This window comes from Vanellus vanellus (genome assembly GCF_965231255.1).
Source record: "Vanellus vanellus genome assembly, chromosome: 4".
Lineage (NCBI taxonomy): Eukaryota > Metazoa > Chordata > Aves > Charadriiformes > Charadriidae > Vanellus > Vanellus vanellus.
The window spans coordinates 25,705,433-25,849,611 of NC_138909.1; positions in this window are offsets into that span (position 1 = coordinate 25,705,433).

The window sequence follows — 144,179 nt, forward strand, 5'->3', positions numbered from 1 at the left end:
AATCCTGTTTGAAAGAAATCAATGTCACTTCTTTCAGCTCAGTAGAAAATCCAAATTCTTCTTTCACTTTGAATTTTGTTCCATAAGAGAGTAACAATCAGTATATACAATAGAGGACTAAGATTCCAGTGTAAACCAATAGAGCGCCCCGAGACGATCTTCTTCAAATTTTTTTTTTAATGTAGTAGATAAAGAAATATTTTTTTCTTTTCATATGGGATGAGCAAGATTAACAGTCAACATATGAAACACTATAAATCAATATAAAAGCAACAGACAACCCATATGGATCGTAGTGGAGGGAAGCAATTCCTATAATAATTGAAGTATTTTGAGGCACTAGACCTATTCCACAATGCTAATTTTGAGTAGCAGTTACAAGAAAAGGCTTAGTTCCCTGAAGGTTATGGGTTGGACCAGAATAGTATTCTGATAATGATAAAATTAGCTAAAGAAATTAATGAGAGGGCTCTTGAACCTTTCAATGGTGTTTTTACAGAATTGCTTACCTATCAAAACTGTAGTGTACCTAAACATAATCCAGGGAGAAGATGTCACCCTCTTCTCACACATACACACACATAAACAGAGAACGTATAGTTGAAGAAGAAAGTGCCGTGGAACAGATGCCCTCCAAAAAATGCTGCCAGAGCCAGGAATCTGCCCTCACTCAGCCAGGAAGACAGGCTGACAGTGGTGACGAGACACCAGCAAACTCAAGGAGAGTAGCTACAGTCTTTTCTGTGTGGCAAATGGAAGCAGAAAGCAGATTGATAAGAATGATCCTGTCACTCTGGGACTGCTCTCGATCAACATAACTGGTGCTTGAAAAACCATGAGCAGCTGGATGACTGGAGACATCACCCCTCCACCCCTTCATCCCTCCAGCCCCCTCTGACCCCACACTGTCTGCAGGGCATCCTGCAAGTGGGGCTTGCCTGTGACCTCGGTCAGACAGGGCTGATGTCCCCAAGTCACTCCCAGGCCCTTTAGAGTGTCCAGGGGTGCTGTTTTAGCTGATTTTGGTATAGGAAAGCTGCACATAAACCAATGATTTTCCTACTAGTCTCCGTCTGTCTGTCTGAACCACTGAAGAGTCTAGCAATAGTTGGATTTTTTTCTTCTCCAAAAAAGGCAATAAAAAGGAAATTAATCTCAGCTTGACCGAAATTTTTTCTTCTAATTTATTGAGGAAAAAGAAGCAAAATCTCTTTGATTCAACAATAACAGAAGAGAGAACTATTTCTCCTTGGTTTCTTCTGTTTGGGACTGTCAATGTTAACCTTTTTCAGAAAGCTAAAGCACCACAAACAATGATATCATTCCGAAACCAAAGTCCAGAAGCATAGTCACACATTTACTAGTCTTTCCCGGATTGAACAGGTCAAAACTCCCCAACAAATGAAATCCAAATTTATTGTGGTTTTAATTCCTCAGACCCACCTCCTGTGTGACCCCACAAGACTCTCTCTCATGTTTATTTTCTGGCCAGTGAAGTACTCCACAAAACAAAAATTAACTAGGTTCCAATACTGGCTTCTTATGACATTCTGCATGTCGCAGCAATGGAGAAAAATCTCATGAAGAGACAAACACCAATATTACAGTCAAATTGTACTTAGAGCAAACAATACACTATCTCCAGAGAATAAACCACATGTAAAATTTGATTTTATTTATCAGCTCAGATAATTGCTTAAGTTTCAGAATCAAACTCTTCCATTCAGATAAAATAATATCGAATGTGTATAAAAGTTCAGATAACCATATCATTGTTTCTTGCATGTACAGTCCTCAAATTTTTATGCAAAAAGAAAGGAGCAATAGACAGAAAAATACATAGAATGAGACAAGAACTCTATACCTTTTTTCCCCTTGATGCTTTTCCTATCTTTATTTTTTAATAACTTTTAACCACTTTTAATCATCAACAAATATATCTTAGAAATTGGTTAGACCAGTAGTTAATAATGATTTTCTTTTTAAAAAAGAGGGGGGTTTTATCCCTCCCTTTAGGAATATGTCAATTTGGCAAAATAGCCTGCATTCCATATGTTTGTGCACTAGTTTCAAAAACATTTTCAGTGGGGATTGTTTCTTAGCATGACGCTAAACTTCTGGTCAAAATAGGCCATAAGATCCACCAGCTAGACAGTCAGTGGCATGACAGCTAAGGCATTAACCTTGTATTTGAGAGCCCAGCCTCAAACTCCAGCTCTGCACATCTTACCTAGCGACCTGAGCCTCATTCCCTGCTTTCTCCTGAATTTTGTTCCTTGCAAGGAGCAAAATTTCCTGGAATTCTATCAGAATGTGTCAGATTCTTCATACAACAAAACGCTGTAAAGTCTATACAAACTATTTTTCTCTAAATAGAAACAACACAGTATATCATTTCCTGGCAATAACTAAACTCTGAGACATTTTTTTCTTAATTAAATTAGACATTAAATCACTGCAGCAGATTTATTTTCCTGTTTGTGTTTTTTATTAATTAAATCTGCACCATCTGCCTCTGTTTATCTGTTTCACAATCCTTTCATCTAGCATTGTATGCTTATATTTTAAATGCATATTAGCTTTCATGATGGATTTTGTAACTGCAGAATGGTAGCTGCAAAGACAATTGTCATAAAAGGATACCCAAATGCTACAAAATCTAAGCACAGAAAACACCACAGCATGGAAAAATAAGGGGCAAGGGACAAAACCATATAACAGAATAGGTCATCAAATAATGCCGAATTAAAGAGAAGACATTTAAGCACAGCAGCATAACACTTAGAGACCTTCTCTTCTACATAAGCAGGGATGTGGGACTAATTTAGATATGCTTACATTAATAATTCACAACATAAACAGAAGAGAAGACATTTCAGAGCTGTGAATCTAGCAGATAAAGCACACTTCTTTTTACTAAAATAGCCAGATTTCTCCCCAAATGGATATTAAATGTTTATGTATCCTGTAGTAGCATGTAAGTTACAAAAAAAAGCATGGATGGATCTAATATTTACTCATGGATTTGAGATTACTCTCATCATGTGATATCAATTTAGTCTTTATTTCTAGATTATTTTCTTTAATCTCTTAGTGGGAACAAAAATCTCTTTTCTGCTGGAAGCAGCAAAGACATCTTTCAAACAACAGACTTCAGCCTCTCTCCAACCAGGAAATGGGCTTGCTCTTGGCATATTGGATTTGACTCAATTCTTTTCTTTTTTGACTGTATACATCCCAAATACTCATTTCTACACAGCATGTCATGTGGTAGAATGTGGGCTGCATCAGATGATGTAAGATCAAATTGAGGAAGAAACAAACAAGCAAACTAAAGATCTGCTTTCTCTCTTACAATTTCAGTGTAAAAGTATGAATTAATCAGTCTATGTAGACATATACAAAAATGCAATAAAATTATAAGAAAACACGGCAGATGGGGAAAGTTGTAGAAGTCAGAAGATGAACACAAAGATGAAATGGAATCATCACACAGCAAAACTCAAGGAAAAGCAATGATTTTTGAAAGAAAAAACAAAGCTGAAACAGAGAAAAGGCAGGAGATAATAATGTGAATTTCAGCCATTCTTTTATCTAGGGTTTTGGCATTCATTTTTGGTTTGTTTGTAGGGATTTTTGTGTTTTTTTTTTTTTGGGGGGGGGGGGGGGGGGGATTTTGTTTTAACGATTCTAGGGCTGCTTTTGAGCCAGCAGCAGATAGGAGTTTAGTTCAGGGAGGATCCTTGAGTTTCCACTGCCTTTTCCCCACTTCCTTAATTTCCATCTCTGGAAACTGGATATTATATAAATATTTTTCTCTGTGCCCATTTCATCATATCTTTTCATAAGGATAAAATTCCTCACCTCTATTTACTTCAGCTGAGCAATAATTTGACAGTTCAGAATGCACCCTTTCCTTCTTCAGGTACAAAGAACACTTAGCTACATATTTACCATACATTAAATTCAAGAAAAACTGGCCTGCAATATATGCTGCTGTGCAAGATACTAGTTTTGGCTGTAATGTTCTCAATATAGTAACTTCAGAGATTCAAAAATTTCCTTTTGAAATTGCATATTGCATCTTTAAGCACATGGATCATTCTATGGAGTAGTTAAGACCAGACTAATTTACCCTATTGAATTTCAGGTGGTACCATTCTCCCCAAACGACTGAAGTCAAGCATTTGCCACATTTAAGGGAGACAGTCTCAGAATGTACTTTCAGTATGAAAAATTACAAGGTATAATAACTTTTAATGCTAAGTAGCATTACACTTTCTGTTCTGATTTATGTCATGGACTATGATAAATTATGAACTTTTAAACAGTTTTAAATTATGAGAAGAGATACTGGAATTCAGCTGAAGTTATCTATTACAAATCCATTCCTAGCAAAATTGTTGGGTTTGTCTGATAATTTTTATGACGTTACATAGGCATATGAGACTCACGTTAAGAGTTTCGATTGTGGTGATCTGACACAACACAACAAAGAAACGGTACCCATGATCCTCTAGAGGATCGAAGTGATTTCTAGAGGTATAGGTCATAGATTTAATGGTAATAGAGAAGGAAAAGGCTGAGATTACAGAGGCATAGTTTCTGATGAACAGAAGGCATAAAAAAACCCCACCTCCTTCCTTTCCTCTTTTTATACAACCCAGTGAAATTAAGTTTGCTTGTCATTCAGCTCAGTTTGGAGGAGGCTAAGGCATTTTAGTTTGGTGGGGTTTTTTTAAGATCTGGGGAGCTAATTTTCTATCTTTCAGCTGAAATGTAGAAGGCTCCTTAAAAAACAAACAGCAGAACGTTTAATGGAAAACTCGCATGCAGCAGAGTTCATGTTTTCATTGAGCAGCTCCAAGGTATGATGAAATATTAATGAGTATGTGTTTGAAGCTGATAAGAACTGTAAGCACATATAACAGCAAAATTACCTATGAGTAACACTATCAGTCCTGTCCGACCCTTTCTCTAACAGTCCTCTCCAGGCCACGTACAACTACAAACCCAAGTTTCTTAGCTACAGGTGACTGTTATTAATAATAGACAGACAAACAGCAAATGAGCTTCCAGAGAGGCATTATCTATTTTTCTGTAATAACCATTTTGGAGGAAAATTCCACTAAGGAAAGACCATCCAGTGGGCAATGATCAGTTTGAGCAGTTCTCATATCACTGCACATTACCGGTAGAAAAATGACCTTGGTATGTAGGAAATCCAAGTCTCCACACTGATTTGGTGAAAGAGGAAAGTTTAAGGATTGTGCTCTGGCTCCTTATCAAGTTTAAATCTTTAGCAGACAAGATTCCAGTGGAAATCCAAATCCACAGGTTCTGAAGGATCAGCGTTTCTTCTAAATTACCCTCAGACAGCTTGAGACAGGTCTAATTTCACTAAACAAGTGCAAGCCACCCTTTCAGTGTGCTGTTTCCATGTGTCCTGAGCTGTGATGTACATACCACAGCCACTCTCGCACCCCCAGTCAAAGTGTCCCACAGGTGCAGCTACAGCCCTGTTGTTCAGCAAGTCGAAATTCCTTCCTCCCCCCCGGGCAAAGCTCTGGTGCTCCTCTTGGCACAAGGGAGGTTTGAATGCATACTTTTTTTTCATTAGCTCAATTCAGCAGTCCATTCTGAACTGTCTCATGCTAAGTATAAAGAAAAGCCAAACCATCATACAGCCGAGCTCTCCACTTCATCACTGGCATAACAACGTCTTAAGCTCAGTTCACGTCCTCCTGGGTAAATAGACATGCAGGTTTTGTTTCTGCCTACCAGACACACTCTTTCCTAAATGTGGAACCATTCTAATTTAGGGCCAAATCCTGTAAAAACTTGCCACCGTGCTCTCTAGGCCTTGGAAGACATTTTTTATTTATTTTCATTGTAAACATCATAAGCCTGTCAGAAGGTTTTTCAAAAATTTGGCTTGTTTAGTAACTAGAAATTATTTATCAAAACTTTAAAAGACGATCCTGAAACTGTATTCTTTTTAATCTACTTGCAAAATCTGACATTATATTAAGACTTCTGATTTTGTAAGTTAAGAATCAATTCTTTGTTCTTCAGTTGTACTTAAGAAGTCCCACTGATTTCATTAAAGGTCTGTGGAAGATTATGGGACAGTAATTTTAGCTTGCAAAATTCTCTATCATTCTGCTAAAAATCCTGATTATGCATTGATTTTGGATGCCTACCATAACCTGCATTTTTATCATAGGCAAGAGTAAATTGATACAAAACCCATACACCAAAACCTCTCCAGATTTGAGGCTAGCAAAATCTGAATCTAGCTCTGGATCAGATATTTTGTGATTTAAGCAGAGATTAACAATAAAACCAGATGTAATAATTAAGTAACTGGTTCTCAGATATGCAGGGGATAAACAACTTTATTCATCATTTCAGCTTCAGCTTAAATGTATAAATCAGAAAAACAAACACGAAAATGCTAATAATTACTAAGCCAATAGGCTAGCATAAATTAGACCTACCACACATACGCCCCCAAATTAGTATCTGAACACATGGGCATGCAAATCATTGAACACACTAGGTGGAGACGGGGTTCACCGCAAATCAGCTTTCTGTACCAAAGCAGGGCCCAGCACCTCCTGGACTCTGGAGACAATCCTGCTTGGAAACATGCAGGTTTAAGATCTGGAATTCAGAACTCCCCCACAAATGCACAGGGGATGCACAGTAGCTGCACCATGTCTGACATACCACTCGTGCACTGGAAATTGATCCTGGAGGACTGCAGGGCCTCATTGCAGGGCATTATGGCCCCCTGTCTTAAAGGAGAACTGCTTCCAAGACGAGTAGGTATTTCTAAATTATTTCTAGGATTATTAAAGCATGCTCTCCATACCAGATGTGAGCTCTGCAGTGGCAGCTGAACTCTGCGAGTCTACTGGAGTGTATTAGAAGAGTGGGAAGCTCTATGACCACAGGAGGAATGTGGGGCTTGCCCATTTCTGCTCAATTTCAAACAGCGCTTCTGTGAGTGTTTAGGAGACAGAGACATTTAGCTGCACATTTCTCTCTCCTCCCTTCACCCTCCCCCACATCTTTATTATAGTAAAGTGTTTCATGCATTCGCCACAATATTTCCTTTAACAACTCACAGAACCACTCACAACCTGGCACTCGGGGAAAATTTTAGGCCATTTTCCATATGCATCATGTCTAAAAATAAATCTGTGAGCTTTTTGACTACAAAGATAAAAAGGTCATCCTTCCTCTGCATAGCCTTTTGTTCATATTTGAAAAAGAGCTGCTGTGAAATACTACTGTGTTAGTCTGTTGTGAAATGTCTGTAAACGTAAAAGATCAACTGATTCAGACCTGCCAATTAATTTCACCTTACCGTATTTTTACTCCGCTCTCTTGCAACAGAATTTATTATAATGCACTCATAATCTGAGCTAAATAAACTATATTGCTTTTAATGAGTTGATGCATATTCTCTCTCTCTTATTCCTGTTACACTGTTTTTCACAATGAAATTCTTAAGGTGAATGAAGTTATTTCAGTGCATATTTTTTTCACTTCACATATTTACATATCTATTAAAATACCATATATGTGAGTGATAACAGTATCTTTGTGTAGACTTTTCATTTTTTGCTGTTTTTACTCTGAGAGTCTGGCTAGCTTCACGAAGTATCCAGATAAGGAGAATTGCTCATGTCTTATGAACTGAATATCTCATAGGAACAAGTTCTGCCAATGACTTTTGTGTATTTGTGTCAGTAAATTGTACAATACTTTGAATTTATGATTTAAATGTGAATACATTATTAAAAAAAAATCCAGTCAATGAAGAATACAAACAAATTATCACGTTTCAGTTTAGGCTGAAAAAAATGGCTTAATTCTTATTTGTGCTAGAGGTAGCTGATGCGTCAAATTTATAGAAGCAGCCTGACTTTTTTCTGGACAAACTAATCAAGCAAGCATGTAAACACAAATCAAGATTTTTCTGGATGTCAAAAAAGCAGTGCATCATGGGGTACTTTAGAAATGATTTAGGAAGGTCGCTCCTTTTAATTCCTTTCAAAACCAAGCATTTCTAAATAAAAGCTACATGGGCTCTTAAATGAATTATGGCCTTTGTCAAACATTGCACCACCAGGTCACAGCCCCCCATGAATCAAACAGGTTTGGTGAAATCTGTAAACTAGTATTTCACTCTCACCAGAAAAACAGACTGGTATGGGATGGAGGTTTATAATTAGGACATTACTTTTTGGCGACAAGGCACAACCAGTCTAAATGACCCATGCTTTGAAGGTGGAAACTGTGAATGACAACAGTAATGACAAGGAGTACTATAAAAAGACTAACAAGCAGTTGAATGAAATCCTACCAGCAGTCCGATTCCCCACTGCTTCGCATCATTTCCTAGTCATAGACAACACAACAAAGCCGGTATGAAATGTTACCAAATTAAACAGATTTTTACACTGATTTTGCACTGATCTCTCACACTAAAGGATGGACAAGTTCAGATTTAGATTTAAATTTGCTTTGGCCTTTATCATATTTGAGTGATATACATATATTGTTATATAGCTACACGGTTTACAGATACAAGAATGCTATATATAGTTAAACAAAATTTAAATATACACATGTTTTAAATATGTATTTATCTATACATTTATTCCCCTTTATTGCTGAAAACTGAAGCTTTAACAAATCTCTTTTATACAAACAAATGAAGAGCAACTTGAGTAACTGGCTTTAGTCTGTATCTACTGGAGAATTTCCGTATGTTTGCTTCTAGTTTTAAGCCATGCTTGCATATTATTACCAGTGACAGTAAAGCACACATTTGTAGGTAATGCTCTAATCTCACAGTCAACTCCAATAATCTTGCACTGTGGCAGGCTTCTGAATGAAATTGTTTTACAGTCGATATGTATGTGAAATAAAATAGTTGTGTACACATGGTAAAATTTGTAGCAGCATAATTTAGGCAGAGTAAAAGAAAAAGGGTAATTAGTCACAATGGTATCCAAAACTTTGCTAGACTCCCACAATTTCACAGGCAAAAATAGCTGTTTGCTGCAAAGAGCCTTTGTCTCCATGGGGAACTCATTCTACAGGAATTCAGCATGACTTTCCCATGTCGACAATAATACATACACATTTCCTGCTTGAGCAGCTCTCTGCAGCACTTTTTACTCTGTTTTGACAGTGGGATAAGCCCTCCTACCTGGAACTAATCTTATTATTATGTGTACATGTGGGGAAGCTCACATACCATAGCTGGTACTCCATACATTCACAGTTTACCTAACTATATAGTAACTTCCCTATGTAGAGAAACAGTAAAACCATGGAAGAAGACAAAGGAAAGATATAGGCTGAGGATTTTCTATTTTAGTTCCATTCCTATTTTTCTGTACTAACCTATAGGCTTCAACGCCTTTAAGTTTTAACGTGTTTTATTCGTACAATTTCCATACTTTTTGTTAGCAAGTAATGTATCTTCTTTTTATTAACTGAATAAGTTACAAGACTCCAATCCAGGAGAATTTGTCATCATTCCTATGTTCTGCAAAAGCTTTTGCAATAACTGAGTCCACATAAATAGGCCTATGGACTTTCAGAAATACATCCAGATGCATAAAGTATTCTTATGATTTAGTCCTTTATATTATAACCAACTTTATGATGTAGTCTGTTACATTATAAAAAAACTCTCACCTGAAGTTGGTTAAATAATGAACAGAAAATACCTGTGAATAACACGACAGGTTCATTGTGTCCTTTATTCAAGGACCACATTACCCATTTGTAAGCAGATGACTAGTGATTATTTACAGGATCCAGAAAGCTCTCAAATCATTGATCTCAAGGTACACGCATAATCAGAGAGTGGTAGTGCATAATGCAGTACTGTTAAGTAATGCATAGCAGAAACACTACATAGACCTCTAGGAATCATTCATATACCTTCATCCAAGCTGTTTGATTAGTACTGTTGAGAACATTAAGGCTAGTTTGTCAGTGACCAATTCACAGATGGAAGACTAAAGCACAATGGGAACACTTGGCAGGTTTCAATACCCTGCCTTCACACTGCATGGAAATACACACCAAATCACAGAAAGGCTGAGCCTGGAAGGGACTTCTGCAGGTCTGCAGTCCAATCCCCCAGACCAAAGCAGGCTCAGCCAGAACAGACGACTCAGAGACTACCTCCTCCAAATCAAGTGTTGTAGTAGTGTTGTTTTTTTTTTTTTTTCCTCTTTTCTTTTTCCCCTCTCAGCATTTTGAGTTCTTTCAATTTCTCTTCTCTTGTTAGGAAATTTTAAACTGCATTCTCGTGAAGAACTGAAATCACATTTGAATCATGTGAAAAACTCGCTAAAAAAGCACTGGAAACTAAGAGTCTCACTCTTTCAAATTTAGAATGCCAAGCATTAGGTAAATTATCTAAAAAGTTATTATGAAATAGATGGAAATTTGCATATATTCAGTGGTCTAAATTGTGTAACTAAAGCCAGTCTTTCAAGACCTACGTTTCATGTTACATCTCACTGGATCCAGCAGACTGAGAAAAAAAAGTACTTTCACCGTGTAATTTCACACTGAATTTCAGAGGAAGAGCTGCAGTTACAAACTGGGTGGCACGAATTCAAGAAAAAGATTCAGTGGACACTATGAGGGCTTGGGGATAACTTTTCTTGCACTACAAAGCTCTATCAATATCTGCCATTTATAATAACATATTTAATTTCCTTGTGTTTCACAACTGGATGATCTTTGTTGGACCAGCAGGTTTTGTCTGAACAAATGAGAACTTGCTCAGAAAGAATCCTCAGAGAGACGTTTGCTCAGAGAACTTCAAGAAAAAAAAAAAAAAACAAGACAAAATGAGGATCAAGATTTAACAGGATTTAGAAGAGGGCATTTATCCGTAGCCCACATAACAGTTTCAGTCCAAATTAGTATAATAATTGAAATGATACCATGAGTACCATGTCATTGCCCTAGCATACAAAATTCTGGCAGTAAACCAAAGTAATTCAAAATAAGGACAGTACCACTAAGTATTTGGCCAGTGGTTAAAAGATCCAGCATCAATTAATTAAATACATTTAATTCTTTTTTCTATAAAAATAATCCTTATGAGATCTTTAAGGAGCTCAAACACTTTTTTTCATCTGTACAAGAATCTTTCCTTCAGCCCTTAAGTGATTTCCTACCTCTCAATATGGCAAGGCTTTGGACCAACACACAGACAGATGAGAGACAAGCAAAGACCCAGCCTGTGAAACTGTATTATGAGAAGCAGCCTGCTGACATCTAAGCAGCAATTTGCATATAACATAGGTAAGTGCTTGCAAGCACATGTGCAGATACCAGATGAGGATACGACCCCACAGTCACCACCATGGCTGAGCTAAAAGGAGCTCATACAAGCACAGCTCATCTTGCACCTCTGTTTGTCGTGAACTGGAGCTGAATTCATGATGTGCTAGCCAGCCTACGGCCACAATGAAGTCTTTTCCCTGCTTGCCCCCAAAGGACCCAGGGCATGTCTGCAGATGAAAGTTTGTTGCAGGAACAGCTCTCTAATATGGGAGGAGAATGGAGTCGTCCACCCCCCCGCCCCCCTCAACTCTGCAACGCTCCAATAACTGCTTTAACTTGTGCAGAGGGTCAGATGAACGTAGGGTAACCTCATGAACTGAAAAACAGAAGCCACCATCAATGAGTCCTCACATCTGTGGGGAATGAATTCAGCATCAAACGAAGGTATGTGGGGGCAGAAAGGCAAAAGAGCTTGCCAATGAGAATAAACATGATGAAAACTGAGTCACTTCCTTTGTTTTTCTTCCTTCTCTGATAAATATAATCAGGTAATTATATTAATACCTATAGCTCAAAATAAAAAAAAAAAAAAATGCCAAAAAGCGAAGTGAAACTATTTGGCATTTCTTATTTATTGATAACGAATAAGCTTGATAGTTTCTGATATAAAGCAGCAGTCCAGGGCTGACATTAACCAGCACTGTCTGTGATGTCAATGTTATAAATCATACATGGGAGTCTCATGTTATGCAACATCCCACAAACTGGAGCACTAGCCCTTTTTTAAAGTAATAAAGTTAAAGGGTACATAGGTTACTTATCATGTTACAGCACTCAGACTTCAGCTAGTACAACATTTAAAAATATACAGATGGACACTGGAGTCTCTAAATCAATTTGTAATTTCTGAACTGGAATTGTAGACCAAAGCCCAAAAAGCCATGTAGTCCTGAAGGAGTCTTTGAAAACAGAGGAGGTATCATTATGTAATTATATTTGGGAAGAAGAAATGGCATAAAATGTCATAATAGGATTCCAAAGCTAAAATGATAGCATGAAGATTACCTATTTTAGAACTAGAAAGGTTAATTGTATTTTTAGAGGAACTATAGGAAACCAGCACCTAAATGGCTATAGCATACTTAAAATTATGTTCTACTTCACCAGATTCAAAGTTGCTTTAGTCTACTGCTTTTACTGACAGAAGAAATTCAGAGTTGAATTGAATCTACTGAAAAATCTAAAAAAAAAAAACAACAAAAAACCCCCACGTGAACTGCCTTTTCCTCTCATGTAGGGTTTCATATATTCAGCAATTCCCTCTATTGAAAATGTAGGAGGTCACTTTAAGTTCCCAGGCTGCTCAGGGGCAGGAACAAGTAAAAAGTAACTCTCTTCATTTTCCATTACAGGAAGGGGGAGTAAAAGAGGAAGGTGATCTAGAAAGTCCCCTTTTCACTGAGGGAAGACACAAAGTGAATCAGCTTTGATCCCTTTTTCTCCCCAGTATCTTTACTGACAGAGGTGGAGAAGAATGGGGCTACTGGGGGATTTGGCAAAGATGCTCCAATCTGGTGGTATGAGCAAGACTTAAAAACAACTACAACTTTTTATCAGCCATTCCTTACTTCAGTTTTATATAAAATTTCATGTTGGTAATAAATCTAAAATTGGCACACAGCAAATGCTCAGTCTCTCCCCAGATTGATTTAACTATATGCATGGAAGCTAGGATTCCTATGCTTTCATCATATAAGGATATTTGCATGTGCAGAAGGTGTATGTGTAATACTAGCAAATTGAAATGACAAATCTGTGTCATGTCAGGGCCTGGCCTTGACAACAGGTCAAATGGAGATCTGGCAGAAGGGGAAGGCAGCACATAGAGGAGCTGCGTGCTACAAGGATGTCGTCTGAGGCTGACAACCCTTGCAGCAGAGGCTCACAGTAATTGTTCCATTTGTATTATTCTATTAATGATGGACTATAACAATGAAAAAAGAACGGGGGGGGGGGGGGGAATTTCCCACTGAAAGCAGAAAACTTGCCAAGTGCCCCAGAACCTTCCTGCATTGCTCTTCTTGCTTAGGCTGTGTTTTTTATGACTGAAGTTCTTGTGTGACCTCGTGAAATTCTATCCCTTCACATGCTGACAGAAGGATGATTATAGAGCTATTCTTAGCCTTATGGCATATCTAATGACTGGTTTAGCTAATATTGCTTTTCAAATCATACAGATCCATTCTTCTAGGGCTACTGTGTTGCAAACCTGTTGCTACAAGTTTGGAAATATCTTGCAACTATTTGCTTTCCTCTTATGTTCAACAGCCTAATAGCCTGATAATAATTTATAACAGGAATACCTAAAAAAATGGCCCCTAAAAAAAACATCTGCTAGCATCTTGAATGAGTGTGCGATGTCGAGATTTTCATTTTGGGACTTACCAAGTGCAATATTCATTTTTGTGTCAGGGAAACAAGTATGACCACTTCCCAAGAGGGGAAGTGTTCACAGGACCGGGTCTTTATTTTACCAGGTTGTGTTCTTTAAGGATACACTGAGCTGGTTGGAAGAGAGCTCGCAGATCTGCTCCACCAGTTTAGAGCAATCCTACATAAGTTGGCTGCATAGCCTGCAATGCTCACGTACTTCTTGGAGCTTCAGTGGAATTATAGTGAAGTTCATTACTTCCTGTCTCAGAATCCCACATTGCTGTAATTTCATTACGTTAAACAATCTATCATTTTAGAGTATAACTACAAATGTCCAGCATATCCCTTCTCAAAATATGCCTTTTACGCCAAAGGCTTTTCTTTAGCAAGTCCTTATTACAGACAGTGCCTTTGATATCTATGTTATTTTGTGAAATTTGGTAGTATGGTCCCTACTTTAAATCCTCCGCACTACATCTAAATGTAAAAACTCTGGGGATTTTTCAGTGACTCCAACTGATAAAACTGAGATTTATTTCAGCAATTGTTTGCTGTCTTTAGACGTAGCAGTTTTACAGTTTTTTTCCTTTGCTAGCACCTTTGTAATGGGTTTTTCTTAAAATGAGACTTCTTCCTACCTGCTCTGGAAGTTCCAGCCAGGCATTCTAAGCAGGAAATTGGTGTTCAGTTCTCTTTCCAATCCTCTGTGCTCCATGCACACACACACACTCTTTTATCCTTTACTTATCTCTCTCTCAGCTTTGGCTCATAATCCCCACTTCAGGGCACTTCCCTGAGTCTCTCAGGAAAACATGCTATTGCAAGTCTGACTTCATTCCTGCCTTTTTCCTCTTTAGCAAAAGGCTTCTCCTTGGCGATCCTTTCCATCATGCTAGTCCAAAGCCAAATGTTCCTGTTTTCCATTTGGTTCTCTAATGAAAACCTGTGTTTTGCATTTGATGTTGTAAGAGTAATGTTTGCTGTAAGACACTTAAGGTCTATTATTTTACTTAACCAGTAATGTCACCTTTCTTTAACACTTAATAGACTTGAGTATTTAAGACAGTTTCTCATGAGTTCTCTAGCTGTTCTCCCTCCATGCAACTTTTCTACACCTATCACAGTTTAAACTCTGACATATACAATTGGACAGTGTATAATGAGTTCTTGCAGCAACAACAAAAACCCACAAAAAGTCATGATAGTAACAGAGCAACTCAGGGGAAAAAGGGATTTAGTTTTAGATATCTGTTTAGTCCCTTTTAACTCCAAAATTATTTTGGAGTAAGTCCAGAGTACCAAATGCATGGGGACACTACGCGCTTACAGTATAATTGAATGGAATCACAAAAGACCCAGTCTGTAGGTAGGTGTTTGTCACACTACAGGAAAGTGGAGATAAAGTTACAATCTTTTCTGAGGTAACTGCAACATCCACAACTGTCACTATCATTATATAGGCCACTAAGACTACACACAGATTGTCTCCTTCAGTAAAGTAAGAATTTCCTGGACAGTAATAGCCCATCCACTCTACCTGTGAAAATAGTCTTTTTGTTTACAGCTTTTTCAGCCCCACATCAGATTACAGCATTCTGTAATTTCCGCATTCTGCGGAATACAGAGAAAAACTTTTCTCATCAAACACTGTTCTTCAGTGTTAAAGTAAAAAAAGGGATGCACCTTAACCTCTATCAGACAGTCCAGCGTGCCACGAGTATTTGTGACTGTCAGCCAGCGCTCTGGGGAAATTTGTGAACCTGAAGTTTCTGCACTAGTTACCCTACATGCAGCTATCTACTTTGGTTGTCTTTCTAACAACTAACAAAATCCAATGACTTGTTTTACACGGCAAGGTATCCTTAGACACTCAAGTCCTATAAATTCAAACATGTAAACCAGATCAACTTGAAACCAGATCAGTATCACAGCTGGCAATCTTACACAGCCCACAGGAAGCCTTGTAGAAGCACACTACCACATAAGTAAGGGGTATGATTATTGAAGGGTATGATTAAACGTGCATTAAGAAAAGAGACACATAGAGGCATGATTAAAAACTTAAGAAATTTATGAATCTCCATATATACCTCCTAGGTGGTCAATGCTCAGATCATATACCTGAAAGGCAAAAATACTGCTCATCATCAAATTCAGGATCTATGCTCAGAGGGAAATCTGCATCCATCATACAAAACATTTTTATCCTGGTATGTTTGTGAGGCAATCTAACCGTATTCTCTAGCCATCAGATGAAATGAAGCGAAGCTGTACCATTGGCCATGATCCATGTTTCCCATGAAATAAACAGCTCTTTGATATGTATAAAACCAGGCTGCTTAAGACTTGAGGTTAAGGCTTTTCTACGTCTATTTGGGTGTAAAGGTATAAACAACTGTTCACAGAATTTATACTATATAAACTGAAAATGCAAAGGAAGATTTTTCACTGATAAGCAACTCAATTTTACATACCTTTTTTGTGTTACTTGGTTTTATTGTAAACTTTATAGAAAATACAGAACAGACTTTGTCTGGACAGAATCAATTGCTCTGAAAAGCTTCTATAAGTGCATTATTATTTATTTTTTTTTGTGGTGCAGTAGTATAGCAATAAGATTGTAAACTCAAGGATACAGAAAGATTCACCAAAATATATGGGAAATTCAATTATTCACAAGAGAAGGAAAATCAGATAAGTAAAACTGTTTTTGTCTTTAGAATACCAACCAACTCAGTATGTACCATATGAGGTTATGCTTATTGGCAATATTCCCAATAGCTAGAAGAGTATAGAGGACAAATTTGGGAAACATAGCAGACTTCTCAGTTGTTATCGAGGGTTTCAGCTTTTATTTAAAAAAAATACTTCCATCTATTACGTCTATACTGCTTACTCAGAGCCTCATAAAACAATACCATGTATGTCAATGAGCACTAACCTAGACTGAAACCATAATGCCATGATTTTAAAAGTTGAGTTCCTAACCATCTACTTATAACAAGGCAGGCACAAAGAACTTGAGACTGCTTTCTGGTCTGCCCTGATTAATGGGTGAATCTGCTATTTTATTCATCTGTATTTTGTATTTAATCCTTACACACCTCATGGGAATTGAACCAGATCTTTTCAACCACACTTTGTGGAAAAGTCCTATGACTGAAGGTAGTAATGAGTCATGACATTTGGGAAAGGAAGAACAACAACCCAACAACATGAGTTAAACTTAGACCAGCCAGTCCTATGATATAAATATACGTCTTTTTAGGATTGCTTTGAAGAATTGTCCAAGCAGAAGTGACAGTAGCAAGAAGCTGTAAAGGAAAATCAGTTTAAATTGTCAAGGATGCAAAAAAAATCTGAGTAGAACAGAGACTCCTGTATGAAAAAAGTTAAACAGGGATCATTGTTTTGTCTAGATTATTATTAGCATAGTTCTTCCTGCAAGAAAGTATACCTAGTTGGAGTTGTAAAAGCAGCAGTAGATAAAGCAGAGTGCTCACAACTTAGCAACAGCTTTGAAAGTATTGTCAATAAAGCTACAGTTTGAAATAGGGCCAAGTGATAGTACGTGATAATACTGCACAATTGAAGCAGCACTTCAGTATCTAATCTTGGGATTAGAGCAGATCTGGAGGTTCACACTATTGAAACCATGTCAAGGCTGAATTTATAGCTCTCCTTGGCAGATATAAATAACAGCTACAGATTATTGGAGGCAAACTTTGATATACTTCACCAAAAAAATGGCTATCTTAAAACCATGGAAACTTTATTTTTCATCCAAAAGAAAAGAAAAAAAATTCTCAGCTGCAGTAGATGCTGAGGCATCTGTTTTCCACTATCACTGTGTTTATATGAATGTTTCTAAGGATCCAGCTCCTTGATATTATGGTCTTCGATAAATTCAGTTGAGCAAAAGACCTGGCTACAAACCAGCCTTTTACCACACACAAGGACTTCATATACATGAGACAATCATCACATTCTCCCCTGTGGACATGCAGATATTGTAACCGTTGCAGGGAAATACTTAGCATAGACAAATAAATTCTGAAGTAATAAATTCCTTAGTGGTAGGAGTATTTAAATATTTTTTCTTTGGTTTGTTTAAAAAGAAAATGTTGTGCATATACACACACATATCTATATCATCTATATCTATCTATATGAACATCAAAAAGAGGAAGGACCCAAAGGGAGGATTGGTTTGGAAGCCAAGAAAGTGGAATAGAAAAAGCAAAGGAGGAAAAAAAAAAAGCTTGGAAGAAAATGGGGAGATGCCATATTGGAAAGTGATCTTTTAAATGCTGTTTTTCAAGCTGTGCTTAGAAGCTGTCCAGGATACAACCAATAAGATTATATCTGCTGTACCAACATCTCCCTGTCATACCTGATTAATATCATGGGTGTGATACTCCAAGTGTAGTTACTGTATGTTTTTCAACAGCTATGTGAAACATACACTTGGCAAAAATTGTTTATAGATTTTTGTTTCTTTTATTTCTGTATTTGCATGGAAATTTCAAAGTGGAAATTATTGCCATAAAACATGGTTCCTTTTTATAGCCTGACTGACAGATGCATCTGCTTGAGCAAGAACAAAACTCAACTCTATTAAACCAGTAATCCTTCCATATGACATTGTCACACAGCACAGATGTCCTTTCATAGGATTTCTGTCAAGGGGATGGCTTGCCATTCCACACTGACAGGTAGGGCCGTGGATGATCAGCAAAGAGATCAGAGATTACTTAAAATGCCTTTCATCAAATTTAAACCAAACTTAATGCAATTCACTGTGGAGCAAAATTAATTATTGCCCTGTAGTAATTGCTTCCATTTATACACACCTAAATGCTACCAAACTCTGGGAATGTGAGAGCTTCCTAACTGAACACAGAGCACCTGTCATTAACTCTTGAATGTCTCAAGACTGGGGACTTCAAAGCAGTGACATAAACTTCCTTGAAATTTTTTTCCACACTTTCTCCAATCCCTGCCTTTTTGGAGCTAGAACAGCTAGGACGCCTTACTTAAGATGGAAAGATATGCAAAATAGTCACCCATTTTAGTATTTTTAAATAATTCCTAATATAGTTCTCCTTTGCTGATTACACAAAATAAATGGTGTTATGATTGAAGGCAAAGGTTTTACTGGCTCGCACATGCCTTATGTAATTCACCTGCAACTTCACCGCCAAGTATTGTGCTATCATCAGAAACCCATACTGAATAGGGTATGCATTGCTGCTTCTCTGTAGACAATACAACTTTGACATTATACTCTACAAGCCATAATAATGCATGCACCAGGTATGCAGGACAAGGAAATGCTTCCTTGGTGCTCTTGAACCAAAAGTGATCATAGCAAAGTAGAAGCACTTTTTTTAACAGTCCAGTATGTGTGCTTTCTCAAAGCATGAGCTCCTTTGCATTACTTTTCTTCTTTAAGCAGCTCCTTAAATAAAGAATATCACATTTCCTTATTCTAAACAAGAAAATCTCCAGGCTAATCAAGAAACAATCAGATTTTTATTTCTTTGGTCTTTGGTATAAGAGAAGAAAGCTTTCAAAAAGACACATTTCTTTCATTTGCAAGAAATTAAATCCAGGTTTAAAGCTTTTCTCCAGCCCACTACTGTTTGCTTTCTTTGGAGGGAATGTACAGCAGTGCCAGATCCTGGGAAGAACTTCGGCATGTTTTGGCAATCTTGCAAAATGAATTTAGAGCCCCTCAGATTCAATATTGGGATTTTTATTAAGAGCAAGTCTTGCCTGAAGCTCTTTATGGGAGTTTATGTTAAGCCACTGGCAATCTCTCCTCTAGGGCGAGTTTCCTGTTGTTTATCCCTGATGATGTTTAGAGAAATGTTAATCCACTTCCTGGGGCATCCCACTGAGATACAAGTCACATTATTAACAGCTAGTAGTTTTGATCATGATTTCCAACAGGGCCATGCAAATCGGTTCCTGGAATCTCCTGCATAGCTTTTCATTTAGACAAATGACTGCTGGTTGGAGAGAAAAAGTAAAATCAAAATAGGAGAAAAATAAAATTTTCTGTCGATAGCATTTTTGTACATGACCTGTATTCCCATAACTTTCAGCATGACTGTAAGAAGTGTAAACTAGAATAGAATTTTTTTCCCTTTTATACTTGGTAAACAAGGTATACTGTACAGGTAATCTACTACCTAATATGGAAGTGACCCTTTCACAGCTCTTGTAACAGTGATTTGTCATCAAATTACCAGCTAGTATGACACTATCTCTACTGAAATCAATATCAAAATACAAAAATCAATGGAGTTATACCAATTTCTACAACCTGGGTATCTATCCTCTGGCCTTCATTACTACCTTTTCAGTCTTCATATCAATTCAAGCCCATTATGTGCACATATATATAATTCAAAGGCTTTATGAAGAGGAAGCAGCATAGTTATTAATTCAGGCTTTCAGTTTTAATCACCAACTTCTACTATACTGGGGGATTGTGAAATTTCCTGGGCATACAAGGAAGCTGGGAACAAGATGCCATTTCTGCCTTTGCAGTTGACTGACTTCATGTTCCTGAGCTTTTGATACTTCCCCTTTACTTACTGAACAAGACTTAGATGATACTCGTCTGCTTCAGGGCTTCGAGACTACCCAGAACACTCTGTCTCTCCCATTTTAGGGAGTATGTATGCAACAAAAATGTCAGTCAAGTTCACAGCCTTCCTTCCTCTGTTCTCTCTTTGATTTGGAGACATTTGCAGCCTTTTCTCACTCTTTCGCCACACTAGTCAGGCCAGGGATGAAGTGCAATACTTCCATGGTCCCATTCCCTCACTGTAGAATAACCAATGGGAATGAGGGAAAAAAAAAAGGTTCATAAACATTCTTAACCATTTTGTAACACCTTACTTTTTCACAGGTTGTGACAAGTTCAGGGCAAGGGACATTAAAGAAAAAAAAGAAAAAAAAACGCAACAACAAAAACAAAAAACAAACAAACAAACAAACAAACCACCAAACCCAACACATTCCTGCTAGGCTTAAATAGTGGATGTGCTCTCAGATGACCCCTTGACATTTTCCAGTCATTGCAGAAAGGGCTGTCCCCTCTCAGGAAATAATCTAAACACTCATCCTCCTAACTATCAGAAAAGAACCAGAGATTAGGAAAAAAAGTCTATAGACTTTTTCTGATCAACAGATTTCTCTTAAAACCTCCAACGTGTAGCTGAACAAAGGTTTGATTTAACTAGTAACAAACAAACATTTGTGCAGGGCTACATCCCACAAAGCAGAATAAACAGTGGCTATGACATGGTTATAGGAAAGAGTCTACAGAAGTGGTAGCAATGTGAAAGTCATATTGCCTTGTTAGTTCTTTCTTTTACCAAAGTGTAAATTTGAGATCAACATTTACTCTCCAAGTGGAATTGTAAAAGGTTATAGCTTTTACATCAAAATTAGCATAAATACATGGCAGCATAGTATTCAAAGGAAACAAAAATACAAGTATAGCAATAACTATATGCAGAGATAAGCAAACAACTTTGCTGTTGAAGACAGTGATTGGAACAAGGCATTTGTACTCAGGAAAGCCTGAATTCAGAAAAAAGCTGACCTAAAACAGTACAACATATTCTAAAACTTTGGAACAGAAAAGAACATAAACTGCAAGAAGAATTGGAGAAGGATTAGCTTCATGTTCATTTGGTCTATAAAAGTGAGAAAGCTAACAAAAGAACTGGAAGAACTCCTACTTTGTTTTTGTTGCTCCCTCCTCCCTACTCCCCTGGGATAGGTCATCGAGCAGGACTAATGTTCATGCCTGACATCAACTTCATTATTCAGTCTCCCATTCAAGAACAGAATGGACTGTATCGCAAAGTGATCTAAAAATGAGAAACAATATCTTTAAAATATGTTCATGTTCATTCAATAATTTGTAGAATTTTCCAAAACTCCTACAGAGCAGTACTTGTAGAAACCTCTCTCAAAAAAATTTTAAGGGTGTAACACACATCTATCAAATTTAGGTCAAGCTTCTATATATGAAACTTGAAGTACTCCAGGTAAACCCAACAGCTATCAGGGGAAATTTATGTGGAACTTTTATTATGACTGCGGGCTAAGATTTAAAAAAAAGAGAACTTACATTATGACTAGGTATTCTGTTTTATTTTAAATAGGACGTTGTATACAGACAGAAGAAACTGTTCATTTGCAATTTCTCAGAGACAGAAGACAATCATGTAGTACAACAGAGAATCAGGTCTAGCCATGTACTGCTAGACTCTTCTAGGTTAATGCAATGTTATTAAGCAGTGAACGTTTTTCAGTTTATAGGGAACAGTGGAACTTCTGAGCCTGTGCCCTTATTGAAAAGGCTTTAATTTGTTTAATGTTTATGGGAACAGATCCTCCCATTGAACGTTTATCATTTGATTGGTCCTTACAATTGTTAGTATTTCCATCACTGACCTCAGAAAAAAACAGTTATGGGTCAAAAAGTTTTCATTACAGGTGAGGGGAAATGAACAATACAATAGAGTACAAAAAAGTACAATGAAGTACTGCCACATTTCTTTACTCTGAAATGAAATGAGAAAGGGAAGAGGAAGGAAACATTGAATCACCCCTTTTACCACTGACAGGATATTTGTTGCATGCTGCAACATAACACTGGATATATAGGTAGGATCAAAGTTCCTTGCCCTGAGAAATCCATAAGTGGTTAAAAGTTATGCTTTTCTGGTTTAGCTCTTTACACTTGTTTTTTCTACTGTGAAATACCATGCAGGTGAAATGCCCTACAGCTAATATTGGTTTTGTGCTTTTAAAAAAAAAAAAACAACTTATAAATAAAAAAGAACTTCATTCATTCATTCATTCATAATATAGCTTGAACTGCAAATTTTAATGGTGCCAAAGCCCAAAAATAAGGGATATTAACTTCTAAAGAAAGCAGAAAATAATCAAGAACATTAGATGCTACGAGATGTTAGGAAAGAAAATCCATAGTTGCCACCAAGTCAGCAAACAAAAAAGAAAAAAGGGAAGACAGATGAGATATCCATACCTTTTATCAAATCAAAGAGTTTGGAACAAATACTATTTGTTAAAACACAGGCTGTAAATGAGGAGTAATCAAACACTGAAGATGAATCATGTTTTACTTCACACCTGACACTGTATGACACTATACCTTTTTTTTCTTGTTGTTAGAGAGATTTTAAGAAGAGGTGTCACTTGAAAGTTGAAGTGTTATCAGTCTGTCTGGGAAACGTCTGTTTGAAGGAACTGCACTGCCTCTAAATTTTTGTCTGCTGCTGTCATCAGTTGCATAGTCTCGTATCTCATCTCCAAGAATTACAAGCCAGTAGAAATGTTGAATCTATCCTGAAAGGAAGATGGGAAAATGTCCACTGTGCAATCCATCAATTGCCTTTTTTAGAAATGTTTAGATGTGAAGACTTACAATCTTTTACAGGGGAGTAGTGCTGAAAATAATGTATATTCTAAATCTTGGAAAAGGGAAAAGCATGGGGGATCAAATGTCTCTACAAGATAGGGTTGGGCACAAAGACTTTTCACCTTGAAACTGAAGTTTAAACCTAGTTCACGTAAAGTACTGGAGATTATTATGTTTTGAAGACTCCAATGGTTCACTTGGATATCAATTCTGCCACCTACCCCTTGCTCACTAGCACCTCAGCTGGTTATCTCACAACAAGCTTGGTACAGAGGAAGGAACAGTGGGAAATCTGCACTGCAGGAAAGAGGTAATATTTGCAAGTCAGTGTGAGAAAAGTCATAAATTGCATAACATCAACTTCATAAATAATCTGATGCTTCTGAAGACCTGTATGTCCTCTGAGAAATGTCAAATTCCCTGTTATATATACATCTAGTGATTCCCAGATCTTTATGTCAGGACCCCTGAAATTTCCACTGGCTGTTTGAGCCCTTTTATGAATTTCACAGCTTGCTGTATACCAGCTAGTTATCTGAACATTTTTTGGAGGCCACTTAAACAAAAAACCTCAGAATTGTTATGAATCACTGATTAAAAGCACAACCAATTAATTTTAAAACTCAGAATTTACCTGTGGTAAGATCCACAGAAAGTTAACGTTTGCCAAGCATGAGAATAGCACTCTGCAGGTACCACCTATTCCAAGACCAGAGAAAAGCAGGTACATTCATTTATGCCCCCATTGCACTTCACATTTTCAAAGTCTTCTGCAAACATTAACTAATTAATCCTCATATACTCTTGCCAAATACACTATTGTATTAAGATATGACCTAAAGTAACCCTAAATGTTAAACAAAGCAACAGTCTACAGAAATGATAAGGAAAAACTACTCAAGCAGCAAGCTAGGAGGCGCCCAACTCATTGTTTCACAAACATTTAATAATTTTCAAGATATTAGCCAAACTAATCACTGGTTGGGGTACTAGGGCACTGCAGGTATACCAGAAGCAAGGCTGACTCACTAAATAGCATTCATCATCCATGAGAAACTCTGCAGCATGCTGTTTCTGCAAAGATGAATTTGATTTAGTGACAGTGGTCTCTTTGTTAGTGTTTACAGGTTTAAAGGATTATAGAGCCCTTTACATTTCAAAACAACAGAAGATCCTGGAGGATTTTATTTTAAACTCCTGTTTATTTCCTAAAACATGAATTAATACAATTTTTGTATATGAAATACGCAGTGCTAAGTATTCTAGTGCTAAAGTAGCATAATCTGAAAAGTGAGGTTTAATAATGGAAACACTATGATTCATCTTTGTCTCTCTCTTGTTCAAATTGCCTTTGAGGAGCAGAACAGGAATCATTTCTGATCTTTAAAAGCAAGACATTCTCTTGCACTTTGCAGCATACTAATTTTAATAATACCATATTTTACTGAAGATTGATGAAGCAAAATCTATAGGCACAACTTAAAGATTATGAAAAGATTCCTATGAAGTACAAACCTCAAGTTTAAGAGAACGAACACTATCATTTTTACCTTGCTGAATAACAATTTTAAAAATGCCTCAAGGGATACTGACAATAACTAAAATACAACTACATATCTCCATATTCAATATACACCGTAATTTAGAAATGCCTCATTTACTGTCAACATTTTAAAAACATGACAAAAGAAATTACAGAAACACATATTTATTTTCTTTCCCATAGAGTTTTTCTGTGTTTTGAATTTAATTGTGCAAACAGAAATTAGGCTATATCCTGCCGGTATTTCAAGGCTTCTGTATTCATTTATCACCAAATTCATGACCTGGTCCAACAATTAGCAATACTCCAGAGAGATTATTTTGCAAGTTTCTCTATAGCATGTTATCGGGGGGTGGGAATCCTATGTTTTTAAATTGTTAAAAAATACTGAGTCAAAAGATATAACTGCCTCATTGTGAACATTTTAGGAACAGTTATAGTTTTCTGGAAATTTAAATACTACATATTAGAACAAAATCTGCTGCTTCAGCAATTTTTCAAAGCTAGATTTCTACTTAAAGGCTTTGGTGGTTTTTGTTTGGTTGGTTTTTTTTTTTCCCTTTTTAAAAAAATATTAGGGTATGGCTGAGGACAGCAACAATCAATCACTGCACCCTCTACAGCTTTTGTGTTGTGTGTGTTGTATCAACATGACTCATACAGAAGCTCCTGTGTAGCAATATGCTTCTGTTTTCCAACATAATAGATGAGTAATAAAAATTAAAATAACAACTACAGCAAATACTGCAAGTGGTACGGTCCAATAAATAAGAGAACAGTATGCTCTGATAATGGTATTGTTGCTATGAGGGTAAGGGCTTTTATGACAATATAGGAGTACAACATGAATGAGCTGGCTGAACTTTACACAGGAATAATGCCATTAATAGAAATCATTTAGTGATTTTTGCAACAATAGTGTAGTGGGATCAATGTTTTTTCAGATTTATAACTTCAGAAAAATATTAATAACCTTGGTTATCAACTTCCACCCAGTTTGTTTAAAGCTACAGCTTATAAATAGTAATTTTCTCTATAGAAACAATAAGGCTGATATCCAGACAGACAGGATTTCACTTTTGCTTTCTAGACGTTTTTCAGAAGGTCTTTTGGGGCTCAGATACTATACAGACCAGTACCAATACAGCATGTGAGACAGTCTTAAGAAGAAGCTTCAAACCTAAGCTCATGCTGATCTTTACTGGTTCAGTTACAGAAAGACCTCCCTCACTCGCTCGAATTTCTCAGTGCATTTTGGTTTGCTGTGGATGCCCCTCCTTCTGAATAAAAATTCTTTTTTTTTTTTTGAAGAGGCTTGCTCCCTGCAAAACCTATGGAAGGAGCACTAATAAAACATAACAGTCACAGATAGAAAGCCTGAGCGGTCAACTGCCCTTAAACAAGGGCATGCATGTTATGCATACTTGAGACAGATGTCCTGTTTGGGCACATCTGGATTTGTGTTGAAGACAGAAGAGGAGGAGAGTTTCTTCTTCTGCTTGCTTCTGACTGTGCATAAAAGTCAGGCTGCAAAACAAGAGGGGTGCACAAAGTCTATGTTCCTGACCCACCTGCATGTACTCACTACATCTTCCCTATGAGTAATTAACATTATGTATGAGTAATTAGTGGTATTTATTAATTACTGCAGCAAATTTATTAAAAACTGCAGCGAATATAGAGGGTAATCTCAATTCAAAATAACACAACAGTGTGGAACAAATAAGTGGGAAAACAGACAAAGTCAAAGGTGATAATAATCTGGTAGTTGTGTTATAATGTTATGTAACAAGAATTGTTATACAATCCTCAAATTCCCGATATTGTCTCACCTCCCCCTCCCCAGCTCCTTATTTACGTAGTCCTCAAATGTAAAGGTTTTAAATGTGCCAAAGGGTCACTGACATTCCAGCATAACTGGGATCGTGAAGGAAAGCAGTGAGATAGCTGTAAAAGGAACAGATGTAGTGCACTGAAGCCAGTGGAGACAAGATAGGGAAAGCTAAATCAAGAAAGAAGTTTGGGTTAGAGAAATACATAGCAAGTACTGAAATATAGGCAACAAGAAGTGAGTGCTAGGATGTGAAGGAAGTGAGGGAATATAATTGGCAGACAGGAAAGATGTCTGGAATTTTTCTTTTGCATTATTATTTTAAATATCAACCTAAAAGGATACTGTGCAGTTGCTCATGTGTTTGTAATTCATTGTCTGTTACTTGTGTTTTAACACGAGGAGTCAGGAATCAATCTCCTGCACCTCCTTTATGACACTGTCTGCATCCTTGGGCACATCACTTTACATGCCTTCATTTACTTATAAGAGATGCATTACAACAGCAGTATGCAGTGTTTGGACTTAATTCACATTTCAGAACTAGTAATTACTGAACACGCACCCAGCAGGTTCAAGGTTACTTCAATGTGAGTACTCAGCATCTCAGCTGAATTCCATCAAGAAGCAAGGGAAAAAAGGCTCACCGCACAAACCAGGAAGCTGGAAACAGTTCTGTTTGCACAGGGACGCCTCTGCTCTCTTCCAGTTCAGGACAGTGTGTCACTACTTTTTCACAAGGCCATTCACAGAATAAAAAAAAAGCGGTCTGCATATGTGCTAAAGAAGATACTACTCTAAAACTTCTCTAACTCTTCTTGGTTATTCCAGTGTGCATAAACCCATGATAAGCATTGAACATGCAGACGCATTTCTAGATAGATAATTATCCCCCTAAAAACATAAGTAAATTCAGGGGTTTGTACACCTGATTACATAACTATTCTACTGCCACTGCACAATCTCTCTTCGTGTACTACCAAAATATTAACACTGTCCCGCTATGTAATCAATACGCTTAGAGTGAACCATCTTCTCCAATAGGCATTTTGTAAATCACTACTGATACTTTACATCAATGCTCCCTCACGCTGTGCATAATCCCCCACCTCCCAAACTTCTAAACATTTAGAAGGACATGAAATTTAGAGCAGAATTTTAGATGCCTTTGCACAAGAGGTTGTACTGCAGGGGACACCTAGCTCATAACAACCCAGGAAAACACTGGATGATGAAACGGGCATCAAGAAAATGCAGTTTTCATAACACATATGACAGGTCCAGTATGAGTGGCAATGAGGGAAAACTAACAGCTGACTAACACACATCCTGGAATGGCTTATTGCATTATAGCCCACTGTATTTGGTTTAGGTTTCAGTGTCTTGCTGGTAAGAGGGTGCAGGGGTGGCCTCTGTGAGAAGAGCCTGGGGATGCCTCATGCTGGACACAGCCGGTTCCAGAGGGCTCCAACAGACCCACTGCAGGGCACAGCTGAGCCTCTCTGCCAAGTAGCACCTCTGGGAAAATGTTTTTAAGAAGGGACAAAATACTGCACAGTGGGGTGGGGAAGAAAAGTGTGACACAACCCTGCAGACACCAAGAGAAGGAGGGTGAGGAGGTGCTCCAGGTGCTGGAGCACAGATTCCCCTCTGCAGCCTGTGGAGAGGACAGCGCCAGAGTAGATACTCAACACCGCAGCTCAAGGAGGACCCCACTCCAGAGCAGGTGGGTATTTCATGAAGGAACAGCTGCCTGTGGAGACGACCGACACTGGTAGAGAATGAAAGCATATGGAGGAAGGAGCAGCAGAGAGAATCTGTTATGGACTGACTGCAGCCCTCATTCCCCATCCCCCTGTGCTACTGGGCAGGGGAAAGTAGAGGCGTTGGGAATGAAGAAGGGAAGTTGAGCCTGGGAAGAAGAAGGGAGAGTGCATATGTGTATGTGAAGGTGTTTTAGTTTGTCTTTATTTCTTTATTATTCCAACTCCATTTTTAATTGGCAATAAATGAATTTAACCTTCCCCAAGATGAGTCTGTTCTGCCCATGACAGTAATTAGTAATTAGTTGCACTGCCTTTCTCTCAATCCACAAGCTTTTTTCATCTTATTTTCTCCCTTTGCCCTGCTGAGTCAGAAGAGCAACAGAGTGGCTGGGTAGGCAGCTGATAGCTGACCAAGTTCAACCCACCACACTTACTATTGCATTTCTGTGGTAATTTGAAGATGTGTACAAATAGTCCATGTATGAGGCACATGGGGATGGATTCTTAATACATCACAAAAAAAGGAGAAAAAGGGGGAGGCAGTTTGGGAGCATTTCTTGGATTGCTGAAACCAAGCAATACAGAACAGTGAAAAAGATGGTCTGAAAGAACAAGTTTCATTCTTTTTTGTTTTAATATCAGAAAACTTCACAAAATGAGGAAAAGATACCTTTGATATATATTAGAGCAAAGATGAACCATTATGCAACTATTAAAAGCTTGATTGTCACTAGCTCCCTGGAACCGTTAACACCTATGCCAATTAAATACAGAGAGAACCCAAAATAAATATAACTAAGAACAGTCTTTCAGCTCCTAATTATAATGTTATATAAAGAATCACTAAGACTATCAAAGATCAGGTCATCACATCTCATCAGCCACCCACAGTATCAGGAAAGCAACGTAAATAGTCATATTTAGATTTGACACAGTTGTTGTGTTTCCCATCTACCCTGCTTAAATACATTTATTTCTTGGTTTCTGATCATCTCTGCTCTCAAATGCCTTCTCTTTCTGAAAAGTATCACAATTCCCTTCTAAAACTTCAGTAAAAATTAAGTGTAGAAAATCAGATATCCCTGCAGCATATTAGTTCAGTTCTGTAAGCAAGATGTGTTTCAGATCTCCAGAGTTGAAAGGTGACAGAAAAAACTCTGGCCCTATCCTGGACTGGAGTGGAGAAGGAACAGCAGCTCTTTAAAGTGGGTTCAACTCTTGAAAGTCAAAAGTCAGCAAAAGCCTTCCTCAGCATACCGTGGATGTGAAGTGACTTAAGTGATTGGAGTGTAATGACAGAGATTTCTCCCACCTCTTCACATAGGGATTCCTTCCTCCCCTTTCCTAATAGTTCCTTTAACCCTCTTTATTGACACTGCAGCACAACTAGCGGGATTTGTGGCTGTGGAACCAGGAGTGTAGGAGCACCGCTAAGGCTCAGACACTGCTGGGGAGCTCCCCTGGTGAAAAGCCACACATCAGGAAGCTTCACCTGTTAATCCAGGACTCCTCCTGCCCTGTGCTTTAAGGGGCTCAGATATTAGTGGCACAATTCACACATTCTCTGTCACCTGAGATCATGTTGTACAAAACAAATTTTAAAACCTTTTGTCAACCTGCTGCATTCTGTCATGTGGGCTCTGAAAAGATAAGAAAAGCTTCTAGGCATGGCAAATCAAAAAGAAGCTATCTGAATTTTTGGAGTGAAGGAAAGATATGATGTGCCCCAGCTTTTCTAAAGGTGACAAAATTAGATTGCATAGTTAGTCAGTGTACAGTCAAATGAAACCTCCTGATACTAAAAGACTGAGCTGGAACTTAATGCAGGATGGAAAAGGATGCATCCGTGCCTCAGGACTGGACTAACTTGAGAGTTACATTCAAATGTGCCTAAAGTATTTGAGACCTGTTTTTAGGGGTGTGCTCACGATGGAAGTGTGTGCATGAAAACGAGGACTTACAAGTCCATCCATCACAACTTTTGGGCCACAATCTAAAGTAAAAAAATTGCTCGCTGACAGCTGGGTACGAAGCAATGTAGAGATGCTCCTTTCCCAAACTGGAATGACTTGTATCAGTTCAATGCAATCTTTTTCCCAAGTACCGCTTTTTTCTGTAGTTTGAGAAATTCTGCAAAACACATTTTGGACTACTTATACTAAAAGAATTAAAAAAACTCCAACCCTGAAATTAAATTTTCAAACTCTTAAATTAAAACTTAATATATGCCTAGTCTCTGTTTTCATACTCTTGTAACAGATCATTTTAAATTTGAAGCAACTACACTGCATCCCTTTGGTGATGTTCTCTAAAGCAATGTTCTTTTCCTGTCCTCTCCTCCAACCCTCAAAAAAAGAAATTATATGCATACACACACATATGTATAGAAACATATATCTCAATAAGCATTTATAGCTGTGACAAATTTATTCTTACTGTCAATTTAATACATCTGTTTTCCATTTGAATTTGATATACAGCCTGGTGTTTTCTATTAGATCATATAAACAAGTGTTTGATTTAAAACAGGATTATTTTTCTTCACTGAGATTGAAAGCAGCAATAAACATCACTCTTTCTGGGAATACAAATGAGGTGGTAATTCCATTAAATATAATGATTAAAATAAGAAAAAAAAAAAATCATTAAAGAATAAAAAAAACTTGACCACAGGCCTGTTTTGTCTACTGATCATCTGGACAGAAATTGTTCTTGCATGACTGACTTCTCCAATGGATTACACCAAAATGAGACATACTTCATTTTTCCAAGAGCTTGGAAAGACCAGTCAGTCCGCTGTTAGCGCTACTGGTGTGAAGCCCAAAGCAAGAAGTAGGTAGGTACTTCACCACTCCATAGGATGAAGTTTCCTTTCTGCTCTAGATGTATTAACCACTTATTAGAAAGATGGGGGGATTGTGGGGGGTGGGGGGAAGACCACTTTTCTTTTCCCTAATAACATATTTTTGTTTTTGTAAAATAGGACAACTGTGAGTCTGCAGAGGTAGTTTGGAAACTTTAAAACCATAAAGGATTTGAGTGAGAGCATGTAATCCGACAGTGAGGGATTAGGGCCATAATCAAACTTTAATGAGAAAAAAAAAACCACAATCAAAGGAGTAGTATGTTCTTAAAAGGGGACAAGCTTATCTCAGAAATGGGTATTTCATTGTCAGCATACCTCTAGAAAAAGGCAAAGCAAGCAATTGTAGATTCTGGCCAACAGACAGCTTATTATTCTGCCCAAATAGCTGGTACGTGCAGGGACAGTGGGCTGACAGTAGGTACTACCCACTGCAGCCAGCACTGCAAAAGGGAGAAAATCTAAGCAAAAAACCTGCTATTGGCCTTCTTGGCCACCTGGGCACACTGCTGGCTCATATTCAGCCAGCTGTCAGCCAACACCCCCACCTGGGTCTTTTTCCTCTGAGCATCTTTCCAGCCACTCTTCCCCAAGCCTGTAGCGCTGCATGGGGTTGTTGTGACCCAAGTGCAGGACCAGGTACTTCACTGCCTTGAACCTTATACCATTGGCTTCGGCCCATCAATCCATCCTGTCCTTAAGCAGATCAACACTCCCACCTAACTTGGTGTCATCTTCAAACTTACTGAGGGTGCATTCAATCCCCTCGTCCAAATCATTGATAAAGATATTAAACAGAACTGGCCCTAATACTGAGCCCTGGGGAATACCACCAGCTGGATTTAACTCCATTCACCACAAATCTTTGGACCTGGCCAGACAGCCGGTTTTTACCCAGCAAAGTGTATGCCCATCCAAGCCATAAGTAGCCAGTTTCTCCAGGAGAACGCTATGGGAAACGGTGTCAAAGGCTTTACTAAAGTCTGGGTAGACAATATCCATAGCCTTTCCCTCATCCAGTAAGCAGGTGACCTTGTCGTAAGAGATCAGGTTAATCAAGCAGGACCTACCTTTCATAAACCTATGCTGACTGGGTCTGATCACCTGGTTGTCCTATATGTGCTATGTGATAGCACTCAAGATGTGCTCCATAACATTCTGTAGCACTGAGGTCAGACCGACAGGCCTGTAAGTTCCCCAGATCCTCCTTCTGGTAGATGGCTGTGACATTTGCTAACCTCACTTGCTAATCAGGCTCTAAACAATTAAACTGAGATTCAAGTACAGACAGTGAATCATTTGGATATATATGGTCGTGGAATTAGACTGAGATTCAGCCTGTTAGGATGACTGCTTTGACACCACCTGTGTCAGGACTAGATCTGCTGAGCTGCAGTGATTTACAAAAGCATTACTGCTGATGGTAGACCATCTGTGATACGCGGGGGAAAGAACAGCACGGAAAAAGGAAGTAGGGAATAAAAATATAGAGACAAGTTAAATATGGATAAGCTAGAACAATAGTGAAATTTGAAAGGAGAAAAGATTCTCTACCTGTCTTTTAGTATATCCTAATCTAATATCATTACCAGGAGAAATGTGGCTTCCATTAGAGTATCTGGTAAGAAATAAGGTTTACAGCCTGCCATTATTAATTTGGGTTTTTTTCTAATAGTCAAGAGACTATACAAAGGAATAATCATAAAATTAGAATCAAAGCAGTTTATAGGAACTTGCAAAGTCACTGAGCTGAGCTTGTCCTAGTGAGTGCCGATGAGTTAGAATAAGACTTAAAAGATCTTGAAGGTAGGAGAATAACAGGAATTTTGTCAGTGTGTCTACTAGATACAGAATAGTGAGGTTTATACAACTCTACAAAGCATCTTTGAATGGACTAAGTAGGTTTTATTTATACAAGAAATGACCAGAAGCAACACATACACTGCTCCAGTCTGCACTGGAGCAGGCATCAGGACACATTTTTTGCAATCAAAATGAAGTAGAGGGGCTATGAGAATTGCACAGAGCTTACTGCCCTCAGCTTTCTGCCTGTCAATCTGCTCCTTGGCACTGGGGCCCAAGTAACCTTTTGCAGGGACAAGCTGGGAAAAGTTCTTATAAGTTCTCAGATCCAAGGGGAAAAATATCAGAGCTTACAAACACTGTATTTTACAGTGCTCTCGAAGTATAAACGAATAGCATTTTCTTCCAGTGAAAAACCTCAAACAAGATAGAAATTTATATAATGCAAAATGAACCTTGACACCCTCTACTGTTTGGGGATTTTTTTTAAAGCTTTGTCTTTTGACACCTAAGATTCAGGCTATTTTATTTCCTGTCCAGCAAATAAGATGTGGAAATCAAAATTTTCAGTCTAGACATCACATTGGACTTTCAGTCACAAGTGTAGAAAGGTTTTGGATTAAATGATTAAGTACTTTTTTTTTTTTTTTTTTAAGGAGTAGTTTAGCTTGGTAAAGTTAATGTCAGTCACCTCAATAAATTATAATTGATATTTTAATTAATCTGAATATTTTCCATAGTAAATTTAAACTATTAAAAGAAAACCCACAACAGTAAATGGGATTTTTATTTCTAGGAGAAGGTAGTACAGCATATGAAATATACCCAAACCAAATCGCAGTACTTTGGAATACCCTCGGAGGTTTTATTTGGGACCACCAAAACATTTTTACATGCTCTGCTTGGACAAAAACAGCTTTTCAGAATTGTGCTGGTTTTGAGCCCCATGAAATCAGCTCATGGGGCTATATTTTGCTTTGCCTTCCGCTGCAAGAGTCTGCCCAATACCATTACATGAGACAAATCCAAGGAAATAAGCTTGGTTTTCAATTTTGTTGTTTCTGGGATTGAGACAAAGTTGGAGATAAGGTGGGTAAGTGTGAATTACAACAGCCTTATATGGATTTCTTGTGCCATACTATGATCAGAACTGTTACTCCGTGAGTTCCACTGATTTATCACTTATCAGGTCTATAGTTCTCAGAAAATAATGAGTCATGCTTTTATTTGGACTATTTTCTTTCTCCTCTGCATTGTAGCAGAGAAATGGACCCTGATAGGGTGGATGCAGAAAAAAATGAAGGTTATACAGATCCAGGTGAAGACAATTTGCCTTGCTGAATCATTACTATCAGTGATATTGCAGGACAGAAAAGCAGGCTGAGTGCCAAATTGCTGAATCCTGAAGACCAACAGTTTGGAATAAAAACACTGGTTTACTTATGAACTTGGTATTTTGACTGTGGAACAGGCTGGGAGAGAAACATGGAACTCCACACACTCATTCTTCATAGAGGAAAATACATTAAAGAAGTCACCTTTTCCCTGGCTACAATGTTTGAAAAAACGTGCAGTATGGAACAAAAGTACTTCCCATATTCCCAGTGCATGTATGTCAGATATATCAATACAGGTAATTGTTTTGTTATGCTCAAGGGATAACTACAAGTACACACACATTATCAGAGAATGGTGGGAGTTGGAAGGGACCTCTAGAGATCATCCAGTCCAACCCCCCTGCAAAAGCATGTTCACCTACAACAGGTTGCACAGGTATGCATCCAGGCAGGTTTTTAATACCTCCAGAGAAGGAGACTCCACAACCTCCCCGGGCAGCCTGTTCCAGTGCTCTGTCACCCTCAAAGTAAAGAAGTTTTTCCTCATGTTGAGATGGAAATTCCTGTGTTCCAGTTTGTGCCCATTGCCCCTTGTCCTGTTGCTGGACACCACTGAAAAGAGTCTGGCCCCATCCTCCTGACACCCGCCCTTTAGATATTTATAAGCATTGATGAGATCCCCTCTCAGTCTTCTCTTCTCCAGGCTCAACAGACACAGGTGTCTCAGCCTTTTCTCATGGGAGAGATGATCCAGTCCCCTGATCATCTTTGTAGCCCCTCTGCAGGACTCTCTCCAGTAGTTCTTTGTATTTGAAGTGGGGAGCCCAGAACTGGACACAGTATTCCAGATGTGGCCTCACCAGGGCAGAGTAGAGGGGGAGGATAACCTCCCTCCACCTGCTGGCCACTGTCTTCTTAATGCACCCCAGGATACCATTGACCTTTTTGGCCACAAGGGCACATTTCTGGATCAGGGTCAAGTTGTCCACCAGGACTCCCACATCGTTCTCTGCAGAGCTGCTTTCCAGCATGTCAACCCCTAACCTGTACTTGTGCATGTGGTTATTCCTCCCTAGGTCCAGGACCCCACACCTGCCCCTGTTGAATTTCATTAGGTTCCTCTCTGCCCAGCTCTCTAGCCTGTCCAGGTCTCACTAAATGGCAACACAGCCTTCTGGTGTGTCAGCCACTCCTGAGTTTTGTGTCATCAGCAAACTTGCTGAGGGTACACTCTGTCCCCTCACTTCCAGGTCATTGATGAATAAGTCAAACAAGACTGGACCCAGTACTGACCCCTGGAGAACACCGCTAGCTACAGGCCTCCAACTAGACTCTGCGCCACTGGTCACAACCCTCTCAGCTCTGACATTCAGACAGTTCTCAATCTACCTCACTGTCCACTCATCTAACCCACACTTCCTAAGCTTACCTATGAGGATGTTATGGAAGGCACTGTCAAAACCTTTGCTAAAGTCAAGGTAGCCAACATTCACTACTCTCCCCTCATCTACCCAAAGTATTATACATAATTTATAAACATATTGATACAAAGATAGCAAGACAAGACATGGAATGATACACATAATTCTAACAGGTCAGTAGCAGGAACAATTCATTTCCATGTTACCCTTGAGCTAGGATGTTCGCATTTTGTACACTTATTCTTTATGGTCAGATGAGACAGATGTGCAAACTGAAAAGCTTCCAGTTAAGGAAATGAAGGTCATATAACATCATGAGTTATATTTATTGGGCCATTATCAAGTCATTCTCTATATGGCAGGTGGTTAGAAAAACGTTAATTTTAATGTTAGAGAAGTTTTATGGTACATTGTGCATTGCTTTACACCATTCTGTCATCAAATAGCAAAGAAATGTTAGCACCAAAACACTAAGGCTTTCATGCGCTTTGAGTATAGCAATTTCTCATAGTTTAAAGAGGAATAACAAACAGTAAATATTTTTTCAACTGAGGGTTAGTATAACTTGTCCAACAATATTTAAATTGTGGTAGAAAATCTTGCATCCCAATTTTTTTTTAGCATCAAAAAAATAAATTAGAAATTTTAGGAAATCTAAAAAGGAAAAATCTTACTTATTAAGGTGATGACATATTAAGTTCATATGCTTCTCTTGCAAACCTGCATAAATGATATTTTGAAGTCTGGATGTGCCTTATGAAAAGCTATGCCACTGCAGCTGAAATAGACAAGTTTTTTAAGTAACCTTTTGAACAGGTTGTTACAGGACATCTTCATATACACATGCACATTTTGTGATAAACCAGAAGCATTTTACAAGCAAGTTCATAGAATGAATGAATTACTGATAGGTGCCACATTCACACAGAAATCTAATTGGATATTACAAACAAATGACACCAGGAAATAAAGGGCATTCAGCACCATAAAGTACATCCAGAGCGTAGTCAAAATTTACCAAACGAAAAGGAATTAACTGTGAGGAAGCACACTTCTGGAAACAAACTTGTTTTACTTCTCTTATGAACATGAAAATGTATTAGATGCATTCCTGGGCTTTTTTTCTTAGTCTCCTCAGTGCTTCCAAAGACAGAATTGAGTTGATTGACAAAGCTGCAGAAATTACACTGAATAGTTAAGAAGTTTCTTGCAGGACTAGTAACTTTAATTAGTATTTCTACTAATAAATCTGCAATTGTTGTGTAAATTAACTTAATATTTAATCTTACTCATAAATCTGGTCAAAAGGTACTTTTTTTTTTTTAACTCACTCCAAGTATAAAAAGCCCACCTACTTTAGTGAAAAAAAAAACCAAACAAACATGCATTTCTTCTTCTAACTAGTCCTGCAGCTCTGCCATGGAGGCTGGATTTTATTTCTGCTTGTTCATCAGGAACAGAATTGGCCACCAGCGATTTGATCTTTCAAATGTGTTTAACTTTAAACACATGAACAGTTCCACTGGCTTCATTGGGACTACTCATATCCCAAAAGCTAAGCATATGCACAATCCCTATCATCTTACACTTGTGCAAAACCAACACATGATCTCTGTGTGGGTTTGCTCCCAGCTGATGATGCTTTCAATGAAGGAGAAAAGCATAGTTAATTAGGTTGGGCGAAAATTTAGCACGGCTGTAGCACATCTAAGACCTGAACTAGAATTGGATAATATACTATTATACAGAAACCTATTTATCTAGATCTCTACAGGACACATCACTGTGCAGTGCAGGGATACACAGAGACTGACTACCTCATTACATGGTAGAGTTGAGAGTTACACTGCTTTGACCTGACAGGTGCCTATACAGCACAGTAGCAAGTTCAGATAGGTTAATTCCAAAACCTGCTGAAGGTACAGCTTCTTGCATTAGATATGACTCCAAAATGGACTATCAGCTTCAGTTTGGGAATCAGCTCTCAATGAATCATTCAGGCAACAATTTATAGCATCTCTTAGACAATTTGTATTAGTCAATAAAAAGTACAAATTATGACATACAAAGATGGGATACAAAGATGAGATGCAAAGATTAATGAAATGAGATGCCTTACACAAAGGATAGGCAAGTTTAGAAGGAAAACCAGATAAATGACGGATAGAAAAATAAAGCATAGCTGACAATTTTGGACCCTCACAGTAAATTTCTACAACTAAATCTATCAGGGGGGAAGTTAGAAGTGATTAGAGGAATGGCAAATTAAGATGGTAATGGTACAAGAAAAGTAAGGACAGTGAACAGATCTGCCTCCAACCAATGCTGGTTACATTATTACCCAATTTGTCTGATGTAATTACAGTTTCTGGACAGACATAGAGGTGAACACTCTTACATTTGAAGAAAGGAGGATTTAGAGCCACAAGACTTAAATTGACCTGAGGGTGGAAATGAAAAACACAAAAGACTAACAAGAGCTTATATAAAATAACAACAGCAGGAACAGGATAGAAATAAATCTCCCACCAACAATAACACAAAAGAGAAATAAAAGACAGATTTCAAGACTGGCTCACTCAGATGGGCCACAGCGAAACAGCAGTAAAGGCAATGTGCTAGTAACCTCTGATCCTGGCAAATCCCATGCTCACTCAGCAATGAAAACTGTTAAATGGAAAGATGTAGCAACGCTTGTGGAGCTTGGTGGAGGAATGCACCTGCCTGCAGGGAACAGCCTGGAGGTTGATCTGTACAGACATAATCTTCTGCATAAAAAAACAAGCTCACCTGTACACACAAAATATTCTCCTATGTTTCTGTCCAAACAGGTACTAAATGCAGGTACAAGTGTAAGAATCGCATCAGGCTCTGATCCCAACTATTTCACAGTCTTTGAGACCTCCATGTTTTTCACTCTGATTAATAAGGATGGCTGGTTGTACACAATTTTTCATTATCATTATATATTCATTGGGAGAAGCAGTAGTTTTGCTTTCTTAGCAGTTTTTCATACTTCCAAAATTTCCCCCAAAATAAAGCAAGATGAACTCAAGTCCTTTCAAACATTTTAGTAGGGGGAAAGAATAAAGACTAAACTAATAATCCAGTGGTATTTGTTGGCACATTTGGATTTTTTTCTCTTCTAGACAAACGGGAACCTCTCTAGGTAACTTAATGTTCTGAGGTGTCCAACTGATCAGAAGGCCTATTATGAATCCAAAATACTCCATCTCAAAATAAATACATTCTGATGAGAGCGTACAGGTCGATGAGTCATTCTGCAATAGAAAAGCTTTGTCAACAAATAGTTGATCAGCTACAACTAGTGTATTGGCATCTCTTGAACAGCACACTATATTTTTCTATGAATTAGAATGAAAAAAAATAAGGCTGTTCCAGCACATTTTTAAAGACTGAAACTTTGGCATATTTTGGCTCCAGACCTGCTTCTCAGATTTGCATTAGTACTGTCTGTCATGTTCAATCAGATGCTTGCAAAAATCATCCAAAGGGGAAGCAAACATCATATTTAGGTTTAAACTGCTTGTGAGCACAGCAGTGCAGCACAACATTGGTGGAAAATATTCTGCAAATGATGCTGACAGAAGACGGATGCCTAAAAGACAAGATTCTATGTACTAATATACATAGGGTAATTATTTTCTTAGCACTTTATATGTATCAAATACTTATGTGCATGATAAATGCTTACTTAGTATACCACATATTCAAATCCATAAAAGCGTTTTGCAGATAACATCGAACCCCAAACCGCGATCATACGGTTTGGTATCCCTGCCCACTATCAGCACCAGCTGAAACTTCAGTTGTTTAGGGAAGGGGGGCGTTTGGGGGACGGCCACTCCCGTAGGTGCCTTCAGAAACTGCTGCTTTACGCGAACGGCTCAAAAGAGGGCAGCAAAGATTTGTCACCCTGTGCAAGCACTTGCTCGGTTTTCTTTAAGCCCAGCGATTTAAGCCATGCAGGGGCTCCCTCTGCTGTTCTTTTTGTTTTCAGAACTATAAAAGGAAAAAAAAAAAACCACTCCGTTGCCATTTACCTTTTGCGGAGGAGGAAGAGGCTTTTGACATTCTTCCCGTATATCACAAATTCTCTTTTCTGCTCCTCTGTGCCAACTCAGCCTGTTGGCCTCAATATTAGATCTCTGAATATGAGATAATTATTTGAGACAAAGATATAGTATTTATATGCAAGTATTTACATAGCAGATGTCTTCTTTGGACAGTGAAAAAAGAAATAAAATAACTTGGCTATACTAAAAGAGCTTAAAAGGAGTTCTCCAGGAAAAATGGCAGTTAGCTGATATTCTACATGAGCTGGTGGTTTCAAACCATGTCTTATTCTTACAGGTTTTACTGGGAATGACATCTGGGGAGTGTGATGCAGAGAACTTAAAAAAAAAAAAAAAAGTCTTAACAATCAGTGCTAATTGTGAAACCTCTCTAGTTTTTTTGCTTCACACCTGCACATCTTGCACAGTACAAACAAGCCACATCTCACACTGACAGAACATAATAAATAAACTCTCCTCTTTTTTTTAGTAATGGAAAAAACAACAGCACAGCAGCAGCACTCCCCACTCCCCAAAAGAACCAAAGCTTTCTCTTATTTCTGTTTAAAGGTGTTTAGGTGACCATCTAAAGGTGCCTTCTAAAACTTTTTGTCTTTCCTTGCTATTTTTATTCTTGAAGTTTCAGATAAATTGGGTGGGAAACATTTGCTTGCAAAAACATCAATCTACAATCTTTATAAATCTTTAGTCCATATAGGGAATTATCTAAAGTTAACTCCAAAGACTTCTCTACATTCATTATAAGGAAACAGAAAACACTGTAAAAAAAACAAACAGTGCTAACGTAAAGAGAGAGTCAGGACTTCATCTTTTCACTTAATTAGCTGGATGGACAAGTTTAAGGTGTTTGTAATTGCAACAAATTTTTTTCACTGGCCACTAGGCAAAATGAAAAAAAAAAAGGGGGGGGGGGGGGAAATACATTCTATCCATTTTGACACACCATCAAATAGGTGAAAACTTACCCTTGAACTTCTACCTTAAGCAAAAAGTATTAATTTCCCTTTTAAGCATAAAGCTATTCCAAAAGCCACAGTAGAAAAAAAAAAATAAATTGCTGTGCTGTCATTAGAAACTATGGTTTACAGAAACTTTGACTTTGTTTCATAAAAATCCCTTGCTTTTTAAAACCCAAAAGAAAAGGACACCACCATCAGCATTTATATTGACAAGAACGTTCCTAAATGCCGTATCAGGGTGATTTAATTTTCCATCTGTCTGTTGGATTTGCTCTGCATAAAGATCTGGACACATACAAGAATGTGTGTGTTTTCTTTTTCTGCCATACTACTAAAAAAGTAACTCAGGATCAGAGAGCAGCCTTTTGCTGCAACTAATCCCTCTGGATTTGGCCTAGCCTTTCGGGCTTCACTTCCTGTCTGAACCTGCCCATGCGCTCTAAAAGCAGAATGAAAAAAAAAAAAAAAGAATTCAGCAAAGAGCCATTTTAAAAAAAATACCAAAACATTTGTGATGCAGACTGAACTTCAAAGAAACTTAAAAAAAAAAAAAAAATTAGGGCACAATCCTAGTTATTCCTTGGCTTCATCATACAGTGTAAGGGTCTTTTGTAGGATCAGGTTTGAGCCCTTAATAGTGGGAAATCCCAACCTCTTTGCAGCGTTGGGAAGAAACTGAAGGGCTTCTATCATCAGAACTGAAACAACTTCACTGAAGCAAGACAAAGGACTGGGGGGTTGATTATTTTTTCTTATGAGCAAGAATTGATTTAGAAATCCATAATATAAACAAAAATAAATATTTATATTTCTCAGTTAAAATCATCAGTAAGGTATTTCAAAAATTATTCTTCACAGTATCTATTTAAATACAGAAGAAGAGACTAACAGATTTGAGTACCATATCTAATAAGAACATACTTAATTAAGAACAGATCAAAATGTCTAGGACCTGACTATCTCTTACACAGAATGGAGAACTTCATGTTTGCAAATTTAACCTGATTCAGAGAATTCATCATCTGTATACATGGGCAGCACCATACAGAAGGATGTGTCAACCTGTTCCTCAATCTTGTCTCCTATTTTAACTTCATACTGTAATAACTGACAAATGCAGTCTTCAAAGTGTGCAGCACACTATTACCTCTATAGGTCACATGATGTGTTTAGATAAGTAGTCCTTACATAGAAGCGATCAAATGAATGTCACTTTGTGACCACTCCCGCAAAGCACCCTCTTATGATGGAGAGGCCAGCAGATCTCTCTCTTCCCCCAAATTTATGATCTACGCACACCCACTGATCTGGCAACCCTTGCCACAACATGGCTAACTTTCCACACCTAATAAAAGCAATACAGAAACCACCACAGTGCCTCAGAAGTCATTAATGTCCGTGGGATGTCAATGTAAGCTTTTATAAGAGAATCCCTATTACTATCCTGCTTTTCTCTCCCACTAGAGAGAAAGAGCCTGACAGTAGGGTACTGGCCAGACCATAGATTTCCACACACAACTGATTATAAGTTGTACATGCTTCCTTTATATCAATAGATGGCACGACAACAATAAAGTTGTGGGTGTTTGTTCTGGGGATTTTTTTGATTTGGGGGTGGGGAGGGGTTGTTTTTTTTGGGGGGGGGGGGGGGGAGGGGTTGTTGTTTTTTGTTTGGGTTTTTTTTTTGCTTTGTTTTTTAAATAGTATGCCAGACATGCTTCTGCTTCCTAAATAGGGCATTGGAAGCCCTATTTCACTCCTATGGCAGTACAGTTCTTCCTTCATTATTCTTTGGAAAAAGTAGACGTAAGTTTTCTTTTTGTTTTTCATGATAGGAAGGAAAACAGTTATTCCTGCAATGTTCTGAAGGCTTTTAAGCTTACAGAAGTGATTATAAATAGAACAGCTTTAATTTTGATTGCATTTTCTTAAGAACAGGGAACATGTAATATTGCTGCAGGTAATGCAAGAAGGTAGCAGAAAAAAAAGGCTGGTGAATATGAGAAAAATGGATCAGTATTCCTTCCTTACAACACAGGAAACACCTATGGCCCATACCACTTTTTTATCATGGACACTGAAGCAGGATTAGAAGAACAGTACTAAACAGACTATTTAACTCTCACTGACAGAAGATTGAGCAACCTAGAAAGTTCCCGCTCTGTCACTACCTATGCCCTCCAAACCGTCTCCCTTCTACGACATGAAATACAAGTAGACATTTCTTTCCTTCCCAGTGATTTACTGTTTTGTAGATAAACGTAATCCTCCCCACTGTCTCCCACATCCTTTTTTGCAAATACTTGGATCTACTACAAACTGAAGTCGTACAGCAAAGACATACTAAAAGGAATATAGATTTGCTATTGTAAAGGAAGGTAACAGCTCTACTTCCCCTTACCTTGTCTTCAGAGGGATAGAGGTTCACTAGACATTGCATCAGCAGGTATTTCTCTGTATGTTCCTTGTAGTTTTAAGAATAAAGTACTCCTTAGCAAAACAGCTGATGATAATAGCAAAAGAGCATGATACAAATGTATTGTCATGTTGCATAGTATTCATAAAAGTGTGTTTTATACCAGTATGTATTATACACGGGGAGTATGAAACAACTGCATTTTTTGCTTCACCTTTAAAGATAATGTCACTTCCCAATTTTGCGGAAGTATTTCTGTCTGATGAAAAAGAAACGGGATATTTCCTGCAACCACCAAAGGATTGAGGTCCGCCAGAGAGGCTCATTTTGCTTGCATCATCTTACAGTAACAGTCCACCATTACTGTTTAAAGAAGCTATATGATGGCCAACACATATCTGGAAACTCTGCAGCTGAACTTGAAAGCCAGGGCATACTGTGGCAAAATATTACAAAGCCATTTACAGTGTCACTAAGACAATAAAGATCAGAGCATAATTTGGATAGAAAAGAAAATTCGACCCTCAACTTTCTTCATGTTTGCCAACAGTATTTTTATCTGCTTTAGTATAATTATTTACTTAACAAGACTTTTGTTTATTCATTTTTAGAAAGAAGATAATAGTGTTAAGTATTTAATTACTACAGCATACTAAAGAGAAAAAAAAAAATCCTTAAATCACATCTTAAAAAATAAAGCAACAAAAAAACAACCAACAAAACTTTTTCAAATGTGCTCTTAAACTGTCCCAGAACTTTTTTATTGATATTTTGTCCTTTCTCTGGAAATTCTCCTTCTGTTTCTCTAAAATACATATAGCACAAATTCTAGACAGAAATTTAATAAGCAGGTATACATGCCTACACAAATACATATGCATGTTTAGTACTAGATACATATATATATTCTGTACCAGGGGAAGTGCACATTCCATGTACTTGCATACAGTTGGATAGATAAGCAACTAGTTGAGAGGAGAGTACTAAACAGGAAAATTATGTCTCGAAATCTGACTGGGTGATTATATTTAGACTCTGAAAGACCCACTGAAGTGGGAATCATCTGCTTTACTTAGTAAACCCCTGAAATAAACACTGGATGTACAGTATTAGTTTGTAACCTAGCAAATCATTGCAATGTAGGACACTATGTGGATTACAAATGTGCATTAAATTACGTATTGTTACAGAGTTTCTTCCCCCCTTAGGATGCACTCAACACTTTCCTCCTTCCTGTCTGACAATATGTTGCCATGCTATAAAAGCCCTAATGCCCATTTCAACGATTAGCTGTACATCAGCATTACTACTTCAAATCCACAAGTTTCACATCAAGCATTAAATGGGATGAATATTGATCTGCTAAAGAGGATTTATTTATTTCTAGCTCTATCCAAAGATCAACTACTAGCAGCTTTTGGTGGATCTGTTGAGCTCTCACAGCACAAAGCTACTGCATACATGACACCAAACTTGACATTTCAGTTCTGGAAGAAAACCAAACAGTAAATTCACTGCAATAATCCTAGATAAATGAGATGATCACTGGAAAAGCTGAGATAGTTAAGTGGTCTATCAGAAAAGTCCAAAGGATGATATTGAATTGTTGCTACATAGTAACCTCTCTCATGACAACATGGCACAGGATCACCATATCGGATGCCAATATTTTCACCTTAAAAAAAGCATCGTGTCTTCAGATTATCTTGGAACACTTCACAATTATGTTCTGAGCTGAAAACTGTATACTCAATATAAGTATAATCAGATACATATCAATATCACAATGTTTACTCATTCATTCCTTTTTTGTCCTGTTCAGTCAATAACACACTAATAACTGTATAATGCATTCAAGAAATACAGATATATATTTCAATTCTCACAGCACAGCTAGTAGGTTTCTAGCAATGCTGAGGACAAAGCTGTCCTCAAAATGTTCTTTTTGGTATATTTCAGTAGGAATCATTTGCTACTCTTTGGCAGTCATAAAGCACAAAAACATACAAATGAGTTTATGAGGATTGCAAGCAGATTAGAGTTGAACTGGTGAGTTGCTTTGCCTTTATACTCAAATGGCAAGGGCACAAGAGAATGCTATGTTTTCACTAACTTTGAGAAGGAGCCTTTGAAATGCCAATGTAAGAAGCCATGAAATTTTTGCTGTGTCACTCACACAGGAAACTGAAAAAGTCAGTCAAAACATTGCCTCAGTGCTGTGATTTCATCAAGCCATATCATTCCAGTGGCTAATAATGTCATCCTAGTCATCTGCTAAAGGATTTATTTTAATTTATCTGATTTCTCTTCACCAGTATTCCCTTATGAGAGCGTATTCATTTACAGAACAGATGGAAAAGAAATAGAAATAGTGACATACAATGGGGATATTCGCTACCATTAAACATCGCCTCATTTTTGGCTTCTTACAAGACCACAGTTCTCAAAAAACCCATCAGAAAAAAAAAAAAAAAAACAACCTATGCAGCATGTTATCAAGAACAGATCTGAAAGCTGAAAACCAATGCTTTGTTTTGGTTGCTTGAACTCTGTGAATTTCTAAATGTCCTGGCCACAGGTAGCACTCAGTTTAATTAGGTTTTTGTCTGTAGAACAGTGTGTCTGCTTTGCCAAGGATAGGGGACCTTGGGCCACTTCCAAGCGTGGATGAGAGAAACTAAATGTGTTTCAACATTAGCCCTGCATTAAGAGAAACTCAAATCACCTCTATCTCGGTTGTTGGGTTTTTTGTTTGGTTGTTTGGGGTTTTTTTTTGTTTGTTTGTGTTTTTTTTTTTTTTTTAATAGCTTCAATTTCATCTACATATAAAATAAATGCTTCATGCTTCTGAGGACAGTGCTGGTGATACATTTTCAAATCTATTTCAAATGTATAAGTTTGTATTATTTATAAAATGTCCTAAATAAAACAACTCAAAACGAGTCTGAAAAGGTAATCTGAAATCTTTTCTGAGTGATCCCTGTCTGGTTAAGTATCTTTAATGGGACAACACTGCAGAGTCCCCACAGTTTTCTCTTCCAACAGACTATTTCATTCTTTTGTGAAAAAAGAACAAAAAAAATATGAAACAGCATAACTGTGAGTAAATAGTGATAGGAGAGTCAGTCATACATTGCCTGAAGCTTTCAGGCTATCCATTTCTGAAACACATGAAACGATACTAAATTCATATCCTGAGAAACAAGAATAATTTTCCTGTCTTTTGTATTCTCATAACATGGCTCTCTACAAACTGCCTTCTACGAACAGTGTCTAAATTTGCAATATAATTTGGTAAAAAGTTAATTCAAGTCACTAATATTTCCATTTTCCCCCACTATTAAATAAAAAAAAGTAATTCAAGAAAAACTTATATAAAAGCATAATGTATATAAATATTTCTGTAGTTTGTTGGAAGTATCTTTCACAAGGCAACAAAATCAGAAATACTTGCTTAATTCTAGTTTAGTACACAATGTTTTTACCTAACAAAAACTCCTTTCTTCACAAACACTTCATAACACATGTCAGTCTGAAACAGATTGCAATGCTTGTGGTTTGAATGTAAGAGCAAAATTTCAGACACGGTGAAACCCTGTATTCCACCTTTTATCCTCCCCACGTCCTTTTGACATCCCTATGGTCATTTCTGCCTCTGCAACATGCTGTATCGTTTTATTAAAAAAGGCACAATGTCTTTTATCTTCCTGCCCTCCCCCCCCCCTTTGCACAAAATTCCCAAACTGTTGAAACATGGTCACTTTTTTTTTATTATTTTATAGTGGGTTTAAAATAAACCGTTTTTTTTTTCTCTCTCTCTCTAGACTTATTTACTCATCTTTAGAGCACAACTAATCTGCACGTAGAAAATGAAAAGCAAAGATGCCATAAAGCAATACTCAGTGTTGAAACAGAGACACTGGTCATCACCGAAATAATCACAGACAAGGGTATGACCAAAGGCCAAAACCTCCTGCAGAGCTTCCACCAGGTAATGCAAAAAAGAGCAGCAGCAAGCGATGCATAACAGCATAACTGCTTCAGGCAACAGCATCTTTCAAATGTACCATATTATCATTTAAATCACAGACACTTTTGCAAGTCATATTTCCACAAAAACTACCATTTTACCCCCTATTTCATTCATTCACATGTTTCTTTTTTGGTACAAGCCACCAATTTCCCTAACCTTACATGTTTATTAGAAACTTTGTGAAGAATCAGTCCGTCCCGTTGTTCTCCCAAAGTACTCAGGTTTTTAGGAATGATAATAACCCAAGCAGTGCTATATGATGCACTCCACGTTATACACACACCATGTGAAACACAGATGAGGATATTTTTTTAAAGTTATTGTTTTACAAGTCACAAATTTTAACACTGCCTAACAAAACTCCTAGCCGCATAAAAAGATGCAATAAACCGCTCTAACAGTAGCTGATTTGTATGCAACACTGACCATAAGGGTAACTCTTCAGTAAACCTGAATCTCATATATAATGCATAGCAGTTAATAAATCATAGTAAAATCAGGTGGCTTAGAGCCAACAATACCCAACTAGTAATGGAAAGGGGGGAAAGATTTATAGAGAGACAGACTCTGTCTGGATTTTGCTTTTAAGAGGCTCACACAGTGCAGTGGGAAGATCTTCCAAGTGGACACATCTGTGTCATGCTGACTCACTTCATCCTTCCCCCAGCATTGCCCCCTCACTTACCCCAGGTGATGCCTCTTCTCTCCAAAATCTTCTTCTTTGACCTTCCACTGGTTTCTTGTCTATCTGCTCCCCAGCATGTGAGCTGGAAAGGAGAGGGGAGAGATCAAGATGAGATCAGAGTATCGTTCCCAAAATTTCACAGAAACATCCCACACTATATTTCAAGCTTAAAGAGGAATACTTAAAAACAGCCTCTTGAAACTGGTTTCTCAGCCCTCAAAAAGCCATTCTACAAAGTATTCAGTGTCACATATTTCCCAGCTTCAAAATCTGATTTTATACAAGGGAGAAAAGCTCCTTCAGTGTTTATGATGGGAAGAATGGTTTTTTGCTTTAAATATCAAGGGCAAAACTCTTCTCTCCGTTCTCATTGGAGATCCAGGAGAGCAGGATATTAGAGAAGATTGCTGCTGCACGGATCTGAGAAAATACTTTTTTTTTTTTCTAAAGCCTGTCCGCAGCGATCAGAGGCCCTTAGTCAGACGAAAGTGTTAGCGCAAGATTAAGATGCAGCACCTTAAAGTTAAACATACTTGCAGCTTCATCAATAGATATTGTGATGTTAATTACGTATGTGCAATAACTAGCATGATGTACTTATTTCTTAAGAATCATGTTCTTAAGTTGGACTAAACTAATGCTGAAGTTACTTAGTTTTCACAGTTACCTTCGTGTATGTCATTCACTTTGACTAAGGGGAAAATATTTCTCTTTTTGGTTTGGTTATATTAAGTTTATGGTTGTAATTGCCAGGAGCACCCTGGTTAAGGATTTGGCTTGGAAAAACAGCAACAAAGTTTCAAAATTGAATTAAAACTAAATCCCCCTTCCCCACTCTAGGAAACGAATTACAAAATGTGTGTATTTATGCCAGGTTGTTTAATTCCCCCCCCCCCTCCCTTTTTTTTTTGTCATTAAAAACACCGGAGTGTCAGGTCGACAGTACTCCACAAAAAGCTTGAAAAATCAGAAACACCCTACAATATCAAAACCCAACACACAAAGAAACCGAGGCCACGCCGCCAAACTGAAAACACAACTAACAGAACGCGGCGGCTCGGCCTTTGACAACCCTGTGCCGGGTACCTTCGGGAAGCCCCGTGAGGAGAAACGGCTCCTCGCCAACGCGACCCGCAGCGAACCCTTCCCGCCACGGAGCCCCGCGGCGGCCGCACGGCTGAAGCGGCGGATGGAACGCCGGTTTCCCCCCCCGGTCGCCAGTCACTCGGGGCGGCGCAGGGACCCGGGCGACCGCCGTTAGGGCCCGGGTGGCCGTTAGGGCCACGCGCGCGGGGCAAAGCCGCCTCAGAGCCCGCCGCCCCCGCAGGTGCGCGTCCCGTCCGCCCCACGCCCCCCTCCGGGGTGTATCTATGACCGGCCGTGAATCGGCCGGCGGGGAGGGCCGCGCCGCCCCCGAAACATCCCCGCTCGCTCCCGGGTTTGGCGGCGATTTACTCCCTTCGCCTCCGGAGCGGCGGTGCCCGCCGGGGCACAGCCCCGTCCGTGGCACTAGATGGCAGCACCCGCTTGCGGAATGCCGGAAAATGGCGCCCGCCGCCGGCAGGGCCGGACCGCGCCGCGCCGGGGTGAGGGAGAGCGGGCGGCCGCCGACCCCGCGGCGGAAAGGCTGACTGCTGCCACGCACCCCGGACTTCAGAAACCGACTTTAAACTTCATCTCCAGCGCACAAGGCCGGGGATGGGCGTTTAGGGCCATAGGCGGTTTTAACAACGCCCTCGACTACGTATGGGGTAACACAAAATAATAATAATAATAAAAAAAAAATACCACCACCGCTCCCCCAGAAACACAGTGAAACAGACGAGAAACAAAATCGCCCCAGCAAAATTGACAGAAATAATATGAAGTCGACCATTTCAGAAGAAGATAAATATTTAAATATAGCCAGGGAAGAGGATGGGATTTTTTTTTTCCATTGACCTCAGCAGCAGTAGGACTGAGTTCAAAAAGGTGGAGTAATGCATTTTTCAGTGTTGCTCTTGTGCTACTTTTTTTGTTGTTGTTTCTTCTTTACAAGGCAAATTACTTATTTGCAACTTATTTGCAGTGTCAAACGGCAGCAACGATTAAGTCCTTCAAAATGATGGCTAACAGCCAGTCTCAATAGTATTTATTTAGGGATAATAATAAGGAAATGAGAGCTCTTAACACATAATTCAAGTTTGTTCACTTTTTGCATGTAGCTCGGTTTAGTCCATTTTGCAGAGTTTTTGGTGACATAGAGCAACACTACTAGTGCAAATAGTTACAGGTTTATGGAGCTTTCCACCTCTGCACTGCTTTAAAAAGATACAAAGTTCATTCATGCAAAATAACCTGTACGTAAAACTGTCTTGCAGACAAATGGGCCAGCCTTACAATTTGTGAGCTACCACCTAAGAAAGGGACTCTCAGCTGCTGCCACCCTGTCCTTCCAGAGGCACAGCAGGGATCTGGCCTGAGCATCCAGCAAGCCCGTTACCCCATGGCAGCCGTCCCAACACGCTGCCCCCTGCAAAACCAGCTACAGGCAGATTCCACTCATTTTTATTCCTTTGCCGCAGAGTACTGCCCATCCAGGGGATGGTCACGGGAATCCTGTCTTGTGCAGGTACAAATCACACAGGTGCTGTTTTGTCAGAAGGAAAGGACAAGCGAGAAGGCGACCACACAGAAAGCAGCACCCACACACTGCTACTGCAAGGAAAGCATCGCTGGAAGGCGCTGCGATTTCCAACCCTCCCTACTTCATCAAATTGGGAACAATGAGGCCCAAAGGATGTACAAGCACAGAGTGTGCTGATGAATGAAAGCACACACTTCTTACATGCACAACAACTGTTGACAAATAATCATAGCAAAGGTTTTTCACGTATGGATGCAAGCATGGGATTATGGTTTTCTGGCAAGAAATTTAAACCTACTAACTATACTCCACATTGCTTTTACAAATAGCCAATAAAGTGTTATTCCAGAATTCATAGTTAGACTTTGTAATATTTTGCAAGGAACGGTCTGCTGGCAGACCCCGAGGATGTACAGTCTGTACAATGTCTCAGTCTGTGGTTTGACTCTATAGCTCTTAGCCAGAATATTCCACTGTCAGTCAATCCTAAACAGAAAACGATACTGCTTTGGCTATTAAATAAAAAGAAGAACACATATGAACTAAGAAGATCGGATGAATGCATAACAAAAAAAAATATAAAAACCCCAGATCAGTCAAGTTATAAATTATTGGAGAAAAAGTGTAAATAATAAACATCTTTTCTGTCAACAAGATCCCCAAAACTAGAACAGAAAAAAAGCAAAAATCCCAAATATCTTTTGACCAAAATTCCAGTAAAATACTATTATTTCAGTGGGCAGGAGAGAAAACCAAAAATCAGCTAACACCCTCCTTTTGCGCTGCTGCCTCAGCTTCTTCTGCAAGGGTTACATGCTTCACGTTCAAGAAGAGTGGTAATGATGCGACATGGGTGCAGCCTGTCTGAAATGCATTTAATTGCTGTTTAATCTCTATTTATCACTAATGGGTGAGACTCACAGAGGAAGCGGGGACACCTATAATCTGTATTGTTTGCTTCTAATATTTTTTTTTAAGTCCTCGAAAGACCATGTGTAGAGTGTCAAGCAGATACAAAAGATGCAACTGGAAAATAGTACATTAAGCTTTTGTATTAACTCCCATTTGGTAATGGTTTGTAATATGTGCTGTTTGAAATACTGGTACAAACTCAACAAAAGATGATGTAAGATTAAATAAAGAGGGTCAGAAGTTTGGGGAGAAGCACTAAACAGTAGCAGAGGAGCACAGCAGCTGTTAGGCAGCGCGCAGCAACACCACAGAATAGTTTATGACAGGAAGTGAAGAAATTTCCACAATCCACGTGAAGCTACAGTGGGAATTATATAGGCAAAATATAGTTATTAAAACTGGAATGTAACCAAAACTTCAGGGGCTAATAACCCTTTTCTTGCAAGAGATAGCAAAAAAATCCCCAAGCATCTTCATTGACCACAAACTGCAAGACCACAACTTTACATCTCAATTGAAAGACACAGCTTTCTCTGTGATAAATTGTCACAAGAACGTGATCTTTCCGGGATATGATTTCCTGGCCAACAGTCTCCATTTCCTCCCATAAAATGCAAAGACAGTTAGCGATTTTGGGATAAAAAAAAAATATATTTTTTTTATATGTATACCTTTCACATATATATATGCGCACATATACATGCATATGAAAGAATTCTCCTTAAAGCTATTGCCAATGTTTAAAAAAATATGGGCCGATCTTGATGAACTGTACTTTGACAGTCACAATGTGAATATATTTACTATTTATGGTGACCATTATATATCTTTATGCTAAAATTTTTTTTTTCTTGCCTAGAAATTGACTTAATTTTACAGGCCAAATATTCACTTCAATGAGGAATTCAAGCACTTGACAGAAAAATTAAACTACACAGACCATGAAGTGCATTTTACGTCTGCATCTATAAAACACATACACATCATGCACAAATATCTAGGTATATAAACATGCAGATGCTGAAAGAACACATGCATTGGGACCATAAATACTCTCGGAAGTAGAACACATGCATTTATGCAACATGTTTTTGTTTATACAAGTATGACTACAGTACATAAATATGGATAAGCCTTGTGTGTATTATACATTGAAGGTTCCTCAGTGCAGTATAAAAGATTATTTTATGATGAAATTTGAGCTGCATGTGTTTCAAGGAAAACTATGTAGAAGAAAACTTATCTGGCTCATCCTAGGACTGAGCAGATAATGGGTGCTATTCCAATTTATCAGACCCATTGCATGCTCTATATGGTCTAGAGAAAAATCATTTTTTGCAGATGTTTATTTCAAAAGCAAACAAACTTTTGTATTCTGCTGCATTCAGAGATATTAATCTCTTGCAGAGACATAAAGCAGCTGTAAACAACTATCAATTGCCTTTACCACATAAAGAAGCCACATACAAGAGGCATTCTCATGGTAGGAATGCAGTCATCTTTAAAAACTGCAGCCCCTCTGGATGCATGCTGGTATCAATAAAATTAGGTAGGTTTGAAACTTCAGTCAAACTGTACCTATAGTTAGGCCTGCTAAAGCAGCAGAAAGAATTTATTTTTCCTTTCTTTAAATTTAACATGGTAAATGCTGAATAAGTTAGAAAATAATTACTTAGAATGCAAAATCAAGCATTTGAAAGTAAGAAAACACCATGTTTAGAACTGTCAGCCAGTTCTACCTCTGATCTTTATATATATAAACTACTATATAGGCTGTAATTAAGCAAGAATATTAATTTTCCTTGCCTCATTCACTACTTTGAGTGAGACCTCCTCCCAATGCAATTAATGCTGGACTAACTGATACAACGTTCAAGTGTTTAACTTTGCAACCAAAATGGCTTGCTTTTATCCTTAAGGAGAATTTTTGTTTAAGACACATGTTGAGTAAGTATACAAATATTGGGACTACATCACTATATCCTTCCTCCTCATAAATTTCTTGCCTCGAATTATTCTTTCAAAGATGACACTAAGCCCACAGTCCTGAGTATAATTTGGAAGTACCCATAGTAGAGCTGCTTCAGTCTGTATCAAACTCCAGTACGCCCAGTTCTTGTCTGCATTAGATCTGCCAGGTACACACCAGTGCACACACGCTCTGCCTTCACACCACAGGCTGGCCGGCCATGAGCCAGGTTCTGCCTGGGAGTTACATGGCCGCCTTAGCTTGTGCTACCACCACCCCACCTCCTGGAGCTCCTTACTTCAAGCACAGGGCGATGTCAAATACAGCTTTGAGTCTGGAGGTGGTTTGCAGCTTACAGCACTGGCTGAGGGAGCTCTTGCTTACACCGTTCATACTGCTCATCTCAATCAGAGAACTCCTACCAGGAGGTGCAGTTACAGGCTTGTCTACAAATACCCAAGGGAGCGTTAGCCTGAAGGATTCTGTGTGAGAATTTGCCCTCTAGGTACAATCACTGAATTTGGCCCCCAAACTGCAATATCAGGTGCTCGCTTAAATTCTGGGCTTTATGAGCATGGCTACATGCTTACAGTTTTGAAAGTTTACCCATTACACTAGCTGCTTAGGGTAGTATTACTCACTACCCTTATGTCCAAACTCTGCTAATGCTTTTTTTGTTGTTTTTGTTTTAAGATAACAATTCTTTTGATGCCTGCAGAAAAGGGACATAAATAACTAGGGTTCAGTTTCATTTCCCAAATTTTTTGTAGTTAAAGTCAGTTGGAATTTTAGCAGGCATTATTTGTAACTGTGAATTGGGAACATAAACATTTACATGACCTTGGCATTCATACCACAATTAACTATAAATTCTGACTCGGCTCATGATTATTTATGGTCTTTGTGAAGAGTAAGCATATAGAGGCTTTCATAAGGCTAACCAGAAAATCATCCGCAAGTTAAAATTGCCTTAAGCAACATTTGCCACAGAAAAGGTCTGATCCTCTGATCCTAAGGACAGCTATTCCCAAAATAATCTGATGGAAATACATAGGAGAGCCGACTCAGATAAAGATTATTCACTCAAAGATACATTTTAAGATTGGGCCCTAGTTTGCAATTTCTTACTTTGGATTCCAAAGCACAAAGTATTAGATTCTTTTGTTAGCATTGAGCTTCATAGCCTTTGTTATCCTAAATGATTTGCCCTATTTTGTATTTCATTTTTATTTCTTTGCTGCTACTGTCACCCCACACACACCCCATACCAGTCATTTCTGTTTTCTTTACCTTTATATTTTTACATGCCTCAAGCAGAGTTGGGATGTTAATAGATGGCAAGTACAAGGGTGAGGGGATGAGCCCACACAAGAAGCAACTTGTTGGTTCAAACAGCAAACAAGCAAAGGGTTAGCAGACTCGGGCTGCTCATCACAGAGCAGGGGCCTGGACAAGATGACAGCAACAGCCTGCTTGAAAGCAGGTTGGAACCATTACCGGTAATTATAGTTAATCAGCAACAATTGTCTTGACCAAGATACAGATCAACATTGAGCACTAACCTAACAGGACCTAATGAGTGTAATGGAGGATGAAGAAAGCCTGATTAAACTTGCAAGGCCTGAATGACCTGAGCAGATGAGGCACTGTAATTCCCAGCCCTTCTGCTTCCAGTGCCGATGGCAACCAGCCTTGTGGCTGGATGGCAATACAGACTGTATGGCAAGATGCTCTCCATAGTGGTTAATGGGTCAGAAACACAAGAAATGGAATTAAACCTTACACTCAGATATGAGCGGCTCTAGTTATATGCTTTTTTTTTTTAAAGCAACTGTGACTGCCGACTGCTTTTCTGCTATATAGCGATTGTCCTTTAATCAATAATGTTGTTTAACAGTCTAAGGCAATACCCAGAGCACTTTTTTAAAGCATTTTCAAAGGTAATGAATATCTAAGCATTTAAACATAATTGGAAAAGGGTCCATGGTTTTCTGTGTCCTTATTGCTATTGCTCTTTCCATTAGGGTCTAAATTGATCAGATTTTTTTTTCCCCATGAAACTCCTGTGTCAGAACAAACAATTTTAATCCTTAAGATCCTTGTTAAGAGCGTAGCATTCTCACAAAACACCAATTGCAAAATATATGTAATTTTTGGAGGTAATTAATTCTACGTAAATTTTGATCTGAAAAGGTTCTCTTTTAAAACAAAAATCTAAGAAAATGTTTTGGCCTTTATAGCAAAAAATATATGGATGCAGTAGCTGCGAATTTTTCAAATTTTAAGTTAAAAATGGTACAGCTTCTCACAATATACACTGTAAAACAAGTAGCAGCCTCACAGGAAAAACATGCTATAAAATGATTTTATCTATTGACTCTTCAGGGTTAAGAAAGTGAGTGTGAAAAAGAATTAATTACAGTTCTTTAGACTTTCCCAAAACGTAAGCACAGACATACACACTTTTTACTGAAACACAGCCATGTCAATATCCATTGTACTTGAAATGAAGAGTAATGTCACCAAAAGTGGAAAAAAACTGGGCTTCTGGTGTGACACGAGCCATCAAAGCATATAAAAGCCAGCCAGCATTTGTTACACCTGTGTTTTGTCAGACCATAATGACATTTATTTCTCAGTCTAATCCTATTCTCAAATATACTTCACACTGCATATATTCCTTACAGGAATTCTGTAGCAGTTATAGTAGGAGAGGATAGCTGGAAGCAGATCCTTATTTAGAAGAAGGTCTCTGCTGAATCTTGGACTGATTATGGAGACAGACACATACAAGCCTGTGACCACTCTCCTCTGCATGCTACGCTCAAGCCCAACTCTCCTTTTGTCCGAATGGTTCAGTGGTATCAGGGTCATAATATAATTTTGGTGCCAAATGCTTGTGTACTCTGAGGATAGGGCATATCACAACTATTATTCACGTGAGCTCATTTGGGCCCTCTCTGTAGGAAAGGCACTGAAAAAAAAGCACAGATACTCTCAAATTTTTCCGGTGATACACCATGCTGAAATCAGTGCAGGGTAAGAAAAGGCTCCAGGGAGGAAAGGAGTTTGACAAACAGCTCAGTTTCAACACCGGTTCAGGCCAGCTGTGTGTCTAATCTACACTCGCCTTTTGGGCAGACTTGGAAGGATGGCACTAGAGACTGGGCAATCTTTAAGCAAAGTTCAGGATTAAAAAAATAAAATCTATTCTTTTAAGATTTGGGGTGAAAGAGGAACAGCAGACCGAGGTTTATTTTTTTCACCTGAACACCTCTTTCTGCAAGAAATATGGGACAGAAAAAGCTAGTGGCTGCTGTATCCTAATTCTAAAAAATATGACCTGTAACCAACATAGAGAGACAACACAGATTACTTAAGCAGCTTGGAGAACCTCTAAAACTACTCAAGATTATTGCGAGGTGGTCTAAGATAAAGGGTATCAGGGGTACCTTGAAACACATTATGCAAATAAGACATCCCATGGTTCTTAGCTTTATTTCATGAATTAGAAAAAAACAACAAAACATTAGTGATCTAGGAAACATCAGTCTTTCACACTTTCCTGCAAAAGCAAGAGAAGTAACTTAAGTGTGCCTACATTCAGTCCAAAAGTTTATGTTTCAGTACAGGATTTTTTCTAGAAATGTATTTCATCTTAAATATGAAGAAAGTAAAAGACAGAGAGTCAACTCCTTTGTTACTGCTGAGGTTCCCCCCCACAGTTGGTCATTCTCACTCAAACCTTTGTAGTTCATTTTTAAGTAGAAGGACATAATTTCTTGTCATGCTTCTCCACTAGATTGAAAAGCCCTTTTACTATCCAGCTCTCTTCTCCCCATAAAGACATTTAACATTGTAATTCAATGACATCTGTGTTCCTTTCAATAAACTAGAGCTCCTTAATGCCCTCACCACAGCATATTTTCTCCCTTTGTCCTTAATTCACTTTTGTGTCCTCTTTGCCCTCTCCAATTTTTCATCATTTTAAATATGCCAACACCAGAACAGACTAGACTACACCAGTATCACTTAGCATCTAGAGATTGCTAAATTCCTAACCAAAACCAGAGATGACATAACCCTTGCTCATACTTTTTTAATACAAGATTTAAACATTGTAAGAGTATGATTTAGAGACATGAAGTTTTCACACAATAAATTTTTAATGAAGAAGAGACAATCCACTGCGAATGAGTCTTTGGCTGTCTGTGAATGGAGCTAACATGTTACATTAGTTCTGCTCAGTAAGAAAAAACTGTTTTTTTTAAGATACGAGAGAATGTACCCAAGACATAACTCAAGTCAAACACAATTTTAATGGTTTAAAGAAGTCAATTCACTATCATCAACATAATATTGCCAAATATTGCACATGACTGCACTTCCTGTCCCTGGGCAGAATTTATTATGCTCCCTGAGGTCCATAGGAGTGAAGACTTCTCCCTGACCTTGTGGATTCTGTGCATCTCACCGATGTGGCCATCATTCTTTCATGTGCTTAAATAAGAGGTGGATCTGAATCACATACAAAAGTTTTGGATACCATGTAAGCAAGTTTGAAGAAAACCTAAGCTCTTGGAAGGGTTACTATAAGGCCTTGTTCCCAGGCATTGACAGGTTGGGAGCACTATCAGTCACGTTTTCTATTAAATGTTCCAACAGCTTTCACATCTTTTTCATCCTGGAATTAATTATTCTGAATGCCACCTTGATTGAAAGCACGAGATTATTTCAGTACAATTACCCCTGATTCACACCGTGTGAAAGAATATAAATGTTCACAGGACTGAATTAGTTTACCTACACCTGTTTAACATGACACGCAACTGCTTGTGGGCATTGCTTGAACAGTAGAGTTCATCCTCAATATATAGCATATTTACAGAATTGTAGATGCATTATTTGAACTACCGCTTTCTTCCAAAGCCTATAGTATAGGCTAAAGTGACATTACAACATACCTTGTAGATCTTATTTCAGTTGCTAAGTAAATTAATTTGTGAATCTTGTTATTTGCTTATGTAGAGTTTATTCCGAGTTTAGGTTTTCAGTTTATGCTCTTCTGTTTGCGGAGAAAAAAAGGAAAGGGGTGGCGTCTCTTTAATATTTATCAAATACGCCTGTCTTGAACTTCGGTGCCTCTTTTTATCCAATTCCTACTAGAATTATATGTTGTCTGAATAACCAAGAGGTTCTCACTTCTACTTAAAGGAAGTGTGATTAAATGAACTACAAACTATATTTGGTCATATCCAAACACATTCCACACTTGTAAAGATAACAGCATTTGTCAGATGTTGCTGCATAATATGCTGAATAATGAAGAAGTTTTTATGAACAAGACCCTTGCAGTTTTAGTGCATTCTACAAAAGAAACAAACCAAACCAAACCCAACCAACCAAAAAACCAGAGGCCCAGTCACGTGAAGAGTGAATGTAACAGAAAAGGAAAAGCTAAAAATGCAACCACAGAAACATCCCTGACTTCACGTCCCAAGAGAAATGGGATCAAAATATGAGCACGTATGGGCTGGTGAATGAGAAAGGCACCTGCTTTATTCATATTTCTTGGCTTGCCATTTAAAAAGACCAAAAGAATGCAAATACCCAGTGAATATTTTTTCTTCAGATTTTCCTTTTAAATGCGATATCTCAGAATCTGACTTTTTAAAAGTAATTGACAATCAAAATCTGTAGGCTCTGCTTACATAAATACTGATGTAACAGTCCTTAATTCACTGCATCTGGAAATGATTAATTCAGTTGGCTTTTAACCTTGATAGCAAATCATTATGATGATGAATTTGTGGAAATATATTTTAATTTCATTTTTGTTTTGTCCTTCCACAATTAATGTTTCACTGCACAGAAAGAATAACTGATGCGCTGCATATTTAGCATAGCCAGGATGCTCAAGGTCAATTGCATTGCAACAGGGGTTTCAAAACCTGGAGCCAGGCTCTTTTCAATGGTTTCCCAGTGACAGGACGAGGGGTAATGGGCACAAGTTAGAACACAGGAAGTTCCATTCAAATACATGGAAACACTTCTTTACGGTGAGGGTGACAGAGCACTGGCACAGGCTGCCCAGGGAGGTTGTGGAGTCCCCTTCTCTGGAGATTGTCAAGACCCGCCTGGATGCAGTCCTGAGTAATGTGCTCTGGGCAATCCTGCTTTAGCAGGGGAGTTGGACTAGATGATCTCTAGAGGGCCCTTCCAACTCTGAAACTCCGTGATTCCGTGAAAAGTGGAGAGAGCAGGATAGGCTACCATTAATTTTGGCTACAGGTGAACCTCAAACATGAACTTTGAAAAATAGAGATTATTTTTATCCAATAAGAATCCAAGTCTTGGTCAAACCTCTTTTAGCCTGAAGTCTCAGGCAGAAGTCATGCTTCAGTTGGTTTCCTGTAGGATCCTAGTTACACTCTGCTTCAGGGAAGGACCAAAAGGCCAGCTGCCTTTTCCCCAAAAAGAACACAGGAGAAGTCAGAGCTGAAGACCACAATTTTCCATAATTTGACATGAGAAATCATAGAATAATAGAATTGTTCAGTTTGGAAGAAACCTTTAAGATCATTCACTCCAACTGTTAACCTAACACTGCCAAGTCCACCACTAAGCCATGTTCCAAGGCACCACATCTACATGTCTTTGAAATACCTCCACAGATAGTGACTCCACCACTTCCCTGGGCAGCCTGTTCCAATGATTAACAAGCCTTTCAGTGAAGAAATTTTTCCTAATATCCAATCTAAACCTCCCCTGGCACAACTTGAGGCCGTTTCCTCTCTTCCTATCATTTGTTACTTGGAAGACGAGAGTGACCCCCACCTCTCTACAAACTCCTTTCAGGTAGTTGTAGAGAGCGATAAGGTCTTCCCTGAGCCTCCTTTTTTCCAGGCTAAACAACCCCAGTTCCCTCAGCCGCTCCTCATAATACTTGTGCTCTAGAGCCCTCACCAGCTTCATTGCCCTTCTTTGGACACGTTCCAGCACCAATAGTTTGGATTGGAACGGACATCCAAAGATCATCTAGTCCAACCCCCATGCAATGAGCAGGGGCATCTTCAACTAGATCAGGTTGCTCAGAGCCCCGACCACCCTGACCTTGAATGTTTCCAGGGATGGCGCATCGACCACCTCTCTGGGCAACCTGTGACAGTGTACTCCAGGTAGGGTCTCACCAGAGCAGAGTAGAGGTGCAGAATCACCTCCCTTGACCTGCTGACCGCTTCTTTTGATGTAGCCCAGGATATGGTATTATGATATCTCATTAACAGAGACAGATTTACCTTCCCGGGAAGCCAAATGCTGCAATTTTTAAGTGCACATTTCTAAGTTTAGTCCCCGATAACAGTCTTCAAAATATGAACTGATACAAACCAAGGAGAAAAGGATTTTTTCAGTTCCTCTGCCCCAGACAGCTGTAGTCTAAATGTTTGTAGATGAGGCATGATGTTCCAAGTCCATCACCTCCATCTACATTTGTTATTTAAAAGTAACAGATTCTGAATGTGCCCCAAAGCATCTCCTCATTTTAAGCTTCCCACTGCCACAAACCAGGCTGATACAGAAGGACTGAATTGGTTTTGCTTAGAAGTAATGCACTTCTCTGTCCTGGCCTAGAGTTAAAAGGCTAGGTCTTCACTTTTACAGCCTTCCTGAGCATGAAACGCAGCTGCTGCGCCCGAGCCCCATAATCTTCTCAGGCTCATTTCACATCAATGCTGGGACATATGCTAAGAGTGAGAGCTGTCTGTCATCTTTTCTCCCCTAAAACATAAGCCTGCATCCCAGCAAAAACAGCAGGACAAGGGAGAGCTTTCTCACCCCACACCATGTCCTGCAGTGCCAGGAGGATGTGAATCACCCCACCACGCTGCAGACCCATTTTGCAAATGCATCCTCAGCTCAAATCTGCCTCTTGGAGTGGAAATGTAAGAAACCAAGGATTTCCTACCACCACCATTGCCAGAAGGAACATATCACACTGATAGTAAGAAAAGCTTTTTGAAGATATCTTTTGCTGTAATTTTGCCAGCATGTTAATTATCCCCAAATTAGTCTGAGAAAGACAATACCCTTTCAGTTTAAATGGAAATTACTTAAAAATTGACTGTGACCAGCGACAATACTGTACTGGACAGTTGCTACTGCTTCTTCAAATGAACTTACACAGGAACTTCTGGAGTCTGCTTTCTTCCTTTGGAGAAAAGAGTACCAGCAAGCGGAGCTGTGACAAGGAGTTGTGTGAGACAGGAAGATACCATTTGAAAGTAAACTCTTGTGTACACACAAGAATTTTTGCCCTAAGCTTCAGTGGCAATGATTCATCTTAAACAAGGTAAATACAAACTGGTGCATAGAAACAGTCATCTTATTCAGTTAATAAGTCTTACAGTGATTATAAATTCCAGTTTAGACTGGAATAAAAATATCTATTGACTCAGGGAATTTACTCCATGTTTATAAAAACATTTTATTTTTCCAAGGCTAAATAATTCTCACTGGTATTAACCATACTTGGATATAGATTAAGTAGGCTATATTAATTTTGGTTTTAAGCAAACAGATTTTTGGTCACCACTTTTCTTTTGTAAATGGAAACCAGCTGTTGGATTTTTTTTTTCAGGTGCTAGAAAAATGTCTCTTAATAGTTACTTTTTCTCACACTTGAGCTAAACAAAAGCTAATGCATTTTATTTGCGGTTAAACAATACCAATGTTTCCTAAAGGTAATTTTATGGATATACTTTTGGTTTAGAAGTTCCTGACAAAGAGTCAGTTAGAAATATCTGAATCAATTATAGTGTGTTCATACTTGTCTAATACCCTATTAATTCAGAAATAACTAACTCTAATCCCTGAAAAGGGAGAGTGCTGAATCTTCTTTTGTTTTACCTGAAGTCTCCTTACAATTATAAAGGCAAACCTACTGGCTCAAAGAGATTTGGATTGCCATCTGCCAGTCTGTGATGCCTAGTAATCAACTTACTACCTGCCACAGCCAGCCTTGGATTCTTCTTGGAAATATTAAATATTTTAGTGTTATTGCATCCCCCCGTCCCCCCTGCCCTATAAATTACCCTACATTCTCTCTAACCTACTTTGGGATGCTGTGCAGTACACTATACATCATATTTTAGCTTAGTATGTGGGCTGTGTGTATATAATTTTTCAGCTGGTTCGTGTAGAGGTAGACTGGGTCCAGTTGCCAACGTTCACTTCTGAAATGAAGAATATTCTTGGTCTTGCTCTACTTGTTTGTTCTGTCTGGTACATTCTGCCTGAAAGCGCCGTTACAACTACATTTTGCAGGGTCCTCTCCTAGCAAAGTTTCCGTTGATATATTATTATTATATGGCCATTTATATAGACCCAACTGTGTTATTTCCATTTTATTGCAAGGACATAAAAGCTGGAAATATACCAAAAGTACAGAAAGGAGCCTAAGAGCCTTTGAAAGTAAATGCCTTAGGGAAATACTGAGTATTAAATGAAGTTGATTTATAGCTGTTGCCAAAATTTGTCAAAGCTTAAGCACTCCTTAAATCCAAAGTTATCCAGAAGAGAAGGTAGAAATACTTAGGTTAGGAATACCAGCCATATCATTATTAGATATACTGGTTAGTCATTGCCAGCATACATGCTGGCATGATGAATGAAACAGTCCCAGCCAGAATGCCCCCCTCCACCCCAACCCCAAACAGTTCATACAGAGGAAGAACTAATGGAAAATAGAAACATGGAGGTTGCACGAACAGAAAGCACATCTGTCGGCCTAGGAAGGGTTCAGATTTGTAATAGAGTTTGTAATATCAGAACCAACAGCAGCGTTAGGTATGTAGGAAAAGGAGAATATGCAAAACTAGTCTTCATTCCCTGATAGTTTTTCCCACCCCTCATCACAATGAGTGGTGTCTCTATTTGTCCCCCAGGGCTTGGCTGTCTAAGTTGCGGGGATGGAACAGGTAACAGCAGCTGACCTGTAGTAAGAAGTCACATGTAAACTCTGCCCACCTCCGCTGCAAGGTAATGTGGTTTAGCTTGTAGCAATTCATGTGATCTTGCAGTCACAACAGGGTTAGGGTTAGAGCAACTGCACAGAGGGTTGCCCACAGTAGAGTAGCATAGTTGATGTGTTAGAATGTGTGAAGCCATTATAACTGAATTGTGCCTCAGACACCCAATCTGCACGTCAGTTATTTAGGAATAACATAAAAATATATACGTGCCTCTGCTGTTAATCACTAAATCACTTCCCCCCACATTTTTCAACTTCTTTCCCAGCCACTTCTCTAGTTCTTACTCCTCACAGTCATTATTACCTTCCTTTCTCCTTAACCAGCTCCTCTTTCATTTACACTGTTTAGAGATTGGCTTCCATAGGCATGTCCTTTGAAGACTTCAGTTGCCCATTTAAGGCAAGGAATGAACTCTTGCTCCTGTTAAGTATTTCATTCACTGGTAGGCATTGATGTTCTGTCCTTCTGAAAGCACTCTCTACACGTCTCAAGCCTCTGGGCAATGCTTTAATGCACATAAATTAAGAAAAACAAATGGTAGAGATTGGCATCACATAGGCCGAATTAATAAAACAGAGCCTAATGACTTCAAGTTGGAGGCAATCTCAACACTTAAGTTCTCAGAATAAGAGAGTTTTCTCACAGGTTAGAAGACTAATAGGGTTTGGGAAATTATCTGTCTTTTCAGGGAGCTTGGTTTAGCTTCCATTCTGTGTTATGCAATGCTCCAATTCATGCTACACACTATATGTCTGGGACAGAGTCAGCAGCAGACTTGGGACTTGCTGGTAATTGAAAACAGGTTCAGAAGCAATGATTATCACACAGTAAAACTACAGTACTCCACGTGCTACACAGAGCCAGCCAGTAACCCTAGCCATTTTCTTTTCATCTGAGAGAAGAGAACCATGCATTTGAATTGTTTTTGGCAGTCAAGCAGTAAATGCACTGTGAACTTCATTTTCAAACTGTGTTGATATCTCCTGGATTTACTAATCATCAAATATCAACTCTGTACTAAAACAAGACACATGGTTACAAGTTCCAAGACAGTAAGTCAAAAGACTATTACACATTATGCAACTGTAAGCTAGCTAAAAAGCTTCCATCTACTTTGGCCTAGTGTCAAGTTTTCAGAGGTGTGATTCACCATTCCTGAGAAAGAGGTTTCAGTCTGAATTGTATACATGGATTTTGCAAAGCATGTGGGCAAGTTCCTCAAAACAGTTCAAATTCACTAACACACATTTTCACTTAAACACTCCTGAGGGTCTCCTTTAAGCATAATTCATATCTTGAGCTTAAAGCAAAAGAAACAAATAACCACAATTTCTTCCTTGGGTTTGTAAGGAAGCTGCAGCTGAAACTCTTTGGTTCGACATTTAGAAATTTGCACAGCCCTTACTGTGAGAAGCGAGTCAAGTCATGCTCTAAAGATCCAGTTTCCCCTTCCAGTACAGAAGTACAATTCAGGGAAGATAACCCAAAAGTTACTGCAATGGATGTCTGGAGATTGCACTACTAGATATTTCCTCTCTCACGTTGAGCAACTCCCATGAAGCAGAGCTCTGCTCCCACCTCTTTAAAAATGGTGTTGCAGGATCCCAGTGCACTGTCTCTGTTAATTTCCAAATTTAAGTGCTTGCCTACCCAGTAAATAATGTCCTTTTCCCCATCAGCTCTGCAGATTTCCCTGAATGTTTGCCATTCCTTTTAATTGCTACCACTAGCTGTGTGTTTCAAAGGCTGAACAAGGCCATAATTAACCCCTTTATAATGTTGTTGCCACCCATGGCTGGCATGGACAGATGGAAATGAGAAAGCTGTTGTACGGATGATACACATCTGAACTCCCTTCCAAATCGCTGCCTTGGCTTTGCAGGGTGAGCAGGATTAAAGGGTAGTAAGGAATTGATTTTCTCACAGAAGTCAGGTATAGCTGTCTACGCAGCGATCAGGTTTCTGGAGCAAGAGAACATAATTTGCAGAATGACTTGATTTTTCAGGCCAGGACTGCACCTGATATATGTTTGTGCCTTTTTCGTCTTTGTCTAGTGAACAAAGAAGGTGGCAGCTGAAAGCTGGAAGCTGGATGTCAGAGGCACTTTCACAGGCAACTATTAAAGTGATATTTTGGTATGTCAATTGAACTTTATAACATAATAATTTCACGGAGGGGGGGGAGGGGGGAAGGTTTTCACACTTGTGACCCTAAAATTCTGACAATGTGAACGTAAACTTCATTTCATATTACTTCAATTTATAAAAACAGTCAGTTTTATAGTCACTTGACGACCAAAGTCCTTCTTTAAATAGTAGCATCACACAACCAGCTGCATTGAAGGCATTTAAAATAACAGCTTTTCAGCCCCTCTTAGTATTTTAGCAAAGATGCAGTATGTTATATTTCTAGCTTTTGAACATCTTAAAACACGTTAGAGAGTCTATTCTGAATTTTAGGTGTCTTTAAAGCCCTCTTTTAGGTGATGTTCTGCTATTGATGAAATGTGAATTGTCTTTTTCAGGCTTTCCATTAGTCTGTATCTTTCTCTGCTTCTTAGTCATAAGCCATTAGTTTTGTTGGAGTGAGATTAAAGGCAAACGCAAAAGTTTGCAAAACTGGATCGCCTTGTAAACTTGTTTTTATTAGCTGTTCTGAATTTTGTGATGTTAGAGCTAAGACAATGCATTCAACCTCTCAGCTCTTACTGGTTTTATTTAGCTATTTTTCTAGCTACAAAGCCAAATACTCGAAATGGCTCCTGTTGTAGAGACTTGTCAACCTGAGATCTAGAGAGTTTAATGAAACATGAAATAGTTTCAGACTTTAAAGACAGCCCAGGTGCTTTGCGTGATTTTACTGTCAACATTTTCCTATTTTTAAAAGTTTTTCAAATTTTTCCTTTGTATGGTCTTTTTCACAGAAAAAAATAGAAGGAAAGTTGGAACTGAAATTATTTGAGGAAAGAAAAAGCTTTAAATAAGCAAAGTCAATGATCTAAAATATAAATCCACATTCTCTTGGCTGCAAAAACCTCTTTAAAAACCTGTGATGTTATTGAAACACTAATGGATAAAAAAGTTCACAGGAAAGCATAATTTTCATCTTGACGGTAGCTATACAAGTTGAGTAAGACTAGACAGGGACCTGTTTCCACAATTTACAGTGACAGAAGGCAGTGGAAGAGTTAATAATTTCTTCTTTTTTCTGTGACTTGGAAAGTAGGGAAACAACAGGAGAAATTACAAACTAGATCCCAGGATTTAACAATCTTAAAAAAGAAAAGTTCCAGCCCTGAAGCGCGGCAGCAGCTCCCCAAGCTCTGAAAAAGAGCTACATTTGGCGGCTCCTTGGCCACAGAGACAGACCTGAGACAACGTTGTGCAAAGATGATGCAGTTTACCACATAAAATACACACACTCTAGTGAAAATAGTTCACTGAGAAAATGTCAGTCCAAGCTAAAGCCTCATTTTAGCTGATTTAGATGCACATCACTTGATTTTTCTTGTGATGCACAAAAGATTTTACACTTTCCTGCTGCATTATCGTAGAGACCCCCTATAGACAGATAGGAGCAGCCTCACGTTCACAAGCCCTGGTCCTCATGGGGGACTTCAACCACCCCAATAGCTGTTGGAGGAACAACACAGTAGGGCATAAGCAATCCAGGAAGTTCCTGGAATGTGTTGACAGTAATTTTCTCCTCCAAGTGACAGAGGAGCCAATGAGGAGAGGTGCCATGCTGGAACTTGTTCTCAAGGTCAGCCTTCGCTGCAGTGACCATGAGATGGTAGAGTTCAAGATCCATAGGGCACTAAGGAGGGCACACAAAAAGCTTGCTACCCTGAATTCAGGAGAGCAGATCTTGTCCTCTTCAGCAATCTGCTTGGTGAGTACGGTGGGATAAAGCCCTAGAGGGAAGAGGGGCCCAAGAAAGCAAGCTATTATTCAAGGATCACCTAGTCCAAGCTCAGGAGCGATGCATCCTGACAAAGAGGAAGTCAGGAAAAAAAAAAAAAAAAAAAAGGAGGCCTGCGTGAATGAACAAGAAACTCCAGGACAATCTCAAACAGAAAAAAAAAGAAGCCTACAGAGGGTGGAAACATAAACAGGTAGCCTGGGAGGAATATGGAGAAATTATCTAAGCAGCCAGGGATCAGGTTAGGAAAGCTAAAGCGCAGAAAGAGTTAAATCTGACCAGGGACATCATGGGCAACAAGAAAAGCTTCTATGTCAGTGACAAAAGGAAGACTAGGAAAATATGGGCCCTCTCAGGAAGGAAGCGGGAGACCTGGTCACCCGGGATGCAGACAAGGGTGAGGTACTCAATGACTTTTTTTGCCTCAACCTTCACCAGCAAGTGCTCTAGCCACACTGCCCAAGTCATGGAAAGCAAAGGCAGGGACTGGGAGAATGAGGAACCACCCACTGTAGGAGAACACCAGGTTTGAGCCTATCTGAGAAATCTGAAGGTGCACAAGTCCATGGGACCTGATGGGATTCCCTCACAGGCCCCAAGCAAACTGGCAGATGAAGTTGCCAAGCCACTATCCATCATATTTGAGAAGCTGTGGCAATCTGGTGCAGTTCCCTCCAACTAGGAAAGGGAAAGTATGACCCCCATTTTTAAAAAGGGAAAAAAGGAAGACCCAGGGAACTACAGGCTGGTCAGTCTCAGCTTAGTGCCCAGCAAGATCATGGAGCAGATCCTCCTGGAAACTCTGCTAAGGCACATGGAAAACAAGGAGGTGATTGGAGAGACATGGATTTGATGGATGGACCACTCAGTGGATAAGGAATTGGCTGGATGGTCACACTCAAAGGGTTGCAGTCAATAGCTCAATGTCCAAGTGGAAACCAGTGACAAGTAGCATTCTTCATGGGTCGGTACTGGGACTGATGCTGTTTAACACCTTTGTCAGTGACACAGACAGTGGTATTGCATGCACCTTCAGCAAGTTTGCTGATGACGCCAAGCTGTGTGGAGAGGTCGACATGCTGGAGGGAAGGGATGCCATCCAGAGGGACCCAGACAGGCTTGAGTGGTGGGCTGGTGCAAGCCTCATGAAGTTCAACAAGGCCAAATGCAAGGTCCTGCACATGGGTCAGGGCAATCCAAAGCACAAATACAGGGTGGTTGGAGAATGGATTGAGAACAGCCTTGAGGAGAAGGACAACCAGCAATGTGCGCTTGCAGTCCAGGAAGCCAACCACATCCTGGATGCATCAAAAGAAGCGGGGCCAGCAGGTCGAGGGAGGTGATTCACCCCCTACTCCTCTCTTTTGAGACCCCACCTGGAGTACTGTGTCCAGCTCTGGGGCCCCCAACATGGGAAGGACATAGACCTGTTGGAGTGGGTCCAAAGGCGGGCCACAAAGCCATCATCAGAGGGCTGGAGCACCTCTCCTGTGAAGACAGGCTGAGAGAGTTGGGGTTGTTCAGCCTGGAGAAGAGAAGGCTCCGGGGACACCTTATAGTGGCCTTCCAGTACCTAAAGGGGGCCTACAGGAAAGGTGGCAGGGGGACTTTTTATCTAGGAGTATAGTGATAGGATGAGGGGTAACAGTTTTAAACTGAAAGAGGGTAAATTTAGATTAGCTATTACTAAGAAATTCTTTGCTCTGATGGTGGTGAGACACTGGAAGAGGTTGCCCAGGGAAGCTGTGGATGCGATATTCCTGGAAGTGTTCAAGGCCAGGCTGGATGGGGCTTTGAGCAACCTGGTCTAGTGCGAGGTGTCCCTGTCTATGACAGGGGGTTTGGAACTGGATAATCTTTAAGGCCCCTTCCAACTCTCACCATTCTGTGATTCTATGATATTGTGCGTCCTATAAAAATCAGGATTTGTTTAATAACCAGTCAATGAAAATGGGAGTATTTTAACTTCCAGTCAGTTTCATGGAAAGAAGATAACTTTTTTTTTTATTTCTGACAGAAACTAAATTTACAAAAGCAGGCATAAGAGCAAGTATATCACTTCAAGTTGCAGATGTACTAATGCTTTCAAAGGATAATCGCGATGCTATAGGAAGAACAGTTAGGTTTATTTTTCCTTCTGCTGTTAGTATAGGCTTTTAAATAAGGACAGCTTTGATTATGCTTCATTAAGCACCTATTTCATTAAAGAATTGGATTGAGGAAGTTGATAAACTGGATTGAAATGATAGCTCTACCACAGCCATCCTATGAGCTCCTGGGCAAACCACTTAACCTTTCTATGCCCTGGTCCCAATTTGTAAAATAAGAATAACAACACTTCATTATCCAACACTTTATACATCTTATGTGCTTACATTGTAAGTTCTGTGGAGAAAGAGTCTCTGTATTTGTATAGTGCCTGGCACGTTGGGGCCTGGATAATCTACTGGGGACTCCAGATATCACCATCATACAAATATGTTTATGCACATAGAAATTCTTAAAGGCTCTGTCAACTTACAATTCCTAGAGTACTGCCTCAAACGCAAGCTCTGGGTAAGTCATAGCTCCCTTTTGACAGTCTCGCAAATCCTTGTGATATGCATTATTCACGCTGTCACCATTTCTGATGTACCCAGTTCTCTTGGGAACCACCTCTGAATGTCATATTTACAGACTTGCACTAAAGTATATTGAAATAGGTATCAAGCCCGGGGAGCTAAATGCTGCAGTGGGTTAATGCATTAACCTTTCACGTCTGGAGACCTGAGGTGAAACTCTGGTTCTGTTGAAGTCCACAGCAAAGTCTCACTGATGTCAGCAGGGCCAGGGACGGCGGGGGTTCACACGTTGCTCCAGTCATAAGTAAAATAATTCTGCAGCACCACCCTCATCTCCAGTGAGCATCCATCCACTTTGCACTGAGCTACCAAAGGGTCTGTGACACCATGGCATCTTCCCAAGAGCTGGAATAGCAGAGGGGGCTTTCCATTGCGACCTGAGGTACTGCAGAAGAGCTTTGAGAAGCCTCTTCCTTTTCTTTTAACCAATATTTTCAGACTTTATGCTCCTCCCTTTGCACAGACGTCATTCCATACACATATATACTATAACCTTTCCATCACAGCCGAATGTGAATGTGATGACTGCCTGAATTAGAAAAGAATTTCACTAGCGAGAGCAAAGAAACATATTCCATACTATCATTACCTTTGAGGTATTTGATCAAGAGCTTTAAAACAAATTTATCATGAACAGCAGAATTTAAAACTGCCATACATTTAGCTTAGAAAAGTGTCACACATCTAACTCTAAAGTTTGAAATAGTCTCGAGAGAACATTAGAAAGAACACTCAAGATCTTTTGCATTTAAAAGTAAATCATGACACCAATCTGTCCAAGACTGAGAACCTGCATCAATAGCAACGTACTTTCCCTCTGTGACCACTCAGTATGATTTCCATACCAATTTCTGAGACAGACCTATTTCAAGAAAATGTACTCTAAGAAACATGAAGCTCAGGACATCACTTTCAGGAGAAAGTAATCTCTCCAATACCTTTCCTGACACTGCAGATATTCATTGACCCAGGCTACGTATTTCTTCCTTGTACACGGATAAGGTTAAGTCCAGCAGGGTGTGAAATGATCCCTCTGTTCTCTGTAAAATTTAGGAAGAAAACTTATCTAGATTTGGGATGTTTCTCTGGGAATCTTAAAGTCTAAAGGAATTATTACAAATAGAAAGTTAAAAAAAGTATTTTTATTCATTTTAAAACAGGAATATAAATCTGTTTTGCAAAGTGTTTTGCAGAACGCTGTTCTGAACAGCCGTCATTTTAGTTATTTGAACAACAACAATTATTGAAAATTGCATTCTCTCCCACACTCACAGTTAGCATTACATGTCTGGCATTTTAAGCTGACAGCAAACTGACATATATCACCGGGGCATTTTTCTTCATCGCAAAGGATTCTGTTAATGTGTGTTCTCGAACCATCAATATGCCAAAAGCTTTGACAAAGACTATTTGATGTGCACTAGATGTGAGTCATCCTTCCTGCAACCCTTCTGCCAAGTGTCAATGAGGGTAATGAGCACTCGGTTCTTTAGCAGCTCCTTACTTTCATTTGAATGAAAAAGTCTGACTTAAAACCCCACCCAGAATTGTATTCAATACTTCTGGTTCTGAAAGGTGAAAAAGAAATAAAAAAATTACAAACCCTGTTGATCTGTGGAGTTCTTGTTCTCTCGCAAATGCAATCTATACATATTACAGTTACAGCGCGTGCTTTTAACAATTAAAGAGTACAGAAAACTGAATTAAGTTGGGTCACTTGTTTGTACATCTGAAATGATGTGAACTACTCCTGCTATAGAAATTTCTTTAGGTTTTTCCTTTACCCATAAATGCAGCTAGCACATTTGCAGATAAACCTACAAGAAACATGTATTTAGTACTCCATCTTTCCTTTGAAAGGGGCAAAAAAAGTTTCCATTCCTACAAGGCTAGGACTCAGCTCATGGTTCAGTGATTTATTTTAGTCAGGCTGTATTCTGCAATAGAGTAAGCACTCATAGGAATTAAATTTTAGCATATGTTAGTTTTCAGGGATGAAACAGAGGAATTATGGGTAGCAGTGAAATGCAAACCAGGTACAGAAGCTCTGGCGTCAGCCACACAAGTGCAATGATGGCATCTACAGCCAAGTACGTCAGTTGTAATACCCAAAGGAAGCTGCTTAACAGTCGTCATTAATTGCCCCCAGATACAGTTTCTGAAGCTGCACAGACTGGGTTCTCACTTTAAAATTAATCAGGACACTATTATTCCTGTTTTAAAATAAAGTGGTATACCTAGGTACTCAGTGGAGTTTTTTTTATCCTAAGGAATGTCTGTTTGATAGGAATATTAAAAATTTGCAACATCATATGTCTACTCCAGCCAAAGAGGCTGTGTCTGTCCATTTTGATAGTCATGCAATTTCTTATATTAATTTTTGGGGCAACATAATTCAGGGTGGCAGAGCCACAGGATCTAGCAGCAGAAGGGAGATGCTAGGTGAAGCTGATCAACTTAACTGTGTAAGTTTGGGGGTTTTGACTGAACTCCCCCTACCCAGATTTAAATGACTCAAAATTTGAAGCTTTCATGACTTTTCTTGGGAAGGTGTATCACAGCCTGGTGGAGGTGACATCAATTATCTAAATACATCATGGGACATTAGAATATTTTGGGGAAAAAGAAAACAAAAAAATCCCACAAAAACCACAGAGGTTTTTGTGTAACCAAATACTTAAACTCTGTGAAAGAGAAGCTGCACAGATGGTTTGCAGATTTTGAGTCCCAGAGGTATAACCTGGCTCACAAACACCACACACACATAGCATGTTAGTAAACCAATTTCTCCTCTTTGTTTAAATTCCTGCCCTTCTTGTATTCCATTGAATTACCATCATTAACAATTCCTATTTCTCATTGAAGCTTGCGTGTCCACTGCCGTATCTGTGACACTCCAGCTAGTATGGTAGGCATTGTGAAAATAACTCACCTAGTGACATAAAGTATGTATAAGAAGATATCTGTCAAACGGTTCACAAAACCAGCATGATATGTTTACATAACTTCAATATGGGCAACTAAACCACTTTTATTCATGTAGTACGTCTAAACGAAAGTAGCGTTAGTATTATACTCCTATATACTTTGTACACAAATAGTCTGTTTTGTTCCGGGTAATGGCTCATCCTTACTACAAACACAGGAACCAGCAGGAGGAACTATAGTTTCTTGGACCTGGAGAGATGATTTTGAAAGAACTCTGTTGCTTGAAAATCTCCCTGTTCAGCTGATGAATCACTTCTTAAAACTGTTGGCACTAAGCACCGTTACCACTTTAGCTAAAGCCGTCTGCTGATACGCACCACACGCATATATACACACATACACACCCAAAAAGGAAACTAGAAGAAATTAAGTATTTTGCAAAGGCAATGTGAATTCATACTTTAACATTTCAAGTCAAGAAAAAAGCCAGCGTGCTTATTATTTTGAAGAAAGCTCCTGAATTTGCCATTCTTTTTTTGATAGCTTTGACTCAGCCAGACTCGGAAGAGAACTTCTGGCCTGGGATGGAAATGGAGCCTGATCGTACTGGACTAGCAATGAAAACATGGTGGGACACTGAACTTACACAGGGAGTTTACTGACCTCATATGAGATGATTTCTACAGTCTAACACATTCAGATTTTCAGGAGTGTCACACAACATTGGAGAGGATGTAATTTCCAGATCTGCTGATGTGGGGGATAAGTTCTGGGCTTCAAGCTAAATCATTCACCTCTATCTTGATACATCATATAGAGATGAAAAAAAAAAAAAAAAAGTAGGGAAGCAGCATGGAAACCCACTGTAAAAATCAAATTTATTTCTACATCATATCTTGTACTCTGAACTGCCTCATCATATGCTCCTTTTAATACAGTGGAATAAAATTTTAAATGGTCTAGCAAGTGCTGCTGGTAGAAGCCTGTGCCGCTGGGGGAAGTTGCCTCAGCTCCTGGTTGGGTTACAGCAGTGGGAACGGGCTTATTTCTGACTGGAGAATCAAGCTTCCCCAAGGTTTCTACCATTCACTGAACTCATCCCCCCCCCCAAGCACTTCCCACCACAGGGCAACAAGGGGTTTTCAAGCCTGCATGGCAGAAGGTCCTTTATGAGGACTCTTCGCCAAGCAACTAGTGACACTTCAGGTCCCTTCGGGAAAGGGGTCTGCAGAGGCAGGGGAAGAAAGCAGGTCCCCATTGCAGGGACACCCAACACGCAGGCACTGGTGTGCTGACAGCAGCCAGGGCTGAGCTCCCACGTGGCAATGGCAAAGTTCTTGTACTGAGTGGAAATGCATCACAGGACCTCTGATGCCAGAGTGTTAAAACCTAATTACCATAAAACAAAGTAATGTGGACAGCAATTAGCTGTTCAGAACTGATAACAGCAGACTCCTTTCAGCCATTTAAATCCCATCTGTTGAACATTATAGACCAACCACTGCACTGTGATTAATATTTATGATAGAGACAAACTTTTCCAAAAGCTAATATCTCCAACAGAATCTGAACATTTCAAACATTTTTCATTCTGAATGCCTGAAGAAAGCATCAATAATGGAGGGTCTGATCCTGCTGCCACTGAAGGCAATAGCCAAAACTCTCCTACATTTCAACAAAGGGAGGACACGAGGCTCTTTGACTAAGCAGAAAAGAAACTAAAACCAAATAACAGCTGGTAGAAATCAGCCTGAACATAATGATTTTTATACCTGTCAGTCAAAAAGGTCATTCTGTCCTTTTTCTATTTTATATACAAAATTAGCCAACTAAATTTAAAATGCATGAACTTTTGAACTTCGGAGAAATAAATTGCTATTTTCAGTTACATATTTTTAAAAAAGAATTTAAAAACCTTTTGATATGTGGACTTACTCTTTTAAGTGTCCTAATATTAATCCAGGTTGGTGGTGTCAAAGCAAGTACATCTGTACAACAGGAAAATTTGTGCACTAAACAAGAACCATTGGCATTTCTCGGTTTAACTGCCCTTACTATGTGTTTTTTATGATCCAGACCCTGTTTTCTGCATGCTGAATAATAACTGGCTGGCTGAACATAAGGGGCTAAAAATTTAAGAGTGATTTGTTGCTCCACCTGTTGATTAGTATTTGGCTATATGAAGGTGGGTAAGACTCACAAAATATCTTAGTATTTCTTTTTTGACAGAAGCATCTGTGTAAATCTTAATGTTGATGGGGAGAGACATTACAACTGTGGAAAGAAATTATATAACAGACTAGCAAAGCAAAGCAAACAAGCAAGACTGGAGCTTAAAATTCCTGGCAGGAATTGAGGCACCTCAGATCTCTGGTAGTCTGCAGATCTGTCCCTTCAATGGAAATAACTTCACAAAATTTTGCCCCATCTTTTTGGGTACTATCACATTAAAGTCAGGAAACAAGGGAGCAAGGATGACTCCAACAACAGGCATGGGTTTTGGATGCTGGTGCTGTACCTTCTGCAGCTGCAAGAAAGTGTTCAGCACTTAAGGGGGTCTTACTGTTGGTTCTTCGTTTTTAATTTTGTACTTGCATTGATTTGTTGATTACTTGTTCTAAAAAACAATGATGGTGTTGGTAGGTGTATGCATGTCACCTTTCTTTGAAAGTTTTTGAACGGCAACAGAAGCCAGTCTAGATTTTTTTGTTTTTCCAATCAGTTTATTGTATTTCATTAATTTCTCAGTCCTACAACTATGTGCTTACCAAAGTTCTCATGTTTTGAAATAGATGCTTTAATTTACTGTGTTTAAGTACACAAAATGAAACAATTTGGCAAGTTTAGCATGCTAACAGTTTTTGCTATAGATAAGAGCGTGTCTATCAGTTACCCATTTCTGCAGACCAGAGGTTGAATTGCATTCTCCTATAACCATGTTTAGTGAGGTCATTTAGATAAACCACTTGCACTGTAGAAGGAAGCACTGACTCCTTTCAGGAATCATTAATTTGTACTCTGATTTAATTGTAATAATTGCTCGGGGAACATCGTTCTCCTTATTCTTCAAAGTTGCACTCATGTCTGCACATGTAGGTGCACAAAAATGGATATTCTTCAACTTAAGACACGCTAGCAGAATAAGACCAGAAAAGAAAAACTCTTATTCCGGAAATTCATATTCTCTTAATGAGCACAATATAAGCTGACCAGAAGAACAACCAGTTAACTTGTACTGGACTATATAATAACAACACAATTTTAAAATAGTCTTTCCATGCAGAAAAAAATGCATATATATGCTGTGTATTAATTCTAACTCACTCCACATTACAAAAATGTGGATAGCGCAAATTCTGAGGTTTTGTTTGCATTATTTACATGCTGTTAGAGCCACATAACAGTTAAAACCTGTTTCCTGAAAGTTATTAGATACAGCTATATTATCTACCAAGTATGAAACAAAAGAGAAACAATCATGTAAACTTAAATATCAAATTAAATAGATCTCATTGGTGACTCAAAGACAGGTGAAAAGGTCTATTATTTCTTACACGATAGTACTTGTGTTTAACTTCACTTCAACCGGGGAATAAAGTCATGGTACTGTACCCGAACCTTGTCCTGAAAAAAACTTGATGTGACAGACTTATTCCTTTGAAAAGGGGATGATGCTTACAAGCAGCTTTCGATTCACATTTAATAACAGTCAAGTAGCTAAAAGCAAAACAAGGCCTTTGCTGGTTTCACTCAACAGGTCTCGCTCTGCTTCCAGAGTCCCAGTGGCATCTGTACAGAAGACCTGTAGCGCTCATGCATCGGGCCGCTATGCAGCCCAATGGTCCTGGGTAATGTTCAGGTGAGCACATGGTTCCAGCATCTTAATGGAATGCACATTTATATTGAAGGTATTATCTGAGGATGTTACTGGATTAGAAACTAATGAAAACACTTCAAACAGATTGAGAAATGTTAAAAAACAAGGAAGAAACTCAATGATTGGACACGTAGGTGTAGAGTTGTTGCTCACCAAGCTAGCTCCATGTCCAACCGCTCAAAAATGTCCCACTAATGTGCTTAGACACACCATGCCTTCAGAAAGTGACACATCCTTTCTATGTACGAGCAAAGGAAACCTGTGTTTGTGTCAAACTCAAATGTCACCCCTTGCTGAAAGGGTTGCTGTGAAACATCTTTGAGCAGGAAGCACCGTCCTGACAAACTGTGCCCTGGTATCCAAGAAAGCCAATGGCATCCTGGGGTGCATCAAGAAGAGCATGTCCAGCAGGTCAAGGGAGGTCATCCTCCCCCTCTACTCTGCCCTGGTGAGGCCGCATCTGGAGTACTGTGTCCAGTTCTGGGCTCTTGGTTCAAGAAAGACAGGGATCTGCTGGAGAGGGTCCAGCAAAGGGCTACAAAGGTGATTAGGGGATTAGAACATCTTTCTTATGAGGAAAGGCTGAGGGACTCGGGTCTTTTTAGTCTAGAGAAAAGAAGACTGAGGGGGGATCTCATCAATACTTATAAATACTTAAAGGGAGAGTGCCAGGGGGATGGGAACAGTTTTTTTTCAGTGGTGCCCAGTGATAGAACAAGAGGTAATGGGCACAAACTTGAGCATAGGAAGTTCCATCTTAACATGAGGAGGAACTTCTTCACTTTGAGGGTGGCAGAGCACTGGAACAGGCTGCCCGGAGAGGTTGTGGAGTCTCCCACTCTGGAGACATTCAAAACCCACCTGGATGCCATCCTGTGCAACCTGCTGTAGGTGACCCTGCTCGGGCAGGGGAGTTGGACTAGATGTTCTCCAGAGGTCCCTTCCAACCCTGACCATTCTGTGATTGTGTGATTCTGTGAAACTGGGTAAAGGAAATAACACGTTGCACTGAGGAATGATTCAGCAGCAGGAGCTGTATCAGACGTACCAGCATTGGGCACAGAGCAGCTGGGGCTGAACTGTGGGCCCTTGCAAAGCCGCTCCTCTGCCCACCGATAGGGTTGTCTGAGATGCTCCCACCAGCCCTGCTCCCACGTACGCCTGTGCTGGCAGTGGCAATGCCAACTGACAGCTCTGGGAAATTCTGCGGCTGCTTGTTGGGTTCTTTTGCCAGAATACTCTTCTCTTCCCAAGCCCCTCCAGTTCTGCATCCAAGTTTGTAAAACATGACACAGCGAAGCGACTGACTGTTCGTGAAGTTCAGGGAATGGAAAATAGATACCAAAAAATAATTAAGTCCATCTCTTAATAAAGGAAAATGCTGTCCCCTCCCATTTTTCTTTGATTTTTTTAGAAGTTCAATTCTAAAAAGAAAATGTTCAAAGTGCTTTATTTAAATTAGACTCCTGTAACAACCTCTGAATATTTTCAAAACGTGTTTCATACTAACATACTAGAAAGACACCTCAGAAAGGAATAAATTTCAAATACTACAGCCATTGTTGGTCTTGGAGGAAGTTAAGTAGCCTTGATTCAGATCTGTGGATGAGTGCTCCCCTCCAGATTTTCTCCAATGAAACTGAGGAACAAGGATTTGGGGAAGAAAACTTTTCAGGTACACACCCTTCTCCCTCTTTCCCTTTCTCTGTATATCTCGATTGAACAACATATTACACATTTGCAATAGCTTTCATCATAGTAACTCGCTTTGCTTTCAAATGAAATATCGTCATTCTTGTTTAATAGATAGGGAAACAGAGTCAAGGACTTATCTGAAAACAGAAGGGCCAAGCACAGGATGAAACCTACACAAAAAGCCTGACAAACATTCATTGAGTTAAACCAAGAGACTTTTTTCCCTCGAGTTGGAATTAGCATGACCCACATTTATATACTTAATATAGAGTGAAAATTTACGAAAGTCTTTTGAGCAAAGAATAAAACTTCAAGAAACAAATGACAGATTCATTCGTCCTTCTCACCCAGTAGGATCAGTTTTGGCTCTGTTTTTTTTTTTTATTAACTAGAAGCTAAATAATTTCTACGTATTCCTGCAAATATGTCCTGCTTCATAACAACTTTATGACTGGGGATAAGGCAAATATATTGCACATAAAATTATTATTTACATCCCCACATGAGGTAGTCGCCCATGCAATTAGTAGATATCAGTTATGCATTATCAGAGGTAGATTATATTCAAGGCAGTGTATTTACAATTAAATATGTTCTAAACTAATACAGTTTATCAAATACAATTAGAAAAAATCCTGTGATATTTTATTACCTCTTGATTTCCTCAAATTTGACAAAACATGTTTGTAGATATAGATTCATATACTACATGTCTCTATCTAATCCTCGGAATGAAAACTAATGCATAGAGATATGCATCATATAATTACAGGAAACTGGAAACACTGTGCTGGTGACAAGAACCTACTTCACTGTCCTATGATGTGATTTGAAAGAGTTACCTAAAATGGGAAATGTAACACTTCTGCCCCAGTATCATGAATGCCATGTTCTTGATTTATATAAGCATGTGACATTCCCAAATGCTCTCCCCCCCATAAAGCCATCTACAGCCAGCTGGGTGATGTTAACTAAGAACTAATCATAAACATCTGCTTAGTGTGCATAAATGTTGCTTTTATTCCAGATTTTCCTAAAAGAAAATATACTCTCAAGCTACATGTACATATTTCAGTCATCCTTCTTTTTTAAGTTTTTTTTTTCTTCTTTTTAACCACAAAAATCCATTAATATACTTCGATCTGTAGAGGCGCATATTATTTGATCTGACACAAAGACTAACAAGCTTGCTATGTTTGACTTTTGGTTTCCCTTTTCTAGCACTTAAAGAGGTCAAATCCCTTGTATCAATCTGTCCAGGTTGACAACACCTTTTTTTTGCTGCGGCCAGTCCTCCCACAGCGTTGTGATCCATGGGAGGAAGAGTTGATCTGCCACCTACACCCAGCACATGCTTCTCAGCTCCGCTGAAAGTGCTCAGGTGTTTCAAAAAAAGTATTCAATGATTTTTGACCCACCTTAGGAATGAAATCTAATGTAACGCACTACATCGAGTACAAACTCCTAATTTCTTTATCTTAATGTATTACACTTTCCTATTGAGGACTAGACTAGGTTCAGCCTTGAGCTACTACGAACTACCTTCTGGAGACACCCAGACCTACAAGAAAGATGCAGTAGTACCCTAAAGGTTATGTCCCTGTACCTACTCTGGATAACTGTAGGGCTCCCTAATACCCAGAGATGGGGTGATTGAAGTCCACGGTACAATTCACACGTAGCTGCAGTCATGACAGTGCAGAAGGTGAAATTTTTCAAGATTGATTAATCAGCTATTTTCATGCATCTAAAAGTCACAAGTTTTTATTAAATTTTTACTCTTTGAGAAGATGGAGATTTTTCTCCTTTGCAACCAAAGAAAGTATATTAAAGTGAAGACTAAACCTTCCCATCCCTATCAACCATTCCTGTTACAAAACATGAAAAAAGTAGTAAAGAGTGAGAAACATCTTCAGGAAGACCCCTTTGAAGCAGCTATCATATCAGCTGCCCTGCAATTCCCTAACGGAGTGTTACGCAGTGTCTTGTACTACTTGTTTAGAAAGAAAAAACATTTTTCTTAACTGCTTTGCTGATCTACAAAGCCAAGTTGCATTTACATTATCATCAAAGACCAGGCTGAAGAGAGGGACACTAAGGGGAATGTGATAATGCGTTATTTGCTAAAATTTCACCAAGGTAAACATAGCCATTAGTTTAATGCAGGTGTGGTCTACTAAACCTCTTTCACCACATTTCATTTCTGAAGGTGAACCTTAACTTGTGCTCTGCTGCAAGAGCAAAAGTGTCTATTCCTTCCTGGGCACTTCTTGTGGAAAGACAGTCTCCAACAGTGAAGGAAAACTGGGCAAGATGGGAGGGAAAATGCATTTTGTGCAGCTGAAGGGCAGTTGACAGTTTTGGAGCACGATTAAAGAACCCACAGCTGCTTCTCCCACCTCTGCTGCTTTTTCTGTTTGGTTTTTTTTGTTTTGTTTTTTTAAAAAAACTCTTCTTCACTCAGACCTTGTCACCTTGCTTGAGATTAGTAGTTAACACTAATACTGTTTCACAAAGGTTTCGTGGAATGCACACGAGGAAGAGACCGGCTGTCTTCTGAGCATCCCTGTCTCATCTCTGTCGGCAGAGTAGCGGCAATGTGACAGACTGGGTGTCCCTGGCACCCCGCTTGCTTTCACAGTGACACTGCATAACACCACCTTTTTCCTTAGGAAAGGGGAATTTTTGCTTCATCCTCCTGCTGAGTGGTTATCTTAGCCCCCTGGAATATGGCTATGGGCTGGTACTACACAGGAATTATTCTTACATGTTAGGAAAGAATAATAATTCATTTACAGAATCATCCAAATCTTTCCTGATGCAGAAGATAATTTTCATTCACTAGTGAGTTGCACTGAGTGCAAAATTTTGCGGGGGGAAAAGGATATAAAATACCACTATAGGGCTTCAGGGCTACTCAGTATTCTAAATTCAGTGAAGACTGTTTCTGCCTATTGATGGCACACAATAAAAACTCAAACCAAAGAGCTATCATGGATATATCACAGGCTTTGCCAGCTTTAGGTTTGGAACTTCTAGAAAGAAGCTTGCTTACAGTACAAAAAGGCAGCAAATCTCCTACCCCTTTGACATTCAGCGATATCAACTTCCTTTAAAGAGCATAGGCAGTGATTTTAAAGTGTTTTGTTTGAAAGGTTTAGAAAACTTATCCAACAAGCTTGCTAAAATCATAGTGATAGGACGAGGGGGAATGGTTTTAAACTGGAAGAGGGCAGGTTTAGACTAAACATTAGGAAGAAATTTTTCACTCTGAGGGTGGTGAGGCACTGGAACAGATTGCCCAGAGAGGTTGTTGAGGCTCCATCCCTGGAGGTGTTCAAGGCCAGGGTGGACGTGGCCTTTGGCAACCTGGTCTAGTGGGAGGTGTCCCTGCCTACGGCAGGGAGGTTGGAACTCAATGATCTTCAAGGTCCTTTCCAACTCTAAACCATTCTATGATTCTATTGAGAGGAATTTTGTATATGCAAAAAAAGTACTTTTCTGATGCATTGGATATTTTTTGAATCCTCATTTCTAGTAGAATTTTTTTTAAAAAATAAACCAACCACACCAAAACTTTCAAAGAGGACATCAAGGGCCAAATACCAATCCCCTGAAAGCACAGCAATTCTCCCACAGATATCAAGAGGAAGAGAATTTGGCCCTATACGAAATGTATTTCACACTTCCAACAGCTCGGGAACATTATCTATACTCAGTGAGACAGTGCTGTGAATACACTTCAGTACCACGGTTTGCATGAAATCATCAGCCAAAATTAACTAACGAGACTGTGAAAGAAAGTGAACATGTGTCCAGCTGCTTACTCTTTCCATTTGAACTTTACTTGGTGCATTCTCTTCAGTCAAATCAATTAATCAAGCACTGTAATTTGAACTGCAGGAAAATGTATGGGGAGAATTTATACACGGGGTGTCTGCTATCAGAGAGGGCCATTCACGAAATGAGTCTTGCTGAACGCATCTCTCTAATTCTTAGAAACCAGGGTGTGCGATGATGATTTAGTAAACATCTGTGACTCGGTGTCTAAAGCATGGTTATGACAGCCTCTGGGAGAAGTGTTACTGCGCTGCCTCAAGTATTTTCCTGGCCAAAAGATCACATGCTGAGTCAAACACCATGGGAAAAATTAATGATCCTCCATGCTTCCCCAGCTTTTCCTTCGCAGTCCAAGCCCACTGGTTCGCACACAAAATTGTTACAATTTTGTTTACCAGCGGCTTTAAAAGCTCACGTTGGACAACCCAAGTCCAACGGTAGGTTAGAGCAGCAGCAGAAGAGGACAGAGCGCATTCAGGTTTCACAGCGTTCATAGGAGGTGCGGGGGTTTGCCACCGTGCCAACAACCTCTCCCCGCTCCCTGACACCGGCTCAGCACCACGTCGGGGTAAAACAAACTCTGTGTCCTTCTCTAAAGACTGATTACCAGGTGAGGACAGTCAAATCACATATTGTCTTAATCAGTCCCGCCCTTTTGCCCTGGCATGTGATGGGCTGCCCTGGGTGTTTGAGGGGCTCACTCTGCCGGCAACATCTGTGCAGGTACATCTGCACTGCAAACTAGCGCAAGGAAAAAACTTCCCATTTCAAAAGCAGCCACAGCAGACCCCTTCATTGTCTCTGTTCAGCTTGTGCCACTGAGGCGATAAGGATCTCTTCTATGCTCCTGATCCGTACACAAGCAGAAGGGAAAAACCCACAGCATTTAATAAATGGTAAGGCTAACATTAGGCAATACAGCTAAAGACACTTGAGGGTTCAGAAAGACTAACTTTTTAAGTGAATGAAAGTGCATCTCACAAGATAAATATGTGATGAGAATGCTTATGTACAAATCTGTAATTTGATTTTTAAAATTGTAATAGATATTTTACTAAAAGGCTGTGGTAATAGTATTTTCTCCTACAAGATATTACACACACAGGTCAGCATGCTATATACAGCAACACCAAAAAAAACAGCTTCCATGGCTTTGCACAAGTCACACGTGGTGGTGACAGTCTCTGCAGTGTCATCATACAAGCAGCAGTGAATCTCAAGAGTGTTTACAGCTACACTGCCATAAGCGTGAGTTGCCAAGTGCCGTGCTAATACACAGAAGTAAAGTCAGCACAATGTTGCCCTTTGCCAAGAGCAGGGTGCCACGTTCTCGCCAATGCTTTTGGGAAATTCTGCTGATGCTCTGTCGCACAGCGGTGCTGAGCCTGCTTCTCTGTGCTCGGCGATGAGCAGCACAACCCGAAATCTGCAACCACAGAAATAGCTACCTGATGTAACTAAGAATCAGAAAGGTTGGAATCAGTATATTTGCAGTCATTATGGTTAGTCTTATTTGTCAGTTGAGGAAAGTCAACTTAACAGTATGGAAAAGAGTATGCTATTTTAGGTATAGATCAATCCAACTGTTCCATGACATGCAGGACTGGCAAGGCCTGGTTTCCTATAAATCTGTGCTCTACATGATCTTGAGTGATGTCCAGACTCAGCTTTGCCCCCCTTCCCTTTCAAAAGCAGTAGCTGTCGAGTGGGCAACATGCATATTACAGTTGGACAGAACGAGCTCCATCCATCGATGAGAGAGCAGCTACCTTTCATAAGGGGTAAGCAATTAGCACTGCATCTTTTTAAGAGGGATGTGGAAATAGAATGCTAAATTTGTATTTCATTCCTTAAATTGTTCCTCACAGATTCATAAAGCTTGTGCAAGCATCATCTCCGAGATCTTCAGCTCTATGTCAGCTTGGGTCAAAATGGGCCGGTGGGTACAAAAGCATGTGTGTGGGGTGCAAACAAAGGAAACTGGGAAGGACAGGCAAGTGCCCTTTCTTTAAAAAAAAAAAAAAAAAAAGTCTTAAAAAGCAAAAAAAGAATAAAAGCATGAAAGACATGGCAATGTGGCACACTGTATTCATATATAGAACTCCAACATGTGAACTCAGCCTTCTGCAAGTTATAGAAGGAAGTAGTGTGATGGTCCTGTTGCGATCCTTCTTGGATATTTGCCTGTAACATAACTACCCCATGCAGTTTGGCACGTGTTTACATGCCGGTCTTTATACGTGAGAGTGAGACTGAGACAGAACAACCTTCCCCGGCAGGACAAGGTGGGGAAAGACAAAAGCGCGGTGCCCAGCTGTGCTGGCTTCCTGCTCTTTCTTGCGAGTAAAAACTTGCACAATCTTTGAAAAAGTGAGACAACTGTGCTCGTTTCTCAAGCTGTCACTCGCACATTTGTACTAAGACTTTCCTTATACTATGTGGAAAAAGCGTTACCTGAATAACCACGTAAGAGGCTAGATTCACTGGTATGCTGCAACCCTCAGTTGCTGTATGTTTGCAGCCCTCAGATGACGCAAAGCAGCTGCAAGTCTGACTTAATTTTAGTGTTAAAACTGAGTTTATGGCCAGTCCGCAGTACCAGAGCTAAGCTGCTGTAGCTTACCAACCAGTCCTTCTCTGTTTTCCTCTTGAACTTATGCCCAATCGTTTCTTGATTTATTATTGTTGTCCAGTACAAACAGTCCTCCTCCCTTTCCCATATCTGATTTTCTCAATAATTCAAACACTTTCTCCCCACTCTCTCAATCGGTTATTTTCAGACAGCTCTTACTTACTTTGGGAAATAATTCCTTTATTTTCCCAGATCAGTTGGACTTTTTATCATTATTATTATTAAACTTAGTCCTTTTTAGGCAAATTCCTAGTAACTCTGTACCAGTTTACATAGGTGAAGATCAAGTAAAAATAACAAGACTAAATATACTTAAATATTCATTAGTTAAGTCTGTAGCAGCATACTGCAACTCCAGTGTGTAAAACTACTTGTGATCTAAAAAAAAAGAAAAAAAAAGTAGTTGATCGAACAGGATTATTGTATTCTCAAACCTTGGGGGTGGGGTGCGTGTTCATGCTTGTGTAAGTGAAAAACGTTTTTCCTTCTTAGATGATTGAAGTGAAGGCACCCTGTATTTTAGAACATAACTGTATCCTAATATGTACCAGAAAGCAGATTCTGCTGTTTACTAGAATACCAGGACCCGTCTCAGCAAGTATTAAAAAGATAGTAAGAGCTATGGGGTTTTATTTGGAAATCTCTTAATGTTTTCTTTTTTGAAAAAAAGGTTATTTTTGTTTCCTGAAGTCATGGGTGGAAAAGAGCCTTTTCTTCCTATGAAGTTTCAAGTTGTGTAGGAATCCTATATCTACTAGCCATGCATAACCACAGGACAGTGGATGGTTGATTAGCTTCACTTCAGCTTTGAATAGCCAGTGTTTAAACTGTCTCTCACATCAATAAGGTGATTGCCATGATGATCATTAACAGCACACCACAACAGAAAGCTTTCAGCATTCCTGTTGACCTAATTCTTCATTTTTCACGGATTGTCATAAAAAACCATAGTGAATGAGGAATGATTGAGCGTTTTAGTTTCCACCGATTGCTTTCTCACTTTAGTACAGTTTGAGCCCTTTGCTTTGCCGTGTGCTCAGAGGGGAGGAGAGAGCTTAATTCTTTTGAGACAAACCAGATCAACAGCACAAAGTCTTCATTCATGGACCATGAAGGTGGCAGCAGAGCAAGCTATCCCAAACTGCTTCTCTAAAATGCATTGAGCTTCTCCTACAAGGATATGCTTCTTGAGCTGGAAGCTTACTTCAGATTTCCCCAGCTGATATTCAGCCTGTGACACGCACTCCTGGCACCCTGAAAGCAAATGGTATTTTGCTGTTGACCAGAAGAGCCCAGGGTTTTGCCACTAAATGCCACACCTGGCAAAGTTACCCTACAGTGATAAATGATTTTTTAAAAATAAAGTTCTTCACTTCTTGCATCAGGCCGAGGTTAACAGTTTCTCTGTGAAAAAATTGTCACCAGTGAACTGACCTGAGTAACCCCTTGAACCTATAACCTTCTGAAAGGATGAAAGTGGTTTTTTCCTTTCTTTTTTACGTACTGAAACCAGTTAACAAAGGTGACTAATACTTTTGGAGGTACACATTAGAGAGAAAGGTAGTATTTAAAGAGTAAGGTTAAGGAAGTAAGGCTGAACTCATGGTCAATTTTTTTTTTTCCCCCACAGGTTATACTAAGCTTTCTCATCTGATATAAGCTCTTACTTCTTGCCTTTGTTTTTTCTCATTCATTTGCAAAGGAAAATAATTCATTGTCCTTTCTTCCTTCTGTGTACAGCTTTTTACACCTTAATAGCCTCTTTGGCAGTATTTCCTTCTTCCTCTAAGTCCCGACACATAACTTCATCTTCTAGAAAGTCCAAAAATCAAACTCGTCTGTTCATTACAAAGAGAACACAGCCTGTTGGAACAAAATCATACAACACAGGAGAGCTGAGCAAACCCTATTCTGCTTAAGAATGGTAACTCATCCCTCCCACTTAATACAGACTCAGTAGATTTTTCTAGTGTATAACACAGATGCTACCTAAATAATAAGTTGTAGACACAGATAACACTTTACATAAACCATTACCATCATTAGCAAAAGCTTTACAGATAAGGAGTTAGAAGCGTAACTTAACTCCTCTATTGCTGTGGGAGGAGCACCTACACATACCTGGCTTCATATCAGCAACTCGTTTGCTGCTAAAACCTGCCTAAATCTATAGTGTTTGGCTCAGCATTTGCTGCTAATTTTAAACTTGAATTAAATAAATTTAGCGATTACCTGTACCATACCCTAAGATTATCCGGGAATTGTATTTTAATGAAACTATGTCAAATACTAGTATCAGCAGAAAGGACTGCCTCAGTACAGTGTTTGTATGCATGATATGTATAAGCACGATAATAATCATTTAACACATTTGTACATAAATGGATGTTAAAGTTGTTTTCCATCCATGGGTTTACATAATTATTCACATAAGATAATGGCAAAAGCCTCAGTAAAAAATAAACTCAGACACTTTTTCTTGAGAGCCTGGGCTTGGAAGCCTTGCCGGTAAACCACAAATTCCTAGTGTTTTGCTAGAGAAATGTTGGAAGTATTTAAGGCAGTAGCAGCTATACCTGGTAGGGTTCCTTCATGTGCATATCAGCCATCTGCAGAAGCTGCCTTGTGTTTTACAGACTTCTTTCTGCTCTACTCAATTCTGGCATGTCAGGGAGATAAGGTACAGGCCTGTTCTGCCTACCAAAACCAGTTAACTCTTAAGATTTTATGCACTAAAAAAGGAAAAATGGGCTTTCGTGGCAGTCTACCCAGTCAAAAAATTTTATTGATACTATTTCAATTCCTTAAAAAAAAAAAAATGCATGAACTTATGAAATTTCCTTGGCCAAATTGATAGAAACATGACTTTCAAGATACAGTTAGCACCTTATTTGATTATTGAAAGACCCCTGGATACACATGCATAATTTCACTTAAGATTTTTCTTTACTGCTCCATTTTTGAATGTTTTGTCATGATCTTGCTTCCCTAGCGAGGTCAGATGGTATTGAAGTCTGTTACTCCCCACAGCTTGCAATTCATGGGCACATTCCCTTCCAGTGATGTTATTTTGGAACAGCCCCTTTACCTGCCTGTTTAATCCACATTTATCTTCCCACCTTATTACCCTTACCCCCCAAAAGCCATCAGTGCAAACTGAATCAGTGATACGAATTTACAAGTTTTGGTAGCATCAGAAGAAGTGACACATGCGCGGAGCAGCATCACCTTCCTCCCTAGCGTCAGTCTGAAGAACTTGGCACATTTTTCTGGTGTCCTGTGTTGCAAAATCTACTTGTACAGCCTACAAGGGGAAAATATACTATAAGCGGGGGAAAAAAAAAAAAGCAAAGACTGCACTGAAATGACATGTGAGGCTCTGCTGAAACTTGCCAATAATAAGGGAACTTTGAAAAAAGCAGTGGGTAGGAGAGACTCAACCTCTAAAGAGTTTAATAAGTTGTCTAGCCCCATTTCTGCTGCCTGTTACTCTGGTGTATATGGGGGATCAATGCTTTGAACACCACGGAACTAACTCCAGATTTATACCTTGTGTAACAGAGAGCAGAATGCAACACAACAAATATGTGGAAAGGAAAGGATATTGCCTTTCTTATCCAATGTTATTTCAAAGTTTATGCTTGCGACTGCACAGAAGTCCATTAAAAACCTCTAAAAATCACAGTCCTTGCTTTAGGACTGCAATAGTTGACTTCAGTTATATTGTAAATAAAGAGCCTTGAACAGTAAATCTCTTCATAATCAATGGCTTCGGTATATGCCCAAACAAAACCTCCCAACACCTACTTAAGTTCAACTGTAATTTTTCCAACACATCCCTTCCCCCACTCTACACTTTTGGCTGGTGATAACATAGCAGTCCCACTGCTTGCCTTATCACATAGACGGTTGTCTCCTCCAAACCCCAGCAATAGTCTCAGCATTAGGGAAAGATGAGTGAAGCATTTGTGAAGCCAGCAAGCCTGCTGCAGCTTTTGAAATTAAGCAAGATGGTAGGTACTGGTAAAATTATCACGTAGAAAGATTAAATTCACTGAGAAACTTCTCAGCCACGAGTGCATAAAACATCCACACTTTGCATCAAAGGTTACCAAGAACATCTTTTCTGGACTACACACTCTGACCTTGAGAACATCCTTTGAAACTGGGCTGAGAAGCGCACGAGAATTTAACAGATCAGTTTTTTCCCCTCGGAATGGCAATGAAGGAAAGGGTATTCTTCTGAAACCAGATCCACAGAAATGCAAAAACAAGAGATCTCAGTGATGTAAAGTGGCAGGAAAATATCAACATTTTCTGTGTGCTTCTTTTCCCCCTTACTGGAATTTCTAGGTAACATTTATAAGAACATTTCTTCCTTGCAATGAGCACCCATTGAGACATGGATGTTTACATGGGCAGGAATTTTGAATTAAAATGATTCTGAGACCAATAGTATTGTACAGATGTGAAAATACCATGAGGAACATAAATCCATGCTTAAAAATTTATTTCAGTGTCTTCATTAACTTCTGGTATCATCACGTGTTTGGCAGTAAACAGAGAATCACAGCAAACCAATGACCTCATACACGCCAAAAAAAAAAATTAGTTATCTAGCACTAACATTTACAACAATAACATTCTCAATAATTCAGTCATATTTTAAATGTAGATGCACATAGCTCTAGGTGGTCAATCTGCATTCACTCACACAAGAATTTTGTGCCTTCATCACTTTCATGGATGTGTAAGGCCTTTCTATGTTGTTAATTACCTGCAGATAATCATCACAATCCCAAAGTTTTGGGGACCCAGGTGTGAACAAGCCAATCTTCCTTGTGTTTGCTTTGTCAAGATTTTTACTTGAAAATTTAATTGTGAAGCATTGGTAAACGTCAAGAAGTTGATGGGATTTTTGTTACCGTGCAATGTTAACACCTGCTACTAAGAAGGAAAGAACTGCAAAGGACATACCCACCTATTGCTTTGTGGTTCCTTTCTAACAGAAGCCTGGTTTCTCTCAGCACAGCTTTGTTACTCTGTTCATAATTACAGTAACATCTCTGTGGGATTCATGTAACGATACTATTACTGAGCAGTCCCTCCTTTTGTTAAGATTATTGATAACGTTTATTTTTATTGATTTTTTTTTCCCCAGATTTTAGCTAGTTCTATGAGCCATTTTGGCAATACTGTTACCTGTATTACAACAAAAAGGACTTTAACCTGAATGAATTGGTGGAGCCCAACACTATAACAACGCTTTGCACTATAAGCACAACCACTTGCTGCTCTGAGGGTATATCTAACCCTCCCTAGGCTTTCCCAGGTTTCAAAGAGATGAGGCATATGGGGAGACACACAAGTGGGGAGCGAGGAAATGGTACCTTGGCTCCTGCGGTTTTTAGCCCAGGAGATCTGGCCCATACCAGTCAGTGAAAAAAAAAATAAAAAAATTGTTCATTTCTAGTTTGTTTGGGTGTTGTTTGTGGTGGGTTTTTTGGGGTTTTTGTTTTGTTTTTGTTTTTTTGTTGTTGTTGGTTTTTTTTTTTTTTTAACATATGGCAAACCCGTAGTTTTCAGTAGTTTTACTCTCCCTTTCCCCCACCCAAAACATTGTATGTGTGATGTAAACAGCTGGGGAAATTTTTTGCCTGTTATAAATAACAAATAGGCCAGCTCAGCTGCCAAAAGATTTTTGTTTCCTTGAAAGGAATTTGTGTACAAAAATATTATACCACAGTGTGGATCAGAGGATAGGGAGGAAAATAACATCAAAGATCATTGAAAGTGACATGGAAATAGGGAAACCTATAATTATGAGTCACAAATAGCACATGTTAAATGCTCCTCCACATGATTTGCAAGGTGTTTAGGAGCCGTAGCTAGAGACGGAAAGGTTTATAGGAACTTAAAAATCAAAGTTGCATTTCACATTAATTGTCTTCTGCATGAGAACATGCAGGAATGCTTCAGTAGTTCAGTGCTATTCCCTATTAGACATTAAGAATAGATAGAAGGATTAAAAGAGGTCTATGCTATACAGGAGTTGTGCCTTGTTTCCCTCTTCACGCTTGACAAAGTGTGACAAAATTCTGCTTTTAGGTGGATGTTGCTGAGCATCGGAGATCTGATTTAAATGCTGCCTTGAGAACTTTACTGCAACGTGACCCAATTTTGTTAGGTAAGTTTTCACTCCTCTTTGTCACATACTCTCCTACCTTTAAAAAAAAAAACAAAACAAAAAAACAAAAAAAAAAAACAAAGAAACAAAAAAAACAAACAAAAACCCCAAAACAACCAAACACCACCATGGGATTTCCACAGATTTATCTCAAACTACAATTTATATGGTACAAGTTAGATATCTATTTCATGCAATACTACATAAGGTTTTCCACAGTGACATATGCTTTCAATGAATTAAAAGCAGCTTCTGTGGTGCAGCAGAAGCCCTGCCTGAAACACAGGCAAACCACCTGAAACAAGGAAAAGTTCAAACGGTAATAAAAAGCTCCATTAACATCAACTAATAATACACTGAGGTATTGAGTAATAGATCAAGTCATAAGAAGAATAAACATAGATTAAGCATAATCTTTAAGCCTAACGACATCATGCCTCAAATTATAATGCAGATAAACAAACACCAGAGCTCAATCATGGGCTACTTTATCATTTCTTGAACTGTAATAAGCAAAATATTCCTTGTGTGGAGCAAGGCAGGCAGCAGGGATTCCAGCCACAGCCTTTAAGATGGCTCAACAAGAAAGTTTAATTCCACACAATCCAGCATACGAGAGGGTTTTTTGTTGTTATGAAATACCTCTTTTCTCTTACCTTTTCTATACATCTATTTATTGATGTAAAGGACTTGAGACACACATGACCACTCAAGAAGCAGAATGTTAGCAATAATCACATATTATGCTTTATTCCCCAGATAGGAGCCCACATAGTTTTTGGTGTTTGATAAGGAACGTCACTGATATCAAAATAATTGTGTGTATTCAAAGTATTTTTTTTTCCATGCAGTATTAAATCTTTTGGCTGTGCATGAAGCCATTACAGCACAACGTACAGCTGATTCAAGGGAAGGATTGAGCAGTTCTGCACTTGGTGTCAAAGCAAGGACTCTTACCTAATAGTTTCCACAGCAATGTTCACATGGGAAAAGTGTTTGTCCCTTTACAAAGTCTGCAAGGAACCAAGTAGCTCACATAACAGAAACATCACTGCAGGCCAAACTGAGGAAAATATAATCTCTCCGATACATCCATAGGAGAGGAGAGGCCACTACTGCCCTCTCAGCTGTGCAAATTCAGGGTTAAATACTGGACGCAGGCCAGTGCAAGCTCCTGCAGGAGTTAAACTGAGTTAACAGATATGAAACTGGCTGTGTGATAAAACTTAAAGGTTAAAAAAAAAAAAAGTAGCAGAAGGCAAGCGCTTTCAGTTAACAGCTATTTCTTTTCAGGGCTGTTGTCTGAACTCTAGGAACTCACAGAGAGATTTAGGCACAAATGCAGCAAGTAATGTTATATATAATTTTGTGGAACACCTAAGGGATGTTTCCTCATCTGTCAGCTTCCATGCTAATTTGAAACATTTACAGTGTCAGACCAGATGAGCGCTGGGGAAAGCATGCTTTCAACCATTGCGAATCGGCTCTCAAGACTCAGCCTTTCACATGACCTCCCTTTAAAGTCCATCTCCACCCAATTCTCAGCTTTGGTGAGCACCCAGAATCAGCCTCTGCAAGCAGGCTGCTTTCCCAGGCAGGGAAATTCATACTTTATTGCATTTTGCTTCCGTGAACTTTCAGAGGGAGATCTCTTAAAGTGTCTCTCAAACTGTGCACTGTTTTCCTTCCAATCCTCCCCTTGGCCTTAATGGCAATAGAAAAACTTAAGCCAGGCTACCTGCGGATGAAGTCTGCTCTATTTTACTGACCTGTGTCATCTTCTAGCTGACGGCCTGTCCTTTCTTTGTACTTATAGAGGGGCTGCCTTATCCTGCTGGCAACAAACACTTTAGAAACCCCCAAAACAACAAGTGAAGCCCAGAAGGCTTAGCAGTTTGGTTTCATAAACAGACACTGGGACCAGTATACCAGTTACTTGCAATTTGTTCATAGCTATTACACTTGAACATGGGAGTCAAAAAAATTTAAGAACAGTGTAAAACATGGCTTTTATGACACATTTGAGAACTGCTCTTCAAACAGAAGTGCTATTGCAGCTTTGCTACCCAGGCAGCTATGTGTCTTCCAGTAATTAAATGTTAATACAGTATTTAGGACAGACATTGAATTAAAGAAAACCACCAAACTTTATTCATTCTCCAACAAGCAGACACTCAAGTTCTGGATTTGACTTTTGGAAAGATATCTGTGCAAGAACACCACGTATGGCATTTTTGGAAAGATGCACAGGTGAAAATAAGAATAGCTATAGGTAAAACTCCTCCTTAGAAGTGCCAGAACACTTTTTTTAGGCAGTTTGCCAGCATTATGGCCACAAACTAGTGAGCATGGCTTTTGATGGCTTAACTAATAATAAACACACTCAGCATATTCAAATTGCCATAATGAACACAAGAAGATCCTCTTAGCTTCTCCAGAAAAAAAAAAAAAAAAAAAAACCACACACAACAAAACTAGAGAGCTTATAGCTCTTAAATAAGTGGCCTTAGTTTGAATATTGAAGAAAAAATAACTCCTGCTGAAAGTTTCATAACATACACACAGCTTTTATTCACATTAGAAAAATATTTTGCTAGAGCCATAGACCATATTTGGCTCCTGTGCACACCCACACCAAGAGACTGTAAAGGACTGCTGCTGTTTCTTCAGCTCTGCTGTATAATAGTTCAGGAATGTCATTTGAAAAGGCCATCTCTTGGCGACTGCAGATTCGAATGGACAGAGGTCCATGAAATAGCATTGACAATTCACGTCTGCTTTAAAAGCCAGGTCCCACTTAACACACACTCTTCTGTGACTGAATGTCAAATGTCATAGTTAATTCTAGGCTAAGAAACAACAAGGAGCAAAGACATTAACGTATGTTGGCCAACGCCTCACCAACGAAGCTTCAGAATTTTCTCACAAGTTCATCATCTCCAGCTAAATATACATAAAGTAAATTAAGGCACCCAAGGATGTCTCCAGGCACTGAACTGCAATGCAACCCTGCTGCAATGGCGCTGGCACACACTTGGCTTGCACCAGGATACTCTTCTCCCTCACAAGTCCCAGACATGAGCGGAGGGTTAACATAGCCCCTCTTTGCTTCCAGAGGACTGTGCTCACCCCGTCACATTTACAGTCCTTAGATTAACCTTTTTTTCCCTATGACTCTGTCAAATCAAGGTATGAACATTTTCATAACTTCAGCACCCAACGCATCCTGTAACACTGAGTTTCATGATTTAATCACAAACCATGGATTTACCATGGGTTAAAAAAACCCCCACTCCCAGTAACTGGTTTAAACTTGCTGCGTAGTGATTTTGTAAGTAGTACACCCCAGTTCGTGCAGTACAAGGAATACTACTGCTCTTCATCCAATCCTACTCACAATCCGTGGCTGTCCTGGATTCTGTGAACACCTTTCCCAATTTGTATCTTTTAGGTTGAAAAATGCAAATCAGTTAAGCCTCTTCAGAGATTGTTCTGTGCCTGTCATCATTTAGTCTCCTTCATTTGCTCTCTTTCCATTCCTATGAAAGTATTTTCACTTTGTCTCATGACAATTTAACTTCCTTTAGTGTTTTGTTGGGTTTTTTTTGGTTTAAGTTCCCCCCCTTCCAGTGACTGTACAAGAAGGTTCTCCCCCCACCTTTCAGTAACTAGAACAGTGCTTAAGTTACTGGGACCTGTAAACTTGCCCCAACTCTGGCCTGGAGGCCAGTGCTGGCTGAGTCCTGCGTCCCTGCCTTGGCAAGATTGGTGTTTGTTTGCATTTGCTTTCCATGAGAGGAAACCCAGGTGGTTGGGCTGGAGACGTAACGAGGGTGGTCTCCAGCTTAGATCACCAGGAGATGCACCTGCCAGTTACAGCCTGTAGCAGCCACTGTCACTGACGGTTTCCAAAAAATGCCAGGGGACTAGTAGTTCATCATTTCCCTCCTCTGCAGGAGCAATGCTGACTGTCGTTGTATCACATTCAAAGGTGATCCTTAATTTCCTTATTATAACTGTACCAGAATTTCTTACTGGTGAAGTCAGACTTAAACACCTGCCACCCCCTGGATGGTGCCTGAACCCTTTCCTGAAGGCTCTGGCTGCGCTCACCACCTCCCACTCCCCAGGCCGGCATCAATAGCCACAGTCCATAGCTCAAGAAGTTTGTGCCAAATCACTTTAAACTCCAGGTAAGTGGTGTCAGGTCCTGGTGATTTGTGACACCCATTTTACAGATTTAGTCCAAAATCGCTTTTACTGGCACTTCAACTTGAGGGGGTACCTCTGGCATGTCCCCTGTGATGCAAAGCCTAGAGGTCAGAGCATCCTGAAGCACCCTCAGAGCAAGTCCTACCCACTGACAGGTTATCAACGCGCCTTTCTTTGCTGTGGCCTTTCCAGTCTTAAATGCTCTTTTTGCTCTTCAGTTTTGATCAGTCTTATGGATTGCTCTACAGGCTTTGTGTCACAGGTTTTGGAGTACCTTATTTTTAGTAATATTCAGTCACTCGGCAAGTTCTTTAGTCTCAACCTACTTGCCCAAAGACTAGCGTTTTAATTTTATATAATTAAGGCTCCTATGTATTTTTTGTCTTTTGGAGATCCCTTCTACAGTTTAAGTAGTACCTTTTCATCTGTCAGATTCCTATGATGATAGTGCAGTTACTGTTCCCAGTTATTATCCTGAATTAAAATACAATATTGTTCATTTTCTGATTATACCATTGAACAGAATCTGAGCCACACGAAGGTCTACTGAATCAAAGTGCAGATGACCAGTGAGGACTGACGCAGATATTAATGTGTCTGCAGTTTCCAAGTGGGACAAAAATACCCTTCTATATGGACCAAGCCTCCTTAAAAGCATATAGTTTATTTTTTGCATTAACAGCAGCCTAATTATTGACCCCCCTGCCTTGCCAGAACAAGACAATGCATTTTTTGAAGTTTAACTGTAAAAGCTCAACGATGTGTAAAATGAGCCTTGGGTAAGATTATTAGATGCTATCAGCTTTTCAAAGTGTGTGTGTGACAAGATCTGATAATGCGTTGAGGATCAATGCATCTGTCCTTCTTGCATCTCTGCTCTCCTGGAGAGAAAGCAACTGTCAGACCTAGTGAAGAGATCACAGTTGCTGAGCAACAGTAACAACACAAATATGCTCCTGGCATTGGTTTGGCAGCAGGAAAAAAATAAAAAAAAAAAAAATCTGTTGAAATGATAACCACCGATAGAAGAGAAAAGCAGCCACATCACACAAACCGTGTTAACACTGAAATATTCGTTGCACTTTCCATCAGAAAGCCTGCTATAGATACAATAGTCACATGGTAAAGCGTATTCAAAGAACAAATATCACTAGTATGGAAAACATGAAGCAAAGCGTTGTGAGAGTAAACGAGGAGAGATTAATTTGAGTTCGGTGAAGTTATCCACAGAAACTCCTACATAACATAGAAATTATAACATGACCCGGCAGAAGGCTACAGAAAAATTCTTCTGTATATTGGATGTTTTAACTAACCCATAAAAGATTATAATTTGTATTGGATTATGTAGGGCTTTTTCCTAAAGGATCATTTGCCACTTCGAGTTGAGGACACTAGACTTAATTTAATCAAGCCACAGGAGCTTGAAACCCTCTGGACTAATAGCTAATTCACATTATTTGTCATCTTTATTTCAGGCAATTGCTTGCCATTTTGTAATTTGTGAATTGCAGGCTGATGGACACAAGCCTCCTGGAGCTTTCCTCGGCATCACTTAACAAATTCAAAGAGCAGGACTCATTGGCCAAATCTCCATATGCAAACCAAACACGTGAAAATTAAATGATCTAATGTAACAAAGGAACATAATGAAATTATTTCTTCCAGTATTCTTTGTTTGTCTATCCTTAACCACTATCTTAGAGAAGTGTAAATTAGAAGTTGAAATGATTTATTTCCAAAATTAAATCGAGCACACGGCTACTTTTTCATTTCTTTGTGTACTTTCACTTCCTGCTTTCTTCCTTTCCCCTTGAAAGAGCTATTTCAACAAGAGCAAGTAAATGTCTATAATTGCAAAAGAAAATGTTAATATAACATTTACACAGTTCAACAGCTTCAAAGCTGTTTCGCTGAATGAATATGCCTAAAAAGACTTACAGAGGGCAAAAACCTACCAAATTGCTACTTCAGTGAGAAATCTTGCAGCGAAACCTTAAATGCAGAAACAAAAAAGAAAGGGGGCAAAAAAAAAATAAATCAAAGTCTCATCTTCTACCTAATTCAAACCATTTAGGAGCTCTGTGCCTAAGCCAAGGATTACCAGTGATACCATCTCCTTCAGTATGCTGTGCCTAAAGAAAGCATCCCTCTTATTAAAAAGAGAAAAAAGTTTAAAGCCAAATAATTCAGGCTTGCATAAATCTTTAATAGGAGCTACCCTCCCAGGATTGGCTGCACTTTCTTTTCTCTGCCCAAGGGAAACACAATATGTCTTAGAAAAGAATAATAGTAACTCCATCCTGTGTGTTATATGATATCTTCCAGTAATCCAGAGGATTTTGCCTTTGTCTGTCATAAACAAAAGGCCACCCATACATAATGTGTCCAGGCTTTTCCAGACTCCTCACCTTAGCAGGTGACACTCAGGAGATGGACGGGGAATACTTAGCCTGCCAGTCGCTGCAGGCAACTTTACTCTCATGGCAATTTAGAAACGGGGAGGAAAAAAAAAAAAAAAAAAAGGACAAGAAAAACAGCACAGTTTCTCCCCTTGTAAGAACAAAGCATTATTTGCACCCTGCAGTTGTCCCAATTTTCCAGAGATCTATTTAAGTTATGCTACTGGGCCAAACCCATGTGTTTTCATGCTGTTTTGTGCTGAGGTTTGGGGGTTTTCTTTTTGGGGGGGAGGGGGGTTGTTTGTTTGTTTCCTACTGTTAAAGAAAAGTTCCCTCCTAAAAAACTCACTCCACAAGTTATATGTACAAACTAGATAATAAAAGAAAAATTTAGATGGAAATTTAAGACCTCAAGATTGGCCCTTCGCAGTTAAGTAGTTACATTTGAAATCAGTAGCAGCAACTAATGAACCCCTATTCTCCTACTGCAAAGAAAATAGCCGAGGTGCTAAACAAACATCCGTAACACAGGTCAGTCGTGAAAATTGCAAGAAATATTGTGAAATCTAACAAAGCATCAGTGTCCAGAACAAGCAGAAAAGTAAGGAGGGAGGTATAGCTTTTGGAAGGGTGGGGGTGGCAGCAGCAGCAGCAGAGCAGCCCCCAGCCAGGACCTCACACACCACAGGCTTTGCAAACCTGAGGTTTTCTAACCAAAAAACCCAAAATGCTCCTTTGGAAACAAGGGGTTTAAACAGCGCTGGAGGAGACCTGGTCTGGTAGCAGAGCTGCGATGACAAGCAGGGACACCGGCTTCTGTGACGGACGGGACCTGCTAGGGAGGGATGCTATCAGACCAGCCTCCGGGCTGCAGGGACACATGTGGCCAGATTATAGCATAGAGGAGTCCCTGAGAATTTTTTTTTTAAATCAATTTGTGTACATATGCTAAATAGTAATTGGTGTGAAATGAGGCTTCATGGGTCTTTTGTTGACTAGCATTGAATGACCTGTTAAATTTTCAGTGACGGGCACTGGCTATCGGATAGCAACTACGGAAATTGAGGCCCATCACCCTCAGCAGCTTACATGGCAAGTGCAAACGGCATTAATTGGAATAGTCTTTCAGGCTGACGACAAGATAAAGCTTTAGCACAAGTAGTGCTTGTAGCCCGTGACAATAAATCATTTCGCTCTTTAACTGGGGGTGGATGGGATCTGTCTTGTTTGACAAAAACATGAAGAAAAGTGATGCTATACTGTAATCTCCAAAGACCATAGCGCGAGCTAAGTAACTAAAAGCTTCTAATATTTCCAGGAGAAAGCGAGTATCAGAATTCAGCTTTGTTTTTTAATAAATACTAACGATGCCACTAAGAAAAACCACAGGACTAACAAACTTGGATTGAACCAAGTATATTATTTCACACATTACTCATAGAATTGTATTTAAACGTACACTTCCCCTGCGGCACACAGAGATTTCCCTGGGATATTGCATCTGTTGTAAACACACGCATCTCAAACAAACACCTCTCAGGGTAGCAAACTGAAACACAAAAATCACAAGTATTTAGCACGCCAAAACGCTCCGTGCTGCTGGAAGGATGCTGTGAAGGCATCACCACCCTATAGCGACATGCAGTAAGAGCGCGGTCAAATCTATCATGCTGCCTCCTACCACTACCGTTTTCCCCATCCTCTGCCCCTGCCCCTGCGCTACAGCCTCTCCCAAACACGCTGCTCTGCCCCTGCTCACACCCCTGCACTTAAAGTATTTGGCACATCCCAAGCTGCAGCTGGTGGAGGGAACACAGCAAGGCAATGGTATGTGTGCAAATGCAGTTCCAGAGCTGACTTTGTTCCATGGCAGTCCTCAAGCTTTAATCTAATCAAATTTGTGCCAGCAGCCTTACCGGGCAAGTGTGTTGCTTAGAGAGTACTATGAAACAGGCACCCAGAGGCGACCTTTACATCAGCTCTAAGATGGGTCTCCCAGGAGCCAGTTTTGTATTGTTGCATGCAGGGATTTTATGCTTGAACACTCTGAGATTTCAGGAGCATAAATAAGGCCATAATGGTTACCTGTCTATGAGGATGCACATCTAGACATGGGACCCACAGCCATCAGCATCCTCCTCTGGCTGGCTGTGATCCATTGCATTAGGTTTGTAGTGCATTATACTCCACTTAGCCACCAGGAACCGCACCTATCCACACTAAGATATTGCACCACTCAGTCTTGGCTTAAGAAATATTTACTCTTGAAAAAGAAAGTGCCAATGTAAATTAATTTGTCACCGATAATGTTTGGAATATCAAGTTTTGCATGGTTAGGGCTAATTCCATTAAATAATTGAAGTATCACAGTACCAGGTGTGACCTGTAACTAACTAGTTAATTCTCTGGTTCTCGGTCCTCAAGCAGAGCCCAAAACTCGAAGCAAGTCTGCAGAGCGCCCAAACAGCCCCTGAGCTCTAGCCTACACCACGGACTGTTTCTTTAAAGAATTGTTTTTAATATTGGGCATAAAACATGTGCATCAGATCGTGCTGGCTGCTACTCGCAGGGAACAAAGTACATTTCTGAATCAAAGGCACAGAGCTAGCTCTACTGCATCAGCAGAGACCATGCGTAGGACTTACCTGCCACCCTTCTTCTAACTCTCCCTTGTTTTCTCCCCCAGGCGACATGATGTGGCACTGCTTTGGGTTAGAGGAACCCACTCATTGGGCACCAAATGGCAGTATGCAAGCCCTGTCATTGACTTTAGACAGGTCAGGAAGGTGAGCAGTTGCCAAAGTATCTCCCTTTGGTGATTACATGGCTCAGGGCATCTCTCCAAGACAGCTGAGCACTATATCAGAGAGCATAATTTTATCTGAATGCGGAGAGCAGACCTTCCGCAAAAAAACCACCCCAAACCACTAAAAAAAAAAAAAAAACACAAAACCAAAACCAAGAAACCTTACCACTTGAGCAGAAGTCTGTGCCCTGATAATCCAACCCAATGTAACCAAAGGCTGACGCTGCCTTGTGAGGCAGACCTGCTGCCCTGTTTGTTATGTCCTGTTTGGCAGCTAACTCTTTGCCTAAGACACACACACTACTGCTTACGTTCCCAGATCGATTGACTGAACCTTTTATAAACAGGAGTAGGGAACTTGAGATTGTCTTGCAAAGGTTCATGGCGTGAACCCTTGCATACGCCCAGGGATATGCCACTCCACGCGGACTTTCTTGCAAACAAAAAACACTCACATAAGTGCTTACAGAAAATGTTACTGAGGCGAGTTCACCACTTGCTATTTTTCTGCACTATTTATCTTGTTCTTGTATGAACTCCCATTTGTCACGGGAAACCTAGGAGGCACTGCAAGCTTTTCAAGGCCAACACGCACAGTGCTGGTTACATGACAGGCACCTGGCAGCCACTATCAGAACAGGAGAATATCAGAAGATGTTTTTTTCTGGTTGTTTTAAAAACATTGTTGCATAATATCAAGAAAGCAGCTGTATTTTCATCATATATGAAATAGAACACTAGGGCATCAAACTGATAGAGGTCGTTTATAATGCTTACTGTTCTCCATCTTTTTTTTCTTTTCTCCCTGACTCCCTATTAATTCCTAAGTTTCATTGGTGGTTTCCCCCTGATTTCAGGGATCTGTTCAGTCAGTTCAGCCTGGGCATGTTCCACGGTGCGGGCTGTGAACTGGTGAGGCAGCTGGGGTTTTCCTTATCTTGATCTAGTTTACCTACCACTCACACTAGAAGCAAAAGGAGGATGCCTTCCATCTGAGGCAGCATTACTACCCTGTTGTATGTACCCTCATCCTCTCCTGGTGCTGCGTTCTGAGGTTCAGCTCTCTTGAAGCTATGCCATAAGGGCAGCTACATCCTTGGGAAGCTATTTTGGTAGGGTCTGGTTTTCTTCTCCTGTCTTTGGAGGAAGTTACAGTACAGGACCACAGTATGTGTGCATTCTTTTTCTTCATGAAAAGTATAATTTTTATGGAACTGATAGATTTTTGGGGTTTTTTCATCTCAGGATCATCACACACCTCCAGTTCCTCAAGTTTACCATCACTTGCACACCACACAGAATCACCAAATCACAGAATTTTCAGAGTTGGAAGGGACCTCTAGAGATCATCTAGTCCAACTCCCCTGCCAAAGCAGCATTGCCCAGAGCACATTACTCAGGACTGCATCCAGGCGGGTCTTGAAAACCTCCAGGGAAGGGGACTCCACAACCTCCCTGGGCAGCCTGTGCCAGTGCTCTGTCACCCTCACCGTAAAGAAGCTTTTTCGTGTATTTGAACGGACCTTCCTATTACTCCCAGGTAAAGGCCTTTCTCCACTGCAAGGACCGATTCCTTTATACAGCTTAGCTGCATCCACGGACATTATTCAGGATTTACCATACTACTGTAACCAACACCTTAGAACTTCCCGTTTCGCTAGCAGTGAACAAAAGTCCAAGACAGAAATTGGCCACTCTAGTTAAAACCGCATCCTCAACAGGACCTCTGAATCAATCAGTGTTTTATTTACTCAGTAAGAGAAACCGTTTAGTGCAAGAAGAAATTAATTTCTTTCACCCATTCAGTCATAGCTCTAAAACTCATGGTAATCTATGACTGATCAAATCCCTTAAACAATAAAAATTAAGCCATTCATTTTGAAACCATGTAGATGTAACACTACTAGGTATTGTTAAATGCTTTAGTTTATCGCTTAATTGTGAAAAAAGTTCTGTTCAGCATGAATCATTTTAGGTAACTAAGTCCCACTTCCCATTATGCACTTGGTATTTCTCAAAATTTCAGCACTCAAGCCTGTCCATGAACATTTTTTCAGTTCTCATAGTCAATAGTGTTAGAAGTTCCTTTACTCCACCCAGGTGTAGGTCCCAGACCAGAAGTAAAGCTCATTGCTGTAAAACTTAAGTTTTTAATTTCTTCACCAAGACTTTTTCTTTTAGTGCTAATATTACTATTTCTAGCACTCCACTAGCTTTGATGTAGCTGGGCACAATTCCTCTATGAAAACCTTTAAAAGCTTTCCTCAATTAAATATTGCTACACCACCCAACATACACATGCCTATAAAAGAATTGCCTGATCAACCAGTATTGCCTTCACCCGTCTTTGTAACATCACCTGAAGATACCAATCACCGATGAGCTGTGATTACATTGCTCTATATTGTCTTTCCTTTTTTTGCATTTCTTTCCCGAGGACTGGGACTGCGTTGCTTTTGCTGTGCACGTAGCTCTGCTATGCCTGCTGCACACCTGATTTGAAGGTCACCTGCCAGTTTTGCCATAGGTTGGGTTTGCCAGCAGGCTTGCAATGCCCAGCAACAATTATTTCCCTGATGACTCAGCTGTAATTATATGAACTCTCTAGTCTGGTAGAATCTGGGGTTTTTTTTGGTGGAGTTTAATCCTGGATATTTCAACACAAAGAACAGACTAAATTAGGATCCTATGGCAGGATAGGCCATCAAACTTTTGATACAAACAAACCTTAGTGGGATGGATTTTTTTTCATCCCAGCCAAAACCAAAATACTATTTCTTTTACTGTTTTAAATTATTTTTTTTTTAAATATCAAATACAGAATTCTTCACATTTCTCTAACCATTTCATCTTTCTAAGTCTTCCACTTAACCATGAAATTAGGCGCTTCGTAACAAGGTCTTGTACTACTTTGAATGGCTTATACCTCCACCTCCCTCACCAGATGCAAACACACAGACAGGGGACACTCATCAATGCTGGGGACACCAGCAGAAAACCTGGTGTTTCAAGTCCAGGAAAAGTATATTTAGTGGTTGATTTCTCACACTATTTTTGGAGGCTTTTCCCACCCTCTGCGTCCTTTTGTATTTTGCCTCTTAAGAATGCGCAGATACACATTTTGTTCAACATCCACAGTATAAAACATCACAGTGTTGTGTATGGGCTGACATCAAACAGACTAACCTGTTTCAAAGCTTTTAAAAAGTACAGTCCCCACAAAAATCCTTTAGTTGTTGTTCTGAATGTAGTGCAGAACCAGGAGGAGCAGTGTGTAAAGAACAAGCAGTGTATGTTCGCCTTGGATGAAAGAACTTATGTTGCAGTATTTTCCCTTAGAAAGTATTTTGCAGTATTTTCCCTTAGAAAGTATTTTTCAGCATACTTTTTTCCTGTCTATGAATCTTCCATAAGTCATTGCCATGATTCATTATACACTTATTAGTTATTTATAACAATACATTCACAGATTAACATGAACAGTTTTGGGCTATGAAATATTCAAAACATTTAATGAGTTGCATGGCACAAGGAATAAGAGTGCAATTGTTTGTTCCATAATTGAAATTTAAATGGGGAAATTACAAGTCTGAGAGCAAGTAACACTCAAAATTTTATGTTTTGGGAGTTATTTCAACAGGTACTTTTACACCCTAGACTTAAACAAGCCATATACTCAGAAACTAGTACCTACATTAAGAAGCTGGATATTTTTTAGATGCTCATAGAACTTGTGCTGCATGCCTCCAAGGTTTCTAATATTTAAAAAGAACACTAAAATATCTGTTCTCCTACACTGCAAGCACCCAGGAGGGCATTCAACATGGGCTGCTACAGGAGCTACTGCACCCAACTAGAAGCAGAGTCACAAGCAGAGCAACCCAAATCACAGAAGGGACTTACAATAGCAAGAAGCACACACTGGAGGAAGAGACACCAGTCCCATAGACTTCCTGGGACAGAACCAGGATAAGAACTGGGCATGAGCACTTTGCCAGAAGAAACCCACAGGGTCAGGGTCACTTTGCCAGCAGAAACCAACCTGGGTCAAGCTACATGGAAGCACTACTGGAAGCAGAAACCCAGGAGAAACACTGTGACTGGGCCAGAAACCACCTTTCCTCCTGAGGTGCAGCCCAGACCAAGTTCAAGGAGACCAGGGTAAAAATCTCACTGGAGGCTCCACTGTCCTCTAGCAGCAAGAGCTCAAAGCCACTCACCAACAGCTGCAGCCTTCCTGGCTGGGTCAGGCACATCTCCACACACCTCACACCATCCGAGGCCTGAACTCAGGGTTCATTTAATTCCTTTGTACATTGTTTCCCCCTTTGCAGAGAATTTCTTCCGCACACCTTCAAGTCTTAAATTCCTCCTGGGATATTTGCCAAGGGAAGCACCACCTCCAGCCACCCAAAGGCAGCAGAAACCACTTCTAAAAGCCAGCCACCACATCTTCCCCTACAGGGCAGCTGCCCTAAATATAACAAGCAGCAGGCACCACCAGGAAGACTGATTGCACAAACCACTTTATGTGCTCCTTAAAAGGCTGCAGGTGCTAATAAGCCTTATGCTCTTAATGAATTACAATCCATACCAGCTTTTTCTATTTTGGGTTAGGCTAGTGCTACTCAGCACAAAAAAAAACCCCAATGATGCTGCAGCAGAAGTTTGGAGGATCCTGACTAGCCAGGAAAATTTCCCCTTGCTTACAGCAGGAAAAAGCTGCTCCAGCGTTTTTTTTTTTTTTGGCAGAGACTTTCCTGCCTTTATATAGTTCATTCACCTTTGTGCCAAGCCAGTGCTGTTGTTCTTGATGTGGTCAGCCCAGAGACATGTCAGCACAATGATGCTCATAGAATGTTTAGAGTTGGAAGGGGCCTTAAAGATCATCTAGTTCCAAACCCCTGCCATAGACCGGGTTGCTCAAAGCCCCATCCAACCTGGCCTTGAACAGTTCCAGGAATGTGGCATCCACAACTTCCCTGGGCAACCTCTTCCAGTGTCTCACCACCATCAGAGCAAAGAATTTCTTAGTAATAGCTAATCTAAATCTACCCTCTCTCAGTTTAAAACTGTTACCCCTCGTCCTATCACTATACTCCCAGATAAAAAGTTCCCCTTCCACCTTTCCTGTAGGCCCCCTGTAGGCCACTATAAGGTCTTCCCAGAGCCTTCTCTTCTCCAGGCTGAACAACCCCAACCCTCTCAGCCTGTCTTCACAGGAGAGGTGCTCCAGCCCTCTGATGATTTTTGCGGCCCTCTTCAGGACTCACTTCAGCAGGTCCATGTCCTTATGTTGGGGGCTGCAGAGCTGGATGCAGTACTCCAGGCGGGGTCTCACCAGAGAAGGGCAGAATCCCCTCCCTTTATCTGCTGGCCATGCTTCTTTTGATGCAACCCAAGATGCAGTTGGCTTCCTGGACCGCAAGCACACATTGCTGGCTCATGTTGAGATTCTTATCAGCCAACACCCCCAAGTCCTTCTCCTCAGGGTGGTTCTCAATCCATTCTCTGCCCAGACTGTATTTGAGCTTGGGATTGCCCTGACCCATGTGCAGGACCTTGCATTTGGCCTTGTTGAACTTCATGAGGCTTGCACCAGCCCACCACTCAAGCCTGTCTGGGTCCCTCTGGATGGCATCCCTTCCCTCCAGCATGTCAACTGCTCCACACAGCTTGGCGTCATCAGCAAACTTGCTGAAGGTGCGTGCAATACCACTGTCTGTGTCACTGACAAAGGTGTTAAACAGCATCAGTCCCAGTACCGACCCCTGAGGAACGCTACTCGTCACTGTTTTCCACTTGGACATTGAGCTGTTGACTGCAACCCTTTGAGTGTGACCATCCAGCCAATTCCTTATCCACCGAGTGGTCTATCCGTCAAATCCATGTCTCTCCAATCACCTCCTTGTTTTCCATGTGCCTTAGCAGAGTTTCCAGGAGGATCTGCTCCATGATCTTGCTGGGCACTAAGCTGAGACTGACCAGCCTGTAGTTCCCAGGGTCCTCCTTTTTTCCCTTTTTAAAAATGGGGGTCGTACTTTCCCTTTCCTAGTTGGCTGCACCAGATTGCCACAGCTTCTCAAATATGATGGATAGTGGCTTGGCAACTTCATCTGCCAGTTCGCTTGGGGCCTGTGAGGGAATCCCATCAGGTCCCATGGACTTGTGCACCTTCAGACTTCTTAGGTGGGATCAAACCTGGTGTTCTCCTACAGTGGGTGGTTCCTCATTCTCCCAGTCCCTGCCTTTGCTTTCCATGACTTGGGCAGTGTGGCTAGAGCACTTGCTGGTGAAGGTTGAGGCAAAAAAAGTCATTGAGTACCTCACCCTTGTCTGCATCCCGGGTGACCAGGTCTCCCGTTTCCTTCCTGAGAGGGCCCATATTTTCCTAGTCTTCCTTTTGTCACTGACATACCTATAGAAGCTTTTCCTGTTGTCCATGATGTCCCTGGCCAGATGTAACTCTCTCTGGGCTTTAGCTTTCCTAACCTGTTCCCTGGCTTCTCAGACAATTTCTCTGTATTCCTCCCAGGCTACCTGTTTATGTTTCCACCCTCTGTAGGCTTCTTTTTTTTTCTGTTTGAAATTGTCCTGGAGCTCCTTGTTGATCCGTGCAGGCCTCCTGGCATTTTTGCCTGATTTCCTCTTTGTTGGAATGCATCACTCCCGAGCTTGGAAGAAGTCATCCTCGAATATTAGCCAGCTTTCTTGGTCCCCTCTTCCCTCTAGGGGTTTATCCCATGGTACTCTACCAATCAGATAGCTGAAGAGGCCAAAGTCTGCTCTCCTGATGTCCAGGATAGTGAGCTTGCTGTGTGCACTCCTCAGTGCCCTACGAATCTTGAACTCCACCATCTCAAGATCACTGCAGCGAAGGCTGTCCTTGAGCTTCACATTTCCCACTAGCCCCTCCTTGTTGGTGAGAACAAGGCCCAGGATGGCACCTCTCCTCATTGGCTCCTCTGTCATTTGGAGAAACAATTTATGCTCCCATACTCTCCCAGACAGGCTAATCAAGGAAAAAAGCCCATTTCCAGAGTGTGCTTCCTCTGCAGTCCGTCTTTACTTTCAGCTTGCCACAAGAACCCAGCTGTAAAAAATCTAGCCTCAATACCAGGACAAGGGAAAAGCATGTTTCTAAATGAACCTCTGAGGTGTAAAACAGTGAAGTCATCTACATAGCCAACGTGTGCTTCTCAAAATGGTACTTTTCCTGTCTTCCCTTCAGGGTAATCCTGGAAAGGATAGACATACACCTCACCCGTAACACCGTTACAGCCTGGCCTCAGCTGACAGAGCACAGTGCAGCCAGACAAGCATCGGGCATCGCTTTAGCCGCCTCGTTTTACATTGCCAAATGCAGCAGTAACACTGGGACCTCAAAGGCATCAGATCACTATGGTCATACCACGTGTATGCTGATGCATCCGCATTGACTTCAGGTGGAATTACCCTGCCCTTTATATTGTATTGTCATGGAGGAGACGGGAATCGACGCCACCGATGCCACCGTTTTACAGCATCATATTTATTAAGGTTGACAGTAAATAGGGGATTCTGCCCTATTGACTTCAGGAACTGATTTTCCTGGGGCTAGGCAGCTCTAGCTGTAGGAAAACCATCATTCTCCCTTTTTCCTCTTTTTAGGTAAATGGTCAAACTTTGCTATGGTCACCCTTAAATGTTCAGCGTGAAGGATTTCCATGGAGCTTGTTGTAGTCCTTGTGGCAGGCACGGGAACCGCATCCCCCTCCAAAACTCCTCAGCAGCTTTTGTCAGGAGCGTCTAGGGATCATCCATCTGTCATTAAAGTGTTAATTCGATTCATTAACATAGAAAATATTCACCGTTTCCCACTTTGGAGGAGATGGGCTGTGCCGTCCTTTTAATAGAACTCTGCTGGAAATCAAACACAATTTTTATTCAGGGGAATGATTACTGTGTCTTGTTTAATTCTTGCCTAACAAATGTCAGCACTAATGTATTACAGATTATTCAGTCAATTTGATGGTTCCAGGTGAAAGAAAGGAACACAAATCTCTTCTTTTAGTGTAAAAAGGGTCAGCTGGATGACTTCCACTGCAGGAGCCGAGATGAGGCTTGACATGAATCAATCAAGCAGGCTCAATTTTACAGTTATAGTGCCTAATGCCTAAACATGAGCGTATGGGTGGAAATTAGCACCCGATTATGAGCATACATGATCTTCCCTTGGAAGACAATAATATTGGCATTAAGCTTCTCAAGAGGGAAGATGCTGCTGGTTTTTAATATGTCTTAAATTATGTCAGGAAAAACACTGGAACATCACACAAAAGCCACAGTCAGTGTATATTGCTATCTCATAGAGCTGGAGATCTTTACAACAATATTGACACAGGAGCAGGCAAGCAAATGTCAGCCAATATAACATATGAAATACTTAACGTAACCAATTTTCAGCTGTCAATCAGCAGGGAATAATGACTGATGCAAGGAATCAATACACCACAATTGAATTCCAGCTCACAAACTTGTTTCGTTCTGCGCTATAAAAGACTGTCAAATGTCACACCCCAAGAGATGCAACAGGATTCCAAAGATTTATTTATTTCAAGCTCTGAAGTCTATTAGCAATGGTGCTCCTTGTGCTATTGGAAAAAGAGCTTTGATGACATTAAATTTTCAGAAATGACAACTCATTGCATCGGAAGACAATTAATTATACCATTTTATATCATATGTCAGCAATCCTCCACCATTTTACTAATAATTATTTACACATAATTATATTTAAACAAATTATTGTGACTTCAAAGCTTCAAATATTTGATTGCATTATACAGTGTATTAACTGAATATTTTTTAAAAAGTTGGTTTGTACTTTTGATAAAAATAATACAAAAAAAAGAAAACTCACTCTCTTCTTTGCTCCATTTCATTCAGATAGCTTAAATGTTTAAATTAGAAGATACTTTTCTCTCGGCTGAATGAATAAGATTTACTATAGAAGTGTAGAGAGCTGCGTATTACCCTGCATATTATCCTGCACTGCTTTTTTCTTCTCTATTCAATAAAGACAATGGAAAGAAAATATTCATTTTCATACTCCACAGTACTATAGTCTGATGAAAGGCAATGGAGATTTCAAAAGGAAAGAACGAGAGGATGCAAAGGTGAGGCCTGCAAGAGTCATGATATGCAAAGCGTATACATTGTCTATATAAAAACATGTGGAATATACCCGTCATTTAAAGAGAAAAATGAAGTCCACAGGAGGCTGATTGTAAAGTATCTGAAGCATAAAAATATACTTGTTCCATAGGATAATGTGGTTTTGGTAATAGATGATCCATTCACTGCTTCATTTCTTACTTCTACCTATTGTAACTTTCCATTTTTTCCTTCCTTCAATCCTTCCTTATAAAAGGAAAATGGGATGGCGGTAGCCCCTTCCTCTCTCGTTAGCTCCATTGAAGCTGGTGAGGATCTGGGCAAGACTGGGTACCCGCCTGCATTTGGATGGTGGAATCTGGCCCAGAGCAATTATAAGACTATTAAAATTAGCATATTTTCTTTACCTGAGGCTGAGTGTTAATTAAAATCTGACAGTACAATGTATACAGAAGATAAACACTACTGTATTTTCTTTCCAATACGTGGATATATAGTAATTCATTTAAGACAGAGAAGCTCATGCTGTTGAATGTGCTTATTAAAAACAGCAAGGAAGGTCAGGGGCAGTGCTTGCTGTATCCTTCATTTGTTCTTCACCGAAAATGATATAACTGAACTGCAAAAGTTGAGATTGAAAAGCCGCTAGCGTGTTGTCTAATTTCAGCCACAGAAGCTGCTGTGCACTCCATGACTTTATGAGGGAATAAGATTACAGGTCACAAGAGCTTCTTTATTTCCCACCTGTAGCTTCTAACAACATTTTATTAAGGATTTTCCCATCTTCTCTCTCTGACCTACAGGGGACAAAATTCTAACAGCTGTTACAGGACCCGTACCGAAGTGGCATTAACACAGATTAGCAGTTCTGGAAAGTAGTATCATTTTATCAGGACTATATTTATGACTGCTAACTAATATTTTTACGGCGCTTGTAAGATAAATACAGCCTATCATTATGTAAACAGGAAAAAAGGCGTTTAATACAGTTAACCACAATGCATCGTGCCTGTTTTGTCTAAAATCACACTAAGCTGCTCTTTGAATGTTTAGTACTCATTTACAAAACAAACACTTGAGTAGCCCATGCGCTCATATATATATATATATATTGCTGTTGTCTGTGTTACACATGGAGGTTATCGATTTCTTATTAATCAAGTAGAGTCTGTGTGCACTAATACACTCAAGCAGGGGTAGAACTTCTGCCAAATGTTAAGTCAGATTAATACATGTCTGGTGCTCAGCCTTTCCTTTACCACTTCAGTGCAGTTTTGCTTCCATAAGGACTGCAAGCTTAGGACCTTGCTAGTTTATTGCAGAAACAACAATCTCTGTTATCGAGGTTGCTTGTTATGCAAGATGTTTTTATTCACACAGATGCAACAGAGAGGAAGTGAGAAAGAGAAAGAAAGAGAGAGGAGAAGGAGGAGGAGGAAGAGGAGGAGGAGGAGAAAGGAGGAAGGACAAAAAAGAATAGCTGTACTATGATGTTATAAATTTCTAAAATGAGTCTCCACAAATTATCCAAAAGGAGCCAATTTTTTATCTGCCTATCTTCCAGGAAGCACAAAGTCGCTGTCAAGTATATCTACAGTGAAGCTTTTCAGCAACTTATCTGTGTGCATTCATGGTGAAAAACCCAAACAGCTTTCTGAAAGTTTATATTAGTCATTTTGAAGGCTGGGATAGATTCTTTTTTGACATCCACCTTCTAAGTGCAGCTTCTAGGCTAATCAAGTTGTATGATTATTGCACTAGAGAGTTAGGAAACTCAAAAGAAGGACATAAAGAGTAATATCAGAAGCAAGACCAAGAATGCTACACATGTCTCGCAACATTCAACTGGCCTGTTTTACCCTCCCCAGAGACCCATTTTATCTGATAGGAAAATAAAATGCTGTTAGTTTTCACATTATTGAGACTGATAAAGGACTGGGAGGGAAAGTAAAAAAGGCTGCTGCACAGTATGGTGAGAGTTTTTAGGATGACACAACAATCACAGCTGAGTTCAGATTTTCAGGTCTTATTCAGGTACCTGAACAGGACAGACAGGGTTCAAAAAATTTGACACCTACCATAATGAGACATTTTGAAAATCCACCCATAAATAAATGCCGTATGATAAGAGTTGCCCAGTACTTCTGAAAATCTGGCTGTGTAATTGTGCTGAGACTCTCAGTAGTCTGAGGGATACGGACCGATATGGCCAATAACAAAACCACAATACAATAAAACAATTAGACATTGCTTTAAAACGTGTGATAAAAAGCGACGTGTCCTTAGACACCAGTTAGGCTCATTGCTTTCCGAACTGCCCCAGAGCAGAGATGCCAAACTTTTGAAAGATATTTCTCAACAAGAGCATCTGCATGCTGGCAGGCGCCGCAGCCAGTTGTGCTCGCTCCCTTGGACGGGCTTCCCCACATCTGTCAGTCGTCAGACGACTACTGATAGACTGTCTGGGCTGGACGCGCCTTTTACTTACAGTTGTTCAGCCCGTCACCTGTATTTTTGATCTCTAATCCCCTTGAAAGTAAATTCAGGAGCAAATTCGTGATTACAGGACATTGGCAGAAGCACAGACCGTTGTATTTTGTTAATACTCATCTTGGCTATTCTCCCGAATTCACATCATTATTGTGAACCTTTTCTCTGTTTAAATAAAGACCCCCGATATCTGCTGTGGAGTGGAAAAAGGATTCCTTTGACATGACTGATGGGAACCTTTCCTGCATGTTCCTCTGGGTCTTTCCGGGAGCACCTGAGAAATAACTGCAGAGTTTTTCTGTCTGTCAGCAACAGGAGTTGGTTGGCATCAGCAGAAGACTGCAGAAACGTCCTTCCCCTGGCAGGAGGCGGGTAGAGGGCAACAGCATAGGCATCATCAGGGAGGAGGAGGAAGCGCCTCATCCCGCTTCAAGTAGAACCGACAAATGGTGAACCAGCACGGTTTGTCCCTGATTCCTGCCTTATGAAACCCCAGCTTGGGCTGTGACTGCCGTAGGAAGCTCAGACTGGCTCAGGTCAAGCTCCCGAAGTTTGAGGTAGGTGCCGGAGCCTGGCTGCAGCCTCTCAGCCGCCGGGCAAACGCCAGCGTGGGTCTCCCAGGCTGCCCGAGGTTTCTCTCCAGCACTTGCTTTCTGGGGTTTTGTCGTTGCTGTTGCTGCTTCTGCTAGTCTAATATTTTGGTGGGATGCAATGTATTCCCTTTGCTGCTAAAGCTGGTCCTGTTGCTGTAGGTGTGATTTATGGGTACTACAGAAATACACAGTAACATATTACTGTTCTGACAATTCAGATCTAATGTACCTTCTGTTATTTTTGACCAGATGAAATTGGACCCAGTCTACCAGAAATCCTTGCCACCAGACTCCTTCTTGCTCTGAAGTCATTAAACCAGATATGTTGTAGTAGAAAAGTCTCTTGCAAAACATAGGCATATTGCACATGCTGTTGTATAATGATCTTCTGTAACATCTGATTTTGTGGTAAGAAGCTGTTTTGGCTAAGCAATGTAACATAATACAATCCAAGGTGTATGTCCATAATTTTAGGCTTTAATAAACTTCATTAATTTTATGGGCTAAGTCAAACTCTTATTGCTATTTATTTCACAAGTCATTAAGTATTGCCAGCTGTATGTGCGGAGTGGAGAGGACAGGACAAGTGCAAGAAACAAGAACAGGACTTCAGCTTCTTAACCACAATTAGTTAAGACAAACTTTGGTTTATATATCTCTAGTAAAAGAATACATATCTAAGGCTAGAAATTGACTGCTGTACTATGTTCTTACACTAAAAAGTCCCTGAGACAGTAACAGCAGCAAGGTGTGTGAGGTCAGCATATTAGCACAGATACTTAATTTGTAAATGAGTAATTATTTCTGTGGATTTCGGTCAAGGCTTGAAGATTACCTTGGGCCTAATTTAATGTCTTTTACACAAAGATACCTTCCAATGAAGTCATTGTATAAACAGCATGGGATTAAGCCAATACGCTATCCTGTAACTGGTTAGCAAATATTCTATGTATTTTTTCAGTATAGATATATCTTTTAAAGTACACGCTTGGGAAAAACAGGGATTCACAGGCTGGTGTGTGCAAATGAAGAACATTTGTTCTGAGAACTGCTGAAGGGCTTGCTTCTGTGGTTTTCACTTTTTTCTTTTTGCTTGGTGTCAGGGGTTTCTATAGCATTATCCTTTAGTGGAAAGAAAACGGTAACAGTAGTTAAAAATAAAAATTCCCTGCAAGAAGGTATATATTCATAGCTTTGGGTAATAAAAGACACATGGTAGTAGTTCCAGAGGAACTACCAAAGAATTGCACCATCAATGACAAATAAAAATCACTCAGTGGCAAAATATAACAATATTTAAAAAGTCAATTAGTGCAGCCAATCCTTTCACCAGAGTTTCAGACATTATAGTCATCAACAATTTGTAAGCCCAGTCATACATTTTAAGCATTCAGAAGATAATCCCAATGGTCTTCCTGTTGTATTTTTTGTTTTAGCACTTTTGGTATAGGGTTTTACATCCTTAAAGGATCATCAGCTTGTTAAAAGGCCCAGATACTTTATAATGTGTAATACCCAATAAAACCGTCTTACTCTACCACATTGTGTGGAAACCATTTCATTCTTCTAGATGACTGTAGCTCCTAGTATAGGTAGATAGCAAATAATCATCTCTTCTACAGGAACTGAATTAACCAGGGGGAAATACTTTGAGGTTCAGTCCCTTTTGTGGAATATTTTTCTGCGTGATGTGAAAATACACACGGTACTTCTAAATATGCTTATCCTTTGATTATAAAAATAGAAAATAATTACTTTAACTCCTATAGAGCAAGAGGTATCTAAATAATTATACAACATATTATACAGTGTGCAAACCCAACACATTGTACACAGGTATGTTTGCACCCATGACACCTACCTTGGTTTAACAACTTACAGACTTATGTTGTAAGTTAATTCCTGGCTTCAATCACGATCTTGGGCTACCTGTGAAAATTGGTCGAAGAGTTCAAGCGAAATGTTAGCATTTTCCAATGGGCTTAGAAGACACCCACAACAGCTTTAAAAATCACAGTTTATGCTCTCTCCACTTACCTTGTCTTAGCACGTATACTGATAACCCTCTTTTGTAACGGTGGTGGCTACAATGGTATATCCAGATTTGCCTGGATAGGATCCAGTCACTAAAGCTGGGGAAAGAACAATGATTGACCATCTACTCAGTGCTGGGAGATGGGAACTCTGGACTAAAGGAATCAAAACCAGAGAAAATTTTCCTTGCTAGACCTGCCTATTCCCAACTGTCCCTCTTTCAGCCAGCCGAAGCCAGTGAAGACCATTTGTCCTTCATTGCCCTGTTTAGTGACTGAGAAAACAAAGCCAAGACAAAGGCAGCAGTAGCTTATTGCTGTCTTATTCCATCTTAAGGTGAGAATAATTCATCTGTTGGCTGAGTTTCTGCAAACTGTAAAGCTCCACGTACATGAAACCTGACCCGTGGGCATAAACCAGAGTTCCCAGTGATAAAGACTAAGTAAATAAGGCATTTGCTGCTCTCTCCAGCAGCATAACTTTTTACAACAGCACATGCCCTCTTTCGTGAAGCCAAAAACACATGCACATACTCTGTTTTACGGACCCAATAAACAGCAAAGCAGATTCCTTTAAACAGTACCAAGAGTTAAAGATCACTTTCCATGTTATCACTGTCAAATACTGAACTTACCTTAGCAGACAATCTCTAACTCTGTGGAGATTCAGGACTTAACTGACACAATGAAATAAGTACGTTTGCACACTGCTTGGTTTCAGATATGACACGATGTCCAGGACACTGTCAGGATGATGGCAGAGAGCCTTTTCAGAGCAGAACAGACATCTCTCTTGCCTGTGAAAGAAAACCTAAGAGAAAATAACAAATAATATTGAATCCTGAGTTTGTTTCACTAGGAATAATTACTACTGTCTTGATCCTCCCTAAGTCTTGTCTTATTATTGATAGGGGAAAAAAAACATATGAGAATGATGAAGCTCCGCTTTTGTTTTGTTTTGGCAATAGGCAGGAAAAAAGTCCCTGAAAGCTTAAGAAATTACACTGTATGTGATTCAGATAAAGAGAGAGAGTGTTTTCAAGGTCCGGTTAAAGCAGCACCCTGAAAAACTGGTTCTGATGATCCCGTTGTTGAGTGTGTTTTTGCACATCTAGTGAAAAAGCAGACTTGCTGCTGCTCTCCGGCTATCATCATCCTCTTCTCCCTCTCTTCCCATAGTAGCTTCACTTTTCATTGGCAGAGATACACCATTAGTTGAAAGAGAGCATCAGAGGAAATTGACTGATTCTCGTACATATAAAAAGGTTCTTTTCTTCAGTCTGGTTCTCACCTATCAAATGGTCATTTTAATGTGTTGGCTGTAGCACTGAGTCATGGACCTCCAGGCTGTGTAATGAGGCCATGAGGTCTATGGTATTAGGCTTTTTAATTAAATATGTAATTCCAGCTTTTACCCTACTTAAAATAAATACATGAAATTGGGGAGAAAAAAATAAATACCTTTTTGACTTCTCTCTTTGTTTTCATAAATGTACATGACATGCAACCCAGGACTTCCAGGTAAGCTTTCAAACCATGGCCTAAAGTAGTCAGATGTGACTCACTTACAGGTGTATTCTGTTCATTGTACCTTTTCTTATTGTTCTGATTGCTTTAAATATGCTCATATTAAATAGAAACTGCTCTTTAATACTTGTTAAAACCGGTTTGCATCTACTGAAAATAATCACAATTTTCATGGCATTCCATAACACATCAGTCATGCAAAGATAATAAAATATCCAAACAGTTTTCTGATAATTGGCATTGATCAGGTATTTATTTATCCAATTTAAGAACAGAATAGGTTTTCATTCCTTAATTTCAAAATTATTCACCTCAAAGCTATGAAAAATACTTTTCTTGGATCAGATATTGTATTTGCTTTCAGATTATTATTTAGAGTCTAAGCCTCAAAACCATGTCAGATTTCTCTCATCTAATAAAGGTTTCTTACATTTTTGTTCATACACTATGCATTGACTCATAACCACTAGGTAAACTTTTTTTTCCCTTCCCTTTTTGGCTCAAGATTTTCTGGGCGGTTTTGCCTTTCCATTTTTATTGCATTTCCATGGCATGCTTAACATTCAACAGTAGGGCTTCTGCAGCTAATCTTTTAAAGGCTGTCTACTTGGCTCTTTAAAAACAGGTACAGACCCGACACCTACTCTGGCACATCAGCTCTCTGATAACCTGCTTTCAGGTTATCACAACCCCTACAGCAGAAGCTGTGGCTGCATCTCCTGGTCGCTCACATACTGTATTAATATGTAAGAATACCTACATTTCCCTACACCCCATTTAAAGCCGAGGAACCTTTTTAACAGTAGCAAAACTCTTTGCAAATCACTGCTTAAAAGAATTTTTCAGGTGTAAAAGAAACACGTCTCACCAGCAATTCATGTTCTTTGAGCATCTCACTGCCGCGTCATGGTGGGACCATGCCTGCTGGTGCCCAGCAGCGAGCACTCCTGGGAGGCAGGGAGGACCACTGAAAGCCACATGGTTGTTACTGGGGGGAAGAACAAATACCAGGATCTGGTTTGGCAAAGCTTCTTGAAACGCATGATGATTTGATTTTAAAGCACTTTATTGAGGTTTAAACTTTGATGGCATTCAGAGTTACATACAACGTACTGGTATTTTATAGGTATGTTAACATTTTTATATGTGCAAACATTTATACTGAGAAAAGCACAGGATAGCTGTAATAATGTAAGAGAGAACAGACACTCTCGCATGTGTGGTAGCCTGGCTTTGTACCTAGAAGTTTTGCAGTTTATTCACATAAAAGGAAATCAAGCTTTTCTAGAGAAGTTCTTACTATTGGGAAAAAAAGAAAAAAAAGAAAAAAAGAAGAAAGAGAAAGGACCAATACACAAATGTCCAGGTGCAAAGCATGCTACATGAGAAAAATAAATCTTCATACTCTTTATAGTCTCTGTATCAAACATTTACCTTAGCTATCCAGTGCAAAAACATGGCAATTTGCACTAATTAAATGCAAAGAGGGCTCATAACAAAGAGTACACAAAAATACCTAAAGGGCAAATCTTCTGTCTTCCTCAAAATAATTAGTGGCTTTCCCCTAAGTGTATGTTTGTAGCTGTCTAGGATTAAAGGAAAATACATGCGTAACAAAGGGCAAAAGAACAGTACGTTCCCTGTGGAAAAAGATGAGTAATACAGTGTAAAACCAATGGCAGTCGCTGATATCTGAAACAGTCACTTCACAGGTTTGTTTCTTCATCTCTGTTGGAATGATATGGCATTTACCTACACCGGGAGCACTTCTGCCCCACAGTTTCCAGAAGCAGCTGTCTCAAGAAGACATTTCTGGTTTAACCCCGTTTCCTTTTCCAGCTGTTTCCCCAGGGCCGAGGAGATAAGATCATCAGCCAATGCGTCATGACCGGTTTTTAATTTGCACAGAGGCACAGGCAGGTAACAGGCAGTCCGCCAGTGGGGCTGTACATCTGATCCTGTTGGAAGAGAAAGTGTGAAAAACATTTGTATTTAAACAGGGAAAGGCAAACCAGCGCGTAGGCAGAGGACAGCCAAAATTTCAAGGCCCCACAGCGCAGTTTAAAGCCATAGGAGTGACTTCGGGGCTGTTTGTGAGGCAGAGCGGTGTGGGGCCAATCCCTTCCTCCCCGGCCGTGGCCAGTTGTGCCGGCAGATGTGCTAGCGGCTATGCGTGGATGTAAACGCACTTACGCGTTTAGCTGGCTGAATTTTGGATATTTTAATTCAAGAATTGCAGCACGTGGAGGATTGTTCAGATACGGTGAGCTGTGCCTATACGGCCCGCTGAAGCCATGGAGGAGGTATCTGCGGAGGGAATTTTAAATTTGGTTTAAAGTAGATAAATTTTCTATACCAAAACAACGTGTTTGGATAGCAAATCACATTCAGGTACTATTAGAAGGTATACATTTCATTATACATATTTATAAAATATTTTGTATGGCTGTTAATTTTAAGCCTCAATTGTGGAAGCTTTCTACCTTTAAAAGTGCTTTCTCTCATTCTTCTCTGTAATGGCCTTTATTAGTGTATTCCCATTAAAAAAGTGAATGCTTCAGCAATACCTTGCTTATAACTCCTGATTGTAAGATTAAATTAATACTTTGAAACTTTATGTTCTATGCATTTGTCATTCCCAAATGCCAAAACTTGAGTTGCAGTTGCAGATTAAATGTGCAGAAATTATTAGCTGACCACAGAAGATGAAATAAAATCCATTAGCTAACTTGAAAAATTTTTTCGCAATGCCTATTCTCTTCACTTCACCAGGCATATTTTTATTTTTTAAGTTTATTTTGAAGGAGAAAATAGATACTCTGCTGTCTTCAGAGGAAATAATTCCCATAGTAGATGCAAATCATTAACTAAAAGTGTTTCCATTTTACTTCGTCTGGTATATGCTTTTACAGAAAGATACTACAAGTCTTTTTGCCAATACTGGCCTTCCAGTACCTAAAAAGGGCCTACAGGAGAGCTGGGGAAGGACTTTTTACAAGGGCACATAGTGATAGGACGAGGGGAATGGCTTCAAACTGAAAGAGGGTACATTTAGATTAGATATCAGAAGAAATTTTTCATTGTGAGGGTGGTGAGACACTGGCACAGGTTGCCCAGAGAAGTTGTGGCTGCCCCATCCCTGGAGGTATTTAAGGCCAGGCTGGATGGGGCTTTGAGCAACCTGGTCTGGTGGGAGGTGTCCCTGCCCATGGCATGGGGGTTGGAACTAGATGATCTTCAAGGTCCCTTCCAACCTAAACCATTCTATGATTCTATGAATACTAAACTTCCGCAGCTGACACCTGATTCAGTGCTTAGAAGCACAGAGGACAGCAAAGACCAAGATCTAGGTAACTCAAGCCATCCCCTGGAAGACTTGGAACATACTTAGTTTTCTTCTTTGAGATGGCAAAAACAATGCATTAGTTGGTGTGTGCCAAAAATTCCCAAACAGGAGAAAAAGAAAAGAAAAAAGGTGGTTGAGCCTTCAAAATAGTACTTGGTATCACACAGAAATTAAGTCTCTCTTCAGACTGGTTTTAGGGACTTGGCATCAAGCATCTGGTCTCTAGCACAGATTCTATGGGCAATATTCCCAGCATGAAGCTGAGAACGGTTAAAAATTACAGTTCATGAAAATAATGTAATTAAATAGCTTTTGCCTTCACAGTATTTTTTTGCTTTCCTCTTTTAAATCATTTCACGGCAACATTTCATTGGACCCAGAGAACTTTTTTTTTCTTCTCCACCTCACTTTTTGGAAAGCGTTCCTCTTCTTCCTTTTGCCTTCATATTGTGTTATTTCTGACCTCTTGCTCATCTTTTATTACTCTCCGGTTCCTAGCTCTATTATTCAAGCTGATATTGCAGCTGTGATTTCTATTTTTTCTTTGCCCTTTTTGGCTTTGCCTGGCATTTCATTAGCAGGCTCATGGGGAGCATTTATACTGTCTCTCTGCCACGACAGAGTTCAGTGGGATTTACTAAAACTGATTCCTTGGCTATATCTGCTTCCAGTTACGATTAGAAACCTCTTTCCACTGAAGCGCATCGAGGAGATCAAATTCAGATCTGGTGAAAGCACGCACAAGCACAGTGAGGCACAGAAGCTGTCAGTGAGGTGCAGTTTCTGAGACCACGTCTCAACTTGGACCACGGCATATCAGTAAAAATCTCCCTCAAATAACTACTTTTTAAGTCTAAACACTGTTCCTGAAAGCCATCCTGCAGGAGCAAGCTCATGTCCCCTACAGAATAACCTGCAATATCAGAGCTCAGATATTGCGATCGAGCAGCGGAGGGCCACAATCAGCTGAAATAACTCACGGATGGGTTTTTATTTAGAGCTTTTCAGGTCAATATATTTATTTTTCCAAAGAAGGCGAAACACAGAGACTTTTCTTTGCTGCAGAAAGGCATGACAGCTAAGGTATTGGTGCATTCATCCCTTTTTTATCTTGTGCCACATAGGTTCCAGGTTCAGTTCTCCCCTCCTGCAGCTCCCCTGCTCCCACGTACCTTCATAACTTTCCTTCTGCCCTCTTTTTTTCTTTCTCCCCCACCTCCTTTGTTGCCTTTTAAGCTTACTGAAAATAATGAACTCCTGTGGCCTTCAACCTTTCTAATGTCTCTGCTTATTTCTGTAAGTTAGTTTTGGCTGTTAGGTTATGTTATAATGTTCCAGCACAGATATTCTTTTTGTGATGACAGTAAATAAGATACACACAGACTTTTCTGTTTATTTTTTCAGCTGTTCATTTATAGTAAATTTTAATAAAAACTGTGAAACAATTTTGTTCCGTGGGGGAGGCTTGACACAAAAGTAGAACAATAATGTGCCAAAAATGCGTTGTTATGATCTTTCAGATGGGTACTGTCACTAGGAGGGGTCTGCACTTCAGTCAGTTTGAACATGATAAAGTATGAACAGTACAGCTGCAAACTCCCTTTGGATAATGCTGCAAAACATATGGAAAACGTTTCCTGACTTATGAAAAATAATATTGGGGCAGAATATAGTAAAGGGACCAGGTCAAAAGGGTGCATAAAGCGTTAGTGCAAACCTTAAGAGCAATCTTGTAGTCATAAATTCCCTACTAATGAAATGTATATGTAATTTTTACAGCCCCTCCATGTTTGAAAAATCTATAGTGTTAATAAAATGACATAGAAATCTATACGGGACCTTATTTATTCATTATTTATTTTAAGAGATGGCCCTGAATCTAAACATTCCCTTTGGGAAAGCTTGGATTGTGATTTAGGTTCAAATCTGTACTTTTCTGGCCGGGACCCATTCCTAATTCTGCTTGGTTTGCACACCCGCATGCCATCTCATTTTATCCATCTTCCTGAAAGCTGGATGTTGAGCTGGCAGCCCTGCAAGTTCCCCTCAGGGGCCACCAGCCGGGCCTCTTCTCCCTGTGTAGCAGGGGCCGGAGCCATGGCATCCCTGGCTGGAGCTGCCAACGTGCTCAGGAGAGGTCCCAGCCTTCCCCACCTGCCTTTGAAAAGGTTTTGCTCCCCCAGGGTAGTGCTGGAAAGGGCTAAGGGGGTCCCCTCCCATGTGTGGTACCCCATACCCTCTCTCCCTCTGCCAGAGAGAGAGTATTTATAAGTATTGATGAGATCCCCCCTCAGTCTTCTTTTCTCTAGACTAAAAAGACCCAAGTCCCTCCACCTTTCCTCATAAGAAAGATGCTCCATTCCCGTAATCATCTTTGTAGCCCTTTGCTGGACCCCCCCACCGCAGCCTCTGCTGGCTCCATCTGACAGAGGGGTCTGGGCTTTTGATCCTCTCCAAAAAGGTCAAGTGGAACCAAAAGAAAAAGTGGATAAAGCCACCCTGCTGATACGGAGGAGCGTGCAAGCACCTGGGCCAGAGGGGAGGACTCCCAGATAAAAAATGAAAACAAAAGTCTCTAGCAGGAGTTAAGCAGCAGGAGCGTGACCCCGTGCTTGATAAGCCCAGCTGATTTAACAGATCTCCTGGTCGGCTGCAGCAGTCCCCACCTGTGCTACTGCCGGCAGGATCCGGCCCCACGACACTTGCCAGCAAAAGGGTCAGCAAACACGTCAGCGTGAGGCACAGCGGGAAATACCTCTGAAGTAAAAAAAAAACCTCAGTTCAGGCCTCAGGAGGACTAACCCTTTTTAATGATTATGATTGAGTATCTCTTACCTGGGGTAAGAGCCACGAGGCGCGGGATGTAAGCGCTTCTCCGTACTCTAAATTGACTCTGTCACCTTTCTCTGGTTTTTGCTTGTTTTATAATTGCTCACTTGATCCTACCAAAAATAAACTAGCACGATCAATGAAATAGGTAGACCGTGGGAGCAATGAATATCCACACGATTAATGGTTTTCAGGCTTAGGTCCTAAATAACCATAATTGCCACTCTATTATCTACAGAGGTAGGGAACAGAGAAAGGTGAAGAAAGAAGTTGTTACTGGGAATTTATGATAAAAAACCTGTCCTCACGCAGGAACAACTATACTTACTCTTTCAGATAGCAATCATTAAATTCCAATAACTGAATTAAAACAATAAAATGTTGCAGGGTAAATAGCAGAAACAAAGAATACTCTTCATACTAAATTTCCACAGCATGAAGAGTCAGCAAAAAGGTCAAATTTTGCCCAGAGAGCCTGGTGTCTGGTACAAATGCGGGAGCAGGAGGGTCACCTCCAAACAGACAGCTGAAACATCCAGTATTAGACTTCTGCTCCGTGAACAGCAGAGAGATACCAGGAAGAATATGTAATCAAGGCTAAATTTTTGTCTTCCACCAGTGGCGGGAGGCATTTAGGGTCCTGATCTGCAGTTGCGCAGGTAAGAGAGGATGTAGGATAGTACATTATACAGCCGATGTGCCGTTGAAAAACAGTCAATGCTGGAGAGCCCACTTTAAGTTGCTTACACCTTCCTGCTGTTACTGAGGGGCATGTTCTTCCTAGTCTTATTCGCATTTCTCAAATTCGTCATAAAGGCCCTGCGGAAAAGAGGTACGGCAAAGGAAGAAAGGAAGATGGGATATTACCCTCTCAGTCACTTTTTTCAGTGTGATGAGTGGCAAAAGAAAACAAAATGCATTTTCCCTTAAAGGAAAAAGAATGTTTTGCTTTTTTCATAAATCGGTGTGTTAGAAACATTCCTTCTTCACAGCTTTATTTACATACATATGGCCCTTAATGAAGAACATTTTTTGCTAAAACGATGAAGCAATGTTGGGTTTTAAGATAAATTATTAGCGAAATTAATCGAAGTTCTAGGAAGGGTGAACTGAAGTCAAGTGAGATAACTGGACTGAAATAGGGTAAGAAACACCACTCACTCTGCTTATTTAGGTGCCTATTAAGCTGATTGGCTGCCTTGTCTTTTTTATTAGATGAGCTTCACATGAATTTCTGATTTCACACACTCCGCCGCAGTAACCTGAAGCACCTACCCAGCTGTGCCAGCTGCAGGGAGAGCTCAGCCAGCATGGCTCTGGGACAGAAAGTGTCACCCTGCCTAAGGCACAGGGTGCCAGGGCCCCTCACCTTCCTCTAGAAGTGTTCACTACTTGATAGCAATTTGAGCAACCAGTTCGTTAAATGGTTCACAAGCTCTTGACAGGGAAGGAAAGAAAGATAAATGCTCGGTGATAGAGATGCTAAACCAAAATTTTGTGAATGAATTCAGTCAACATGCCAAGGACAGGCTCAGAATAACTTGTTATTGCTGACAGACACAGAGGCAAAAAGGGTAAATTAATATTTTCATTAATATTTGCATGATCTTTGCAGAGAAAAATGAAGCAGAGGAACGCATCAGAAAATCATGTAGCTCTTGCAAGTGGGTACAGCCGTATAAACCCACCCTGTGAGACACTAAGGACTGTTGGCCATCACGAGAGGGAAGGGTCTGTCAAGTGCCAGCTGGTGAAGAAATGAAGCAGCGTGTGCGCATGGAATATGGTCACTCTTATCCACCTAGCAGCTGTTTGCCTGTTTTCAACACTGACGGTGTGCATGCTGGATGTAATGACAGCCTGCTCGGGGATACCTGTGCTCCAGAATATTTGGAGAAGGACCAGCTGCTCGCTACAGGACCCAAGTCCTTTGGAGTCAGCTCACTTCTGTTACAAATCTGACTCTCTCTGCAAGTTATTTGATCTGATTAGTACACAGGTGCAAGGAGGCTACGGCAGCAATTGTTGACTAGGAAGCTTTAAGGATCCTAGAAAACCTTCCAGAAGAAACCAGGTACATTAAGATACTAGTAAGAAGAAGAAAGCGCCTTTGTTTCAGCAGAGAAACAAGTGGAGAAGGTAACCTTTGTCACTTAAAGGTGGGTTTATGAACATCTTATGTTCATAAACCAGGATGCTGAAATCCTGTGCCATATTGCTATGAGAAATAAATATGGCATCGTGTCTCAGTTTCAAATCTAAGAGCTCCATATCACATAGGAGGCCCAGACCATAGACCTGTCAAAATACGATATAAGGAAGTCAAGAGATGGTGCGTGGATATTTGCTTTGCCATCTCTGTTGGACCACACTAAAATCTGAACACAACTAAAAAGCCAATGTAAGAGCAACATCTATTCACTAATCTATTTCTACCCACTACTGTCCAGACTTGTGAAAAGAAGCAGTAGGCATGCCACTGTGTTGGCCTGCTCTCTGCAAGACCTGTGGAGCCTTTGCTGGGCAAAAGGTGAGGGCCAATAGTTGGGAAGATGATTTACTAGACGCCTCAGGACCAGAGCACTGATAACCCTAAGAAGGAAATTTCAGCAACAGAGCTGCAGGCAAAGCGTTGCCTGAGATGTTGCCTGAGAAGCGGAAGTACTCCCTGCAGGAGACTCTGTGGTCTGTAACATCTTGCCTCACTTTTTTTCCCCAGAGTTATTTCCATTCATTTATTTCCTCAGATGGTGATTTCACGATTAACATGGAATATATTAATTAGCTTCTTGCAGTCTGTAGTTCAGTCAAGGAAATACAGAAAACCAGAGGCAGCAGCTGCTAGAAGTCAAGCTCCTTTTTCTTAATATGAAAAGAGCAGCCTGGCTCTTACCGGGGCAGTAGTGCTGTCTCCTACAGTTACAGCACACTCGGGGAGCACCAGAGTTCAAAAGCATTCTGCAAGGTCCTGGTGGATATTTGAGTCCTTGACTCCAGTCCTTATCCTTTTACAGGACCAAGGATTTCAAATGTAAGCTTCAAATAGCAATTAAAAATAGCAACTGAAAGCATTCTTTAGGTATTTCATGTTGTCCTTGTTCTTTGTCTGTTATACACCTGCCATGGAAAATGTTGGATATGAAAAGTGCAGCAAGTTTTGACAAATGATTTCTAGTTTAATTAGAGGTATGTATGGTTGACATACAATACAAGATGGAAGCCAACAGATTGCTCGTGGGACATCCTCAGAGTGCCTATAATGAGGCCAAACTTGTAGCTCTTTGTTTTACGTGTACAGGTCTGATAGCTCTCAGACTAAAGATCTCAGAAAAATAGTTCAATTTCAAATATAGCTGCATGTTCCTCTTCCACAAAGACACATCTGTCCTCACTGTGCTGAATCAGGAGGTATTTCTTTTCTACTTCAAAAAAACAACATCTTAGGGCAAAATTCAGTTTTAAAGCTGTATAGGAGAGGCTGGATGTATTTCCTTTTCACAGCAAGATGTTGTTGACATTGATACATAACTTACACCTGCATTTGCGGAGCAGAGTCCAGCCCCACTCTTTTTGTACGTATATAGATTATACATATATACACACAGATTATATATATTTTTTTATATCTATAAAATGATGATTTTCTGGTCCATACACTCTTCAAAAAGCAATATGGGGAGGGACGCTGGTCTCTTAGCACTTCTGCATTATGATCTACTGACCCTGAAAATAGGGTCAGAAGGAGGTCTCACTGCTAACTGGAAAACTAATCAATATAATTCTACCAAAGGGCTGGTACACACCAAGTAATATAGTCCCCTCCCCCTCAGCAAAAGTCTGTGCCTCATTGTAGAGAATATAAACATCACGGTTTGATACTCAGGGAAACGAAAAAATATCAACCAAACACAAAGCTTTATGCTTTGTGATGCTGGGGATATCACCAAACCATATCGTGGTTCTCAAATTTTAATTCTGAGCAGTTTGATCGGTTATGTTTTACAGCTTGGGCTTCATTCTTTAGTAAGAAATGAAGAACTGTGTCTTTTTTTTTTTTCTTCTACAGTAAAAAATAACAGCCAGTGATGACAAAATGATTTTCTTCCTCTGTCCCTTCCCTCTCTCCTCCTGCCCCCCCAATATTACAGTTACACAATGAGAAAAATAAGCTGGTCTTACCCTACGCTGACTCGTACTCACAGTGATGGAGAGTAGCCCTGCGCAGCCTGGAGGGATGCCATCATACACCAGGGCTGCATTTGATTCTGATCAGGTACTTTTACTGAGAAAGAGAGCAAGACAAAGGGTAAAAGGTCACTGGTGACTAATTTTCTGAAAACCAGCAGCTTGTGTAAGTAATAGAACATTTATTGTATTTCTCTGTCATCCCAGCAATGAGCTAGAAAATCCATAAGAATTCCCAGCACTAGCCTTTATTAAAGTATAGCCCTGGATTAGTTTAATGTCCAATTTAAAGTCACTGCCGGCACCTACTTTACTTACTTTTCTTAAAGAGAGCTATTTTCCCCCAGTTACTTCCCCATTTAAGTTGCCAAGAATATATTTTCCCTTAATAAAAAGTAAGGTTTCATCTATTTTATTCATATCTATATGTGTGCGTGTATGTTGAGGAAAGAGCACTTGAGTGCTGCATTCCTACATTAGAGTTATTTTCTACACCCTGAAATATTAAAGCATAATCAAAGCAGGGCAAATACTGCAAAATCCAAGCACAGCTTTCCAAAAAGCAACAGCACAGGAGTCACAAACTCCCTTTACAATGTTTGCATCCCTTCCTTTTGCTCTGTGTAAACATTCATATGGTTTCAAAATAGTATTTCTCTGAAATGATGTTCATAGACCTTGACTCTGTTGTGGTTGAGACAGAAACCGTTAAGCAAAGGAGGTCCTCAGGTCCATACCCAAGCCACATGTCTAAGGCTAATCCGCTTGAAAAGAAGGGAAAAATGCCCCTTCTCCAATGGGAAGCTGCCAAGCGCTTGTGATGGTTGTGCGCTTTGTCTGTAATGATTTGACTGGAGACCCGGAGTGGCTTGGTAGTGCTGGAGATGGCAATCAGCATTTTCAGTCAATATACTTGACAGCTATAAACACTGTTATTGGACCTTCAGTGAGATCCTTGATACACGTTAACCCCGCAAAATGTAATTACCTTCTAGACTAGACTAGAACAACGAAATATAAACACTGTTTTGTGTCAAGTGAGTGCTCACCTCTTCCAGAGGGCTTTATTAGGTAAATTGTCTTTTGCTGGCTCAGATTCCACTACATCTATGCCTAGAGGAACTTCCTGATGGATCACCTGAATCATACATACCCTCCAGAGCATGCTGTCCAAGTGTGTCTCCACGTGAATTACACCCGAACAGATGCTGTATTATCTGTACCAGCCACCAAAGTCCTTCAGAAACAAGGCCACCACGCTCTCGTGCCTGCAGCGGCGACTGCTCTGTGAGCAATCCTGAGCTGCTTGGTAAAAGCCACTGCACTGAGAAAAGCTTCCACCATCTGGAACCCACCACGACCCTGGAAATGCCTCTCCTCCTGCTAACACACCTGTGAGACCATCCCTGTGAGCAGAGTCTCTGCACAGTGCCAAGAGTGTCAATCTCCTCCCTGCATGTCACCTTGTGCTCTTCTCTGCCAATGTCTAGTGTACCTTTTCATTGTGAGAACAGGGCAGATGGGAAGATCTCCCAGGAGAAATAGGGTCTGCCCTGGTAGGTGGTCTTTCACATTGAGCATTTCCAGCCTTTCCCCTCTTTGCCTTCAGTTGATTTCATCCTGACAGGTGTCATCAGAGCGGTCAGTACTGGAGAAGACACATTCCTGTTCACTACACCTGCTGTCAGTTTTGATTTGCTCATGTGCTCAGGAACCTCAGAGAGAAGGGGAAGGCAAGAGCCTACCTGAGTACCACTGGCTCTCCAGGCTGCCATCTGAGGCGTCTGCAGATTTCTTCATTCATGGGGAAGCACTGATTTTTGGTCTTTTCTGCTACAGAGCGGCCAGACTACAGCAGATTTCCTGTACCTGATTGCGTTTCCCACTCCTGCCCGAGTTCTCAGAGAACACGGGGCATATTCTACTGGGGGAATAAAAAAAACCTGAAAAAATACAACAAAATTTTCTTCAGAAAATTTAAATTCCTGGTCTAAATTCCCTGCCACATCCAGCTCATAATTCCTGCTTATGAGATCACAGCCAGGAACCACAGCAGGAAAAGACAAGTGTTTAATGTGAAAGTTTTCCTGTACAGCCAAAGTTAATTAGGCAGGATTCATGTTTTACATTTATTACATATAACTAATGTACACTTTCAAACACATCTGAAACAGTATACTGTAAATTCACAAATTCTGGATTTAATAAATTGTTATTTTTTTTAAGCAGCAAGCCTAAGAAATACTATTTAATGAAACTGTTTGTGCTCCCATACAAGCCAGTTACTCGGTGGATGTATGATTACACATGCTTTAAATCAACATGGATGATACTGTTAAAATCAAATTCACAGCTCTTTAACTCATTCTTTTTGCCATTTAGGTATTTATAGGAGAAAAAAAAATATGATTGAACCTTGTAGTTAAAGCTAAAAAAAGCACAAGAGGTATAATATGCAGATAGGCAGATGGGTAGGCAGATGGCTGCTTCAGTATAGTCAGTATGATGGTGACAATACTCCTGTGCCCTAGAGTGGTTTTCAGGTGAACAAAAGATGCAGAAACAGCAGGAATTTGTAAAGTAAGGTAAGTTGTCCATTTTTCACGAGTATCGCTTCATGAAAACTTTTTTGATTTTCACCAAAGGAAATCCCATCAGAGGTCACACAAGAAAAGAGACAGCCTGTTCACTCAAGACCAACAGAAGCCAATTGTTTGTTTGGGGCAAAACTCAGGAAAACTGAACCTGCCAACATGGTGACTTCAGAAAGGAGGAAACACCTAACAAAAATTCGTTTCGGTCTGTGTCTGATATAGTATACAGATTGCACAATACAATTGCTTTGGATTTATTTTTGATCATGAAAACTACCGGTTCAAGAGATGGCAAAGTGCAGTTGTTACTCTCCTTTCCTGTGCCTTTCAAACCTCTGCTCTTCAGAGAGTGGGTAAGGCAGAGAATGTGGCCAGGTGCTAAATGGAAGGAAAATTTACTGAGGCCGGAACCCCAGGAGACATTACCAGCTGGTTACAATTACCAAGGTTCAAAACCTGAGTTAGAGGAAGTAAGATGGTAGATGGAACTGAGCAGGAGGCAACAATAAACTAATATGGTTTTGAAAGGAGACACAAAACTAAGTAGAAATGGGAGTATTCAAGTACTGGATATAATCTGGGGCATATTAAGTGGAAGAAATAAATCAAGCAATAGCTTTGACCACATGGTACAGAGATGTGTTTTCCCTTATAATTTGTGAAATGATAGCAATTTTTGACAGAGTTTTTAAGAATCAGCTGGACACATATTGGAGATGAAGAGGTAAATCTGCAATCCCACACCAGTGAAAATCTGGAAAGCCTGACAGGAGTGCTCTTACAACAGCATAAGGCCTGAGTTTAAGCAGCTTCAGGCCAATGCAGTGCATCCAGAGATTACTAAAGCATTAGGTATGACAGTTCCAGTTAAATGTTAACCAAACTTAACTAACAAACAGAACTTTTTCATGGAAAGTGCATCAGTGAAAAATGACAAATAACGTTAAAGATAATTAAAAAGAGAGAGGAAAATACTGTATGCAAAAAGATCATGTTTTAAACATGAGAGTTTGAATGGGGTATGGAGTAGCAGTTAAGTATATAAGAAATCTAAGGGAAAAAAAATGCAAACACACCCTCTAAGTACAATGTAGCACTGTGATGGACTACGGCTCTAGTCACTGAGCCCGTTCTTTGTGTTTATGCCTCCATCCATGCAAAGTGACTCTCAAGAAAGAGATGATAAACAAAAAAACCCTGAAATCTTGAGCCTACTAAATGTAAGCAGCAAAATATCCAGTGAAGTCTTGGGATGGGGGGAGACTGGAAAAAAGATGCATTTTTCAATGAAACCGTTTTGTGTTATAAAGAGTCAAAACCTTTTTTAATTGTGTAAAGACAGTCTTTGATTACATTTTTGGTCAAAGCATGTAGAAAGAACAGCTAATAACCCAACAGCTGGGGCATACGTATGAATTGCATTAACCTCGATTTCTCTCTACTGTAGATGAACTTTGGGTAAATAATTATTTGACTAGAAAAAGATAGACTGATCACATAATCTAGTGACTTGGGCACTTATCTAGAATGGGACAAGGGCAGAAACTTGATCCCATATCCCATACAACCCATAGATCTCCAACAAGCGCTCTAGCCACTAAATTATTGATTTCACTGAATTAACCTGAACATATTGAATTAACCTTACACATATATTCATTCGGTGTCTTAAGCCCCTGCCATCATACTCACAAACAGTACATTTTTTTAAAGTTCCAGTTGTGTTCTGAAAAAGAAAAATCTAGCCAATTTGCTTCACACCACCATAAAAAGTTGTAAATAAAAGTACAAACATTACAGGAATAGCCAGGAGTTATTATGCATGGATTTTTTCTCAAGTATTTTAGAAGCAAGAGGTCACCAAGAAGATCATGAGGCCCCTTATGGCTGATGACAAGACTAATTTGTTGACAGAAGATTTAGCATTACTTAAGAATTATATGAATTCTTTTTATCAAAGGGAAGAATGGCTGATAGATACCAGAAACAGATTTATTTCCCTAAGGAGGAAGAAGAAATACTAAAGGAAATCAATATCAGATCAGAACAGGTGATTGAGAAATTTGAACGTTCTATTTGCAGGCAAAAAGAGAAGTTTCTTATGGAACTTTCTTTCTCAAAAAGGCCACAATTGTCGTCTTAGCATTCTTATAATTTGAAAAACAGAGAATCAAGACTAAAGAAATTCAGAAAGATTCAAACTAATCAGTTTACACCAGAAGCATCTCCAGATAAATGATATTTCAAAACAGTTTGTTAAGACAAACTGGATGGGAGGTTACATTTTTCACCTTTTTATCCACTTCATCTGGTTTTAAAGAAAACAAATCAGGATGTGAAGGTGGGTGAGTTTCAAAGCAAAGGAGTCCTTGGGCTGGGCTTGTGATCTATCAAGAAACAGACCTTGTCAGTTGAGGAAGAAGCAGGTGCAGTCCTTGCAGGAGTGCAAGCTGGAAGCAGTGGGAGTCTTGTCCTCAGAGCTGATTTGTGGGTTTTGCTGTTCATTTGGAAATCAAGCTCCTACTTTCATAAGTATTTTCCTTCTTGAGTACCTTCTCCTTCTCTCCAACAATCTCCCTCAAAGTAATCACAGGCTTTGTGTACACAGAGCAGAGAGGAGGCAGATATTATTGCAGAAAACACAGGAGAAAAATAAGGTCCTTCTTAAATAAATAACTTCTGAGCAACGACTAAGATTAATGGTACAAGTCCTCCAAAAAGTGGAGCGTGACTGGTCGTGTCTGGTTGCAGCATGATGGTTCTACCCTAAACAGAACCAAGATTTCCAAAACCCCTGCTCTTTAACATGCCTCTTCTTATGAGTATTTAATATAAGATAACTTGATCACAAGTTTTGAGCACTCCCGTCACATAATGAGTTCTCAGAGCTCAGCACTGCTGAAACCTGAGAGATGGCAACCAGGAACCGAGGACTTCAAAGACAAATACCAGGTTTTGACATGTTTTTTGACATGCGAGCTGTCCTCTCAGCATAGTCTAGGAAATATCCACAGATTTCATTGAAGAGGCACTTCAGCACTTGGGCTGTCCCTGGGCTGCGGACAACCCTCTCGTGATGGTGTTGCTCCAATTGTCTGGGCTGAGGGATCAGCTGGAGCATGACATGGCTCTCTTCCTCTCAGGCTATTCACCCATGTTTCCTTCCCATGGAAACAGGGGAGGGAAAGGCATCTGAGCCTTGTCCAAACAGGGAGATGGAGGCTGGTCAGGGGGCACATCTGGAACAGGACAGCCCTCAGAGGTCCCAGGGTTCGGCCAGACTGTGTCAAAGAGGAAACGCCAGAGCACATCGATCAGACAAAGTGCAGTTTTGTTTCCCGCCACATGCTGCTTAGGAGATTTATAACTTCACAAACAATCCTAATAAAAACAGGAATTCCTTCCACACTAAGCTGCTCCTCAGCATGAATAAGAAAACGGGAATCAAGCTATGTTACCTAATACCAGCTGGTGATTCTTCAAGCATTGGGGGAAAACTGAAGAAGAAATATTTAAGCTTTGAGTACAACTATAATAATCTACGGTCTCATTATAATGAGCTGTCGCAGAAAGATGGAGAGTATCCAGGTGAATTTCAAGTGCTTCAAATAAATTTGGCTATATTGAGCATTCAGCCCTACCTTAAGATCAAGAAAATGAACTAAGGAGTAATAATTGTAGAATATTATAGAAATAGTAATTCGCTGAGAGATTAGTAGTCTATAAAGGTGCAATTTACCATTTGAAATTTTTGCCGGGAGACAGCAGAAGACGCGGTGGAGGCTTCAATAAAGCTACAATGAGTTTACAAAAATACTATTGACTTTTTCAGTTTGAGCTCAGGAGAGTTTAAATGCAGAGACCAGCACCAAGCATACTGAATCAGAGAGACTTCTCAGCCAAAGGCAAAAACACAGGTGTGTAAAGTCAGTTGTGCTTCCCAGGCTGCAGGGGAGATGGTCTCAGGGCAGCCGCTCTTCCACTGCAATAAAAATGGTCTTTCCAAGCTGGGAAAATTATTCGAGGCCTCACAACCCTGTCACCAGGTCTACCTATCACATATATACATCAAGTGTGTACTCCTACTTAAAAAAAACCTTCGCTGGATTCCCGCTGTTCCTACTAATTTGAGGTTGCATGTTTCTCTGTACTTTTCATGCAGTAACTAAATGACAGTCACACATGTGAATCCTGGAAAAAAGCTGCCTTTTATGTCACACTTATTAGTTAACAATCACTGCCGCGAGATATTGCTTAGCTCATGATTCACCTCTTCTCGGTGGCAAGCCCATGTCCTACTGAATCAGAAGTGATTCTAGACCACATGAATAATTTTAGTCTTCAGCTGTTTTGACTGTAGAGTTTTTTGAAGGTCACAGAAAATGACCGGTACTCGTTCATTCTTACCTAGTTCAGGCTTTCTTCAAATTCAGTAATGGTTAATATGCAACTATTCAAGCTTTCCTTAAAAATAATAATAGAAATAATAATAATAAAAAAAAAAAAAGAAAAATTAAACTTCTGTGAAAATCCTGCCTGTGAAGTAAAATGTCACACATTTAAGAGTACCTGAAGATTTGAGGGTAGCATAAATAGGAGTGTCACAATACAGCAAATCACTACTGGGTGTGCTGCAATTCCCTATTAAATGTTAAGTTACCACCAGACAAGGGAGCACCGTACCCCAGGAGAGCTTTCTGCTATGCACAAAGAAAGTCTGCAAGCCCATGCAAAAAAAAGGAAAGCCCCTCCTTCTCATCTTTTGGAAGACTCTAGTACTTTGACAAGATCCTTCCCATAAGGACTCACATGCTGACTGAAAGTACCTAATCTGTGCAGAAGGAACCAAGGAGGAGAGAAGGATGCTTCTCTTTTTTTAATCCATGGAAAACTAAGAATTAACCTGGCTCTCAGATGTCATGATGAACATAGGTGAACTTCCTGATTTGTGTTGGGAGGACTCCTTATCCCCTATGCTAACAAACACCAAAATGAGGCAAGACTGCCATGACAGGAAAGTGACTTAATATCTATTGTGTCTTCCTTCATTTGTTTCAAGAGCAATGCAGCTTATAGCTTGCCATAAAGTTACTCCATCATAACCTCATCTTGTACTTTGCTGCTCTCTGACTTTGTATACTCACAAACACCACTAATGGCTAAGAGCCATCTCTGACAAGCATGTCATTGCTACCGTGTAGATGCTAATCCAAAGGGTCATACCGACTGAAGCTGGCAACAGAAGTTCTTGAATCAATGGCAGTGTCAATTTTTCTAACCAGAAAGCCATTAATAGCACTGTAATCTGTATTTCTTCTTGTCAACGCTGCATTTGTCTTGTGTCCTTTTGGAGCTCACCTTAACATTTCAAATTTGCAAAAGATCACCCTTAAAATGTTACTAGGAATCTGTGCCATGGTATTCCATACGAGCGGATCATGCCTCATTCTAGTCATCTCTCTTAGATAATTTTCCTCATTTTCTGTTCTTGATATGCCAAACATTTCAATGTTGTAGGCATTCCTATCACAAAATGACCTTAATGCTACAACCCCAAATCTCATCTCATGTGACATGTCCATGCTTGGCTTTTGCAGGTGGCAGCAGTAGCATAGTAAAACATAACTAGCAACCAGCACTCATACCCCAGAGGCAGGAAACTGGACACGGGGAGGGAGCTCTGAGAGAGCTGCCAACAGCAGGAAGGGACCAGTGTCCCTCCCTCCCTCCTTAGCTGTGTGACTGCAGCTGCACTTGCCAGTAGGTAGGTGTTATGGTGTGTTCTGTTTCCCGCTTCTAAAAACCAGGATATATCTCAGGGAAGAAAAAGAAAAAAAAAAAGAAGAAGAAGAAAAGGAAAAGGAAAAAAAGGAAAAGGAAAAGGAAAAGGAAAAGAGGAAAAGGAAAAAAGGAAAAGGAAAAGAGGAAAAGGAAAAAAGGAAAAGAGGAAAAGGAAAAAAGGAAAAGGAAAAGAGGAAAAGGAAAAGAGGAAAAGGAAAAAAGGAAAAGGAAAAAAGGAAAAGGAAAAAAGGAAAAGGAAAAAAGGAAAAGGAAAAAAGGAAAAGGAAAAGGAAAAGGAAAAAGCATGAGGACAGTTATCTATTTAATAAGCTTACCAGGACTATAACTTATATCTGGTTTTGCTTCTGGAGTTTTGTTTTGAATCTGACCTTTAGTCTGGCTGAATAAAAAACTTTTTCTTTTACTGCTGAGCTGAGTTGGCCCCATACCTCTGGGGGAGTCAAGGAACCACAAGCAAGGAGTGCAGACACTCCCGACTGCCCTCTCCAGCAGGACATCTTTAGAGGGTCCAGGCATTGGAGAGTGTTTCCCAAAGACCTGTGAAGTGCCTGTTTAGGGTTCAGAATACTGCAAGCTGCTGAGCCTGGGGAATAGTACCCTTAGCAGGAATGGGTCTTCCCCTCAGGGAAGACACAGCTGAAAGACACTTCCACTCGAACACAGCTGTTCCTTGTAAGCAGCTCATATCCAATAATGTCATCTTTTGACTTCGATACACTGTTCAGTCACTTGTCTGAAGTGATGAGTGGGGCTGTGGATAAAATGCACTCAGTTCTCTCCACTTTCTGGCACCACCAGGAAAGACACTGGATCACTTTTGTTGGCAAACTCCTTTTGGTGACACTTCTTCAAAGCGCCCCTCAGCTGTTAGCATCCTGTACAGCTGCATTTTGTGGTAGGAGAGTTTTCTAGTTTTCAATGTCCCATACGTACCTTTGGGAAATAACTTTAAATAAGGTATTTACCAGGTATGGGTCTCATAACAGCTTTCAGGAAACGTAGCAGTGAATTCACACCTTACTACACCTTGCCATGCTCAGACTAAGGAGCCGAAGAGGCTCCTTATAACAGAAAGGCTGACAGGCTTTTAGGGCAACCGTTTTCCTTCCTCTGCCGCTCACTCCCTTTCCGCAAGAAGAGGATCGCACTGCTATCCTGCTTTGTAAGACACTTTGAGAGAAAACAGTCATGGGGGCAGTGAGGCAGCAAGTACATTTTCACTTTAAGAGACCCGCTATGAAATCAGTGCAGTGCTAGAGCAAGCGGGGGAAGGAGCCGGGTTTGTTATCCCTCCTTCCACTCCTTGCTGCTGCCAACCGAAACAAAAACAAGAGAAGGGGGAAGGTTAACGCTGAGAAAGAGTTTGCACACACTCGGTTTTGGAAAGCATCCACCCCTTTCCGCTCCAGCGTCAAGCCCCCAGGATCAAGCCTCCCGGCTAGGTATAAAGAAGGCACCCCATGGGAACCCAGGGGTGCGGGTCTGGTGCAGGGTACGCTGCCGCCCCGCGCAGTCACGGGCTTTGCACCCAGGCTGGCTCCTGTGACATGAAAGCAAACACCTGCTGCTCATATGCCCAACATGAAACATTGATTCCTCAGCCCCTCTGCCACCCAAGAAACAGACCAATCCAAAAAACCACCTCTTTCCTGCATGGAAATAAAACAGTGGTGTAAAACAGGCTACAAAATAAAAAGAAACATATAAAGACTGAAGACCTGCCTTGCCCTTACCACATTTTCTGGGAGACAGAGCATAGTCTGCCTGCTCATCTCCTGCCTTACTGGCGGTATTTTTTGCAGCACAGAAAACTGTGAAGGGCTGTTTTATTTAATCTTTCTTCATCTTAATGCTCTGTTTACTTTTTGGTGGTGGTGGGTTTTTTGTTGTATGTGCTCAGGCCAGAAGAGTGTCACTGCTGAACACGTAATTTCCCCTATGCAGAGAGAGAAATCAGCAGCAGCACTCTGGCTACCAGCCCCCAGGTCTTGGCAAGAGGATTTTGTTAACAGGGGCACCTTATCCTATGCACCACGGGAGCACTGGAGAAACTGCCAGTCCCGAATCCTGTCAGCCCATCCCCATGGGAGGGGAAGATTCGTGGGGTTCTCGTTCAAAAGCAAATGTTTATCCCCAACTGCAATGCATCAATTACTTTATGGGTCCAAAACCCTCAAGGGTGCATCTCAGAGTCATATAATGTTTCCATGGGCTTCTCAGATTTACAAAAGCTGATAGATGTGTAAAATCCCAAGTAGCCAGAAACTCCCTCGTGAATCCAAATGTGCAGATGCTGCAAAGCAAAAAATTATCTCTGCTAATGTTACCATTAACTTATACTCAGAATTTTCCCCTGCAGGTTTATCTTTTTTTTCCTTCCTGGCTCCCACATGTTTGTGGAGATTACACCTACTTTTAATTAATTCAGGCCGGTTTTGATAACTCTTCTCACACGAATGCAGAGGATGTGAAATGCCACACTTTCCACAAAACTGAAGCATATCTGTGGGTTCTTAATCCAAAGGCCCTGAAAGAGAAAAATAAAACCAAAATCAGAGTGGTATGTGAGGCTGATACAAAGGAATCGCCTGGTCTAAATTTTTTTATTTCCTTCAACAAAAATATTTGTAAACTAAATGAATATTTATGCAGAATTACACTTTGAATAAACTACTTCGAAAATAATGAAAATGCTATTCCACTACTTCAGTCAGCAAAGCATAAGCAGCAAAGCTGAACTTCTTCCATTACGCCAGAGACACCCGTCACTTGTTGGTCACATTCCAGTTGATCAGGTTCAGAGAGATAAACACGTGCTAAGGTGTTGGCAGCTACAAACACAGACCTACGAAGCTCTTTCCCTGATTATCAAGAAAAAGGGGAACGTGCCCAGATATCTTGTAAGAACAACATTATGGCCCAACCATTTTGAAATGCGCCCTTTTGGTGGGCCAGTCCCTGGGTAACGAGGGGAGTTTCAAAACGACGTTTTAACCGCGGTTCTTGGGTAGCTGCTGCTCGAGCCCATCAGCCGTGTCACCACATCTTCCCCCTTCTGCGTCTACCCAGCCCTGCTCCCCAGCACCGGGGCAGCACTGTGAACTCCTGGCCATGGGAGCCGAGTCCCTCACCGGGGGACTCTCCTGAAGGTCTGTTTTCACAGCATGGAACCCATTTCACACCACCCCTCTCCTTCAGGTTTGCCTTCCCCTGGGCCTGAGTAACACTACTGTGGCACTGGCTTCAATAAGCAACTTCTTATTGTGTCTAATCATGTGCAAATGTGTTAAAATTGGTAGTTTTTAGCAAACAGTTATGGAACATATTACCGTAAGGCATTTGTTCATGGCGTGACAATGATTGGCCCCATGCCACTTAAATGTTTTATTTAATAATGCGGGAATTTCAGTGTGTTTTCCTTTCATTATTTTTAACTTGAAAACAGAAACAGAAAGCCCCTTCTTTAAAGTTAAAACTTTACCGCCTAGAGTCTGTCAAAAGCAATATAAGCATCTGGATTTTAAAAAGGGAGCTTTTGCAGGATGTTAATTTAATATACTGGCATATTTCATGCATACTTTTTATATTTTGTATGCTTGAAGCTATCTCCACAGTGACCACCCAGGAACAACAGACTTTTCAAAATTCAAAACTTACGAGCAAAAGATGATGTTCATGTAGCATTGTGCATTTCAGGTAATATCTGCCAATCTTGGAAACCAAAGGCTATGCGTAACACTTCAGCTGTTCGCTGCAATGCATTTATATAAGCCAGCAGGTAAAATAAAAGGGTTTACATTACAAACAATCTAACCTTTTGCTCCCAGAGGGTTACACTTCCAAAACATTCCACTTTTAATAAGGTACGCTGTGAATAGAAACATTTTCAATCTTACATTAGTAAGAACTTTGCAAGGTAACATCTCAAGCCCACACTTTTTTGGCCAAGATGCCACATTGCATTGTATGTCATGTGAGAGGAATTAATAACCAAGTACGTGTTGCTATTCTAAATTGGGAACTTCGTTAGAGTAAGGAAAAACATGCATATGTCTTCCCCTTGTTTTCTGAAAAACTTCTGCTGAGATCTTTTGCAGCAGCCCCTCAACTGGAAGACAGAGCTCTCCATCGCTTAATGTAAATGCTGTGAGTACTGATTGCTGGCTGGCTTATGCATTTCAGGAACAAACACATTTCTTTAGAAACGTAGTCTAAAAATACAATGTGTTCAACATGAAGCAGTTCTGTTTGAGCAAGCCCATACATTTCCATAAATCAAGTTTGGAAGCAAAAAGGAAAAAACGAACATATTTTATTTTCAGCTGAACGCTTTCATTTCAGAACTTGATCCTTTTCTTTTTTTCTCACCCCCCCCCCCTTTTTTTTTTTTTAATTTGCCTGTCTACAACTATTCTGTGGTCTTTCTTTGGGTAACTACATTAAAGCTCCCATTTTACACAATCAGTACGACAAACCCATCTCACCTTCACCTATTGACTGCCCCATAAGAAACAGTTGGAGACAAAAGTGAGAATCATCAAATAAACGCTTCTAAGAATGGCCTGCCCTAACTTTTAACGTGAATTTGAATAAAATACACAAGACAGCCTCAACACCCAAATTATAAGAATAGAACAGAAGGAAAACAAAACAGAAGAAAAAAAAAGGATATTTAGCAGATACAGACAGACCTAGAGTGAAATATGCAGGGTTACATCTCATGCTTCATCACTGACATAGACAGAATTTTTTGTTAGTTAATCTTCTATTGGACCCTACTGTAATGGTCTTACTGTAGTTATCCAAGCATTCAGTGTCTCTTGTTTACTACATCACATTTTATTTTATTTTTTCCTACCATCATCCTAACCCTGCTTCTCAAAAAGGACAAACCGTAGTGCAAAACCCCTACTCTTGGAAGAGCAGAGGGAAAGGCAGCATTAGGAAGAAAGATCTGGGGCTGCTGCCTATTCTACAAGTTTACCACCCTTTTACTGGACAACTAGAAGGTATGCCAGCTCCACCACAACTGTTTCTGGGGTGAAATAAAGTAATTTTCAAGGGTCTTTCAGTTTCAGTCATTGAAGCATTAGCTGGAGAAACTGGGAGTATTCTGGAAGCTGGAGAATCAGGAAGTGGAAGGGTTACTTGATTTTTACATTTTTGTTTTATGTTTTAAACCCAATTTGAACTCAGGCACTAAGATTCATCCCACTTGAAATAACACAGTAGAAATAATTGTGCTTACTCGGAGCCGCTATGGGCGCTGATGGCCACAATTTAAACTACCGAATGACTGTAGTGGGCAGATTACCAAGGGGAGGACCACTCACTGCTTGTGCCAGAGTGACTCTTTGACCTTTTGTGGAGCACCTGAACAGCCTTGGATATTTCCTGCTCAATCAGACAGAGACAGAGGACAAATAGAATAATTTTAAATTAATTACAATCACCATCAGTACCTTCATGTGTCTGAACAAATTAGAAAAAAAACTCCCTGCGCTTATTTCAATTTTTTGAAGAGTTGATTATGGTACCCTAAATAAAATAATTTAACATATATATTGTTTTAAAAAACAACACTGTTATAAAATAAATATTGGCAGCAAAAAGCTAAAGCGGAGGCATCCAGACTCTCTCTAAGCAAAGGCTGCATTAACAAGCTGCCAGGAGCCCGACAGCTGCATCTAATTTTCATAAAAGGGAGCAGATTGCTTCAGCTGCCCCCCGTAGGAAGGTGAGGCCCAGGCTGTATCCGAGCCGGCACGACTGCTGCCGCCCCAGCCATCCCACGCACGAGGAGGAGCAACCTCGCACCGTGTCCCGCCGTCTACTGAGAGCCTCTCTCGTGGAGCGGTATATTGGCATTTTCCTCCTTCCATCCCACGAGCTTGGCAGTGAGGCTGTGACAGAAATAAGGCCACTCCTAATGCACTCCATACTCCAATAGGACAGGATGGAAAATAATTATTGACTAATGCGAGCCCTTTTTATGCACTCAGAGAGGAATGGCTTCCCTAGATGTTAGTAAGTCTGCTAGATATCAGTTTCAAAAGTCCACACAACCCAGCCTGTGCCAGAGGGCAAAAGTTTAGACAAGTGGAAGTGCAGTGCACATCTTTCAGAGGATTTATTTTTCACCCAAGTCCACAAAATATTATTTATGATTCCACGACCGCTACCAGTTGCTGATGATGTCACACTTGGCTTTTTACATCTTTTCTGCCACCTGAATTTCAACTCCAAGAAATCCTACACTGCCGCGAAAGGCAGGAAGATGTCAAAAAGCATGTGCTATGACTTATCACGCCCCCAACATGCTGAGAACACAGACACTATGTAATGCCTGATAGAGTGCTTTCGCATCGGGACATCAACAGCTTTTCCTTTGTCAGTAGTGCTAAATGAATTGGAAGATTGCTGTGCTACAGCTTCTCAGTCAGAAGAGCTGTCAGCAGCTTTGCAATGGCCATCTGGGGAAAACAAACGCTTGGCCCAAAGCAAGATGACGTAACAGGCGAGGAGCACTGGCAGGGACATGGTGGATTATATTAAAAACCTATCTTATTTGTTAGCTAGCTGTGGATGACAGCATTGGAGCGCACAATAAAATGCTTTTATGATGCTCTATAAATCCCTTGGGTTCACCACACTTGTGTACATCTTGAGCTCATCTATTGGCCAGGAATGAAACAGAAGTCAGTTATGTTTCATTCAAGATTATAATTGTTATTTATGTATAACTCAAATAATAGCTGCTGCATAGAGCAGAAGCCTGTCAGCTACATTTTGCGTTTTTTTGGCAAGCACCTTTTCAACTCGTTTTCCTCAGACATTTGTTTGGTAAGAGATCATAAATGCTTTCCTTGCTGTGCTGTGGAAAACTAATGCTGTAAGTTAATGTGCACCATATATTATTTTTGTTCTACACAGAAAAAGAGAAAACCCATCACAGCAATGACAAATGCCAAAACGCGGGTGTTTGCTACCCTAGTTTTATGAAGAACAGAATATTCTTTGTGCTTGGCAAGATTTAATCACATTAATAACAAATTAATCTTATTGATTAACAAATAATATAATAATTCCTACAAAATGATGATCAGTTCATGACTATTTCACAAGCATGCAAAGGTTATTCGGTTGCGTGTCTTTTGCTAACACCGTTAGGTCTTGGCCAACCCATAATTGCAGAATGGGTGAAATTTGGATCCCACTTGGTAGCTAAAGCAGAATTGCTCTGTTTAGTTCAGCTGACTTTCTCCTGATTTACATCAGGTTAACGGAGATGAGAAGCTGGCAACCGCCCCCAATTTCTTTCTGGCCAAACCTACAGCACAATGACAAAACAACATTGATGAGGGTGCGGTGAATCTGCAGACCAGAGTGACTGCATCCCTCTTTTAACCCAACACTGAGAAGTTTGCATGGTTGTGGCCCAACCAGACCCCCTCTGAAATCAAAAAACGACCTGCGGAGACGCAATAGGCAAAGGAGGCAAAACCACGATCCTACTTGTATCTTCACTGTTTAAAGAACACTCAGAAATGGACAAGCAATACAGAGAGTTATTTACTACATTCGATGTTAGCCCACTCTCTGGGATGCGATAGTCTGCACTGAAGAACCTCAGCTAATAGACTTTCATCCTAGCAGTTTCCAATACATGCGCCACTTTAGTAATAAAATCATGTATGTTGAAATGTAGCCAGAGAGGAGAGGTACAGAAATCCAATGTGGGATTTATTTAGAAAAAGATGTTTGCCATTGACATCTGCGTTAGCAATCAAGCTTACATTCACTCAGGAAAAGAAGAAGAAAAGTACCTTGAATGGATTTCAGAGGATCACTTCTGTCAACCAGGACTTCAGCAGAGACCCAACTTTAATTTACAGTTTTCTCAATGGAAAGGTGAACAGTATGCCATGTTCTGGAAATTAAATTTTGATGATGACTGAACCTAATTTTGTTTCTTTCTATATTTCAACACGCATCACTGAAAAAGCTTCTGAAAAAAACACATTTGCATAGCTCTATTTGATTCGTCCGTATGTTTGCAGTCAGCATAGTTTTCAAACACATTCCTTCAAGGAATGGCAAAATCCAGGTAATATTTAGGAGACATAAATTCACTAAAAATTGCAGACCCAATGTCTAAAAATAAAATAACACCCAAAGCAAGTTGCCAAAAAAGCAGGTCTGAACCCTGGCTTCCAGCAGAAACCTGATTCCAAGAGATTATGTATCAGGACCAGATCATGCACTTCTGTGCATTCCTGAAATCAAAAGTTTTGGGGGTTTTGTTCACAATGGAAAGAAAAAATAAAGGTTAGTTACAATGCCACAGGACACAGATATTGCATGTAGCTGAAACAACCAAGGTCTCAGAGACAAACTGAAAGACATCTCCACTGCTTGCAGAGCAGGCAAACAGCAGCAGGAAGAATTATGTCTCTCTCCCAACCTCAAATTAGCTTCCATAAAAAAAAAAAAAGAAGAAAGAACCAAACACAAACACCACATGCTGCTTCTCAAACACTATTAAAAAGACTGAAAACATTTCATTGCAAAAATTCTGCCATTCTTTAGATATTCAATTGAATTATTGAAAGGAACATCTGAAGCTATGCATAGATATAATTTCAGCTGTGTTCTCTATCCAGAAATTAATCAGAAAAATACAGAAACCTGGCCTTTTACATGAAAACTTCAAGTAGTACTTGACTTACAGGTTCCCGTTTGAATGTTCAAATGGTAAGTGATAGCTATAAAACGCATGGAAGGATCTCCATTTGTATGTGGGTTGCTACATAGTGATAAAGGGAAGAAGTGGGACATGCAAAAATTTGCTCTCCTGGCACAGTATTTCACAACTTTCATAGAGCTGCATAAAGCAAACACTTAAAAGAAACAGTGCAAAATCATAGATCAAATGGCAGAAAGCTTTTTAAAAGTATGTGTTTTGTGA